Source organism: Patella vulgata, chromosome 1 (genome assembly GCF_932274485.2).
Source record: "Patella vulgata chromosome 1, xgPatVulg1.2, whole genome shotgun sequence".
Lineage (NCBI taxonomy): Eukaryota > Metazoa > Mollusca > Gastropoda > Patellidae > Patella > Patella vulgata.
Window position 1 is genome coordinate 1492173 of NC_065879.2, and position 144179 is coordinate 1636351.

Genomic DNA, 144179 nt, shown 5'->3' on the forward strand with positions numbered 1-144179 from the left:
TGGATTTCTAAAAACGACCACAACCTGGAAAAGAATTTTAATACAAGTAGTTAAATATTTTAGTATAGCACATTCGATGTCGCCAGAGGGAGTGGTGTTTTGAAGATACATTGTCCCGAAAGTATTTATCGGGTGGTTATTTCCAATAAAAGTATGGCAAATTTGGTATATATGGAAAGTATCACTAACTGGCAACCCGACTGTTGTCTGCCAGCTTTTTGTGTGCTATTTAGACTGAGGGAGCGGTTGTTATTTCTTAATAAAATGTTGCTTTATTCAACTTACAGATTGGGTAACAAAATGGCGACCGCGGCCACAATTGGCCAAACTCTATTTACAGACACAATATTAACAAAATTTCGTTATACTTGTCTTCACAACACTAGGATCTGGAAGAGTTGTTATATAACAGGCGTTCTAGTGAGGAATTAGCATATGAAACGGGCTGTTACGGCGAGTTCTTAGCGTTCTCTGCACGGAACTGTGGGTAAACCCCTAGAAATGTCAACGCTGATTGATTAATCAATGTCTAACGTCACAGGGACAAAAGCCGCTCGTATGACCCCCTGACACGACCTCCCAGTACAACTGGTCAGATCTTCATATAGTGTAGACGATCGAAAGTAAAACAAACGAAACGAAATATAAATCTGTATTTCAATCAGATTGTGAATCTTATTAAAGCGGTTTTTTGGGTTTTTTTGCAAACATCAATGTCTCCGTAACTGGGTCTAAAATTCATATGAATATTTATCGTCGAAAAATTCATAACCGGTTATCTACGACTATTAAAATTCTCGACTTTAGAACAGATCATTGACTATATGTGCAACAGTGTCAAAATCATCTTCAAAAACGACAACACTGAGCGTTACCCATAATTAAATAGTAGGCACATACCTTGGATTTATCGAGTTTTTTCGGCATCAGGCGAAATGGAAGATGTGACTTGATTACCCTTGGTGACCTCATACCATGTGCAATATCTAAACCAACCTCGTTGAGCGTCAAATCCTTAAATTCTAGGAATGGAGACCGGAAGTAGATTGGAGTTTTTGAAGCTGTCTCAAAGTCTCCATCATGAACAACCAACCATAATATTTCCTGCATCCATGTTGTTCCTAGAACAATAACAAGATCATGTATGTTAGGATAGTGCTAAATGATAAGGCCAACTGAATTTTTCGGCATAGATCACGTTATGTAAACAGGGCTAGCGCTAATCCCAATCCTAACCCTAACCTTGGACCTAGCCCCAATGCTTATCCAACATAGAATCTCACCAACAATCACGTGCCCTAACCTTATTTACATCTCAACGACCTTCACAAAAATTGAGCTGGCCTTTACAATAGGGAGAAGAGAGAGAGAGAGAGAGAGAGAGAGAAATGGGGTTTAACGTCCACTCGACACAAACTAGGTCATTTCGGTACTAACATATGGTCCAATTTTATTTCAATAATTTGCTTGCGCGTAGGGGTCTTTAGCAATGGTAGGAAATCGGAGGACCCGGAGCAAACTTACGAGGTTAGGTAGGCGACCCTAATCCTTTCCTAAATAGGAAATAACGAGACAATAAATAACAGTGATGTGGACGTCGGTTTTTGTAAATGAAATTTGAAAAGTACTTAATACCCCACAATGTATTATGTTATTGGTCAAAACCGAACCACGAATGGTCATAATTATGTATTATAGCCTGTGCTAATAATTTTTCTAGTGAATTTCCAAGAGGAAAAAAAAAAGGATCTGAAGCAAAATATGCTGAATGTAAATCAAGCAATCCAGATTCGGATGCTAAGTATTGAAACACGCTTTGACATAACTTTCCCAATCCACCAATGACGTAGATTACGGGGGCAAGAAAGACATGTTAGGCGCCGACCAACGGGCACTCATTATTTCGGCCTATTCTATTCAAAATGGTTAAATAACATAAATCAATTACAAAAGAGCGAAAAATATGAAATATATTTAATGACTGTACCGATTAAATGTTGTAACAAGCCCTACCGGCTCCTACAAATATTACTTTTTTTTTTATAAACAATATTTTTATTCAGGATGTCTGAATGGGATTGGGGAACAGGCTTAGCCTATGCAAAACCCCTCCGCCACTCGGCAAACCTCGGCAGATTATGTTACTCTACATCTAGCCTCGGCGGTATGACGTAAATGATATGTACCTTATTAGGAAAACTTGCCGCTTTTAAAAAGAAGTTATCAAAATTGCGTCGTTCGAAGCGTGTGTAGAATTTTTAGTGCAAAGTTGTTCCTGTTTGAAGAAAATCGGATAAACTTGAAAGAAAAACAGCTTCAGACTTTGAAATATTTGTCTGATAAAACATTCTTCAAAGGCGTCTTCATGGGCAACGCCGTTCGTAATCCGGGAACTTGAAAGTAGTTCCAATGGCGGACTTGGTCATACATCCGAGGCTAGATGTAGGTTACTGGAATCTGTTGAGGTTTGCCGAGTGCTTCTCGTGCAACAAAAAGAGGTTGATACTGCGAACATGTTTCTGTAAATATTATACGCAACTTCCAGTTAAATACCTCAAATTGTAACCGAACGTATTTAAAGGTACGTTCCCAGAAAAGTATTTATCGGGTGGTTATTTCCTATAAAAGTATGGCAATTTTGGTATATATGGAAAGTAGAAATATCCAATCTTACTAGAAAAATACTGGATTCCCTGAAAAACACTCATGGATCGCACACAGGACAAAAATGTAAAGGTTTCTCTAATCAACAGCCTGACGATTAGGAGTGCCTGCACGCGTGACGTCAAAGGTTGCATGTGGAGATTGCGCGCTTGACGTACATGTTGATAAACTTTATGAAGAGTTAGACGTACAACACTCTCTGAGACAAAAATTACGGAAAAAGACGCGGGCAGTGGTTAATCCGAGAATCTATTTAGGCTTCGATATTTGTAATAAATAGTCAGCGATTAAAGACAACATAGTCTTGGGTATGCAATGAATCTCCTCCGACTTTGCACCCTTGCTAGGTACCGAGAGAGGTAAGTCACGTAACACAAACATAACCTCTTTTGATCGATTTTTTTATAGCCAGGGTATTCCTTGGTAATTGCAATGTTTTGAGAAGGATTTGAAGCAAAATTATGATAAATTAAATAGTTGGAATATGTTTTTAGTCCAAAAATATCATCACAAATCCACCTGTTTGTACCCGGGAATGTATGTTAAAGACAACAAAGGACCCAAATTCAGTCAATTTAACGGAATTCACCCTTGTCACCCACACTTTCATCCCTGCTCCACCTCCTCGTATAATATATAACCGAGGGTTATAAAAATAATATAGCACGTTGGGCATCAAACGAAAATATCTTTCATTACCCAGCTCATAATCATAAAAATTAGCTTTCAATATTAACGGTAGCAGACAAGCATGAAATTGGCTTTATTTGTCATGTTTAAGCAGAGTAACCACAAGTTAAACATGACTTGTTAAAGTTAGATGAGATAGAAAATACAGAAGAACTAGATCAATAATAGTTGAGTTATTCAACAAGAAACTTGGAATTTTTTCTTGATGAAGGTTAAAACTACCAGTTTGCGTCATTTTGGCTTATCTTGTCGATGAGAAAGAGAGAAATGGCGTTTAACGTTGATTACTCGACACAAACTAGGTCTTTTCGGGACTAACATATAGTTCAATTTAATTTCAATAATGTGCTTGCGCGAAGGGGTCTTTAGCAGTGGGAGGAAACCGGAGGACCCGGAGAAAACCCACGAGGTTTGGCAAGCGACCCCCTTTCTTATCACGTACAAGTAGGAAATCGAAACCACGCCACTTGACTTAATGACAGACCTTATGCTGCAACGCGCATACGTTAAGTTAACCATTCGGCCACCCAACCCCGCCTTTTTGATGGTTGGGTTAGAAATATCGTAATAAATCAAAGCTTTGGTATGTGTAAAATAATCGAAAAGCCCAGTCATTGCAGAAAAGTAGAAAGTTAAAGAAGCTAAATCGCTAATATTTGGGACCTAGAAATTGACACAAATGGGTCGCAACGCATACAATAATGTAATATGAATGTATATAAATTGATTTACATTCAATCGTTTCTGTTTTTACTGTAATTTCTAATCAGTATTCTCAATCGAATTTCAATCTCTAGCGTCTGGTTATTCCAGTCTACGCCGATAGTATTTATTGGGCATGCTCTCCAGATAAGAATATAGCGTCACCGTTTGACATGACTTGTGGAATATGCCTAGCCTCGTTTTTCGAGTCCCTTATTACAAATAGCGCTGAAACGCATTATGGTACACGATTCGTGTACCAATTGTAAAAAGTTTATTTTGTCTTAAATATTGGATATCAGAAGGCCATCTTTTCCCGGTAAGATCACAACATCAATGTTGATTTAAACCGACAAATAAATCGCGTTTTCAATGTCGAAGATTTTGGATGATATTGAGTTAGAGACTTAGCTACTTTAAGCCCCACTGTATATCTACACAAAAATGAAAGAAAGTCATGTACTAGCATATAAAGAGTTCGACGAATCTACAGAATCCAATTAGTACAAAAAGCTTTTAAGACAAGTACTGTTACATTAAAATGCTTTTAATTTAGACTGGACAGTTTCTTCGTCCGACTTCCGGACCTCTATCAATTATTCCTTGGATCGATAGACACCGGAAAACGCTTTAATAGAACTGCCACTTGTTTTTCACGGTAAATTTAACACCAGTCTCAACGATCAAACCTTGCCGTTACTTTCTATACTATTGAAGTACACGATTCTAGCTCCAACTATTGTTTAATCCAATTAGTATCATAGTCATCGCTATCTTAAATCGGATTAAGAAGTTTGTGCTCTAATTATTGTTTTAATTCATTTCATGGATTTGTGGAGAATAATGTTTGTTCCGACTTTTCACTAGTAACTCAAAATATAAAGCCTGAATGTTCTTTATTACATCCCGGGTGGGGTGGGGTGGGTTATGGCCGAATGGTTATCGCGCCCGCGTTGTATCATAAGGTCTGTCACCGAGTCAGCTGGCGTGGTTTCGGTTCCCCGGTTGTATGTAACAAGAAGGGCCGCCTGTCCAACCTCGTGGGTTTTCTCCAGGTCCTCCGGTTTCCCCCCACTGATAAAGACACCTGCGCGTAAGCAAATTTTTGAAATAAAATTGAACCATATGTTAGTCCCGAAATCCCGTCCGGGCACCCCCAACAAAAATATTTATATGTGTGTGCCGGGGAGGCGGCGTCCCTCCCAGTGCCGCCGGGTAATATTGGGCTGTATGGAACATGCTAGAGTCGATTTGTAGCAAATATCTAACCCACTGATTGAGCACTATGATTATGATTAAAATGTTGAAAATCGCATTGAAACCGCGTGATTTTTTGCCATTTGCGAGGGTGCACAAAAACTCAAAAGCATGACTCAAAGCTCTTCATTGCGTCCCTCTTACTTAGCCCCTCTCTGAAAGCGGTTCATATTTAGCCTATATAAATATCAAGGTATGCCTCTTGAAGAGCACCAGCCTTAATTTCGTATGTACAGAAGTTATGTTTTCCCCTTCGGGTGAACTCAAGCCTACTGACTATCAAAAACATTTCCAACACGCAAGGTGATAGTTTTTTATTTTATGATCAGTAGTGGAATACCACGTTTTATCAGTGAAATAAAAGTGTTATTTCACTGGCTAAAGTAGTCCATGTTGTTTTTACCTTAAATGATTGTAAAATCATAAAATAAATAGAACATTTGTCGTTTTGTCGTGAATAACATATTTTATTTCATCTCTAAGCAAGAAAACGTTTATATTTTCACTCATGCTACGCATTCGTGAAAATATAAGTTTTCTTGCTTCTCGATGAAATAAAATATGTTATTCACTCTAAAACGACAAATATCCTCTATATATTCTGTTGGGAATGAATGTGCAACGTTAAGGTCCCGAGTTCACGGAGCATTCTCAGACTGAACTTCACAATTTACTCAACTTTCAATCACTGTTTATGAGAAATATCTTTGATCTAGAATCACAAAACTTTACACATAGTTTCTTATTGATGTATTTGATACATTAAAACGACAAAAGTTTTATAAGGGGCTATATTTGAGTTAAAATAAGGCGAACAGTTTTGAGTAAATTCTGAAGTCTGGGAATGCTTTTTGAACTCGGGGCCAGGTATAAATGACTATACCTTCAAAAACTACATTTTGTAAGATTTCTATGGAATACAATTACCGAACAATGCTTATCTATTCTTTGCCAAGGTAATTTTGTCCAGTGTATTTCCACTTCAATTGTAATATGCCAATGAAACATTTTACCCTCTCGATTGTGTGAAATTATCTAGATCTGCGAAGCTTTTAACTAGGCCTACCCAAGCTTAGGCCTAGTTAATAAACATTAAAAAGCGATCATCTAATTTTTAGCCATTCACGTAATAAATTGAAACTTTAAAGATATCTCACGATAAGTCAACCTACCTGCTTTAGGATAACTAACAATAAAAACATCGTCGTCTCTGACTCTAAAATCCTTCACAGCATCCAAAATATCGGGCGGGCTATATCCAAAAAACAGAACACCGTCATACACATGTTCCCCTGGTAAAACGTGACGGTAACCATAGTCCTGCACGTGCTTGCCTGGTACCAGCTCTATGCTATCGGCCATTTTGTTAGATAATGTTGAAAGTATGGAGTGAGAGAGGAATACGATTAGAAATACAGTAGAAGGTGAATATTGATTAGTAATTATTCTCTATATTGACAGTGAAACCCTTTACGATGCTTCCGTATTAATACCGTTGATGGATGGATCCATCCCACTGCAATCAGTCAATAGTCTTCGCACAATTTACGTGTTTTTTAATAATATTTTTCTCATTTCTTTTCTTCTCTGTTCGAGATTCTATGAATACGATAGCCAGACTATTCACAACGGTTGAAAGACGATGAATGTGTTGAAATCAATCAACATACAATAGCAATTTAAGCACAGGTTTACAAATGCAACGGTTTATTTGGATACCTGGATAGGTTGGTCTCTACTAGATTAGACTAGGCTATATTTGCAGGACAGCCTTATTATAATCAATATACAATCAATATATGATATAGGATTTCATATCTCAATTTCAGTTAAAGTTAATATGCTAAATGCTTCACAAGCACCGACTTTTATGGGTGTTTTTTTTCTTTCTTCCCTGAAATAACTGGATAAGCGACTTTAGTAGGCCTATCGGTACTGAATTCCAGAAGCTCTGGGAATAGGCCTACGTAATCTTGAATAATAATAATAAAATATTGCTATTCAATTTTCTGTTTTCCAAAAATGTTATAGGTTAAATTTTGAGGTATTGGACACGTGCATAATCTTATCACATGCTTTAAAAGATCATGTATAGTAATTTGTGGGATTCCGTTATTTTACTGGATAATATATTCACAGAAATGTATTAGCAGAATCAGCTTTTTATAAATGCATTCGTCGGTATGGGAGACGTGTTTGTTATTAATATTATAAAAGAAAATTCGACGCTTCTTGCAATAATATGCATCCATTATAAACTCTTTAATAAAAATATCGGGAAAGAATCGAAACTCGTTTTCCGAGAAAATGGCGGATGAGGTTGAAATTTAATTAGCTGATAACCGCCCTAAAGAAGATAATGATGATAATCATCCAAATCAAGCATGGGACAAAAGATCTGGGCCCTTATTCACGAAAACTTAAGCTAAGATAAAATCCCTTATTCACGAAAACTTAAACTAAGATAAAATCGAAATTTTAAGAAATACTGCAACTTCTTGGATATATGCAAATTGATTTTACTGGTCAGCCAATCGAATTGCAGTATTTCTTAAAATTTCGATTTTATCTTAGTTTAAGTTTTCGTGAAGAAGGGCCCTGGATGGTTTGCGGTCGCCAAGGATGAAATGGGGAAATTACTTTAGGAGAACCATGGAGATTTACGAAATTCCAGGAAGCTGCGGCGGATTAATTCGATAGGTTAACCCAGGTCGCTCACATTGGAATTTCTCGGTATTCTCACTCAACCAGTTGAGGATATTATTGAATGTACGTGGACTGTCCCCGAGTTCACAAAACATTCTCAGACTTAAGTTAAGAATTTACTCAAAATTGTTCGCATTATATTAACTAATATATAACCCTTTATAAAACTTATGTTGTTTTAATGTATCAAATACATCGGAAAGAAACTATGTGCAAAATTGTGTTTCTGGAACCAAGATATTTCTCATAAAACAGTGATTGAAAGTTGAGTAAATTCTCAACTTAAGTCTGAGAATGCTTTGTTAATTTGAAGCCAGGTCTAACGCCATCTTTTCAGCATAGGCAGGGTTTTCAGTTATATTAAATTCGGTCGTAATTATGCCGTCTGATTATTTTATAGTTTAAAGGAGCTAAATCGCTAACATTTGAAACCTAGAAATTGACAAAATTGGGTCGCAACGCATATAATACTGTAACATGAATGTATATAAACTGATTTACATTCAATGGTTTCCGTTTTTACTCCAGTTTCAAATCTGTTGTGTTCGGCGAAATAAGCCAGCAGTCTCAAGCGAGTGCAAATTTCTAGCGTCTGGTTATTCCAGCCTACATTCGCCGTTAGATTTGGTGCAATGTGTCTAGCCTCGTCCCTCGATACATCTGGGGCTGAAGCGCATTATGGTACACGATTCGTGTACCAATGGTAAACTGTTTATTTTGTCTTAAATATTAGATATCAGAAGCCCACCTTTTCCCGGTAAGATCACAACATAAATGTTGATTTAAATTGACCAATAAATCGTGTTTTCAGTGTCGAAGATTTTGGATGATATTGAGTTAGAGACTTAGCTACTTTAATGTAAGTCACGGCCCTGCAGCAATGGAAATAAGTTTCATTTTAACGACATGTCTCATACAAGCGTATTATGGAAAACTATTTTTTCAGCTCCATCGGCCCAGGCTCTGAAAAAAAAATATACGCCTAAACAAATCAATTCATTAACCTTACGCTATCTAGCAAAAACTAGTATGTTCAGAGGCCAATACTGAACAAGAGAATGTTGAGCTTTTCTGGAAGGAACTGAAGTACACCAGTTATTTCAATCTTTATTATAATAATAATAAAAAAAAACACAATTTCCCATCTATTTCAAATTCAAGAATCGTGAATATCTACTCCCTTTAAATTATTCTATCAACAGGACAGAAAACAGAACTGCTGAAAGAAGATTGATGAAATCTGCTTTTGTTATTTAACAGCTGTGTTCTGTAGACAATCATAATTCACACGTATTTTATAATACATATGCAATAAATACAACACATATATAACCATGGTTACTTTAACGTTGAGAGCGAGAGAGATTCAACATCCACTCGACACAACTAGGTCATTTCGGGACTAAGATATGGTTCAATTGAATTTTAATAATTCGCTTGCGCGTAGGGGTCTTTAACAGTGGGAGGAAACCGGAGGACTCGGATAAAACACACGAGGTTGGACAGGGAATCGACCTGGGAATCGAAACCACGCCAGTTGACTAAATGACAGACTTTATGATACAGCGCACACGCGCTAACCATTCTGCCACCCCCCCCCCACCCTCAAAAAGAAAAGTATACCTAGTTATATAGGGTAGACGACATGTATTCCTCCGAGTCATGCACCTGTACTAACAGTTCAGGATTAGTGCCAATGTTCAATATAATATGACATACCATGCCACTCTAAAAAAAAATAAATGTCGTTCACAGCCGACATGGCGTCATCATTACTAGGAAAATACCAACCGGCTAGTTCCTTTTACATTTTCGGAAACGGTTCTAATTCATGGTTACAAATCTGGCCAAAAATATTAGGATCTGCTTCAAAATGGCGCAGATTGTAACGGGACGTCAGGAATCCGACACGTTTCTGATCCACTGTCAAAGGCTTTGGCACCCATCTTGCAGAAACTTTTGTCATCCCCTACTCGTTGGCAATAATGTGCTCAACCCTTTGCCTTTTCAATCCAATTCATAAAAGATGCCCACAACGCTTGCAATATGTCGAGTGTTCGATCAGCCATCACCATATCATGCACCCAGGTAATGTTTTCTTGAATGGTTGCTGTTGATGGCCTTGAATGAGGCGGGTCATCATCAAGGCTCTCTCTGCCACTTTTAAATTCCTCTAATCTGTGAAAAGGGACACCATCCCCTTGTTGGCGATAATGTGCTCAGTCCTCTCATGAGACCTGCCCAAAACACTAGCAATATGTCGAGGTGGTCAATGGTCGATCAGCCATCGCCACGTAATGTTTTCTTGAATTGTTGCTGTATATGGCCTTTCAGGACGCTAAAATTCTACAGGCCACTCCTTTACTGTGGAAAAGGGGGTCGTCCCCTAAAGTGGAGACCATGTCGGCATGTGGTGTGTGCTGGGTTTAATCCGTTCAGTTGCGGGTACTTGATGGCTACCCTCTAGCCGGTTTGTCTTATTTCTGTAGATTTCAATGGATGGGGTTCACAAGAGACAATAACACTAGGCCTACAGCTTTTTTTTTCAGCCAGCCCTCGTATATGCTCTTCGTGAAAACATAGCATTTATTCAAAAGTTTCAGTAATCCGCGGCGACCCCGAGGTTGGGAACCCAGGCGATAGATTCATTTTTTAACAGATTTGTTTTTTTCAAATTCGACGTGAAGCATTGGGACATTGCGAGGATGAGCCCTACCGGTTTTCCCCCAGTCTTACAAAATGTGGACGTATCTCACATGGCAAGCTCTTGTTCATATACGTGGACATACTGTGTAGCCAGGGCAACTTCTCGAAAGTGAATTTATCAATAGGCCTACTCGGTTTTGTTAAGTAAAGTTTATTCGCCTACACGTAATTTGTTAACGCGATAGATGCTACAGTGTTTGTTTTTTTTCCAAATTTGATTTGTAGCATTTTGACACTAAAAAGGACGAAGGTTGGGTCTAAATATTAAGGCCACCTGCAGATTCCGTCATGGTCACGAGATGTAAACAGGGCTAGCGCTAAACCCTAACCCACAATCCCGTGTCCTAACCATATTTACATTTCGTGGCCTTAATATTTAGACTGGCCATGAACGAAGCCAATGGATTCCCCGCACTCTTCTTGGATTATTTCCCCTTGTCAGAAATCTTGTTGACGCGATAGAAGGTACAGTTTTGTTGGGTTTTTTTTTGCAAATATGGTTGAAGAGTTGTAGTCCTATACTCCTATCGATTCTCTCGGCACTCTCCAACCTTCTGTTATGGAAGGATGAACCCGGTTTATTTTCAGCAACCTAGGACTGTTCTAAAGATGTGTGCAGGAAAGTTTGTGAAGATGATCCAGAGATTATCCTTTCTAATAAGCTGTAGTCAATACACAGCTGCACTGTAGGCGTATTTCCACGCTTTGTGTGAATATAGCACGGCTTTCATGAGTTAACAGGTTTAACCAGAAGGGGTGTTCTCATCCAGCTCAAAATATTGATTAAGGGGGTTTAGTGCTGGGGGATTATGGTCTGTAGCTGAAATGTGTTCACCTAATTAGATATGGATTAACCGTTTAATAAGTGTCATGTGAACTGTGTTTAATAAGTGACTGAAACAAGCCAACAGTGAGGCTGATGTCCCCCGCCGAAATCCGCAAATAAATAGATGCCACATATTAATTAATCGCACATCTATTTTTTTCAAAAGTATCGAGCAATCAAACTGATTATTAACTATACACTAAGTTTCATCACTCTATCAGACAGAATCAAAGTTATATTGTCCCAAAGCATCGACCAAGGAAATTGCTTGTCTCTGCTTAGCTTGAGATCGATATGTTAATCATTGAACTCAGTCAAGACGAACATCTACATCAAGTTTAAACATTCTACCTAATTAGAAGCAGTGTGAACATTTTAGCTCAATTAGAAGGAGAGTTATTGTGTTCCGAAGTCTCGGCCAATCAAATTGCTTATCGCTCTGCTTACCCTGAGCAGAAAATGCTCATCATCGAACTTAGTCAAGGTACTGATGTAATAAAACTATACACCAAGTTTCATCACTCTCACTTAATTAGAACTAAAGTTATCGTGTCCCAAAGCATCAACCAAGCAAATTGCTTATCTCTGCTTACACTAAGCAGAAAATGCTCATCTTCGAACTCCATCAAAGCATTGACCTAATATACACCCACACCAAGTTTGAACATTCTAGGTCAATTAGAAGGAGAGTTATTGTGTCCCAAAAAGTGTGACGGACAGACAGACGGACGGACGGACAGGCAGGCGGACAGACAGACAGACAGACGGACGAACCCATTTTAATAGTCCCCTGCTTTCTTCAAAAGGCGGGGGACAACTAAAGTTATCGTGTCCCAAAGCATCAACCAATCAAATTGCTTATCTCTGCTTACCCTAAGCGGAAAATGCTCATCTTCGAACTCCATCAAGGCATTGACCTAATCAACACATACACCAAGTTTGAACATTCTAGCTCAATTAGGAAGAGAGTTATCGTGCCCCAAAGTATCAACCAATCAAATTGCTTATCTCTGCTTACCCTAAGCGGAAAATGCTCATCTTCGAACTCCATCAAGGCATTGACCTAATAAACACATACACCAAGTTTGAACATTCTAGCTCAATTAAAAGTTATCGTGTCCCAAAGCATCAACCAATCAAATTGCTTATCTCTGCTTACCCTAAGCGGAAAATGCTCATCTTCGAACTCCATCAAGGCATTAACCTAATCAACACATACACCAAGTTTGAACATTCTAGCCCAATTAGGAAGAGAGTTATCGTGTCCCAAAGCATCAACCAATCAAATTGCTTATCTCTGCTTACCCTAAGCGGAAAATGCTCATCTTCGAACTCCATCAAGGCATTGACCTAATAAACACATACACCAAGTTTGAACATTCTAGCTCAATTAGGAAGAGAGTTATTGTGTCCCAAAAAGTGTGACGGACAGACAGACAGACGGACGGACGAACCCATTTTAATAGTCCCCTGCTTTCTTCGAAAGGCGGGGGACAATAAGAATTGTACAGCTCAGTGCTAACGGCATTTCCAGGCCAAGGAAGAAAGTCTGCCGTGAACTAGAAGAGAGACTTCAAGCATTGAAAGATCAGTTCCGAAATGGTCAAAGAGACATCATGCTTTATGTAGATGCATTATCTCATCGTGTCCATTTAGAGTAAAAAGTATGAAATGTTTACTTGCCCATATGAAATATATATTTTTAATGTTGATGCTCATTTCATAGTGCTATTTAGTTATTTATTTTTTATATTAAGTTTTTCCATTTACATTAAAAGTGTTAAAATAAACATGTTTTACTATAATAAATGTTGAATAAAACATTATCAAGTGATTTTGTTTTACTATTAGGTTTAACCTAATGAAATAAACAGTGCCCAATGTGAAACAGACTACAGTTAATCCTTCTTTAGAAATTCCAATTAACACCTTAGTCACGCTAACATGATTATTTAAGTCTTGAGCTGGGTGAGAATGAACCAACCAGAAGCCGAAGGCCGAGGGGTTCAACCTGTTAACGAATGAAGCGTGATATAAATGACTTGTAACATTGACAACTGCTCAACATGCATATTGTTATTGCACAGAAAACGCACCCCACTTCTCTATGATTTCTACTAAAACTAGTGTAAACCAGCAAAAGTATGATTTCTACTAAAACTAGTGTAAACCAGCAAAAGTATGATTTCTACTATAACTAGTGTAAACCATCAAAAGTGTGAAATAACATTGAACATGTCTATTTATTGCACGGTTAAGCTCCACCCAGTCTTCTAAAGGGAAAACAATCTGCTTATTCAACGAAAAGAACAAAGGACGATTTCCTATCCATGTTACAATTTACAGTTGCACCATAATAACCGACCAACCCGACTTTAGACGGACGTCATACAGAGGAACCTTGATTGTATACAGATTTTAACCTATAATATTGATACACCGTTTTATTACCGCAAAACTCAATATATACTCTTCAAAAAAAAAAGTCGGGGATATTGAAATGCCAATACATATGCAGGTTCGATATGATAAATAGTCATGGACACTTGATATGGTTTGAGAGTTATGTTCACAGATGAAGAACTTATCGCTCCAACAGAATCACAGAGCTGCAAATGCGACACGCAATAGCGCTATACACGTGGGAGGGGTTTCATTGTCAAATTTGACACTTCAAGGGAGGGTTGATGAAAACTGCCGCGTGCTGGTTTATCCTATCCATGTTTGCTTTCCTATCGGTTCTAGCATAAGATTTTCTGTTAAGCGTATCTTTGTTTTTGTGTGTTATGTTTAATTTGCAATGAGATGTCTTCAACATGATGAACGTCTACGTGCTATTGTCATGATTCAAATGGGTTCTACACAGCGAGCAGTAGCCAACATGCTTAATGTGTCACAGTCTGTGATCAGCAGACTGTAGAACCGGTACCAACAAACACACAATGCTGATGATAGACCTCGTTAAAACTTTGAAATGTATCCGGTTCTTTCTGGCGCATGTACCGGAAATCGGGAGATAACATTAGTTGTTCGACGTGTAGCCCACCGGACGGGAAATGGTTGAAGACCTATAAATTTTATACAGTATAAGGATATAACTAGCAATTCAACTGGATGTCAGTTGTTACGACTATTATCAAGGGAAGTAACTACATTATACAATTTAATCGTGCACCTTCTTGAATCAGATGGCTCCGCCCTAAGGAAGACAATGGGGCAACTGTGCAGCAAGTTTACAAAACTTGATTGAAGACAAAAAGTTACTGCAGAATTTACTACAAATGATACTTTTTTTTCCCTTAGAAATTTTAGCATAAATCTGTAGGAACAATGGGATTTGCACTACGGAAAATTGAATATTTGGGGCCATTATTTCCTACAGGCCCCCCAAATTCTGCAGCATACTATAAAATTTCTTCCTATAGAAAATGGAATAGCACCCCCATAGCCCAATCCTCTAGAATGTTCTATAGAAAATTACACTGGTAATCTATAACTTTTTGCTACGGGTATACTTCGACTGACTGACGCCGACTTATGCCATCGTTATGGAGTCTAACACCTCCGTAACACATAACGGCAAGTTAACGACATGTTAAAGTTAACAGGCCTTCATGAAGCAGACTCGCCTTAAAGATAACGATCCATTAACTTATGTTGACGAGAATACTTCGACTGACGACCGACTAATGCCATCGTTACGGAGCCCAACACTTCCGTTAAACATGAAGTTAACGAATCTTTAACAACTGGTCCCAGGACATTTTCTGTGACTTAACTCATTGTTATCTTAGTCAATCACTATATTTTTGTCATTTTTGATATTAAATACCAGTCAACACATTTTAAATATCAATATTCCCAGAATTGTCTGAATCGACTGCATACTGGGCGAAGAAAATATAAGAGTAAGAGTATGTTTAACAACATTTTATGAATGGTGTGAACTTTCATGTGGTGCATCCCCGGTTTGAAATAGAAGTGATGATATATTCTATCCTTACAACATTTATACTGGTCGACAACCCATCTGAACGACAGACTCACCCTACCTGCAGAGAAGTGACTGACACAGTGAATAGCCGTGATATGCATATGACGTTATCTAAACGTCACAGGTAATATCAACAAACAAAATGTAAACACCATTATGATCATTATCAACAGTACAAGACAATGTTAAATTGTAAACAATAGCCTTCTTGCAGACTTTAGGACTGTATAATCCGTACAGAACGTCTTATCGCTTCTTCCAATGATTTTTCACAAAAATAACATCTACAACTCTAGATTTGACGTCGGCATATTGGCACTATTTTGTGCTTCGGTCGTGTCTATTTCAGATATACACAATCAATTCTGTTAATGTTTTTAGCGTGGGGATTGACTAAAAGTTAATTTATTTCAGTTCTAAACAAAAATTTAAAACTTTAACGCAATTTTAAAAAAATAGCCAAATTCTGGCTGGGATTACTGAGCAAAATGGCCATTCACTGTATACGTGCGAAAAAAAGCCAGCAACCATTTAATTTTCGTACGTTAGTTACGTACGGTCGACAACCTGTACCTTTGATCCATAACACTTACACTGGTCGACAACCTGTTCCTTTGATTTTCTTCTGACCCTTGGCTTGCTAAACGGGGTTAATTTTTGATGACTTTTACAGAATCCACAACCAGAATATAGTGAGAACAATAGTTGGTTAAATAACACTGGTCTCTACTACATTCCAGTAATAAAACTGTTCTATACCTCACAGTTACTAATAACTTGACTTAAAATAACACTGATCTACATTCCAGTAATAAAACTGTTCTATACAACACCGTAATAACTTGGCTACAACTAGTAGGATAAATTGTTTAAGTGGCATTAACTGGATGAGAATACTACAAGACACAATTACAAGTTACTTAAATGATTTAGTTCAGCGATAAATAAGTGAGAATCCTCTTGGAAATGTCACTGGAATAATTCCTTCAAGTAACTTGCAAGTGTATTCCATATAAATGTGTCCTGTGTTAAACTAGTAGGATACTATTATCACTGCTGATAATGGATATAGATGAAGGAATGCTGCAAAATTTGTCAGACAAATGTTGATGTTTAATAGTTTAATCTATTACAGTTTACTTATATCTGGAGCCTCCCCCCCCACCCTATTAAGTATGGTTCCCTACTAAATAATGTACTACGTTATTTTATATGTAAATAAAGTTAAGATCAGTTTGTAAACCGAATCAGTCATGGTAAAATGTCAGTTCATCAGACTGGGGCGGTATCAATCATCATTTCTTAACTTCTGTTTACTTTTAGTAACAAATGGACACAGAAATAAATGGGGTTTAACATCCACCAGACACAAACTGTCATTTTGGGGCTAACACGGTTCAATTTTATTTCAATAATTAGAATAAAAATGCGCCTACAGGTCTTTAGCAGTGGGGGGAAATGGTGAAAACACGAGGTTGACTGGGGTCCCTACTCACTCGTCAGGTACAACCTGGCAATCAAAACCACGCCAGTTGACTCGATGACAGACCTTACAATATAGTGCGCACACGCTAAACATTTGGCCATCCAATCCCCGACAAAAGATTGACAAAGATATACCCATGGACTTGAATTATTAAGTTATTATATTTGTATTCTATCCAGTCTAACCTACCCTCAAATCTAATTAGGGGTTAGACAATATTAATTTAGAGATTTGAAGTTAGTTCAGTTCAATATAATAACCATGGTTTATCAGTAAGACAAATATTTTGTTCAAAATGTCTGACAGCCATGAAACAGCTATTGTTATATATTATACTAGCTGGGATTAATACTGTCAGTTTTAATCTACCTTCGGAAGATTAGGGTTTACATCTAAATGTATGTTCCCTTGCCCAGATTCAGAAGGATAAAAAATATTTTTAATTGTAAACATTGAAATACATAAACAGTGAAATAAAGGACAAACACAGTGACAATATTTATTGTTTAATTTCAGTGAACATTTAGTACGGTAAAAGGCCGACTAAACAATTTTTTCTACTTTAGAAATGAAATGGGGTTTAGAGTCCTAATGTTCTGCTCCAAACTGGGCTAATGAAGACAGGCATACGTCATACAGTGCGCTTTGAGGGAAATGTTGCCCGGACCGGGTCTACCCTTCTATTGAATCAAGGGATCATCTACACAGGACTTCGATTTTCCGTACCATACCAACAACTATTTAGCTGTCCTTGTCAGGCCCTCCGTACTGCATCATTGACAAGGGGGAACCACGCTGGACAATCTGGATGAACTTTCTCGGCCAATGCAGGGATTGAACACCCGAATCCAGGCTAGGGAGCCAGCATGCTTTAGAAACTCAATGCTATTGACCCTTACCAGTTTATCATTTTAATTTTTGTATTAGTTTTCTTCAGATATAAAAGCAGCCATGGAAAATGTTTCATTTAAATCAAACGGTAATTCCATTGTATCATCACAAGAAAACCAATCTTTTTATTATTTACAAGCAAATGATCCACTTACATCACGAACACGTAACCACCTCTGTTCAGTACAGACTAGGTCTACCTGAAATATATAAAATATCGTAGTATTGTAGACTGGCATGAATTATGTAGGAGATAAAGCAATGTTTGATAAATGATGGCATCAGAAGGAGAGCAGCATGGAAAGTGTCACCAGTCAAGTCTGATGTTTCATCCACTTTATCATCATTTTACCAACATTTTCTATCAATATTTTTTTTTTAAAGACATTTTATTCACTATAAATGAATGGGAAATTAGGGGAACAGGCAAAATGCCTATGTCAGACCCTATCCCTCTACAGTAAACTTCAATTAACCTCAAAGAAATGAAATGCGGTTTAACGTCTTACTCGACTGGACCAATAAAGACTGACATATGCCATGCACTGTGCTACGAGTGAAATTTTGCCTAAAATGTGGCACTACGGCCTACTCCTATATTGAATTCCAACTGCTAAGGGGTCTGTTATGCACACACCAGGCCTTGCTTTTTCATCCCATCAAAACAACTAGACAGCTGTCCTTGTCAGGCACTCCATCTTGCACCACCGACACGGGGAAACCACACTGGAAAATCCTGAATAACTTTCTCTGCCAACACAAAGAGCGAACCTGCGACCTCCAGGCTGGTCAGACAGCATCTTAATTACTTAGCCACTGGCTACCCCAAAAAATCTCAAAGAAATGGTATGTATTGCACTAAAAGAACTTTATTGCACAATTGAATTTCAAACAGCTAAGAAACCTTAACTTCCTGGCATGGTTGACAAAACTGAAACGGTTACCAACTAATCTTAAAATTTACATGCATGTCTACCAAATCAACAAATTGTACCAACATAATCTTTACTGAAAACATTTTGAAATCCAGAGTAAATATTATCAAAGAATTTAGATATATGATGGTATCAGAAGGAGAGCAGCATGGAGAATGTCACCAGCAAAGTCTGATGTTTCATCCACTTTATCATCATTTTACCAACATACACATATATTTGCCTATTCTAGCTGGTTATATGAACAACAACCTTTCTGACTAATTTCATCTATTACAAATTTACAATCGAGGTTTTGCCTTTTGTTGCATCAAACAAGTGGCATGAAGTGATCTAGAATACCCTCCTCATAACTTAAACAATTGGGTACCAACAAATCTTAAATTGAGTTTCCTTACAAACTCCTAACACTTTCAAGTAATGAAATGGGATTTAATGTCCTACTGTTCTGCTCTGAACTGGGCTAATGAAGACAGGCATACACAATACAGTGTGCTATGAGGGAAATTTTGCCCGGACAGCAACACTACGGCCTACTCTTATATCGAATTCCAACTGCCAGGGGATCTTTTACCTGCATTCCTATATATACGGGACCCCGGTTTTTCGTCTCATCCAAAGAACTAGACAGCTGTCCTTGTCAGGCTTTCCGTCCTGCATCACTGACAAGGGGGAACCACGCTGGAAAATCTGGATGAACTTTCTCGGCCAATGCAGGGATCGAACACCTGACCTCCAGGCTAGTGAGCCAGCATCTTACACTTAGCCACGTGATCCCTCTTATCAAAATCTTAAAACTAAAATCCTGACTAAAGACATGAACCCACACAAGCCAAGTCATCTGAGAAAACCATAAAAAGGAGGTAGCATACATGTACATGTATTAATCATGTTATTTGTAATGGAGACAAAAATCCTGATCAATTGTTACAATCCATGAAGTATTTATTGTCTTCTAATTCCTCCTAGTTTTAACATTCCTGATATAAAACATTTAAATTGAATTGAATGGTCCACTTTAATCTAGTGACATAACTGATAAAAAAGGTAATTGTTCAAAATCATGGGTTTTGTCTTATTAAAGTAAATAGTATAAATTTCTAACAATTGTGGAAAACAGAAAGGGTAGATTCTAATATACAACTTTTTTTGATCAGAAATGTTACTGTATAATCTTTTGAATTCAACTCATTTTAACATTTCATTCTCATTGAGAATCTATTTTTATATCTCTAAGCTAAGAACATTGAGAATACTCTTTGAATAGTCGCCTTAAAATACTCTAGTAGCAGTTTTCCTCCCATAAGTATGTGTTTTTGTTGATTTTCAGAATGTCTGACAGCCATGAAACAGCTATTGTTATATATTATACTAGCTGGGATTAATACTGTCAGTTTTAATCTACCTTCTGAAGATTAGGGTTTACATCTAAATGATGTTCCCTTGCCCAGATTCAGAAGGAGTATTCATTAAAACAAAGCAGGTATGTTTAAATCATTTTACCTGATGTTGATTCTAAAACATACCATGTCCATTTTATTTAATCGTCAGAAACCCGAGCTCTGGAAATCAACAGAAATAAGTATTAATGTTAATTGAAATAAGCAATGAATGAAATGACTGAGCTAATGAAAAAACAGAAATTTTGCCAGTGGAGCAGCACTATGCCCTACTCGTCCAATTCCAGTCAAAGGTCCTTTTATGTGTACATGGGATCGAACTTGGGACCTTATGGTTATCAACCAGCACCTTACTGAACTGTCCTATCCAATTGATTTAATCCACAATCTTGTCTTTACTTCTGAAGTTACTCAAAATCCATTTTGATTTTTTTCACAACAAAAATATAATTAATTTTGCACTTAGGGAAAGGTTCTGGTTTTAATAAGGTAAAACTGAACGGCAAAAAGTGCTGAAATCGAGAAATGTCAAGAAAAAACATTGAAAATAACTTGAAAGCTTGTAAAACCTTTTTTCACCAAGCCCTTCACTTTATCACACAATAAAGGTATAGTGGGGTCAAGTACTACATGCCTCGTAAATATGCAAATAAGCACAGAATTACTAAAATTTGTAAAGACCAATTACTGGTAGGGATTAATTGAATGACCTTGGCTTTCCATTCCATCTGAAAGACTAAGTCACTTCCTTATCTGGCCCTCTGTCATACACCACTGACCGAGGGGGAATCAATCTCGGAAATCCTGATTAACTCGCTCAGCCAACACCGGGATTGACAACACTTGACCTCCAGGTTAGGGAGTCAACATCTGACTCACTGAGCCAGGGTGGATCCTACACCATCTGGGCTAATAAAGACAGGCATATGTCATGTAAGAAATTTTGGCGAGAAAAAACACTTTTTAACGTCAAACTCCAAATGTCAACAGCTTACGGTCACACCAATGTGTTCACAGAACTCGATTATTTACACCATTAAAAGATTTAACACCGTTTCTTGCAAGATCTTGTACTACTAACAAGGTAAATCCAAGCCAGAACATCCCGAGAAACTTTGGCTAAGACTGGGGTCAAATGTTGGACCCCATGATTAGCGAGTCGGCCCCTTACTAAGCCACCCTGCCTCACCCACCCAATTGAGGTAATACTCGATCTTGTCTTTATTTCTGAAGCTACTCAAAATCCATTTTGATTTTTTTTCACAACAAAAAATAAAATTAATTTTGCACTTAGGGAAAGGTTCTTGTTTTAATATGGTAAAACTGAACGGCAAAAAGTGCTCAGAAATCGAAAGAAACTGTTTAAAATAACTTCTAAAGCTTGTGACAAATTTATATCCAAGGGAACCTGTGCAAAAATAAGCATGTTATACAAAGGCCTATACTCGTAGGGATGTGGTGAAAATAATTTAATGACCTCAACTTTCTACCCATCTAAAAAGACTAAAACACTTCTTTAACAAGCCCTCGGTCTTCAACCACCGACAGGAGGGGGGCTGGGGGAGGGAGGGGATGGGAACCAAACTGGATGATCCTTGAGGACTTCTCGACCAATACTGGGATTGAACCAGAGATCTGGTCAGTAGAAGCAAATTACCGAGCCACCAGTGCTCCCCCCATCAGCATTACAAAACACTAATGTATTACATCCATAGAATGTTTTAGCTAGATCTTTACAAAATCCATTATACAGACACAAATCATGCATTTTATACTTGAATCAACCCTTGTACAGTCAAGAAAAGAGTTATAATTTGTGTTACATTTTCAAAGATCAGCCAATAAAAATTTAGATTTAGTTTTATTTTGTAGCATTATATTTTTGTCACTTGTTTGCCAATTGATTACAAAACTACAGAAATAATTAAATGAAAAGATAGATAATTGGTAATCGACTAAATAGCTGGGGATGGACACTGCATATATAGTGGATGTGGTCGTGGCCTGCCTCTTTGTATGCCGTAAGCAATTGCCATGTTTGTTCTACAAATTGAAAACAAGTATGGCGATTGTTTAAGGTATTAATTTTTTATTTAATTATTTCTGTAGTTTTGTAATCAGAATTCAGCTTTTAATCAAATCAAAGAGATAAAAAAAACTAAGTTCAGATGGGACTGCTGATTCATCAAATATTACAGAAATCAATATGCACATCATCACTACTTAGTTCGTGTCTTCATGATGCAAGGTGAAGCTAGTTTCTACTAGAAGCATATACAGACAATAGAAAGGGTTCAATCAGGAATCTAGTTTAATACTTGGTTTCCTATAAATGTGGCTAGTGTTCTTTTATAACTGAGTATATAAACAGTATGACTAAGCGTAGACACCATTTAAGGGCTAAATGCATCATTTAGCGCTATAGGAATCCCTTGAAAACTACAATATTGTGAACATTTAATCTCTAATACAATTATCAGTCCCAAAAATGTTAATCCGAGTACATATATAGCATGGATTAACAAGTGAGAAATTTTATATTTTTACAAAAATGCAAATGACACATTAAGCCTTTAAATTTGTTTCTTTGAAAATGAAAATTTCATGAAACTAATCAGAAAAGTGGTCATGTATGGTTTTAAATGCCATTTTTATTTTTGTGTGACTGCGACCTCTGAATGGTTTTAAATACCAAGTTTTATTTTTGTTCCTGCTGTTTTATGTATTCTGATCCAATCAGAATTTGTTTGACGATGCTGAATGTATATATTCTCAAATTGTATAAATTTAATGAAATAGTATGTATGATGGTTTCAAAAGACCGTTTATATTTTATACTTAAAGACTGTTCTAAATATTATCAAACTTAAACAAAACAAAATCTTGAGCCATAGAATCAGTAAGTAGAAAACATCAAGTTACTCTCAGAGGTCCAGACATCAATATCTATACTTTCATCATTTTCATCGACCCATAATTAAAATAAACCTGTGATTGTGACAATCAAGGTTACTTAAACTTATCAACCTCGATTGTGTAAAATTTAAAAAATCCCTGCACTGCATTTTTTCCTTTTTTTTTTGGTTGCCGTCGTGTTTAATCATGTGATATGAAAGGTGATGGAACTGGCTGGTCTGAGAATTTGCCTCGTGTGTCTGCCGCTTTACACAACATATCAGACAATGTTACGATTCAGCAGATAGTCCATAAACTTACTTCAGTTTGAATCAGGGATTGGGCAGTGAAGGACCTAGTTCTCGGAATCGATCGTTAAAATTGAACAGCTTTCAAGATTATGGCTAATTATGTCCCTTTAAGCTATTTAAGGCGTCATAATATAACAATTAGAAAATGACGTCATAATACAGTTACCATATTATAGACATTGTATACACACTGAGGAGCTCCACGAGGCGAAAACGTTTTGTGAAGATAATATACGATGAACGCCGAAATCGCCAGTTATGCTTTTTTTAAATATCTATATTATATATATTTTACAAACCTGATGCTCTTCTAACTTCATACTGATTTTTTAATCTTGTCTAAAACCTACAAAAAGAACAGTTTATTAAAAGATGCATTATTGCACGATGTAAGATTTACATAAAGAGCAGAGCCAACCGTTCTCGCCATAATGAAAGGGAATAGGTTACGATAAATCATTAACTGCCAATCTTATTTAAATCTGTTGAAAATCAAAACCATTCGAAGTTCTCGAGTTGATTATGGGTCAATAGATCTGCATTAGGCCGATTTAGCTCTTGAATAATTCATCTTCTATCAAGAAATGATAATTTGTAAGATTTTTTTTGTTAAAAGAGTCAAGATCAGTTCAGATGGGACTGCCGATTCATCAAATAGTACAGAAATCAATATGCACATCATAACTACTTAGTTCTGTCTTCTCACTTGATGATGCAAGGTGAAGCTAGTTTCTACCAGAGCATATACAGACAATAGTAAGGGTTCAATCAGGGATCTACAGAGATAAGGGGTTTAACGTCCCCTCGACACAAACTAGGTCATCTTGGGACCAACATGGTTCAATTTTATTTCAATAATTTGCTAGCGTGCAGGGGTCTTTAGCAATTGGAGCAAACCCAAGAAAAACCCACGTGGTTGCACAGATGACCCTACTCCTTGTCACGTCCAACCGAGGAATCTAAACCACGCCAGATGACTCAATGACAGACATGATGCAACGCACATGCACTAAACATTCAGGCATACAATACCCCCGCCCAATCAGGAATCTAGTTTAATACTTGGTTTCCTATAAACGTGGCTAGTGTTCTTTTGTAACTGAGTATATAAACAGTATGACTAAGCATAGACACCATTTAAAGGGTAGATGTATCATTTTAGCGCTATAGGAATCCCTTGAAAACTACAATACTTTCAACATTTAATATCAGAAGAAATGCAAGTTTTCTGTGAAGAAGAGACAAAAACTACAATACTTTCAACATTTAATATCAGAAGAAATGCAAGGTTTCTGTGAGGAGACAAAACTAAACTTGAAACAAAACAAAATCTTGAGCCATAAAATCAGAAAGTAGAAAACATCAAGTTACTCTCAGAGGTCCAGACATCAATATCTATACTTTCATCATTTTCATTATAATCAAGATAAACCAGTGATGTGACAATTGAGGTTACCAAAACTTGATCTTATGTGTTTTGGGGAATGTTGACATAATTTTTATGGGGATAGTCGTACCAAAATAATGTTACCAGGGAGTCACAAGGTGAATGTCACGCCTATTCTCCCATCTCTTTCTATGCCAATGGTGTGAAATTACTTACACAAGTTGACAATCAGGGATTGGGCGGGGGAAGAGCTAGTTCTCTGAATCGGTTTGAATTGGAAAGCTTTCTGATCATTGTTTGGCATGGATCTAATTGACAACTTATCTTAGTCAAGTATGATTGGGGTCTCAAGGTCTGATTACTTCCAATATGGTCACTGGGAATCAAAAAGAAGTATCTACCAGGCCAGTAATTTGAATAGTATCAATTCACGTTTCGATTTAAAGACATTATCACCGATACTTTTTTTTTTTTTTAGTCACCCTAAATCAATTTATGTGAAATTTTAGACATTTACATTGTTGAGATATCTGCTTAAGGCTGACCACTGATCATGTAGAATATGTAATTAGCCTGTTTATTAAGAAGTGACAAGTATTGTAAAACTTGAATCAGAAAAAGATAAAGAATCATGTAATTCATATGTCCCTATCTGAAAATTCATCATTTATCAAGTTTTACATTATTATATCAACTATTTTATCTGTAAAGGGGCGGTGGAGCTTTTTTTCTTATCTTAAAACTCCACACATTTATCATTAATTTTAAAATATTTATATTATATAAATTTTACAAACCTGATGCTCCTTTAACTTCATACAGATAATTTCTAAATCTTGTCTAAAATCTACAAAAAGAAGAGTTTATTAAAAGATGCATTATATAAGAATTATATAAAGAACCGACAGTTTTCGCTAATGAAGGGAATATGCTGAAAATTTCATTCAAATTACTTCATTCTGAGTCGAGTTATCGTCGTCCGCAGAACTTTGTAGTCTCAATTGTTATTGCTACCCTTGTTATGATAAACAGTGTCGACTATCCATTTTTAAATTAAATCCTATTTAAATCTGTTGAAAATCAAAACTACATGAAGTCCTAGAGTTGATCATGGGCCAAAAGATCTGCATTAGGCAGATTCAGAATAATTCATCTATCAAGAAATGATATTTGTAAGATCAGTTTGTAAACCGAATCAGTCATGGTAAAATGTCAGTTCATCAGACTGGGGCGGTATCAATCATCACTTCTTAACTTTAAATTGAAGAATTGTTCATGTAATTAAGGCCAACGTTAACCCTTTCGCAACCGATTCTCTGCTAAACTGGGGCTGATAACATTAACCAGGTCCCTATGGAAAGTTTCCAAGGACCCAAATATTTAATTCATTTCAATACTTTAAAATGCATGCATGTTCAATGTACATTAATGGCAAGAGTAAACTAAAGTGACTGCGGACGATTAATGTAAGCTTTATAGCTAGTTTACCCAATCCAAATAAATTATGTATTGTACACGTAGTTATTTGTTCAAGAGAACTGATTGCTGTATAGACTAAGGAGATATTATTTATGTTTTAGCATAATAAAGTTTGAATAATCGCGTAAATCTTTCCTCCTATCAATTATCTTTAATATTTGGCAAAAAGATCATGAACTGAATTTCCTTTTTCCATGGAAGTATTCCAGTTGATAGATACCTGAACTATCCTACATGAACCTATTTAAGAACTACAGAGCTCATGTTAAATTTAAATGTCAGAATTTTGTATCAGTTTTCTTCAGATATAAAAGCAGCCATGGAAAATGTTTCATTTAAATCAAACGGTAATTCCATTGTATCATCACAAGAAAACTACACTTGGTATAATTATATCAATCTAGCCATCTAAACAGAATTCATCGACACATACCAGATAATAAATGGTGTCCAGTTCTAGAAATCGTAAACACCCCCCCCCCTCCATCTAATGTACACTATCAAAGATTTCATTAGTGTAGAATTTATCAATAGTAAAAAGTCAATGGGAAGCTATATGCTTATTTTTTTAGCCCACTGTCAAATACTTGAGACATTTTTAACTTTATGCTAATTGCTTTTTATTTTTAGCAGAGATTGTTTTTTGTAGCACAAATTAGAAATGTCCTTTATTCTGATTGGTCAAATGGACAATAAAACCCCTCTAAATTATCAAGGCAAATTTTACAATGTTCTAATGATTCAAGCATGGTTAAATGGACAATAAACCCCCTCTAAATACGTAACAGGAAGTGTTATCTCCTAATAAATTATCGTAGCAATGGTACTTGACAACAAAAGGCGTAAGTTCAAATTATCCCTTTTCTTGTTAAATTTTTAAATATTGTAGGTGTTCAAATTTATTTAAATTTCGGCCATCTGATAAGCAGGAAGATTACCCAGGCTTGTCATGTGAATAAATGTCTAAATAAATTATATAACATTTGAAACCCATACTGTGTATAAATCTCATTTTATTTCAAATTCATTTATTATTTTTAAGATCAGTTTGTAAACCGAATCAGTCATGGTAAAATGTCAGTTCTATCAGACTGGGGCGGTATCAATCATCATTTCCTAACTTTAAAATTTTCACGACTTCAAATTAACTTCTTACTATAGTAGTAATGAAATCTGAAAATGTGAGGTGAAGTATGGATGTTCATGCAACCTTTGTTTCTGTTGAATTTACCTATATATACACACACGCTTTCGTATTTTTCCTCATTTGTAAATTGAAATCTTGTGTCAAATTGTCGTGTGTATATAAGATTGTTAAGTTATGGTTACTGTTTTCAATGTATCTGTATTTGTAAATTTGTATGCTTGATAACGACCAAAACATCGTGTGTATTCAATATAGTGATTGTTATCCATAGAACTGCTGTGTTGTAAAAGTAGTGGGTGGAAGAATACCTGGAACAGTGCTTGTTGGCATTGATCTTAAGTCATGTGTATATTCTCCCAGATGAGCCTTTAACGGATATGTTATATGAACTATAAACCTAACAGTGTATTTATCAGTCAACAATTTAATTGATAATCCATCTTATTACAAATATTCTATCTTTGCATCAAGTGAAAACATGCATGCCGTGAAATAGTACACTTAATAATAAATGAACTGTCAAGTAGACAACAATATTCATAATGAAAACAAACTTTTTTTTTACCTGAAGTTTAGAAATAACCATTTTTATAAAATCTTTACTTCATATATAAACCTTTCACTGAAAACAAATATATAAATTTAAATATTATGTACCAGTGTAAAAATTATTTTAATTTTATATTCATTTATTATTTTAAGATCAGTTTGTAAACCGAATCAGTCATGGTAAAATGTCAGTTCATCAGACTGGGGCGGTATCAATCATCATTTCTTAACTTCAGTTTATATGACCCATTATCAAAGTGTTGATGTAACAGGAGTTTCAATCTCACTCAATCAGAATTAAAGTTAGTGTTCCAAAGCCTCAATAAACCTTTCAATCTCAATCAGAATTAAACTTTGTGTTCCAAGGAATCAACAAATCAATCTGTTTAATCTACACAAACAACTCTCAGCCCCGACACCAACTATCTGAATATATGTTAGTCCAAACAATGAAAACCTTAATATTTCTAACAAATGGATAATATATCTACTAGGACTAGAGAAATTCACACAAATCAAAAAAAACCTTTGTAATTTCAAGCTTTAAAACCTTTTTACATACTGCCTATAAATAACCAACAGATGCCATTCAAGATACGCATACATTTTACAATACATGGAGTATAAGATTCGTCCTCATGACCCGAATGCTACATAACAAATTTAAAATAAATCCAATAAATTCAACAAGCATTTTGGCGGTCCACTAAATTTGTACAAATATTTAAAATTTTACTAAAAGCATGGAGACAACTCAATGGAAGGTCCGAATTGCACCAAAATCGAAGTCATCCAAAATATTTGATCCTTAACATACAGTAAAGTTAACGAAATCAAATTGTGGCAACTACATAATGCATCCACCTGGAAATGTGTGCATATAAAAAGCCAGTTTTAATCGACAGGATTGCCTTGCCAGCGTGTCAATGCATTGAACACGAAACATTTCTGATTTAAATTCTTCAGATATAAAAGCAGCCATGGAAACAGTTTCATTTAAATCAAACGGTAATTCCAATGTATCATCACAAGAAAACAAATCTCCAATTACAAGGTTTTTTTTATATATACTTACAGATTTATACTTTTTTTCATATCCACACAGATCTTGAACAATGCACATTAACTGAAAAATACAGGATATTTATATTATACATGTATTTTTATTAACATTAAAATATGAATTACAAATACACAAAGTCCTCAGCTATTGCTGTCTTCATTCCTCTCAGGGAGAGAGTTCAATGTTTTCATCATAGGACTTTAGCAGGATTCAGAAATTGTCTTGAGCCTACAGTGAGGCCATTTGTAGGCCTTAATCCAAAAATTACTCATTTAATTACCTGTATATATTTATCTTGTTATGAAGTACAGAGAATCAGATTTTCACTATGCTTTACCCAGTAGAAATACTCATTACTTAGTCAAGTTTATTAGAATCAAACAAATGTTCCAAATGGCCCAAAATTGAAGCAATTAACCATTCTAATATTAAATAAATATTCTAAACGATTCAATGTCCCCGAGGAAAAGTCATTTTGAAACTTGCAAGTTTAACATCTACTCAAGCTAGGTGATTTTGGATGCGTCACGAAAATCGCGATTCAATAGCACATATTAGTGTTGTGGGAGGATCCCAGAAAAAGAACATTAACAGTTCAATTAAGATGTAGGTCTTAAAACACACATTGTGCAAGAGCAAATTCTGACTATTGCAGGTCTTTCTTCAGACTTAGGCATTAACTTATCCAGACCATAACTCTTGATGTCATAGCTAGCCTGCGATATTTTAACAGATTGGAATACTTTTTGTGAAGAATAAAACGTTGAAATGGATAATCATGACTTTTTTAGCAGACCTATTTTAATAATGATCAAGGCTAGCCTAAAATTCAAAAGCCAATATCTTGGTTCAGTGTGGAGCAATTTGACTGAAATTCAGCTTATTCCCTTTATCTAATCTCCCATAATGTATTTTAACTATTATTGATAAAGTAAGCAGTATCAGAAATTTATCTCGATCACAGATTTCAGAGAGATTCCCATTATAGTGTTTTACATCATTTACTGCTTTAAAGCAAACATCAAGAAATGAAAATGCAGGAAAGCACAAATTCTTATATCACCATATTAAAAATACTAACCTATTTGAAGACTTGCAGCCAAAAAAGTCTGAAATATCAAATACAAAGAGTCAAAAAGAAATCACGAAAGGCATTACAAAAATGATTTTTTTTATTTTTTTTTTTTTTATCTCTCAGATATAAAAGCAGCCATGGAAACTGTTTCATTTGAATCAAACGGTAATTCCATTGTATCATCACAGAGAAAACTAAAGTGGAAATGGGCAGAAACTAATAAATAGTTGATTGAATACAGACAATCCAAAATTGAAGTTAATCATGATTGAAGTAGGCTTGAACTCATCAAGTTTATACCAATAGGCACATTTTTCAAACAAGTACATAATCAAACTCAGCAGATAATGGTCAACCTACTTTCTGCACAAACTGGACGAACAGAAGACAGCACTGATCAACAGCAGACAAGTGCAACCAAAAAGAAATGGGGTTTAACGTCCACTCGACACAAACTAGGTCATTTTGGGACTAACATGATTCAATTTTATTTCAGTAATTCGCTTGCACATAGGAGTCGTTAAGAATGAGGAAACCGGAGGACGCAGAGAAAACCCACGAGGTTGGACAGGTGACCTTACTCCTCGTCATGTATAACCAGGGAATCGAAACTAGGCCAATTGACTCAATGACAGACCTTACAGAGCGAAAACGCGCTAACCATTCCGCCATCCAAGCCCCCAAATGCAAATAAAACTGGTCCGAGCTACTGTCAAAATTACAACAGAATCTTCAAAACATTGGATTGTTGATTTTGCTGTATTGTAAAATCTGTGTACATCTGGTCCTCAGAACATATTAATCCTCATTTTATTCAGAGAGAGATCAATAATTGATTCATCAAAGGACATTGGTTGATAGTTAATTCATCAATCGATAGTTAATTCATCAAAGGACATTGGTAATTCATCAAAGGACATTGGTAATTCATCAAAGGACATTGGTTGATAGTCAATTCATCAAAGGACATTGGTTGATAGTCAATTCATCAAAGGACATTGGTTGATAGTCAATTCATCAAAGGACATTGGTTGATAGTCAATTCATCAAAAGGACATTGGTTGATAGTTGATTCATCAAAGGACATTGGTTGATAGTTAATTCATCAAAGGACATTGGTTGATCAGTCAATTCATCAAAGGACATTGGTTGATCAGTCAATTCATCAAAGGACATTAGTTGATAGTTAATTCATCAAAGGACAATGGTTGACCAGTAAATTCATCAAAGGACATTAGTTATCAGACTAGGCATGTAATGTTTGGTTGGAAATGGACGTTGCTTGGATGACGTTTTAAATTTTAACCCTTTTGATTTTACTATGTAAATACACCAAATAAATGAGAAATGGCATATCTGGCACTACTAACAGATTATTGGAATTGAATATAGTTTCAACTTGGGTGTTCAGAAACCCCAGTTATTAATATTAGTTTAATATAAATTTGTCGGATTTTGTTGCTGGGTACAATTTGAAATAGGCATCATACACAAGGCATGCTTACTATCTAAAATAATTAACACCCCTTGCACCCAAAAGAAATATTTCGGATAGAAAAAGAAATTTACAATTAAGCGAGAACACAGAATTTATATACTCAGTTTAATGAATATCTTTGTATGCCCTTTTATATTTAGTTTACTTTTACACAGCTCAATTGTTGTCATGGTCGTTGAGAAGTAAACAAGGTTAAGGCACGTGATAGTTGGCGAGATTGTAGGATAGGGTTAGGGCAAGCATTGGGGCTAGGTCCAGGGTTGGGATTAGTACTAGCCCTATTTACATCTCGAGACCTAGGATGAAATATTGAGATGGCCTTATCATTTACCACTAGCCCTTTTACACTCCTAATTGGCAAGTATATATTTTTTTACAATATGAAAATTTTCCCCATTTTACAAATATTATTATGCCAAGCTATTTGACATACTACAATTATATGCATGTCCATTCAGTTAGAGCTAATACACAACTCTGACATCAATTGTTACAGTTCTACAATTAAATCATCATTATGGACACTATAGGGGCTCGGCCATCTATCGTGGAATAACCATAGTCAGTAATACATGGCCCCCCAAAAAAGTGATTGAATAAAGCAACGGCATCAAATGAAATGGGGTTTTAACATCCTACTCCTATACTGGGCTACACGAGTGCTATGATGAAAATTTTGCTTGGGCAGCAGCACTCATATCGTATTCCAACTTTAAGTGATCTTTTACGAGCACATCAATGAATGTATACAAGGGACCTCAGACTTTTCAGCCCATCCGAACAACTTAGCAACCGTGGTTCTGCAACATCAAAAGGATGTAGTCACAGACCATGATTCTGCCAAAATGTTTGACTTAGGCTATAAAAATTATTTCCAACTTACCAACAGTAGCAAAATGTACCCAATGCTGCAAACCATCACCATGATCTGAAAAATGACAAGTTTTTTTTTTGTTTTATTTTTTTATACTGTTTTATTTTTATTGTACATGCCAAAAACTATATGTGATCAAATAAATTTGAAATCAGTCAGGTCAGATAGGAGCGAAAGACTAAAATTCCAATTTCAACATGAATATTTTAGAGTGGGAATATCATCATACATGACTGATAAGCTAACACTGATTTTTGGTGATTTTAAACAAAGATCTGATATGTTTGATACATTCGCCTAGTGTGTCCGCTTTGCTGAAGCATTCGCTCAATTGTAGAATTCATTAGCCAATCACCACTTCTATCAAGAAGTCACGTGATTGTTTGAAGAGCTGGTCGCTGCCATATTTAATGATGTGACATGGAAGGTGATGCAATCCACTGGTGAACCGGGTGAAGCATTTGCCTAGTGTGTCTACCCATTAATTTGGCAGAACGATTTGGCTAATGTGTCCACCGCTTTAGTGCCTATACATAAAATATTTTTTGTTCTAAGTAATCATGTCAGATAGGAGCGAAAGACTAAAATTTTGCTTTCACCATAAATATTCTGAATGAGAATATCATCCATGACGAAGGTTACATAGAGCCCACTGCTAAAAAAAAAAAAAGCAAAAAACATTTGGTTCTACATTAAATCAAATTAAAAAACCATGCCCCACCCATCCTGGTTTTCGAGGCTAGAACAGATATGAAGAAAATTCTATTGTATTTACCCATTTCATCACTTTACACATTTGAAAGCAAAGTCGCCATCTTTAATCAACAATTCAACACTGAAACAAGAATTCAATTTAATGTTAAATTTCTGAAATTTAAAATGTTTCAGTAGATTAAATATTGGACCGATCTGAGTAAAATACAGATCAATATTTTGTTTCGTTTTTTTTTAAAATACGTTTTGATGGCCTCTACTACATGAAGATCTGACCGGTTGTAGTGGGAGGTCGCATAAGGGGTCAAACATTTGCTTAATCAATCAGCGTTGATGTTTCTAGTGGGTTCCCCACAATTCCGTGCACCTCACGCCAAAAACCTGCCGTTAACAGACTGTTTCATTGACTAATTCCTCACACAAGTTATATAGCAACTCTTCCAGATCCTAGTGTAGTCAAGACAAGTAAAACGAAATTTTAAACTATAAAAACCGAAACAATAGGATCTGTGTTTTAACCAGACTGCATAATGGACTTGTTTCAGTAAGATTGTCTAATCAATGAAAATCAGTAGTAGCAAATAACAATAACATCATTAACAAGTCACTTGCAAAGTTAAAAGTTCAAATTAAAATGAGTGATCGTGGATTTAACTTCCTGTTCTGGGCCCTTATTCACGAAAACGTAAACTAAGATACAATCGAAATTTTAAGAATTACTGCATTTCAATTGGCTGACCAGTAAAATCAATTTGCATATTGGTCAGCCAATCGAATTGCAGTATTTCTTAAAATTTCGATTGTATCTTAGTTGAAGTTTTCGTGAATAAGGGCCCAGGGGACCATTTCACAAAATTTTAACTAAGATAAAATCCAAATTTTAGTAATTTGATGGGATAATATTAGACCGATTTTAGTGCTTAGCCAATCAAAATTGAAGTATCTACTAAAATTTGAATTTTATCTTTAGTTAAGATTTCGAGAAACGGGGCCCTGATTAGTTTAATTTTACTTCCAGTGTCCAGAGAACAGCCTCGAGCCTCAAGAGACTTGAAACTGAAATCTTTTGAGAAGAGCAACTAACCACTTTAAGGCCACACAAAATAAATGTCTTGTTTCTCGGGCAACTGACAGCTGAAACTGTAGGGAGGGAGGGCGGTTTCTTTTTTTTTTTTTTACTCATTGATGGTGCAAAATAAAATTTGGCTATTGCTGAAAATTGTTGGGGCGGGAGGGCGGTCTTTCTTTCTTTTTTTTTTTTAAATGAGAAAGTCATTACTAGTTTACGTTTTTGCTTTCCGTTATATTCAACTTTATTGTACATACTTAAAACATAAACCCAAAATCAAGTCTACTAAAACACTGAGACTGAACACTGACTGAAAGGAAAATAATTTTCCATATTTAATTCACATAATTGAAATTGGTTTAAAATAAAATTCCATACGACTATGTAATAGCCCTCCATAAAGACAACAATATTTTTAAAAACTAAGCCTCTTTCACCAGGTGTATCATAAATAATAATCATGGTAAACAGTATTTAAAACTAAATCTAGTATCGCCGGTTTATTTATAATTATTTACCGAATTCCAACCAATGCATGTCACACCGTGTCATCGGTATTGGAGATTGCCGGAAATACTGTTTCTTGGGATATTCGGTGTGTTTCTCAGGATATTCGGTGTTCTATCCGGTGTTTATATTGAATGACTATTTAAATCTAACTAACAACTGGTCAGTAAAACCATCAAATCGGTAATCCAATTATTATTTTCCGGATTATCGAAACTACCGTAAATGTGCTAATAATGACCCAGATTCTAAGGTATGCATTATGACGACTATCGTCATCGTATCGTATTCTTAGCTATAATTAATTAACCTGTTCTACGGTTCATTATTTTATCAATAGGATTTTCCAAACAAGGACCGACTGAAGCCGGCAATAATGAGCCGATTACGATCGAATGATTGAAATATTGTCGCCAATGACTTTTAACACGAATCAAATTCTAGTTTATCAGGGGAGGTAATTAATATCACGTGATACAAAATGGAGGTTCTTTCGATATCAATAAAAAAGGCAAATCTGCCAAACTTCGCCATTGTTCGGATAAAAATAACAGCATGTTCATCTGAATCAGTTTTAATACATTTGAATAGATATACATGTATGGCGGATGTAGGTACATGCGGGATATTTTTTTTACGACTTGCTTGTCGATGTGCGGGCGGGCGTTACATATTTATTTTTTTTCATCAAGACTAATAAATAGACTGCACGCGCAACCAATTTTGCGTGCGGGCGGTGCCCGAGAAACAAGTTATTTTATTTGTGTTGCCTAATGTTTCTAAAATATTTTTTGTATCCAATGAAAATTGGAAGTAAAATTTTCATTCTTGTTTTCAAATGACTACTAAATGTACTCCAGATTTTCTTGCAAGATTTATAAAGATCTGCACATTGCATAACTGTAACTAGAGCGAGTCTTGATGCATTAGATATAAGTTTTAAATGATTTTTAGCATCCAACACCTACTCTATTTTGAACCGGAGAAAACCAGAGGTTGGACGGACAACCAGGGAATCAAAACCACGCCAGTCGACTCAATGACAGACCTTGTGATACAACGTGCACGCCATCCACCCGTCTGATTTTAGTTCTAGTTTAATGACTGAAGTTTGTGTCAGACAAGTGAAAGACCAAGTTTTTATCATCATATTTGTATACAGAGATAGAACAATGATTTATAGAAGTCATCATTCACAAACTCCACACAAAAAATCATGGTTATTCATCAAGTCTTCCAACAGGCCTTGGAACTATACGTAAAATTCTGAATGAACAAAATGTCTTATGAATACAAATTACCTGTAAACTAATTGCGAACATCATGAAATTAGGCATACTGGAAGACTGAAAAATATTGAAATTTTCAATTATAACTCAAAACATGGTATTTATTATAAAATATGAAGTAATTGAATCCAATATTTAAAAACTTCAAAGGGATAACCTATTGGGGTTAGATGCAGGATTTCAATGACTACCTGCAACTAACTAGTATCCTCAACCATAAAAGGGTAAACTCATTGGTGTTCGATGTACAATTTTATTTCAATAACAATGAAATGTAACGGTGTTCAACGTCTTACTGTTCTGATCCGAACTGGGCTAATGAAGACGGACATACGCCATACAGTGTGTTATGAAGGCAATTTGGCCCGGGCAGCGGCACTATGACCTACTCTTAATAGAATTCCAACTGCCAAGGGATCTTTTACGTGCATGCCAATGTATACATGGGACCTCGGTTTTTCGTCCCATCCAAACCCTGGAGAAACCTGAACATCAAGTTTGTATTACACATGGGGTCAGATGTGAAGGTAACCCAGTGGTCAGATTACATCTCAAACCAGAAAACCAACTGTATCGATCAACGAATGAAAATGGTGGTGATATATGTCGCACACCATCCACATGACAGTACATGTATATCAAGACTGAACAAAGTCATCTGTGTGTATTGTATTGTATCCCCAGATGTTTGTCATGTGCACTCCCTGTACACCTATCTATGATTTACATTGTTTCTAAGTATGTGTCTTGGCAAATTAGTTATAGGAGCTAAATCGCTAATATTTGGTACCTAGAAATTAATCAACTGTATCAGACAAGTGAAAGACCAGGTTTATCTCATCACTGGGTTAACAGAAAAAATTAACTCTTTTGTCATCATTCACAGTTTGGTCAAATTTACTCCACTTGGAACCCATATTCAATCCCAATCGGATTAAAATACAGATCTATATTTCGTTAATTTTTTCTTCTACTTTTGATGGCCTCTACTACATGAAGATCTGACCAGGTCATGATTTTTCCAGTTAGGCGACATAAAAATTAGCTGGTGATCGTCCCCGCCCGCCCAGAAAATTCTAGCCGACCAGAATTTTTTTTATTTTTTATTTTCAAAATTTACCTTCGTCAGATGTTTAAAACCAATGGTAAAAGTTCCAAAATGTAGCCAGATACGAAATTCCTAATGCGCAAGAGTTAATGAAGTGGATATAATTATTGGCACGTGTTCCAATACTCTTAAAATGCGTAGGACTGAATGACATAAACAAATTACGACCTGTCAACGGCAACAATGGCTGACATTTTTGTTTGCACGCGTACAGCACCAAATACAATATTTTGAAAACAATACGAACTGGAACAGTCTCGAATAATGTAACAACGGATTTTCAGAATGGCCATGGGTGAGGGGCATGAATGACTAATTCGACCGATTAGTCGTTATGCAAAATGTTTTTTTATTTTGAACAGGCTCTTCTGGTCTTACTATTCGCAAAATACAATATTATGAAAGTTGAATGCCTAAAAGGAATATCAGTCCAAAGACATGATATGAATAGATATCCTGCAAGGCTGCAACATTAACCCAGGCCCAAGTGTTCAGTTATAAATCTCTTTATATTATCTGATTGAATCCAAGCCGGAATATCTAAAGTTTAAATAATTAATCTGAACAATTCAAATGACGATCAGCGGCTCTATATGCAGATGAGTTGTGTTTTGACATGAAATAAAAGGTTAATATTCCTGAAGTATATTGCTTAGTCTGTATATTCATTTAAAAAAAAACCTCCCTCCCACATTTTTAAAAAAAAAAAAAAAAAGGACGATCAACTATTTTTTTTTATAGGTGGCCTTATATAACAACTTCTCCAGATCCTCGTGTAGTAAAGACAAGTAAAACTAAAGTTTGTTTGAACTAGAAAAAACGTAAAGAAAAGGATCCGTGTTTTAATCATATTGATTTGATCCAGTTTTATTTGGCATGTAGGCTAGATTTATTCTATTAAACTGATGTTTTCATTACCCTGTAACCAATCTGTAATTTTCTCTGTTGCATTGATGAAGCCAGGCATTTCTATCTGTAAAGACAGAATCCAATAAACTACTAAACAAAACCTATAAAATAAGTCATTCACAGCAAACAAATTTTAAAACTTGCTTCAGTCAATTTAATTTGCATCATCCAGTAAGTCACGTAGCAAATATTCTTTTTGAACATCATAAGCAAGTGTTTGACTTCGCTCCATAGCCGAGGAGTTCAGGTTGAAAAGCATTTATATTTGCAGTGGCTATGCTATTGTTACGACGAGTCGTACAAATAGTCCTCAGGCTATTGTTACGACGATGCTTTGAGACAGAGCCCTCCATTGACAAAGTTTAGGATTTTGTCGAAGGGGGCATACATACATTGAAGCACAGGGTAATCATCAGAGTGCCATCATGCCTGTAGTGAAGTTGAAATCCATTGATTCAGAAGAGTAATAGAATTTAGAAATCGATTGTCGTAACAATAGCCACAGGACTATTTTTACGACTATCATTTATTCAGTTTTTAACTTCGTCGATGGAGGGCTCTGAAAGCATCGTCGTAACAATAGCCCAAGGACTATTTTTACGACTCGTAACTAAACAATAGCCACTGCCATTTATAATTAAGACTATTAAAGTTTAAAGACGATTAAGAGGTTGCTGGTGGAGGGGGCTAGGTGATGAAGGGGTTTTAACATTGGCCTTGTTGCACATCATTCATAGGCTCAATGAATGATGTCGACTGGCCTCTAGAAAAATATCCATTTTTATCATTTTGGGTGATTCAGTCTTAGAGAGTCTGGGTCTTGATTGAACTATTTGAATTATGAATAATTTATCACCACGATTTCCAACACAGCATGTTATAATCTAAATAATTTAGACATCTTGGCAAATTTGGCGCAAGAATGATTTAAAATTCGTGAAATTGCTCTCGCCAAATTCAAAGTAAAATCTAGCCGCGGACAAACCAAGATTTTTCCTATGTCTCAGTGGTCTAATCCACCTTAATAATCTGTAATTTACTCGTTCAGTTTAATTAAGTCAACAATCAAGTAATAATTACCCTGCAGTATACTAATCGCCTTAACCGCTAACACCTCTTTTTCAACCGATCTTCTCACCCACGTGTTCCCCAATAGAAATGAATGCAGTGCGGTTGGTTTCCGTGGAGAGCCAGATGAACCCCTTCTGTAGTTATGTTTATCCAGACTTTGCATAAATTAGTATTATAGTTTTCATTTTGACATTCGAGACTACCATCAATCGGAACACGTGCTTTTATATAATTTCAGCCTTGAATTTCATTGGTTAAAGAGTGCATACCGGAGTTTAGAAAGCATCACGGTACCTTTATTTTCTAAATTCGTACCCCTAACTATTTTTGAAGTGAATATTCATCTAATTTTAGTTCAATTTTATTTAGTCGTTTTTAATACGCTAAAATAATTATTGAATAAATTAAAGTTACATAAAAATGGTAGTTAAATTTAATCACGTGGTCACATGACGTCGAAAACCGTAAATTCCCCCTAATAAACCCATGATTTCGAAAACAATTCAAAGTACAGACACATAATAAAAACAATAAATTGTATATTGCCTCAGGTAACCTCATAAATAAATCGCAATAAACTAACCATTCCGGACACATAACGTATTATTTCCATTTTGCTGACGTGTCTCAGAGGGAACTCCCCACAAGTATTGATAACCGACCAATCAGATTTCTACAACGGTGAAGTCGTCGACCAATCAGGAGGGTACACGAGTGTATCGACGGGAATAGAAAGTCCACGCGTAGAATACACCGGTAGATTTGGCATTTCTAGAAAAGACGAGACCGAAGGATTTCAATATAAAGAACCCGCATTCAAAACAAGTTTGTAAACTGTTGACAAGAAAACAGACAATTAATATAGAGTTAAAAGGTTTTGGTAAGTAGAGAAATAGATCTATAAGTATAATGCTAAATTGTAAATGAACATTAGTTCATTTCTTGCTGAGGGAAAACAAATTTGTGAAATCGATTTTGACTTTTCGTTTCGTCAACCAGACGGCTTCTCACGTGTTCAGAATCCGAAACGTGTATTTTTAAAAACAAATCACAAATGGAATCATATTTACTAGTATCACAAAATCGTTTTGATTTTGTTAAATATGCAAGTGAATAAATTCGCCACTATCAATTTATTGGGAGTGGGGTAACCAGTCCAAATGTGGACTTGAAGAAAGACGTTCTATAGGTAGTAAATTACTAATAATATTCGAATTTCTAATATTCCTATCTTGAAATTTGGTTTTTGCTGGAGCCTATAGCTATCATCTTCCAACTAGAAATTTCAGTAATGATAGTTTTCACTGGTTTCATCATTGATATTAATCTCGTAATGAACTTATTTGATTGAAATTCCCCCCCCCCACTCCCCAAAATACTCTGAGGTGAGGTGTAGGTCTATAATCTATAAGTATGTGTAGTTAATCTACTCCATTTCATTAATAATGGAGATAAAATAGTACATGTACATAAGCATCAAGACTACAGTACACAACACATCCATACTACTTCGTAAGTTGAATGAATTATTTAGACTGTCATCATGTCCAAACGGCCACATAACTCACTATGACCCTGAGCACCACAAGTCAAACAGCTGTTTCCTTTAATCCACGAACAGTTTTCTTTTGGAGGAATAAAGCCGTTAAGAATAATAATAATAATATTTCATGTAATTCTGAATAGCTATACTTAATGAAAAATTGATTTTTTAATCATGGTCTGGTGAGCTTAAACATACTGATCATTCATTTGTTCAACCACTATTATTATAATGCATTATGAGTTTATTCTATAATTGAATTTCACTCGTGTGAGACGTTAGTAAACTAATTGCAAGCTGTTGGGGTAATTAATTTGAAAAGAACACAGGTTGTTGTAATTTAATGACAAAAGTTGCCGGTTATGATTCGTACATATATTACATTTCCTGTCTGCTCAGGTTCACTTCATTTTTGAATATCAGTTGGAATTTGGAAACTCAAGGTATTCTGTTCAAGTTCTCTTCATTTTGTACTTTGACTTTTTGAATAGCAGTTGGAATTTAGAAACTCTGTTAAGGTACATACATGTAGGGCCTACATGTAGTGGGTCCAGACCCCGTGTTCGCAAAGTATTCTCAGACTTAATTTAAGAATTAACTCAACTTTTTTAATCACTGTTTATTATGAGAAATATCTTTGATCCAGAAACACAAAACTTTGCATGTAGTTTCTTATTGATGTATTTGATATATTAATATAACAAAAGTTTTATAAAGTTCTATTTTTATTTAAAATAAGACAAACAATTTTGAGTAAAATCTTAAGTCTGAAAATGTTTTGTTCGGGCCTGAAGTACATGTACTTAGGCCAGCATATGGTACTAACATGACTAGTATTTATGCTTTGGTTTACAAGATCAGATCCCAAGTTCACAAAGCATTCTCAGACTTGAAGTTCAGATTTTATGCTAAAAATTGTTTGTCTTATTTTAACTAAAATATAGAATTTTATAAAACTTTTGTTATTTTAATGTATCAAATACATCAATAAGAAATTATGTGGAAAGTTTTGTGTTTCTGGATCAATGATATTTCTCATTAACAGTGATTGAAAGTTGAGTAAATTCTCAAATCTGAGAAAACTTTGAACTCCGGGCCTGTACTTCAGACTGTTAGCCTTGTGTATTCAGTGTATTAGGCCTTCTTTTACTGAATCCCATTTTACTTTCACAGTAAGTTGAAAATCTATTTTTGCTATTTCAGAAATGAGGAAATTATTATTTTCTGTGTGTGTGGTGGCATTATTTGCCAGTGTAGTACGAGGTGACGATGAAGATGACAAGAAAAAAGATTCAGTTGGAACTGTAATTGGTATTGATTTAGGAACAACTTACTCATGGTAAGTTTTTACAAGCTTCAAAATTAAAAAGTATTCATGGTCACAATTTTTAAAAGAAGTGCACTTCTCTTGCGATCCTTAGAGAAAGCCAAATTTTTCTCTCGTGCAACATTCTACATAACCATTGATGTTAAGAATGACTCATATCTTCCAGAGCCTTCGTAATTGAAAACACAAATTATTTATCGGTTTAAATCAACATTGATGTTGTGATCTTACCGGGGAAAAAATGGGCTTCTGATATCCAACATTTAAGACACTACAAACATTTTACCATTGGTACACGTATCATGATGCGTTTCAGTGCCATTTGTAACAAGGGACTCAAAAAACGAGGCTAGACATATTCCACAAGTCATGTCAAATGGTGATGCCATATTCTTATCTGGAGAGAATGCGTAATAAATACTATTGGTGTAGACTGGAATAACAAGTCTCTAGAGATTGCCATTCCATTGAGACTTCTGGCATATTTTGCCAAACATAATGGATTAGAAATTACAGTAAAAACGGAAATGATTGAATGTAAATCAGTTTACTTAAAAGATCCCTTGACTGTTGGAATTCTAATTCTATATAAGAGTAGGCCATAATGCTGCTGCCTGGACAATATTTCCCTCATAGCAGACTGTATGGTGTGTGCCCATTAGCCCAGTCAGAGCAGAACAGTAGGATGTTAAACCCCAGATAACATTTGTTTATGATTTATATTATGCTTCTATTTTAGCGTTGGTGTATTCAAGAATGGACGTGTTGAAATTATTGCTAACGACCAGGGTAATCGAATTACTCCATCTTATGTAGCTTTCACGGAAGAAGAACGTCTTATTGGTGATGCTGCCAAAAATCAGCTGACCTCTAACCCTGAAAATACAGTCTTTGATGTGAAACGTTTGATTGGTCGAACCTGGGACGATCCTTCTGTTCAGCACGATATTAAATACTATCCATTTAAAGTCATCAACAAAAGCAACAAACCTCATATACAAGCCAATGTACAAGGTACCAACAAAGTTTTTGCACCTGAAGAAATCTCAGCTATGGTTCTTGGAAAAATGAAAGAAATCGCTGAAGCTTATCTTGGTAAAACTATTATAAATGCTGTTGTTACTGTACCTGCCTACTTTAACGATGCCCAACGTCAAGCTACCAAAGATGCTGGAAAAATTGCTGGTCTTAATGTTATGAGAATCATCAACGAACCGTAAGTAAAAATTTTACGCTAGAAATGTAAAATAACAAATTAGAATTTTCTAGATCAATTTGTCAAAATTCACAATAAATGTCCTTTTTTCTCTATATTGGTTTCTCTTTCAATCTCGATTAGAAATTACTTTTCAAAATTACCAGGTTTTAAATACTGGACCCAAAAAATAAATGGTCCATATTTTGTTGCGTAATAAAACAAATGGCAATTTTTTTCAAAGTAATAATGATAAAATATTAGTTAAAAGAAATAACTGACTATAAATATTGTATTTTTTAGAACTGCTGCTGCTATTGCGTATGGTTTAGATAAGAAGGAAGGAGAAAAGAATATTCTTGTATTTGATTTGGGCGGTGGTACCTTTGATGTTTCTCTACTTACCATTGATAACGGTGTATTTGAAGTAGTCGCTACTAACGGAGATACTCATCTTGGTAAGTTCATGTTTTTATTTTTCTTGAAACATAATCGTGTACATTTTTGTACTGCGAGCCTGGAAACAAGGTGGTACCTGTTGCAGACATTCTCAGACACGAAGCGCAATATGTCAGATACTTGTTAGATTTTGTCGGGGGGGTGTTGGATGGCCGAATAGTTAGCGCGTGTGTGCTGTATCATAAGGTCTGTCATTGATTCTCCGGTAGTACGGGACAAGGAGTAGGATCGCTTGTCCAACCTCATGGGTTTTCTTAGTCCTCCAGTTTCCTCCCACTGCTAAAGACCCCTACGCGCAAGTGAATTATTGAAATAAAATTGAATCATGTTAGTCCCGAAATGGCCCCTCTCTCTGGATGATACTTTCATTAGTTAATACTTCATGGTAATCTGTATTTAAGGTGGTGAAGATTTTGATCAAAGAGTTATGGACCATTTCATCAAATTGTACAAGAAAAAGAAGGGTAAAGATATCAGGACGGACAACCGAGCTGTACAGAAATTACGTCGTGAAGTAGAAAAAGCCAAAAGAACCTTGTCTTCCCAACATCAAGCTAGAATTGAAATTGAATCTTTATTCGATAGTGAAGATTTCTCAGAAACTTTAACCAGAGCTAAATTTGAAGAATTGAACATGGTAAGAAAATTGATTGATTTCTTTTAAAGATACATTCCTGTGTTGATGATATGTTTGGACTAAAAACATATCAAAATTTTGTTTCAAATCCTTCTCAAAACATTGTGTTTGCCAGGGAATACCCCCTGCTATAAAAAATCTTAATAAAAGAAGGCATGTTTGTGTCACAAGACCATGTTGTCTTTAGTCGCTGTCCATTTATCCTAAATATTGAAGCCTAATTTTCTGTGTTTAATATCTCAGAAACTGTTATACGTTTTAGCTAACCATTGAGTTTATGAACATATACATCAAGCGCTCACTAACACAATCTTCGCGACTCACGTGCAACCTTTGATGTCACTCGAGCAGACATCACTAATCGTCAGGTTGCCGGTTAGGGAAACCCTGAAATTTTTGTCCTGTATGCGCTGCGCTCCCGATTGTTTTTCATGGAATCCAGTATTTTCTAGTAAGATTGGATATCTCTACTTTCCATATATACCAAAATTGTCATACTTTTATTGAAAATAACCACATTTTGTTCATAAAATTCTCCAGTTGTGAATGTCAACTGCATCTACTAATAGCCGATTAAATTCCTGTCTTGTTCTAAAGTCTTGCTTTGTTTCTACAGGATTTATTCCGATCAACAATGAAACCCGTCCAGAGAGTTATGGAAGATTCTGATCTTAAAAAAGAAGAAATTGATGAAATTGTTTTAGTTGGAGGTTCCACTCGTATTCCTAAAGTTCAACAATTGGTCAAAGAATATTTCAATGGAAAGGTGTGTACATTTTTTGTTTTCGTTATTTTTTTCAGCACCAGAGAAGCGAATATAGATCCTATCGTTGACTCGTTCAAGTCCTTGTAGGATGTTTCAAGCCCAATTGGGTTTTCACGTGAGGGGCTGGCAAAAAGGGATAAGGGGTTCCACCCACTGCAAAAATTTAAAAATTCACATCTTACAAACACTTTTATTAGTAATAATGCATAGCCCAAAATTCTCAGAAAATTTAGTGGTCTTATTTTGAAAAATAATTTTAAAATTTAATTTTGTTACAGGAGCCAAATCGTGGTGTCAATCCTGATGAAGCTGTTGCCTATGGTGCCGCTGTACAAGCTGGTGTGTTGAGTGGAGAAGAGGACACCGGAGATCTTGTACTTCTTGATGTCAACCCTCTTACTATGGGTATCGAAACCGTGGGTGGCGTCATGACCAAACTTATTTCCAGAAACACTGTCATTCCAACCAAAAAATCTCAGATCTTCTCTACAGCTTCTGATAATCAACCCACTGTCACCATTTCCGTCCTTGAAGGAGAACGACCCATGGTTAAAGACAATCATTTATTGGGTAAATTCGATTTGACAGGAATCCCCCCTGCTCCACGAGGTGTCCCACAAATTGAAGTCACTTTTGAAATCGATGTCAACGGTATTTTGAAAGTCACAGCTGAAGACAAAGGCACAGGAAACAAAAATAATATCGTCATTAAAAACGATCAAGATCGTCTCTCACCAGAGGATATTGAAAGAATGATCAACGATGCCGAAAAATACGCTGATGATGACAAAAAAGTCAAAGAGAAGGTAGAAGCAAGAAATGAACTTGAAAGTTACGCTTATTCGTTAAAAAATCAAGTAAATGATAAGGAAAAATTAGGTGCTAAATTAAGCGCAGAAGATGTAGAAAAGATCAACGAAGCTGTAGACGAAAAAATTAAATGGTTAGAAGCCAACCAAGAAGCCGATGCGGAAGAATTCAAAACACAAAAGAAAGAACTTGAAAGTGTTGTTCAGCCTATCACTAGTAAATTATACGAAGGTGCTGGAGGGGCACCTCCCCCTGGTGGCGAGGAATCAGAGGACGAGGATCACGACGAATTGTGAGAAATGTATCGTTTAGTTTTCTGTCACGTTTCCATCATCTCCTTATTCTATCTTCATGTGGAGTGGACCAAATGTTGAAGATTGTCTGTGACGGATGCCAGCTTTGTGAAGATGTTAGTCATTTTTGTTGACAATGAATTGCCACGTGTTAAGCTTTATGGAGAGACGCATGCTAAAAAATATACATTAGTGACTGTTAATCATCAGATATTTTGACATATGTCGTTCTCCATACAGCATAAAACACAATGCTTGAACTTGTCAAGAAAAATGACTGTTAGATTTGTTCGGTGGTGTAAATTTGGTGTCGTTTTATCTATCCCATGTCATTGACCCGGGAACCCCTCCCTCATTGTTAGTTGAAATATTGTTTTACTGTGAACGTTACAGCGATATTTTAGATTTGTTAATTGGTTTAAGTATATGTTTTAAGAGAAGGGGGTTTGTGAGGGTTGATGACCGTTTTGTAGTATTCTCTGCACAATTCACATCTTGAATAGAAGCACTCGGTTCACTTTTTAACTGTACTTTCCAGTCATCGACAGTGGCGGCCATAATGAGTAAAACCAGATCTTTTTGTGAAATATATCTTCAACGAATATTAAATTTTAAATGTATGTCAATTGTTTGGAAAATAGATTCTAAAGTACATACAAATTCCATCGTCTTTTTCGCAATCAACACAATGTTTTGAAATTTTGGGGATTATAATTGAAGTTAGAAATTTTGAATCGAGAAAACCTTTAGGATATATGATAACGCGCCCAGATTTAAATGATAGTTAGTGGTTATTTGATTTCACGTAGTGTACAGTTTTGGAGAGTTGATTGATTAGATTTGTTAATGTTAAAAGAAATGTATTACGTAAAGTGATACAGCTTGTCCTTGGCAGTCATGTGATATTAATAAATCGTAAGATATAGCGACCAAGCATTCATTGGTTGAAATTTTCACAAAGCTGGCATTGGTATGTTTTTTTTTTGAGAGGGAGCATCATCGTCGAAGAAGATCTACACATGTACATCAACTTCAAATCATGTTTTGTTGGCATAAAAGCATCGTTGTTAAGAAATACATGTATATGTTAATATTAAGAACACAGTTTATTTTTTTTTTTTTTAATCATTTCTTTGGTGATGTTGTAAATCATTTCAATATATATATATTCTCGGCTAGAGTGAATGGGAATAATTTTAAAAATCGTTTTTTTTTACACAATGCAAAATATATTTGAACGCATTTGTGTGAATTTCAAATGGGTGAAATTGTTAGATTTGCTTGTGGGTCTATTTCTTGAAAAACTATCCCGTTATCACTTCATTGATTTTTAAAACAAATGAAGAGACCATATCCCTAGATATCCTTTTGAGAAATGGGCCTAAGGCCTTAGATATTTGTAAATAGGATGATTTTTTTCATTACCGATCATGTGTCATTGTCTAAATATTGGAAGAATGATTGAGTGCGTGAATGTGTGAGTAGTAGTGGTTAGAATATTTGGTTTAAAGTTGTATTGCTGATATTTGTTCTGAGAGTTTGTATAAATGAGTAAATTAAGAATAAATAAAAAATAATATATTATTTAATGTTGTTTATGTTGTTTATTGTTAAGCCATTCTTATAATTGACACAAAATATTAAACAATTTGATTCAAATAAATCTCGGGCCTATGCAAGAAAGTTCATTCATATGGTTAATGTGTGCGCGTTGTATCATAAGGTCTGTCATTGAGTTAACTGGTGGGTTTTCTCCGGTTTCATCCCACTGCTAAAGACCCCAAAGCACAAGCGAATTACCGAAATAAAATTGAACCATATGTTAGTCCCGAAATAGTTAATGTCAAGGACGTTAAACTCCATTTCTCTTTCATTCATGTGTGGGTAAATCATTTACTGTCATCCTTGTCTTTTGGCAAAAAGGAACAGAAAGAGTCTGAGGATGAGAAACTGAACTTGGGTGGTACTTGGTGTTCTAGGTAGATGAAGAAGCCATTTTACCTTGTATACATCTGGCACCCGTTCAGTAGCGAGAGTGGGATCACGTGGCTAATTATAAGTGGGTAAGACGCTGTCTCGCTAGCCTGGAGGTCGGGTGTTCGATCCCTGCATTGGCCGAGAAAGTTCATCCGGTTTTTCCGCCGTGGTTCCCCCTTGTCAATGACGCAGGACGGAGGGCCTTACAAGGACAGCGGTCTAGTCGTTCGGATGGGACGAAAAACCGAGGTCCCGTGTACACATTGTCTCAATGCCAGATCTTATAATCTAAAGTACATGTGTTAAAGGGACTATCCCGATTTGAACAGAGTCTACAAAATAAAAGTCTGAGTACGTATGAAATTTAAACGCCAAAATATAGAGAAATATTGTATATTCCCCTTCTCAAAATTTTAGCTCAAAATATTGAGTCGTTTGGACGTGAACTTCAAAACTGCTTATCCGGACACGTAACCCTTTTAAGATTTCGGGTCAATTTTTCGACGGGTGACCTGATAATCGATTCCCGTTCCTTTTGAGGTTTATACAGGTAAATTTCACCGTCACATTATTTTTATAAAATAAAAGTCTTGGTTTTATCCAGGCACCACATAATACAGCTTGGGATGCTGGTTTTCATTTCCAGATGAAGATGACGGGTTTATGTTGTTTGAAAATGTATGACATATATTGAGTTAGTTGCTCGGCCCTGAGGTAGAGGCTTTTATGGGATTTTAACCCCTAATTAAGAAATTTTATTCTCCAAAATATTATCGGGATTGGTCCTTTAAACCCACTCGACCACATGTTCCTAATAGGTAAACTCTTCTGTGGTTATTTGGGAGCCACGGTAGCTAAGTGGGTAAGATGCTGGCTTGCTAGCCTGGAGTTTGTGTGTTCGATCCATGCATTAGCCAAGAAAGTTGATCAGGATTTTCTGGGGTGGTTTCCCATTGACAGTGGTGCAGGACGGAGAGTTCTGACAATGACAGCTGTCTAGTTATTTGGATGGGATGCAAAAATGAGGTCCTGTGTATACATTGGCATGCAAGTAAAAGATCCCTTTGCATCTGGAATTTGATATAAGAGTAAGCCATAGTGCCACTGCTCGGGCAAAATTTCCCTCATAGCATACTGTATGGCGTATGCCTGTCTTCATTAGACTAGTCGGCGAAGGACAGTAGGACATTAAACCCCATTTCATTTATCCGTGGTTGTTGTATTTGCGAGGAAATAACGGTTTTAGATGTACCTGACACTAATGGAATAGTACCTGACATTTTCAACTTGGTGCCGAACATGTATTGATAATATCATTAAAAAAGACAAATCAGTGCCGGACAAAATGACAGGCACCAGAGGTTTAATGCCTGACAAAGCCTGAATCTGTGCCTGACATTGTCTGTGACAGGTGCCTTATTTCCAGGCTTGGTTGTATTTGAGAGGAAGTTGATTATGGACAGTCAGAAATGAGTTTACTGGAATTTTTAAATGAAAATACAACATACAGATTTTAAATAATATTTTAATAAACCATTTTATTTACAATACATTACATACACAACATTATTATTGAACTATCATAGTGAGGAATATAACATTCCTCTGAGCACAAACCATCTTGTTTAAAAATACAGATACATACTCTGAAACACGACTCTTTTAATGAACAGGGTCCTTATTCACGAAAACTTAATAAGATACAATCGAAATTTTAAGAAATACTGCAATTCGATTGGCTGACCAATATGCAAATTGGATATATGCAAATTGATTTTACTGGTCAGCCAATTGTTTATAAAAAAATAAAAATATTCTCAGTGAGAGTGACAATGCCTCTTTAAAATCAGTTCATTTTTCAGTATATTAGTCTGAGGGTATGGTTTACATTCTATGAATTTCTTTAGAACAAGTTCACTTAGTTACCACGGTGATTTACTCGCTATATACATTATTCTATATACTCCAACCAATCTGTTACATAATGTATTCTCTAGAATATATGAAACACATTATCAGATAATACCTAATACCCTTCAAATCAACTGAGATTTTCTCAGAATGGTTTTTAAACATAATAATAATATTTGAATCAAATTTTCTGGTTTATCTATGTTCAAAATGAAATAGTCATAGTAATTATGTAATATTACAAATTAGTTAATTGGAGGTAACTCTTAATAGCTTTTTAGTTTCTTTTTAGTTGTTTTGATTGACATCATTTGTTTACATAATTAAAATTATATAAATACATCGTTTGTCATTTCTCTGGCATCCTATTGAACAATCTGTATATAACTTCCAATTAATGCCAAAAGCTAAAATGCTTATAGTAATACAAATACATAGAGAGCTATTGCGCTATTATATACGACGTAGCTCTTTAAAACAGTATCATATCACCTGTTTAAATATAAAATACAAAATAGATCATCAGGTACAAATATACCTGAATGAAAAGGCAGAAGCGAGACAATTTACAGTAAATGACTTTCTGAATAATAATCAATACCCAAATATTCTGTGGTTTAGAAAGAGTAAGAAAACTCTGCCTCAAGCATGTAAATGATGTATGGTTACAATATAGAATAGCCAACTTAAAGGACAATATCGGTGTATCTGTTATCAATCGTCACTTCAGTCAGTTATATACAAGGAATTAGTGAGCAGAAATTCGCCTGTGTATCTGTTATCACTCGTCACTTCAATCAATTATATAGAAGGATAACTTGTGTTTTCGTTTTCAGTTCGTCACTTTCCTTTCTTGAAATCCCCATAACGCATCTAACGTAGCAATGATCGTGTTTAACCAGTTCTATCACATGTGTGATAATGACTCACACCAATATTGTCCTTTAAATACTAGATTTTCTGCTATATCCAACAGACAAAAAAACCATGAGTGACTTTAGAATATATCAAATTGATCTGTTGTGAATCCTCACTCGGCTTCTACAATGTCTTTCACATCATCATCAATGTAGAACAGTTGATATATAAAAATAAATTATTAACTACATATATAAACTTATTAAGAATATAATAATCTGATATCAATAGAGGAAAAACATAAGTTTAGTATTATTTTTTTTTTTTAGAGATTATCATTTTACTTATATATTTATTAAAAATATAATAATTTGATTATCAATAAAGGAATATAAAGCAATAAACTTATATTAATTTTAGTATTATTTTTTTTTTTTTTTAGAGATTATCTTTTTTTTCCAAAAAAACAATCTAATCAAATTACCTTTAGATATTTGATTTATGTCAGATATGTCAGTATACTAAAGGTTTATATTTTCTAATGAAGAAAGGGGTGTTGGATGGCTGAATGATTAGCACGTGCGCGCTGTATCATAAGGTCTGGCGTGGTCTCAACACAAACTAGGTCATTTCGGGACTAACACATGGTTCAATTTAATTTCAATAATTCGCTTGCGCATAGAGTTTTTTAACAGTGGGAGGAAACCAGAGGACCCGGAGAAAACCCACGCGGTTGGACAGACGACCCTACTCCTTGCCACCATACAACCGGGGAATTGAAACCAACCAGTTGACTCAATGACAGACCTTATGATACAATGTGCACAGGTTAACCATTCGGCCATCCCCCCCCCCCCCCCAAAAGACTTATGGAAATGTTGTCTTAATCCATTGGTTAACAATGTATTCCGTAAGTTCCAACGCAGAATAAAATCTCTTTTTGATCTTTATCAGTGTATTGATAGACAGTTAACACTAATTTATCTAGACCAATCACCACTGCAGTCAATATATAGATAATTTAGATTGAAGGAGTTCAAGACTATAACTTAATTACCCTAGTCGGAGGTTAAATATTAATTGATATGGATGCACACATAAAAATTAAATTATCAATATGATAACATGTTTTGTGGAATAGCTTCACGATAATATTTGGCTTGGTCGAGAGATTGAAGCGGTGGACACATTAGCTGAATCATTCGGCCGAATAGGTGGATACACTAAGCAAATGGTGGCGAGTCTGGCGACCATGTCTTCAAACAATCACGTGACTTCTCGGTATGATTGGATGATGAGTGGAGATTGGCTAATAAATTCTACATTCGGGCAAATAGATCTGCGAAGCGGACACACTAGGCGAATGACGGTGGACACACTAGGTGAATCTCGACACAGATTGATTCAGCGAGTGTGTCCACTGCTTGACAAGTCATTTGAAATAATTAAAAGATAATATATAAAACCACACATTTATCAGTTAACTTTCCCCCATCATAGCTAAACCAACTATATACATTCTCTTTCAATAATTTCCATAATAGACCAATACTTGACTTACACTGTCTCTTTACAATTAGCTCTGCTTAACAACAGTCTCCAAGTATAACATAGGTATTGAAGCAGTTAGGAAAGCATTTCTTAGGAACCCGCAAGCATCCAGGCCGGACGAAGAAATCCTCAAATTACTCAACATTTGTCTGAGGAGGAATGACTTCGCTTTTAACGACCAAGTATACCTTCAGTCTTCCGGAACTGCGATGGGAAAACGATTTGCCCCGAGTTATGCAAATCTCTTCATGGCGGAGTGGGAAAGGGAAGTTCTGCCACTCTGTCCATTAAAACCAGATTTCTATGGGCGGTTTTTAGATGACGTTTTCATAGTCTGGACCTACACACTAGACGAATTTTGGACGTTTTTCAACATCCTGAACAATCATCATCCATCTATCAAATTAACCGCAAATGTAAGCCATAACAGCATAGATTTCCTTGATACTACCGTTTTTAAAAGTAACAACACCAAAATCACAGGCCAATTGGAAACTAAAGTATTTTTCAAAGAAACCGACACACATCAATTATTGTTCAAAAGCTCCTTTCACCCAAAACATACATTCTCTGGCATCATAAAATCTCAGATTCTCCGTTTTCATAGGATATGTACTCAGAAGACCGACTTTGAGTCAGCATGTACATTGGTATTTAGCAAACTACGGGAAAGGGGATACTCCAAACGCTATCTACGACGTATAAAAAACTACACTCTAGCTGAGCTTGCCGCCAAAGAAACAAATAATATACAATCAGCACATAAAACCAATATTTGTGGCCATCCAAGATGTCAAACATGCAAAATCTTAAACATATCCGACCATTTCCATAACAAAACATCTGGCACAAAATTCCCAATATTAGACCAACTTTCATGCAGTAGTTCAAACATAATTTATCTTATCTCATGCAGAAAATGTGACAAGCAATACGTAGGGGAGACTCAAAATGCACTTAGGGAAAGAATTAACGGTCACCGGTCTGACATAGTCACCAAAAAAGACAAACCTGTCTCAATTCATTTCAACCAACCAAATCATGACATTTCAGATCTCATTGTCACGCCAATAGAAAAGACCAAGAGCGACTTTGAAACTTCAGAAGAAATTAAAACGTTTAGGCTAACAAGAGAAAAATTCTGGATTGACAAATTGAAAACAACAGCCCCCCTAGGTTTGAATATTCATACGGCTAGCGCAATAGCTCCTTTTGTAGTTCCATTTAGCGCAACAGCAGCAAGTGCGTCCAAAATCATCAGAAAACACTATACTGATCTCCAAGAAAATCACCCGAAAATATTCACACAGAAACTTATAATTGCATATTCTAAAAATAAAAATCTGAACGACATCCTAGTGCACAGTAAATTAGATTAAATAAGACCAGTCTCCACCCTGACCCAAAACAAACCATATATCAAATCCTATGCCTAACCGTTAGTAATTAAAATCAAGTAGATATAAGAATCCCTAGCCGTAACCCGGTGATGTGGAACAAACACGATTTTTTTATAAAATCCAATCCGTTGTAGGAAACACACTAATGTGGCTCTCTCCCGAGAGCCTCAAATTTATTTTCTTTTCTCTTCAGAAACAACAATACCAGAATACCAGAAGCACCACCCAAGGAAGACCATCAGCGCCACCAACACCAATAAACAGTGAAATCGCCTTTGTATATAAATCTAATGTATTGTATGTATTTTAATAAAACTAGGAAATATCACGAACTAATTTTTCATCATCCTAGGTCAGTGCTTATGTGGAGACTTAACCTCTCCCCCCAAATTCTTAAACCTAACCCTAATCCTTACCCTAAAACTTAAAACCTAACCTACAATCTCACCAAAAATCACATGCCCTGACCGTATTTACATCTCAGCAATCTTGACAAAAATTGAGCTGACCTTAAAAAACAAATTTAGCCCTTGAAGTATGCAGAATGTCATAGACCACACACAGTGAATTATCTCCCCTTAAGCATATTAGATACATAATATATAATTTATATGAAAAAGAACTGGAGTAATTTTGGGACCATATAATATTATAAGGCTAACTCTAACCCAACCACTGTATGTAATATGAGTAATGCTGGGCAGGTTCTGTTTATTCCACGTTCTAAATCTGTATCTAACTAGTCAATAAGACAGTGTCATTCCAAACTTTCCACCAAAGAACATCAATGAATAAGTTTAAAACATTATTTACCCCAGACAATATCCATGCATTTATTCATATTCTATATAAAAAAATTATTAAAACTAAAAAATACACTTATAAAAGAATATTGAAACTTGTGGTTTGATCAATTGTGTGACCCTCTCCCACGAAACCAGACACTTGTTGCACAACTTCATTTTATACTATGGGCACAAGAGCATAAAATGTATGACCTTCTGTTGCTGTGAATGATCCAAACTCATGGCTGTGGACTATTCAAATATGCTGCCAGCTCTATTTTTATAAAAATGACCAAGAGTCTGGTTTTGTGGGAACAGTTCACAATTTTGTTGTGATACAAAAACTATTTTCACATAATGGATTAGTTGGAATGGTTCTCTTTGACTAGATACATGTTAGACTAGTGTTAGAAAAACTACCAGGAGGCTAAAAGAAGGCCAAATATTCTAACCCAAGCCATATTCTGTGTAAATAGTGATCAGATGCAAGTCAAGCAAGTTTCGACCAAACAACTATTTGACAGAAATATGTATTTTAGCCTAGAAGATTGATCCAAGTCCTGATTCTAGATAGTGTAACATAGAACTACCCAGAAACACACAACAGTACATGTATATTATATGAATGAACACAGACAATCCAAAATGTCAAACTTAATTGCCCCCAAAAAATAAAAACCCACCTCAATTGATGAAGTACAAGAATAAATGAATACACAACTATCAGCTGGACATCTTGAAGTTTAAGTCCAGTAACAAACATTCCTGTCTTTTAAACCAATCTGACTCTTCCATTAACAAGTAAAAAGCAATAAAAGAAATTTGACTTTTTTTTGTAGAGAAAAAAATAAATTGTTGACCTTGTCTGATTTAATTTTTTCTACTTTTAAAAAAAATCAATTTTTTATTTAAAGATGTGTTCCCTCAGGCTTAATTGGGTCATAAGTTTGACTTCTCAATGAAATGAAATGAAATGAAATGAAATGAAATGAAATGAAATGGAGTTTAACGTCCTACTGTTCTGCTCCTAACCTGGGCTAATGAAGACGGGCATACGCCATACAGTGTGCTATGAGGGAAATTTTGCCCGGACAGCTGCACTACGGCCTACTCTTATATCGAATTCCAACTGTCAAGGGATCTTTTACGTGCACGCCAATGTGTACACGGGACCTCGGTTTTTCGTCCCATCCGAACGACTAGACAGCTTTCCTTGTCAGCTCCTCCGTCCTGCATCACTGACAAGGGAGAACCACGCCGGAAAATCTGGATGAACTTTCTCGGCCAAGACTTCTCAATGAAGAATGACCACGAATATTAAATCATATAGACCACCAGTCTTATTAACATACAGATCTATATTTCATTTCATTTTTTTATACTTTCGATGGCCTCTACTATATGAAGATTTGTCAAGTTGTAGTGGAAGGTTGCATCTGGGGTCATAATTATGAGGGGAGCCACGGTGGCTGGGTGGTTAAGACACTGGCTCGCTAGCCTGGAGGTCGGGTGTTCGATCCCTGCATTGCCCGAGAAAGTTCATCCTGATTTTCCGACGTGGTTTCCCCTTGTCAGTGGTGCAGAATGGAGGGCCTGACAAGGACAGCTGTCTAGTCCTTCGGATGAGACGAAAAACCGAGGTCCCGTGTATACATTAGAATGCACGTAAAAGATCCCTTGGCAGTTGGAATTCGATATAAGAGTAGGCGATAGTGCCGCTGCCCGGGCCAAATTTCCCTCATAGCACACTGTATGGCATATGCCCGTCTTCATTAGCCCAGTATAGGAGCAGAACAGTAGGACGTTAAACCCCATTTCATTTCATTTCATTTCATAATTATGAGTGGCTTTTGACCCTATGACGTCAGATGTTTGATTAACCAATCAGCGTTGATGTTTCTAGTGGGTTACCCACAGTTCCGTACATCTCACGCCAAAACTAGCCGTAACAGACCATTTCATTGGCTAATCCCTCACATCATCCAGAATACGGGTTATACAACAACTCTTCCAGATCCTAGTGTAGTAAAGACAAGTAAAATGAAATTTTAAACTATAAAAAACGATCTGTGTTTTAATCAGAATGATAGGCTCAGATTCCCTAATAACCTAACAATAAATTAATTATTCTGACGGCTTCCACCAAATTATGTGCTCATAAAAATTTATAAACTGGGCCAATCCCACATCGATGGATAAACAGTCACATGAAATTGTACATAATTCACCCATATTTACATGACATAAAAATAAATAATGGTGGTTTGAAATATGTTGAAATGATCTTACAGAACAGATAAAACATGAAGAATGGTAAATATATGTATAACACTTTAAAGATACATTCCCAGAAAAGTATTTATCGGGTGGTTATTTCCAATAAAAGTATGGCAATTTTGGTATAAAAGTATGGCAATTTTGGTATATATGGAAAGTAGAGATATCCAATCTTACTAGAAAAATACTGGATTGCCTGAAAAACACTCATGGAGCGTATACAGGACAAAAAAGTATGGTTTTCCCTAATCAACGGCCTGACGATTAGGAGTGTGTGCACGCGTGACGTCAAATAATGCGCGGAGATTGAGCGCTTGATGTACATTTTGATAAACTTTATGAAGAGTTAGACGTACAACACTTTCTGAGATAAAAATGTTGGAAAAGACGCAGGCAGTGGATAATCCGCGAATTTAATTAGGCTTCGATATTTGTAATAAATAGTCAGGGATTAAAGACAACATAGTCTTGAGTATGCAATAAATTCTCCTCCGACATCGCACCCTTGCTAGGTACCGAGAGAGGTAAGTCATGTGACACAAACATGACCTCTTTTGATTGATTTTTTATAGCCAGAGTATACCAGACAATTGCAATGTTTTGAGAAGGATTTGAAGCAACATTATGATAAATGAATTAGTTTGAATATGTTTTTAGTCCAAATATATCGTCAAATCACCCAGTTTGTACGCGGGAATGTATCTTTAAGCTAGTGATTTAACTCATTAATAATTTAAACAGTGGCACAAACATCCTTTAAACAGTGGTATAAACATCCTTTAAACAGTGGTTTCAAACATGTTGAAGTGAACTCATGAAACAGATAAAATATAAAGCTTAACTCCAGCGGCGGATCCAGGAATTTTTCGCAGGAGGGGGTTTGACAGTTGACAATGCATGATGCCATCATCGTCTCTAAATTACATAGGCGTACATACACATACAACACCTTGTGTGACGTCAATTTTTATTATGAATTCATACAATCATATTGTGATTCAATTTCAATGATGCAAAGCATTAATTGTGAAATCATACATGTCTATATCATTATTTCATGATTTGAATGCCCATTCCTTCCCACCTTCTGTAAGAACATAATTTTTTTTATGTAGCTGAGAAGGGTGGGGTTTGAACCCCCCCCAAAACCCCTCCCTCTGGATCCGCCCCTGAACTCATGAAAAGATTAAATAATGCTGTAAATGTGGTAATTTATATAACATATTGAGCTAGTGGTTTAACTCTTAAATACATATTACAGTAAATAACAATAATAACATTCCTTTAAAACGAGAATTTCATATTTTCTAAGAAAGTCAAAACATAATTATTTCTATGTCTTTTGCCCAATAGGTTATCAACTCACTATTATACGATCATGGGCATTATTATTTCCCACCCTTAAAAATTATTGACACAGGAAATAATAACACAATTACCTTCCTTGTTTTCCTATTACCTCCATGGAATATCTATCTTCAAACGTTTGAATTTGAAGCTGAAAATGATATTTTTGCCAATTTCTCAGCTGGCAATAGTGAATTATAGGATTAATAGGATTATTCTTTAACAAAGTAGGACCGTTAATAGATACCACCTATTTTAAGGCTTTATTTTAATAAATTTTACAAAATATAACTTAAAAATATGAAATTGTAGCTTTAAACATCATTGTAATCGATGAAACACCATTAATATAATATTACGTTTGTTGATTTTGTCACCTCAAATATTTTTTGCACGGTGACTATCACAACATCAGTATATTTTTCACACAATAATCATCAGTGCAAGAAAATTTGATTTAAAGGTAATTCACATCTAGACATCACTAAATAACTTTCCGATTGACAGTACAACAAACGTGATTGTCTATTCAGAGTGAATAATTATGTTTTACTAAGATTTGAATAGTCAACTGTCAAGATAGTATATCTTGTTATACATAAACAAAATTACAATTTAGAAATCACACAGTCCTATTTTATTGGTAATTATGTTAACCATAGCAACTGAGATGAACATGTTTGTCAACAAATAGCATGAGGAAGGGTCGAGTTTGAGCATGAGTATTTCAAATTATTGCATCTATGACTAAATCAAGTGTACCGTTGTATACAAATTTAGCCTTATCGATACGTGGATTTGAAACAAATAGGTGATTGTAATAACCTTGGATACAAAAACAAATCTGTTTTTATCGATCTTAATACGACCACTTTAAACTCTGTACAGTAAAGCCTGACTTGTACTGAGAAATACAACTATCTGCTATGGACTAAGAGACTTGTATTGTGAGTTATAATAGACGATTTGTCCCTTATTTTTTTCTTCCCTTTTCCGTATTTTTTGTTTCACTACAAGGTGTCATTCCAATTGTGATAAATATTCAGGTCACAAACTTAACAAGAAAACCCAACTTACACCATCCAAAAAGTCTGATTTTTACTACATATTCTTCTCCATAATGATTTCTTTGGTCCCAAAAACAGTAAGAATAAGACAGGTTTTACTGTAATGGCAAATTTAGTTAAAGCTTGTCACAAATTTTTCGAACGTCTAAAAAGATTCACGTAAAAATGAAATTAAAATTTTTGTTATCACTACGAGTTATAGATAGGCAATGGGTGGGCTTCCGTATTAAATACAAATTTATCTAAAGGCAATAAATTTGGATCATCGCTAAATAATAAATATAAATATTTTAATGTTTCTGCTAAAAAGAAACTCTCTAACTTGTCTTTAAAACTGGGTTTAAGAGATTTAACGTTGTTTATCGAGGAATACCCCATTCCTGGCACTTTAGTATATTTTTCAAAAGCTTGAAAGATCTGCCATCCCCAATCTCTGTATTTTTTGTCTCCTGTGAAGCGATATAAATATAACAAACTTTCCACAGTCTCGGGACGTAGTAAATTATGAGCATCCAATGGCTGAAAATCAAAAGAAGAGAAAATCAATACAATTTCTATTTTCAGTGTTTAACCCGTTAAGTGTGACGTTTTTAAAACGTTAACTACCCCCTTTTGTGTAATTAATTTGACGAAGTGACGAAGAACTATGTACTATGTTCTAAGAATAGGTTGAGGAAAATACCTCCAAGGCGTTATATTACGCCCTACACACAGTGAGTGGCAGTTGTCCAGGAAGTTATATAAAGACCTACGCACTTAACGGGTTAAAGATGTTTTTCCTTAAACAGTTTTAAGTCATCATTTTGATGCTCTTAAAGTTTTTTTTCTTTAATCTAGAAATAGAATATTTGTAATGACAAGTTAAATGAAAATTATACAATAAAAATTTGCCTGATAAGCCAACAATGAATTAAACTAGCGGTTGCCAGGCAAAATACGCCCACATCTTGCAAGAGATGGCTGGAGCTTAAAAAAAACAAAGCGTGATTTTTCGTACAACCAGGAGTTATAATTCAGGGAGTTACAGTCTGAAATGCCCGAATATAGACAGGAACTGAGATCTTTGGGATATAAACATATATTTCTAGTTTCATCAAAATTGGTCTGATTTTCCTGAAATTCAAACTCAACCATCGTTATGGTTTAATGGTGATATAGTCGATAAATTGGATAAAAATTATGACCTCTATAGGGACCACAAGCTAAAAATGCGAATTTTAGTAATATCAGGGCCATAATCCAGGAAGTTACAGTCCGATATGCGCGAATATTGACAGGATCCGTGATCTTTGGGTTATAAATATACATTTGAAGTTCCATCAAAATCAGATAAAAATTGTGACCTCTAGAGTGTCCACAAGCTAAAATCATGATTTTTCGTACAATCAGGGGCCATAATCCATGAAGTTATGGTCCGAAAGGGAACCGAAATCTTTGGGATATAGACCTATATTTTAAATCTGATAACTTTTGTGATTTGTTGATTGTCCACAAACAATTTGTGGACGGACAGACAGGGTCAACGACAATATACATCCATATGAAAATGTGGGCGTATAATAATTTAATTATTACAGAGTGTCAACCACTGAGTCTGTTTCTGTGACTTATATATAAAACATAATTGTGCTAATTTACAGCATATCTTTGTTGTCTTTGATATTCATTATTACATATTCTATAAAATATTAAAATTAAACCATATTTCACGAAAATGATGGAGATTGTTGCCATGGTAATACATTAATCAACAATAACAACAACAGTAAGAAGTTTCTACCTTAACAATGAGATCTTCAGGTGCACCTGGAGCCATGTTAAAATATGTTATTTCTGGACTCAGTTTAGTTGCCATTCTTCTATACATTTCATAACAAGTATTCATCAATTCTTTAGCTAGCTCCATATGATCGTCAGGTAAACCATTATGATGTCCTAAAGCTAGAGTACCAGGTAAAAAACATACCAGATGATCCTAAAATATAAATATAAATTATAATGTCCTAAAATATTAATACACATTATAATGTCCTAAAATATAAATTATAATGTCCTAAAATATAATTTATAATGTCCTAAAATATAAATATACATATGGGTGATTAATTTGTCTGGAGAGAGAGAGAGAGAGAGAGAGAGATATATATGGGCTTTAAAGTCCACTCGACACAAACTAGGTCATTTTGGGACTAACACATGGTTCAATTTTATTTCATAGGGGTCTTTAGCAGTGAAAGGAAACCGGAGAAAACGGAGGAAACCCACGAAGTTGGACATGCAAGCCTAGTGCTTGTCACGTAAAACCGGGAAATCCAAAACACGGCAGTTGACTCAATGACAGACCTTATGATCCAACGCGCACAGGCTAACCATTCTGCCATCCAACCCCCTCAATCAGTGCTATATAGTGGACATACATTATTTTAATATCTACCGGTACATGGAATTCATGCAGAGCGTGGAAGATGTGCGATTGGCAAACTATGCCCAGATCATCTTCTTTCACCATGTGGGCTATTTTTACAAAAGCAACTTACTGAACCTGTTATGAATAATCAGCAAGCTTGTTTTGTTTTTTTACCGGATTATCAAAATTACCGTTAAATGTACTAATTTGGCTACGCAGATTATGAACCACTTATTATGAACAACCGATTAAGAACACTGGTGGACATACTTACCATTTTAGGACTAAATGTTCTTCCACTCAATAATTCACCTACAAATGTTAATTTATTAGGTTCAGATTTTCTGATTAATTTTTCTTTTACCCCTTCCATAGCTTGAACATAATCATCTTTAGATCTGAAAGAGAAACAGAATAACATTGCTGCATGTAAGCACCAGGACTGTTGAAAATGCCATTTTCTCTCCGTTTTGTCTGAATTTGGAATATATTTACAGTTACAGAAATAAAATTGTCCTGATTTAAAGTAATTAATGTAATCAGTTAGTTCCATATCCTGTATTAGCTATTTCATTCCATTTTTTTATAGTTCAAAATTTTGTTTTACTTGTCTTCACAACACTAGGATCAGGATAAGATTTTATATAACAGGCGTTCTGGATGATCTGAGGAATTAGACAATGAGTTGGTAAACCCTAGAAACGTCAACACTGATTGATTAATCAATGTCTGATATCATAGGGTCAAAACCCGCTCGTATGACCCCTCACACAACCTCCCAGTACAACTGATCAGATCTTCATGTAGTGTAGGCCATCAAAAGTAAAAAAAGAAACGAAACGAAATATAGATCTGTATTTTAACACGATTTCGTTAAACCCTATGTATACTTACGTATCAAGTTTTTTACCAGTCTGTATCCATTGTTTAAGAAGATATTCATAATAACTGTCTCCTCTAGCTCCTAAAGTGATAGTAGCTGATGGACGAAAATTACCCGTCTGTGCGTTGATAAAGATAGGTACCAAGCCATTGGGTTTTGGTAATGCGTGAAGATGTTGAGAAACTTTAGTGGCTACATCCTTAAAACAAATTATTCAATAAATAAAACCAAGCGTAGAAATAAGGCACCTTTCACAGACAATGTCAGGCACAGATTCAGGTTTTGTCAGGCACTAAACCTCTGGTGCCTGTCATTTTGTACGGCACTGATTTGTCTTTTTTATTGATATTATTAATACATGTCCAGCACTAAGTTGAAAATGTCAGGTACTATTTCATTAGTGCCTGACATTTTGTCAGGTACATCTAAAACCGTTATTTCCAGGCCTGAACAAAACAGAACTGCCCAAAACACTTTCTATCTCCATACAATACCACTTTTAAATTGGAGATGTTTTTAAATTGGAGATGTTTTTAAAATTCTCATTGTAATATATAATAACTCAACCATATATTGTCATTGTACTAATAGAGAGAGAGAAATGGGATTTAACGTCCTCTCGACACAAACTAAGTCATTTCGGGACTAACACATGGTTCAATTTTATTTCAATAATTCGCTTGTGCGTAGGGGTCTTTAGCAGTGGGAGGCAACTGGAGAACACAGAGAAAACCCACGAGGTTGGACAGACGACCCTACCCCTTGTCATGTACAACCGGGGAATCGAAACCACGCCAGTTGACTTAATGACAGACCGTATTATCACACTAATAACTGTACCATTTATTGTCATTGCACTAATAACTCTACCATATATTTTGTAATTCTATTTTCTTTCCTATTGAAACTACATATCAACAGATAGATATATGTGTTTTTTGTATTTTTATTACCAATATGTATTTGTATGCTGCCTTAATACGGTGTTTCTGTACATTAGAAAATTTTAACAACTTCAGGCCAAATCAGATTTAGGTTGTTCTTTGGGTTCTTGACAAATATCAAATTCTAAATTTCAAAACTTATATCATTTGGTATGTTTGTTTTAGAAGAGCAATGACATATTCTATTCTAGGCTTTATGATACAGCGCCCACTCTCGCTAACCATTTGCCCCCCCCCCCCCTGTGTTTTTTTACAAGAGCAATGATATATTCTACGCTTTTTTTTTTACGATACTCACCTCATATTTGGGGTCACCAGTTATGTGGGTAAGGTCACAGAATTCTAATAATAGAGTCGACACTTCTGATGTACTGCTATCTGGACCCCAATTTGGAGAACGGGCTTTTCCAGTTCGTAAATTGACGTCTGAGTATGGAACTTTTGATTCAGTATTAAAACAAGGCATCAATCGATCCCCTAAATCTTTCTGAAATATATCAAGAATATATCATAAGTGACTTCCAGGAGAATATTGAAATCTATAATTTATTGGTTCTGACTAAGTACATGTACATTGATTATCTCCCTTTAATAGTAGTTCATTCTTATCACAATGTAATAAAAGGAGCAGTAATACAAATGAGCTTGTCATGTGAATAAATGTCTGATTTGAAATCAAAAGAAAGACCTACAATAGGCATATTTAGCTCATACAGAGAGAGAGAGAGAGAGAGAGAGAGAGATAATAATAATAATTGATTTATATAGCGCCAACAATTCAACTCAGCGAGAGCAGCTGGGCGCTTTAAATAAGTACAACTAATATAAAATTACAACAATCATAGCACATTAATCCATAAAATAAAAGACATAAACAAAAAACAGAGAACATTATTTAGGACACATGGTAAAAGTCTGACACAAGTTTCCACATCATTTATACAATTAAAGGACAATATTGTTGTTAGTCATTATCAGTATGTGATAGAACTGGTTTAACACGTTCCAAATATAATTTTAACATGTGAGAATGACTGACACCAATATTATCCTTTAAAGATAGAATGGGTCATTTCATGTCCCATAATATGCTCACCAGCAGCAAAGTCATCCAAGTCAGTTCTAAGAACAAGTTCTGAAAAATCCAACTACGATAAGTTTTAAAAATTCTGTTATAGTGTTTAGAAGCTTAAAGTTAGCTCCACAAGGATATATGATTTTATTAGGGTTCGATCTGCTGTCCCAGTGAACAATCCTGCCAAATTTGACAAAATTCCATGTTCATAAGCTTTAAAAGTCAAAATATGACCAGAAAGATAACTCTACAAGAACCATTCAAAATTTAAGTTTCAAAAATATTGAAATTTGATCGAGTTCTTCCATATTTCCTGAGTGGACGTTAAACCCCATTTCTCTCTCTCTCTCTCCATATTTCCTAATCAACAATCCTTTTTATCAAGAACTTATAAGTTATAAAGTGGCAATTTGCGATCAAAAAATTATATATTTCAATAGGTTCTTCCTTACAACCCAATCAACAATCACTGCAAATTTGAAAATAATTTGTCAGAGCTTGGACTTGTAGACCGGACAGGTGTGTCAATGATATACGTCTATATTAAATGATAATAAAAAAAATGCACTGGCTATCTTTGTTTCACGTTAAATCTCAACATGTTATTTTTCCTTTACTTAAAGGGCGTCTTCATTAGCCCAGTTGGTGAAAAACAGTAGGACATTAAACCTTTACTTGGGGGTCATCTTCATTATCCCAGTTGGTGCCAAACAGTAGGACATTAAACCCCATTTCATTTCCTTTACTTGTTTTTTTTTCTCGATTATATGTTTATACATGTTATTATTGATGAAATCATATCGATTCCCCACCCTAGAAAAAGATGTCAATAAATTAAGAAAATTGTATTGAATAGCTTTGTATCGTTCATTTTATAAATTACGTTAGACGTGATCTCCAAAAACCCTTTTAAATTTTATAGATTATTATATAGAATACTAAAATAGAAATATATTTAAACAATTGATGTATTTATATTTATTCATATTTGCCAGGTGTTAGTCGTAAGCATATAATATTCAATTTAATTATCTATAGTGTCAACAGTGACAGGGCACAGCTTTCAAAATACAACTCAACATAACAAAATCAATATTCACTTACTAATAAACATTTAAATTTTAATACAACTAAAGTAGATCATGTTTTTACTATCACACTGGTTTAATGATGCTGTCGTATGGTTTAGTACACAGTTTGTCTTAGTTTCTTGCATAATAATAATAATAATAATTTAATAATAATTACTATATAACTTCATTGATAATGTGCTTAACAATCAAACTACACTTAAACATACATTATGCAAGAGCTAAATCTGCCTATTGCAGGTCTTTCTTTAGGCCTGAAATGTTATATAAATTATTAATTAGACATTCGATATCATTGCCAGCCTGTGATATTTAGTGGATTTGAATATATTTTGTGATGGATGATTTAATCGAGACTTTAATTTTTATCGTACCGACTTTAGTAATGATAATCAAGGCTAGGCTTAAAATAATTTCGCTGATATCTCGGTTCAGAGCGGAACAATTTAACTGAAATTTTCAACATATTCTCTTTACATTATCTAGTTTTTACCTATTATAGTGAGAATCGTCAGTTTTTTATCTAATCTCTCATAATTCCTCTTTAAATAATAAGTACAGGAGAATCGCACCCCAGATAAACAAAAACAAACCAGCAGACAAGACACATCCAACATGGACATACATGTAGTATAAAACCAATCCAGGGGACGAATCTAATAGCAAGTCCAGGAGGACTGCACTACACTCAAAACTAAATCTACAAGATAAACCTGCGGACAAGACAGAATACAGACATAGTAAAATATAAACAAATCAAGCAATCACTGCACTGTACAGTTCCGGGTCTGTAGTGATACAGGTTTCATTCAAAAAGAAAATAATCAACAGAATTGAGTCCCGATACAGTTCTGTCAGCCCCAAAAACAGATGTGGTGTGAGACATGGCGATTGGTCTATACAATATTGACAATATTTGGGGTATTTTTAGAAATTGTTCAATATTACTAACAGCATTAATTGATAGTCATCCGCTTGAAAATGTTCATACCCATGTATGGTAGCTATTTCATAACAGCCGTTTTTGTTCTTTCAAAATTGTGAAATATACTTACAGCTTTTTCTTTAAAAACAGATTCTCCTGTTAAATGGAAAGCACTGAGTAACCCACCGAGTGCTCTGATGGTAATCTCGAACAGATTAACCGATCTATCTTTATCAAATGTTAATTCTTTCTGTACCCATTCTTTAGCCTCTTCAAACTCTGTTAATGGACAGTAAGTAACGATAAATACATTCTTAAAATGGGCCCTCCCTCAATCAAGTTACATGACAAACATGGCTTCTAAAAATAGAAGTTTTATATCTTGGGGCACTTCCTCACGAATACAATGTTTGTTTTGAGAGGGAACTGAAGCAATTTTTTGATACATGCAGATTAAATAGTTTGAATAAATTTTTAGTCCAAATAAATCATCAAATCACCCAGTTTGTATGCAAGAAGGAATCTTTAAGGAGCATACAATCTTGCTCAACACTCAATGATGATTAAATCCAAAAATGGATAATCAAGACTATGTCTTTTCTCGTACCAACTTTAGTAATGATGATCGAGGCTAGGTCTAAAATTCAACTGTTAATATATCTCAGTTCAGTGTGAAGCAATTTGACTGAAATTTTCTGCATATTCCCATTACATTATCTAGTGTTTAACTATTATAGTTATCTAATCTTCAATAATGCCCCTTTAAGGAGCAAACAATCTTTCTCTTTTTGTTTTATATTATAAACAAACCTTTTTTTAATCCCAGTACCACAAGTGTATCAAGAGAATCTAATATCGTTAATCCAACATCAAACCAAGTACTGTGAGTTTTACTAACAGGTTTTAATTCATCATGACCCCATGCATACGTCTTGTACGCTTTCCACGCATCTTTAAAAGCTGATACCACAGCCTTTTGTTGAGAATTTTCTTTTCTTTCTATAAAATAAAGAAAGCATATGAATTATAACACATGTACATTTCTTTAATTTCCCCAATCTGATTAAAATACTGGGGCCTGTTTCACAAAATGTTAACTGAGATAAAATCCAAATTTTAGTAATTTGATTGGATAATATTAGATTGATTTTAGTGCTTAGAGAATCAAAATTGAAGTATCTGCTAAAATTTGGATTTTATCTTTAGTTAAAATTTCGTGAAACAGGCCCCAGATCTATATGTAAAGCTGCTCCCACAAAACCAGGCTCTTGGTCATTTTTATAAAAATAGAGCTGGTAGCATCTTTGAATGGTCGACATCCTAAGCTTTCTAAAAATGCAATTCTTTTTAAATTTGTCGGATCATCTGGAGTTGAGTTCGGCTCACTCACAGCAACAAGAAGGCATACAGATTATGCTTGTGTGCCCGTAGTACAAAATGAAGTTGTGTGAAAAGTGCTTTGTTCTGTGGGAGCGGGTCACATATTTTGTTTCGGTTTTTTTTATACTTTCGATGGCATCTACTACATGGAGGTCTGACCAGTTGTAGTGGAAGGTCGTGTCAGCGGTCGTACGACAGACTTTTGACCCTATGACGTCAGACATTTGATTAACCAATCAGCGTTGATGTTTCTAGTGGGTTACCCACTGTTCCGTGCACCTCACGAAAAAAACTCGCCGTACAGACCATTTCATTGGTTAATCCCTCACTTCAACCAGAATGCCAGTAATATAACAACTCTTCCAGATGCTAGTGTAGTAAAGACAAGTAAAACAAAATTTTGAACTATAAAAAAAGAAACGAAATAAGATCTGTGTTTTAATCAGATTGTATTTTCCTGGTAAGAGATTTGATTAGACTTTAATATTTTGATCTTCTACCCACTATGGCCACGTCAGAAACATGGGCCAAAGAATTGAAACACAACCCACCCATAAAAATAATTAATTTTACCTTTAAAATAATCATAATTAGAAATAGAAGGTTTTTTGCCATCCTCATCCTCCCCACCATCTGGTGCAGCCTAAAAGAAGAAGAAAAAAAAAAATCAGTCTAGTCTTTCGGATGGGATGAAAACTGAGATCCTATGCACATATTGTCTTGTTATATTTTCATATCTTATCATTGCTTGATAATAACTAGAGAAGCCTAAGCAGTAATTGTATTCCATTCACCTGTTTATTGGCAGTTAGAATTTGAGGGAAAATTTTGATCACAGCATATGCCCGTTTTTATTAGCCCAGTTGGAACAGAACAGTAGAGAGAGAGAAATGGGGTTTAACGTCCACTCGACACAAACTAGGTTATTTCAGGACTAACATATGGTTTAATTTTATTTCAATAATTCGCTTGCGCGTAGGGGTCTTTAGCAGTGGGAGGAAACCGGAGGACCCGGAGAAAACCCACGAGGTTGGACAGGCGACCCTACTCCTTGCCACGTACAACCGGGGATTCGAAACCACGCCAGTCGACTCAATGACAGACTTTATGATACAGCGCGCGCACGCTAACCATTCAGCCATCCAACCCCCCCAGAACAGTAGAATATTAAACCTCATTTCTATACAGTTATATAACTTACAATCTGTTCGTTTGCCCTTCCGTGTATATCATCATCATTAATAGGAGGTTGTAAAACTAATACATTATCTTTACCAACAGGTGGCACCATAAGTCTATCTTTACCAACAGGTGGTACCATAAGTTCATCTTTACCAAATGGTACAGCCTTTTTATGGCCTGCGTTAACTTTCGCCTGTAAATAATTCAGATATAGTTTATATATAATGTATACTAAATATACAATTTGGTTTACATACATGTAGCCAATCGGATTAAAATACAGATCTATATTTCATTTCATTTTTTTTTTTTAATACTTTTGATGGCCTACACTACATGAAAAACTGACCAGTTGTACCGGGAGGTCGTGTCAGGGGCCATACAAGCGACTTTTGACCCTACGACATCAGACATTGATTAATCAATCAGCATTGACATTTCTAGGAGTTTACCCATAGTCCCCAAGAATTCATCGTAACAGGCTGTTTCATTGGCTAATTCCTCACATCAACTAGAATGCAGGTTATATAACAACTCTTCCAGATCCTAGTGTAGTACAGACAAGTAAAACATAATTTTGAACTATAAAAACGAAACGAAATAGGATCTGTGTTTTAATCATATTGACATGTATAATTTAGAAAACACAGTAGTCTGGCTGAACTAGTCTATTTACATTTACATGATCTGGTACAGTGTAGGATCATGAAAAGAAATTCTGGATAATCTTCTTGTAATGGACAACTACAGAAATGACAGGTTATTAACCAAATCCCTTTTTATGTGGAACAAGAGAGTAGTAATTACAACAATCATTCATAGACCCAGCTGTTTTAATATATTCCCAGATCTCTAATGAGAGAGAGCGAAATGGAGTTAACGTCCACTTGACACAAACTAGGTCATTTCGGGACTAACATATGGTTCAATTTTATTTCAATAATTCGTTTTCACATAGGGGTCTTTAGCAGTGGGAGAAAACCGGAAGACCTGGAGGAAAACCCACGAGGTTGGACAGGCGACCCTACTCCTTGTCACATATAACAGTGGAATCGAAACCTTTTCAGTTGACTCTATGACAGACTTTATGATACAGTGTGCATGTGCTAACCATTCCGCCATCCAACCCTCCAGATTTAGAATAAACAGAAGGATATTTCACATTGAAACAACAAGACTTTCCCTGGGGTCGGGATCAGGGTGGATTAATCACAACTAAAACTAAAATATATATACAAAATAATTTTCTTTGAACTACTCCCAGAGAAATATGTATACAATTACATTGAAAAAAGAAATAAACACATGTTTATGGCCAACGTTTTCACTTCTCTTGAACCTCTTCAGGCCATATCGATATAATATGTGTGTATTATTATATTAATATGGCCTGGAGAGGTTCAAGAAAACTGAAAACGTTAGCCATAAACATGTGTTTATTTCTTTTTTCAATGTAATACATATAACTCATAATCGAAAAATTTCTCTTAAAAATCAATAATCATTGTAGACGTGTTGAAGATAGATCCTTAAAAATTGAAAATAAAAAAAAATGACCTACGTGTTATTTCCTATATCCATTGAATAAATAGTCAAAAACTACGCTATCAAAGTTTTGTTTCATATATTAAACATACATTATGTAAGATTTAGATAAAGAGCTAGTCATTCTTGCTATAATAGTTCCAAAATAGATAATGTAAAATGAATAATTTAAAAATTTCATTCAAATTACTTTATTGCGAACGAAGATATCAGCCTTTGAAGGTTTGACAAGACGTGTGCAATAAGTTCAACCACCGCACTGGTTGTTCGAAGCTTAGTCTCGCTCCTCCATTTTTAGCTTAAATCAAAATATGGCTGAACTGTTCTAATCTATTTAATATAGGAGAAATTCAATGCCACCAAGAGTTGATTATGGCCTGGATAAGTTAATTAATGTCTAATCAATAATTTAGAAAACATTTCAGGCCTAAAGAAAGATCTGCAATAGGCAGATTTAGCTCTTGCATAATGTATGTTTAAATCAAAGTGGGTTTGTTTACTAACTTTAAGTTCATTTTTGTTTAAACTGTTGACATTTAAACAAAAAATCGACTGTATTAGAGCATCTGTGGACATAAAATTATAAATGTCATAAGACCTAATAAGCACATTGAATTAATGTAATCAACACATACATGTATAGACAAATGAAAGAGGTCAGCCCTTCAAGCATTTTGATTTTGACTGACAGTTGATGTATTTATAGGTTTAAAAGTCAATGATGATTAATCTAAAGCCTTTAGTTTTCATCTTTATTTTTATTATTTTATTGTCATTTTATCTGTTTGTAACTTTATACTTTATTTGTCTGTCATTTTTATTCTTTTTATTTGTGATTTGATATTTTATTTGCTGGTCATTTTATATTTTATTCGACTGGTTGCAATTATTGTAAAGCACCACTGAGCACTTCTAGCGAAAGCAGCGCTATACATGTATAAATACATGTATAATAATAATAATAACTGTCAAAGTGTAGGTCAGAAACAAAATATAGATAGGTAATGTTTAATATGAAAAATGATAAATTAACAGCAAAAGAACTGTCCAAATATTACTGGTAAATGAAATAAACTTTTAACATTGATTAAGCCGTGCAAGAGAGAGAGAGAAATTGGGTTTAACGTCCACTCGACACAAACTAGATGATTCTAGGACAAACATATGGTTTAATTGTATTTCAATAATTCGCTTGCGCGTAGGGGTCTTTGGCAGTGGGAGGATACCGGAGGACCCAGAGAAAACCCACGAGGTTGGACAGACGACCCTACTCCTTGTCACGTACAACCGGGGAATCGAACCTATGCCAGCAGACTCAATGACAGACCTTATGATGCAACACGCACCCGCTAACCATTCGGCCATCCACATCCCCCGATTAAGCCATGAAAAATTAGATATTGTCCGAAAACTACAAATGACGGTCAGTGGCTATTTACAGTAATTTCTTAATACAAACTCTGGCCGAGAAAGTTCATCAGGATTGTCCGACGTGGTTTCCCCTTGTCAGTGGTGCAGGATGGAGAGCTTGACAAGGACAGCTGTCTATTCGTTCAGATGGGAAGAAAAACTGAGGTCCTGTGTAAACATTGCCGTGCACGTAAAAGATCCCTTGGCAGTAGGAATTCAATATAAGAGTAGGCCATAGTGCATAAACCCGGGCAAAATTTCCCTCTTAGCACACTGTATGGCATATGCCCATCTTCATTAGCCCAGTCAGAGCAGAACAGTAGGACCTTAAACTTAAACCCCATTTCATTTTGTTAATACAATATTTCATGTTTAAAACCTAAGAGTACATGTCTCACTATAAGCAGATGTGTATACATGTACATGCATATAGCAGGTGTTAAATTAACCCTTTAATCAGGTCAGGAAATAACGGTTTTAGATGTACCTGACAAAATGTCAAGCATGTATTAATAATATCAATAAAAAGACAAATCAGTGCCAGACAAAATGACAGGTACCAGATGTGTTGGGCCTGACAAAGCCTGAATCTGTACCTGACATTGCCTGAGACAGGTGCCTTATTTCCAGGCTTGCCTTTAGTAATCTATTTTACATATAGCACATGTACCCAAGCCTGGATAAATCTCGAAAAAAATCAAATAAATTATTCATTCATCTACAAAAGGCACCACATGCATCTTAGATTCAGAAACCAATTTCAATGCCAACCCCCTAATACAATAACAAATAATATTAATGTTGAAATTGTTAAAAAATATCCAAATTATTCTAAAGAAAATTAAAAGTAGATGAAGGATCATCAATTCAAACTCAGGTTATTTCTAATCTACTAACTGACCATGATACCCTGAAGTTGTTCCCGAGCTTTTTTCTTCAATCCTTCAATTTTCTCTAATTTATTTTTTTCAAATTCTAACTGATCTTTTGTATTTAAGCGATCTGTATCGTGTAGATTTAATCTATTACGAGTACCCACAGTGTCTAACTGGTTGTCCATCATGTGATAATCAGAATAAATGGCAGGAACAATATAACCAGAACACAGCATGCCCAGTATTAGCATCATACATATTACACTTCTTTGAAGTCGGGATAATCTTCTCCATGCCTAAAAATAATTTTAAAAAAATAAATAATAGATACATGTATTATTCAGTCTGAAGAGATGGTCCTTAATATATTCTAGTGAAAGTCTCTGTCAAACCTTTCAGTTTCCATGTGAAGTTTGCCATATAAAAGTCCTCAAATTCCATGCTAAATAAAATGTTCTGAGTACAGGTATTATTAAACATACATTATACAAGAGCTAATTCGGTCTATTGCAGGTCTTTCTTTAGGCCTGAAATCTTATCTAAATTATTAATTAGACATTAATTAACTTATCCAGACCATAATCAACTCTAGATGGCATCGCTAGCCTGCCATCTTAAGCGATTTGTGATCGGATTTACTGCATAACTTTCCCTCTCGATTAAATGGATAATCGAGACTATGCTGTTTAACGTACTGACTTTAGTAATCAAAAACACACTTTTATGGATAACAATTACTATGGTTTATTTCACTGCGACGTTTCAACAAGGTTTCACAAGTCGTTATCAAGCATATACACAAGCATATACACAAGCATATACACAAGCATATATATATACACAAGTAATATGTTCCAATTACTAAATGCCATTCAAAGAATGACTTTAGTAATGATGACCGAGGCTAGGCAGAAATTTTATTCGCTTAGTTCTCAGTTCATAGTGGATTAATTTGAATGAAATTTTCAGCAAATTGCCTTTACGTTATCTTGTTTTTAATTATTATAGTGAGAACTGCCAACTCGTTATCGAATCTCCCATAATGTATCTTTAATTGAATTCAGTGAATTAATTCATGTCACATTTGATACAAATTTCAGAATTATGATTCCTGTTGTGTCTAATATTACCTAACCTAATTAGTCCATACTACTAATTTCGAACAAAATAATAATAATAATAATATGTACATTTATATAGCGCTAGTACTCCATGCACAGAGGCATGCTCACAGCGCATACAGTTAATTAATCATGATAACATTTCTCAAAAAGATGGGTTTTAAGTCTTCATTTAAAACGAGAGGGAGTTGGGGATGATTTAATGATTTCTGGTAGATATTTCCACTCTTTAGGTGCATTAACTGCGAATGATCGGTATCCGAATGATTTTAGCCTCCACCTTGGGCAACACAACTGATGAAGTCTGTTTGATCGGAGGTTACGTGAGGGAACATGTATTTGCATAAGGTTGGATAAGTAACTAACCTTGGTTAGTGCTGCAAATTACATGTACTGAGTATGTCAACACTATGAAACATGTATTTTATAGAGTGATATGAATCAGTTGCCATCATTTCATTTGTGGAAAGTTATAATGTTTATTTCAAACCATGCTAAGTGTTGCAAATCATGTCAACACAAACCTATAGAGGATATACTTACAAAGGTGCATTTTACAAAATGATGGATTAGTCATACATGTATTCATTTTCTTTGTAGAAAGTCATAAATAATATTAAATATGGATTTGCACCCATGCAGATGGTTAGATTTGTCTCAAACCATCACATTCATCAGAAAATTCTATCACATAAAGTTCACCTGTCCAAGCAGAACATTATATGACATAGGTAAACAGATAACATGCATGTATATATTACATATGGCTAGACTTTAGACTCTTGATTAGTCCTATTGACTAATGCACAGTACAGCAAACATCTCAGCTACATGTCTCCCAAACAATAACATAAGCATCCAATAATATGTACTGTATGGTAATGTACAGGTTTGGTCCAAACAGATCAAACTTTCATTATGATTGATTGATTGATTTGATTGATTCCACACAATTCAATCAATCAATGTGCCAGACATATTGACAGTAAAATAAACTGCTTATCAATAAATGCAGATATGTTCTGATATAGAGCGAAGCTCTAAAGCATCGCGCGAAGCGCGGTGCTTGAGCAAAGCTCTTTTCCGGTAACACAGGAGCGTAACTGAAATTGTCACCCACAGACTGTTGATTAAAAAAAAATTCAGACCGGAACCGGATACACTGGGCAAAACAGGCAATGCGCATGTCAATTAACTTACCAAATCTCGCCCAAGCGAGATTACGCGCCTCATAGAACTATTTCTATGATGCGTCTAATCAATGACGTCACATATTTTTGATGTCAATGAAAATAATTCTCACACTTTCTTGTTCTTTTTTTAAAAACAAAATTAATGTATACAATTTAGATCTAAATGAAAATCAATTTGGAAAAACTAAATTATTTAACATTTTTTGTATCACTTGAGAACATTAATTATGAAGGTTTTATATTTGACAATAATCAGCTTCGCTCTACTCAGGCAATGCCTGTTACATAATATGTAACAGGCCTTGCCTGAGTAGAGCGAAGCTGATGTGATTGTTGTCAAATAAAACCTTCATAATAAAGTTTCCCCAATTGAAAAAAGAACAAAAAGGTGTGAGGATTTTCATTGACGTCAAAATTATCTGACGTCATTTATTCGACGCGTCATAGAAATATTTCTTAGAGACCCAAAATCTCGCTTGGGCGAGATTTGGTAAGTTGACATGCGCTGACATGCGCATTGACAGACATGCGCATTGCCTGTTTTGTCCAGTGTATCCGGTTCCTGTCTGAATTTTTTTTTAATCAACAGTCTGTGGGTGACAATTTCAGTTACGCTCCTGTGTTACCGGAAAAGAGCTTTGCTCAAGCACCGCGCTTCGCGCGATGCTTTAGAGCTTCGCTCTATATTAGAGCATACAGTACGTTTAATAGGGAGGCCTATTCGCCCCACTGTATTATATTGGTATGCCAAAGATCGGTCCATCGCTAGTAACACTAGTATTACGAATAAACAATAAATAATAGTGAAGACAACAAGACACGTTGAACAACACTTACTCTGATTAAAGACTTTCTTTTAGTCTTACTATTGTCATAAGAGTGAAAATCCGTGCCTAGATTAATTGTCAAGTGATCTTTCCTGTATGCTGCAGACATTGTGATTAGATTCGATCAAAAATGAGTTCAAAATGTCATGTGGCATAATAAATTCATCAACACATATCAACACTTCTTTTTCTGACAACCATTTTGACCATCGATGACTGTCGTCAAAATGACAAGACGTGTTATTTAAAGAATTTCAAATGCTTATTACATACATCATATCAGTTTTTGTATCTATTCAAACATTAAGTTTACTAAAGATTATAAAACCAATTCAAAACAATTTGTTTTTTAAATTAAAATGTTGTCATTATTTACGACAACCCTTCTCCGCGGGTGATCTATTATGTTAAATTTGTTACTTCTATACCAAACGAAACAATAATTATTTTGTATTTGATAGGTAATAATTTAGTTGTCTTGTTATTTCTAAAATAGAAACACAAAAATAACTATAATATGCACTTTATTACGTTGCTTGACAACTTCCTGTAACCGGCAATAACCCCTTATTCGTTTCAATTCATTTACTAATCCAAAATTTGGAGTAAATAATGGCGACAGTCGCGGGAACGAATTGAAGAGCAACGTGTTATAAAATCGGATATCAGGTGAGTATTTCGAAATGCCAGCAACTAAAATGAATAGCGTAGGCACTAAAGACAACCAGGGTTGATTTATTGACTAGGCTAGTGTAAATGTCTTGGTCCGAACGAGTAGCCTTCTTTCTGTCCGAGTGTTCTTTGACTCTTTCGTCGAGTTCTTGGAGAGTGGATCAGGATACGTACATGTAAGCTAAGTAAATGCGTCTCTACCGTTTCGTTTATTGGTCACACTGTTCTGCAGGGCCTACTGCATAACTATAGATATAAAAAGATATGTCAGGGTGGTTGAGATGGTCTAGAGTGTCGTGTTACATTGAGCTGTAGCTGGCCGGTATCTAATCCAACAAGTTAGATGTTAGTCTTTGATATTCTGAGGATGTAACATCTAACATCCGAACGGTCAAAAACTCGTTGCAAAAGTTGATAACTAGTTTACTTCTTTCAGCGGACGGCAAAATTCACAATTTTCAGTTATCTGCACTGCTAACACATTAAACTTACATATCATATCCATCTATGTTCCGAAAAATATTTTTGGCTTTCTATTTAAGTATTTTAAGAGATTTCACAAAAATCTTCGCCTACATGCAACAAAACACAGTGAAACAGGAAATGACCTACATCGACGAAAGTTGAAATCTGGCATGGTGCACATTACAGAATTCTTTCAACGAAATGAAATCATGAGACTATAATTCGAAGGCGTCATTTTAAATTTATTTTTAGTGATGGTCCGATTATCGGTTTCACTATTCAGTAGCCTAATTGGCCGATGAGTGGCCTATCGGAAGAAATTTTATCGATATTTGCGTAGCCGATATCTGTTTAAAATGACTCGGCAGCCAATAAATATTTTCATAAAATATTATTCAAATTGTGAACAAAGCATTCTCTCTAGTCTCTTACTTAAAATGGCACTCGGCGGCCCTTTTATTTTAGTTGCCGTGTGTGTGATACAAGACTCAATGCTTTATTATAAATATTTTCAACTCTAAGATAGAAAAAGCGGGAAAATGTCACGTGACATTGACAAGACAGAAGCTATCATAATCAACTGGTAGCGATGAAACATTCTACGAACGCCGACAAATTTAAGGATTTATATTGTAATGAACATATAATAACATTTTATAAATAATAATCTCAATCATAAGGCCTATGCTAGAATTTACCACGGCATAACGGCAAAACTGTCATAAAAAGTAAAAGCTGAAGCAAACACGGACTGCCAGGGTAATAAAAATAGCCCAAATTGCGCCGTTGTCCACGTGTACACGTATCAAAAAGTTATGCCTTTTATATACATGTAGACGTATGAAATGCATAGGTATGGGATTAGGTCAATAATTCAGAAATGCAAGATTTAGTTGTAAATAGTGTCCCAAGCCTACCCTTATAGTTCATTTTTTCATAAGAATGCTCACTTTTTAAAATAGTGCCCTTATTATAGAAGGTTATGGCAGAGCCGTGAGAAATTTGATGAATCAATTTTAGTTATGGTTGACATGAAGGCAACCATTGGGAACACGAATAACTAAAGGATCGAAAGGAAAACAAATTTCGATGACTTTATTACTCCAAGAGGAATCTGTAAATTATATATGGGATTAGGTCAATAATTCAGAAATGCAAGATTTAGTTGTAAATAGTGTCCCAAGCCTACCCTTATAGTTCATTTTTTCATAAGAATGCTCACTTTTTAAAATAGTGCCCTTATTATAGAAGGTTATGGCAGAGCCGTGAGAAATTTGATGAATCAATTTTAGTTATGGTTGACATGAAGGCAACCATTGGGAACACGAATAACTAAAGGATCGAAAGGAAAACAAATTTCGATGACTTTATTACTCCAAGAGGAATCTGTAAATTATATACTTATGACAGTACCACCAAACGCAATTAGAACCAGATTAATTGACACAGAAAATAACGGACCGTTTGTCTATCTACAAATATAAAAATTGCACGTTCAGTGATGGAAAATGACAACTGTTACAGTATATTTGTTCAATATGAAAAAAGGCAGCCGTGCCTTGTCAGCTAATTTTTGCTACGGCATTTATAAATTTTTGGTGCCGTTGTAGAAGAATCCTCATTTCAAGCACTGGTCATGATCTAGGCCTACTAAGACTAATTAATCATGCAACAAATAATTATTAAGTTCTCAATGTACGTTGTGTATTTTAAACTACGTGTGAAGAGCGACCTAATTATTCTTCAACAAACATCGTATTCTATCCCGATATAAAACCCCTACAAAAACAGTACATATACACAATCCATAAAAATACTGTTCAAAAACAGGGGTCCTCAAATTTCAATGCGGAGGATATGACGTCAAAAAAAGCTCCAACTATCCCAACATGGTGACTAAAAGAAATGCTGGTGTATGTGATATTGGATAAACCTGTTTCACTGAACAACGTTTGTTTGTCAGTAAGTGTTATTGTTGTTCAGAGGTGGATAACACAATAAGGTAGGACATGCATTTAGAATTTATGGACTGACGCCTTTCAGCTTGTGGGTATTTGATGCGCCAACAATTCAGTGGCTCATCGCTCCAAAAAAGGACGGCTTAAAGAACCTTGAGGTTACGTGTGAGCGAAACCTCAAGGCACCCTGGAGTAGCCGGTATCCTCTAGCTTGCGTCGTGGTTTCAATCCCCAGTATGACTTGAAGTTAAAGATAGGGGCACCTTCTCAACCACATGTGTTTACTCTGGTTTCAAATTGGTTTCAAATTCCTCTCTCAGGCGCTAAGATAATACTTATTTGCGATATCACCCCTTAGTGGAAGCGGACGTTAAAACACCAGGAACAACAGAGACATGTTTGATTATGACCAAAGTATTTGATAAACGTTTGTGACACTGACAACTTCTGGCCTGTTAACAAGAAATAAAAGTGCCTTTCGATATTAGTGCATATCGGACCCTAACTTTTTTGATTATGGCTTCTGCTTGTATGAAATATCGCTTTTTTAGTTTGTTTTCTGTCAAACTCTTGCAAAATTTGAGCGTATCTTGCATGACAACCGCTTATTACGATAAAGATTATCTAACAAAATAAGATAGAATGAACAATTTATTGTTAGTTCGCGTAGAAAGATAAGGTGTTAAACGTGTTACAAATTAACAACTGGTATATTAGTCGAGTTACCCTAGGTGGTCGGCCATATTTAAATATTGTTTAAAGGAGCCAAGTCTTCAACTCGATATCATCCACAATCTTCAACATTGCAATCACGACTTATTGGTCAATTTAAATCAATATTGATGTTGTTATTTTACCGAGAAAAAATTGACTTCTGATATCTAATATAATTTTAGACAAAATGAACATTTTAAAATTGGCACACGATTCGCGTGCTAGAATGCTTTTGAGCGCTATTTGTATGAAGTGACTCGATGAACAAGGCTGAACATATCCCATGCAGGAGAATAATACAAGTGTAGACTGGAATAACCAGATGCCAAAGACTGCCATTTAATTAGGAATCGTCGCGTATTTTACCGAAATATAACTGATTAGAAATTACTGTATAAACAGAAACGATTGAATGTAAATCAGTTTATATACATTCATACAATTGCTATAAAAAAAATTATTGTTTTGTTTTTCCTCTGGTTTTTTTTGTGTGTTAAATGGAACATATGTCCTAACTTTATAGTCAGTATATATGAATTCTATTGAAATGTTTCACTTAACATAGACCATTTAGTTTTAGACTAACTGTTTTTTTTATAAATTTCACCGATATGGTAATTTTTACTTCAATATGCTTACATTCATATTTCATGTAGCATGTGGCAGATCATGACTAGTGCTGGTATTACACAATGTTTTTCTCTGATTGTTTTCAATTTTGAATGAAGTCCTATCACTGCAGGCCCGGGACTGACAGCGCAGTGGACGCTTAGCCCCCAAAATCCATTGACTTAAATTGATATGTACGTTTGTTTGTGATTTCTGCGTATTGTGTTTTGTCCTTAGATTTGTTCTGTGTAAACCATGTGTGGTGCAGTCCCCCTGTACTTACTATTAATGTATTGGCCATATTTGATTACATAAGTTAAATAATTATTATATTTTAGGATGTTGAATAATTAAGATGAATAAACGAGAGTCTGAAGGAGGACCACCACCAAAACTATGTCTTCCATTTGGATGGAAAGTCATTACATCTAAAACATACCCTGACAGAGTCTACTATTTTAATACAAGAACGAATGTATCTGCATGGGATCAGCCAACACTTGTTACAGAGGTATTTATACAAGCCTGGAAATAAGGCACCAGTCACAGACAATGTCAGGCACAGATTCAGGCTTTGTCAGACACTAAACCTATGGTGCCTGTCATTTTGTCCAGCACTGATTTGTCTTTTTTATTGATATTATTAATACCTGTCCAGCACTAAGTTGAAAATGTCAGGTATTATTTCATTAGTGCCTGACATTTTGTCAGGTAGATCTAAAACCGTTATTACCAGGCCTGGTAATGATGGCTGGTATTTAGTATTTTTTGATAAAAACAATATTGTTTAATTATTTCCAATACAAAAAAAAAACCAGAAAAATTATTGTGAAATTGATTTTAGGCTTTCCTTTGACCATAAAACTGGTGATAGAATATTATAAATGTGCCTGCTGTGTTCAAAATTGAGGGGGATCACATGGCTAAGTGGGTAAGACGCTGGCTCGCTAGCCTGGAGGTCGGGTGTTCGATCCCTACATTGGCCGAGAAAGTTCATCCAGATTTTCCGGCGTGGTTCCCCCTTGTCAGTGATGCAGGACGGAGGGCCTGACAAGGACAGCTGTCTACATTGGAATGCACGTAAAAGATCCCTTGGCAGTTGGAATTCGATATAAGAGTAGGCGATAGTGCCGCTGCCCAGGCAAAATTTCCCTCATAGCACACTGTATGGCGTATGCCCGTCTTCATTAGCCAAGTTTAGGAGTAGAACAGTAGGACGTTAAACCCCATTTCATTTCATTTGTAAATTGAGTACAATTAATACTGGCATTTAATTTACTGTAACTCACTAGAAACATCAACGCTGATTGATTAATCAAATGTCGGACATCATGTGGTCAAAAGCCACTGGTATGACACCTTGTACAACAAGTACAACTTGTCAGATCTTCATGTAGTAGAGGCCATTGAAAGTATAAAAAAACGAAATGAAATGTAGATTGTAGGTTTATAATTATAGACCCGCCTAAAATTAAACACTGTCTCGCATTAATTTCTTGACTTTTTTATATCAGAAAGAATATCTAGCGTCAATACCGCCAGACGAACGGTCAGCAAAAAGGGCGGCGGCTCAGAAACAAGTACAGAAGGAACGAGGAAAACCCCAGATACAGACACCTGCATTGCGTGACAGACACAATCCACTAGGCTCACCTGTACATGCAAACCAAAATCAGTACACGGCTAAAACACCCACAAAATCTGGTAAGGATTTTATTAGACCCGATCAAAGTACTGGTAGTTCTGGATTTATCGACGATTCAGTATTTTCTCCAGATTCTGACCACCAATTTCACAGTGACAACGAAAATGATTTGGAACTTCGACCTGAGCTCAGTGATCTTCAGAAACAGATTTTGGAAAATGAGGAGATTGAAACACAATTGGAAAACAAAAAACAAAATGTAGTTGTGTCTCGGGCGGATAAATATAAGGAAGACACTTCACCCATGACATTCTCCGTGTCTGATAGTCTGCGAACCTTAAAAGGAAGTGCCAGTATATCCCACAAATCAAAAAGCAGAAAAATGAATCCAGAAAAACCCAAGACAATGACATTCTCTCTAGCAGATAATTTGAAAATGATTCGTGCTGAAAATCAAGAAGAAGAAGCAAATGAATACTCTGATCGTGAACCTATGACGTTTTCTTTAGCCGATAATTTAAAGACGCTCAGAGAAATGGAAACTAGAAGTAAGAAATCCTCAAAAAAACTCGAAATTAAAAACGAACATAAAAACACTTCGGAAAAATCAGCAATGACATTTTCTCTTGCTAGTATTCTGAAAAATATTCGGGAAAATGATGAATCAGCTGAAGCCATTCCTAATCAAAATGATACCCCGTCCAAAGAACAACCCATTCGATCATGTGCGAAGACTTCCAGAATTGTGGTAACGTGTACTGTGCCACGTTCAGATCCTTCCAACTCTCTTCCGCAGTCTTTTGGTAAAAAAGATAGACCATTTTCTAGTCGCTATAATAACAAACAAAAACCCAAATATCAGAAAAAAAACTTGACAACTACTGACCATAAGTCAAATAGTTCTACGTTTGAACTTTTCACTCGAAAAAGACGATTTGAAAATCTTACTAATGATGGTGCTGAAATAAAGTTAAAAATATCCAGGGACGAAACTAGTGATAGAAAAATCGTCTGTGCTGACGAAAAACCAGGGTTGGCCACGAACGATTTACGATTTAAATTGAAACAAAAACAAGGAATGTATTCTGTGGCAAAAGACGAAGATCAAGTGGAAGAAACTGTTGAATTACCAGCTCCGAAAAAACATGAGATTCAGTCGTGGATAAATAGTATAGCAGAAGCAGATCCAGTGCCGAGTGTGTGTGATTTTCCGCAAAGTCCCATCTCCAAAACATCGAGTAAGTCTGACGGTTCTAGTGTTTCGAGTAAAGATAGAAGGGTAGTTTTATCAACTGAGTGTAATAACAACAATGTACCGTACGACAGTGGTTACTCAACCAGTACTGGCTTAACTATTGGTGCTGCAGTGGCATTATCACACACTAAAGGTATTAAAATGATGGAAATGTAGATGCACTAATAATGTAGCTGTGTAGTGGCTTCCTTTCTTTTACTCTTTTAATTAAATAATTAGCTTAAATGCAGAAACATAGCTTGCTTACAATAATCCCAATTCCCATTTTGTAGATGGAGCTTGATTATTTCATTAATACATTTTGTTTTACATTTGATTCTTCCTTCAAACTATAATACTAACATTTCTTAATTGTAAAGGCATGGGGGGTTGGATGGCCGAATGGTTAGCACATTTGCGCTGTATCATAAGGTCTGTTATTGAGTCAACTGGTGGTGTTTCGATTTCCCACTGGTACATGACAATGAGTAGGGTCGTCTGTCCAATCTCGTGGGTTTTCTCCGGGTCCTCTGGTTTCCTCCCACTGCTAAAGACCCCTACGCGCAAGCAAATTATTGAAATACAATTGAACCATATGTTAGTCCCGAAATGACCTAGTTTGTGTCGAGTGGATGTTAAACCCCATTTCTCTCTCTCTGTAAGGGAAGTCACGTTGGCTAAGTGAGTAAGACGCTGGCTCGCTAGTCTGAAGGTCTGGTGTTCGATCCCTGCATCGGCCGAGAAAGTTCATCGTGATTTTCCGATGTGGTTTCCCCTTGTCAGTGATGCAGGAATAAGGGCCTGACAAGGACAGCTGTCTAATCGTTCGGATGGGATGAAAAACCAAGGTCCTGTGTATACATTTTCGTGCACATAAAGGATCCCTTGGCAATTGGAATTCTATATTCTATATAAGAGTAGGCTGTAGTGCCGCTGCCCAGGCAAAATTTTAATTCATAGCACACTGTATGGCGTATGCCCATCTTTATTTTATTACACTAATTGTTTTCTGTATATTTTAGGAAAAAAATATATTTTATAAGTTTAATAAATTTCATAGATTATGTAGTAAATTATTTAGGTTTACTAAATAACATTTTAGGCCATGTGAAAGAAAATATCCTAGGTCTGAGATATCACTAGGTTTTTATAGTTTTAAGTACTTATGCTAATGCAGATACATGTAAGATATACTGTACTTCAAGTCTGTGTTTTCATTTATTTTACATTATGCAATTTCTATTGCGGACTTATAAGAATATTACCGAGCCCTCAAAAGAGTTAGTTTTAAGGCCTGCATTTATAGCATTGTATTTCTTTTCAAGCATTAGCGAGGGGTTGGATGGCCAAATGGTTAGCAGGTATCATAAGGTCTGTTATTGAGTCAGCTGGCGTGGTTTCGATTCCCCGGTTGTACGTGACGAGGAGTAGGGTTGTCTGTCTAAGTTTGTTGGTTTTCTCCAGGTCCTCCGGTTTCCTCCCACTTTTCAAAACCCCTACGCGCATTCAAAGTATTGAAATAAAATTAAACTACAGTATATGTTAGTCCCGAAATGACCTAGTTTGTGTCAGTGAGTGAGTGGACCTTAAACCCCATTTCTCTCTCTCTCCCCCCCTCCCTTGCAACCTCGTGGGTTTCCTCCGGTGTCCACCGGTTTCCTCCCACTGCTAAAGACCCTTACGTGCAAGCGAATTATTGAAATAAAAAAATAAACCTTAACCATATGTTAGTCCCGAAATGACCTAGTTTGTGTCGAGTGGAGTTAAACCCCATTTCTCTCTCTCTCTCTCTCTCTCTACCTAGTTTGTGTGGAGTGGATGTTAAACCCTCTCTCTCTCTCTCTCTCTCTCTCTCTCTCTCTCTATCAAGCCTTACATTTAAAGCATGCTATTCCTGTGCTGTCTAGCATGTGTATTGTACATACATGTAGTAAGTATTGTGTAGGATATTTTATATTTCTTTCATTCTATTAATATTGAAAACATTGAGTTTGTTGAATTATTTGTTTATATTTTGTACTACTAATATTGTAATAATTCATATTATAAAAACTAAATAAGTTGGTTATATTATTTATTTGCTACAAAAAATTCTCTTACAAAATTTAAATGATACTATAAAGACTAAATAAGTTGGTTATTTTATTTATTTCGTACAAATAATTCTCTATTAACTGTTATTTCTATTAGAAATCTGTTTTTTGTTACAAAATTTAAATATGTACAGTAAGCTTATGTATGTAGTTATCGCCATTAATGTTAGAATATATTGTGTTATAAAAAAACAGACACAAACTGAGAGATTGCATATAATTCATTATTGAGAGGAATAAGTAGGCCAAAACATTAATAATATAAACTGGAATCATAGGGTTCCCTTTATTAATGGGTTGGTTAGAAGAGGTGCATTTGGTCCATGGAAGGGTGGGGGGTGGATGTCCGAATGGTTATCATGTGCACGTTTTATCACAAAGTCCGTCATTGAGTCAAATGACTTTGTTTCGATTCCATGGTTGTACGTGACAAGGAGTAGGGGTGCCTGTCCGTGTCCTTCGGTTTCCTCAGGTTTCCTCTCACTGCTAAAGTCCCTACGTGCAAGCACATTATTGAAATAAAATTGAATCATATGTTAGTTAGTTCTGGAATGACCTTGTTTGTGTCGAGTGGACGTTAAACCCCATTTCTCTCTCTCTGTCTCTCTACATTACATTTAATAAAAAGGCCCATTGAAAGATTTTACCCTACACTTATAGATGGCACTGGCATGGTTATATAATCTGCAGAGGATATCAAATGTTCATCATATCTTAGTAAAATATTAAACAAAATTGACCTGTGTGTTATATGTAGGGTGTAACTAGGATGTATTGTGTATTGGTACATTAAAAGGGGAAGATTAGAGTTAACAACTAGATAAAGCAAAGGGAATATGCTGACAATAATCACAATTTCAGTCAAATTGCTCCACTCTGAACCAAGATATTAGCGTCTGAATTTTAGGCCTAGCCTCGATCATCATTACTAACGTCGGTACGATAGAAAACATAGTCTCGATTATCCATTTATCGATTGAATCATCAATGAGCGTTGAGTTGCAATCCGTTTTCAAATCCAGTGAAAATCTGACACATAAGATGGCATCGAGAGTTGATTATGGTCTGGATAAGTTAATTAATGTCTAATTAATAGTTTATATAATATTTCAGGCCTAAAGAAAGACCTGTAATAGACAGATTTAGCTCTTGCATAACGTATGTTTAAACAAAATTTACCTGTTAAAATACATGTATGTAAGGAGATAACTAGAGATGTACTGTGTATTGTAGACACGGAAGTAAATGATGGAGAAGAAGAAGGAATGGAAATTGATGATGATGATGATGATATCAATGAAGATGAGGTTGAGATGATGATTGTAGACGTAAGTACCTGTAGTTTCTGTCATAGATTCTGGTTTTTATCATAATAAAGCAACTTTCAATTACTGCCTCTTAAATTCTTGCTTACTAGCAGGGTGTTTCTCTACGTTTACCTTAAACATGTTTCGGAACAATTACTCAATTGTTACAATCACTGACGTATATAGTAACAGCATCCCTATGTGTATAGTGTTGGAGATCAATCTAATTAAAACACAGATACTATTTCGTTTCGTTTTTTATTGTTCAAAATTTTGTTTTACTTGTCTTTACTACACTGGGATCTGGAAGAGTTGTTATATTACCGGCGTTATATTAAACTGAGGGATTAGCGAATGAAACGGTCTTTTACAGCGATTTCTTGTCATGCAATGCACATAGCTGTGGGTAAACCACTAGAAGCGTCAATGCTGAGTGATTAATCAATGTCTTGACATCATAGGGTCAAAAGTCGCTCCTATGACCTCTAACATGACCTTCCACTACAACCAGTCAGATCTTAATGTAGTAGAGGCCATCGAAAGTATAAAAAAACAAAATGAAATATAGATCTGTAATTTTATCAGATTGTATGTGTATAGTGTTTTAGAGGTTAAAATTTTGAGCTTTTTCCGTTTCTTTTATCATGTTGTCAATGTTTCACTGTAGAGTGGATATAAGCCTATGCAGAATACAAAACATTCTTCAGACTACAACAAAATTACCACGAAATATTTTTGTTGAAGTCAGGTAATATTAAAGGGAATGGGAGCTTACAATCTACTAGTTCTTGCTGGTTTGATTCAAAATGGAGTAAGAACCCTGGTGGAGATTGATACATTTCTAGGCATTTATTCTTCTTTTCTAGTTACAAGAAGTGCGTGAAGAAATAAGATCATTTCCAGATCAGGTAAGTATCATCTTTCATAATATCTATATGTATAGGGCGTTGTCTAACGAATGTGGAGGGTCAGATGGCCGAATGGTTAGGGCGTGCATGTTGTATCATAAAGTCTGTCATTGAGTCAACTCACGTTGTTTCGATTCACCGGTTGTACGTGACAAGGAGTAGGGTTGCCTGTCCAACCTCGTAGGTTTTCCCCTTGTCCTCCCGCTGCTGAAGACCCCTGCGCACATGCGATTTATTGAAGTAAAATTGAACCATGTGTTAGTCCCAAAATGGCCTAGTTTGTGTCGAGTGGACATTAAACCCTATTTATCTAGTTGGGATTCCAGTGTTTGCTACAGGGGAGCAACGGTGCTTAAATGGGTAAGATGCTTCATGTAGATCGCTAGTCTGGAGGTCGCGTCTTTGATCCCTGCATTGGCCGAGAAAGATTTTCCGACATGGTTTCCCCTTGTCAGTGGTGCAGAACAGGAGGCCTGACAAAGACAGTTGTCTAGTCGTTCGGGTGAGACGAAAAACCAAGTACCAGCATATATATTGACATGCTCGTAAAAGATCCCTTGGCAGGTGGAATTTCGATACAAGAGTAGTAGGGCCTTTGCCTTGGCAAAATTTCCCTTATAGCACATTGGTGTATGTCCGTTTTCATTAGCCCAGTAGGACATTAAACCCCATTTTATTTGCAACATATTTTGCATACTTTGACCTTGTGTTGATAAATTGAATACTTTATAATATGTATTTTTTGTTGACAGTTAGATGAAGCTATAAATGATGATATTATGCCAATTAAAGATTTTAAAAATAAGGTAATATTTCTACATGATTAATCACATCAAATCTCTCACAAAAAAAAGTAATATGTTAGTTTGTAAATGGTCTCATTTCTCTTTTTTAAAAATAGATTTCAGAGTATATTTTTCGTAATTCAACTTTTCCGACAGAATGTTTTAATGCTTAGTTGTTTTGTTTTTTTTTATCAAATTCTGTTTATTAATATGTGACATGGATTGTAATTACAGAATTTATATCTGATAATAGACACCAATATACTGGTACAAAGTTTAAAATTCCTACAGAATATTCTAGAAACAGTCATAGAAGGTAGGTTCAGAATATACTAGAAACAGTCAGACCGTAGGTTCAGAAAAATAATCACTTGAAAATAAGTTAATGAGTCTCTAACTCAATATCATCCAAAGTCTTCCACAACACGAATTATTTGTTAATTTAAATCAACATTGATGTTGTGATCTTATCGGGAAAAGATGGGCTTCTGATATCCAATATTTAAGACAAAATAAACATTTTACCATTGGTACATGAATTGTGTACCATAATGCGTTTCAGCACCATTTGTAACTAGGGATTCGAAGAACGAGGCTAGTCCATATTCTTATCTGGAGAGCATAAGCAATAAAAACTTCCGGTGTACACTGGAATAACCAGACACTAGAGATTGCCATGCGATTGAGACATCTGGCATATTTCGCCGAACATAACTGATTTGTAATCAGTTTATATACATGTGGCTAATCGCACGTATACAGTGAATGGCCATTTTGCTCAGTAATCCCAGCCAGAATTTGGCTATTTTTTAAATTTGCGTTAAAGTTTAAAATATTTGTTTTAGAACTGAAACACATTAACTATTAGTGAATCCCAACGCTAAAAACATCAACAAAATTGATTGTGTATATCTGAAATAGAACCGACCGACGCACAAAATAGTGCAATATGGCGGCCTCTATGAACAACCCTCGCAGACGCTGTCATTGAAGACAACGTCAATTCTATGAGTTGTAGATGTTATTTTTTTGAAAATCATTGGAAGAAGAGAGAACATATTGGGACTGTACGAATTATATAGTCTTTCTGGGTGCAACGGACACAATGCTGAAGATAAACCTATTGTTTACAATGTTGACCTCATGACCCATTGACGTCAATGTCATGACCTGTGATGTGTAGATCACATGATATGGATATCATGGCTACTGACTGGGTCTGAGATACTTCTGCGCAGGTAGCATGTCTCAGATGTTCAGAATGGATTGTTAAGTCAAGCTAGAGTTAGTTTATATTAAATGTTATATTTATATATACAGGATTTGGTCTACCATATATAGTAATACCATGGATTGTGATGCAAGAATTAGATTATATAAAAGATGGTAAATCACGACACAATGTAGTAAGTCATTTCTAATACAATTTTCTTTAGTAACAAGGGGGGTTGGATGGACGAATGGTTAGCACGTGTGCACTGTATCATAAGGTCTGTCATTGAGTCAACTGGCAGGGTTTCGATTCCCCATTTGTACGTGACATGGAGTAGGGTCGCCTGTCTAACCTTGTGGGTTTTCTCTGCATCCTCCGGTTTTCTCCCAATGTTTAAAACCTCTACGCGCTAGAGAATTATTGAAATAAAAATTGAACCATATGTTAGTCCTGAAATGACCTGGTTTGTGTCCAGTGGACGTTAAACCCTATTTCTCTCTCCATCTCTCTCCCTTTAGATACAAAAGAGTTTTAAACCTCACTTGGGGCATGCGTCTGACAGTCATCAAGTAGCCCCCTTTTAAATTTTAAAATCAAGGCAAAGAAATTTTTCAGCATATTCTGTTTTCATTATCTTTTTTTTTTTGAACTGTTATAGTGAGAACTGTCGGCTCTTTATCTAATCAGTTTAATCATTTGGTTATTATTGAATCATTTGGTTATTATTGAATCATTTGGTTATTATTGAATCATTTGGTTATTATTTAATCATTTGGTTATTATTTCAGAATCAGTTTACTAAGGATAAAGCATTTAAAGCTGTAAAATTTCTGTTTTCCTGTCTACAATCTGGTCATCCCAGGGTCAGAGGTCAAACACCAGCTGATGTAAGTACTATTATCCCGCGCCGAGCGAAGTTAGGGAGGGATATTGAAATGGGCTTTGTCTGTGTCTCCGTCCGTTTCGATATCGTTTCCTGACATAAATTTGACTTACATTTTGGTGTATAATTATTATTCTAGAGTATATCTAAGAAACTGTTCAAGATATCTTTATAACACTTTCACATTCATCAACCTATTTTATTTTCTGATAACCGTTCCTTCCGTCCCGATTTCAGTTCCGGAGCATATTTCATTATCCATTAAAGAAATTTTATTGAAACTTTGTACAAACATCAACCTATTATAGTATTTTATTTTCTGATGTTTAACATACAGTAGCTGTGTTTTATTTTATTAAGTGTTTAAATTTCTGAATGTGAATAAATTTATTTTGGTATATTTGTAGTCCCAGCAGATAGTAGAAGGTTTACCTATAGATTGTAATGATGATAGAGTATTACAGTGTTATCTTAGACATCATATCAAATGTACGTATCAGATAATTATTATCAACCCTGTCTCACAGTTTTTATACACCCACATTTTCATGCCTGACAAAATGTACGCAAATAGTGTAAAAGTATGCAATACCAAGGTTGGAGTCCCAGTTTTTATCAGATTTTGATGAAACTTGAAATATGTTTATATCCCTAAGATCTTGGTTCCTGTAGATATTCATGCATATAGATTATGGCCCCTGATTGTACGATAAGGTATTAAGTAGTGTCCCTCACTGCTGCTTTAAAAACATATTTATCAAGAAATGATTTTGGTATATTTGCTGGTAACTGATATTTATGTTGATGTTTTGTTTCAGATCCTAATGCTTGTATTGTACTATTAACAGATGATATAAATCTATGTAATAAAGCCAGTATTAATCATATGCAAGCCTTTACTAAAAACGTAAGTAATATATTGATCATTACTATATTATATTGCCTAAATTATCATTTAGATCAGTATTATATTTTAACATGGAGTGGTCTACTATGGACAATATTCAGAAACATGTAAAAGATAGATCATGTGTTTATTTATTTATTTTCTTACAGACAGTATTCAGTGGTTTAAAAAATCTAGTAAAACATCATGGCATTTCATCGTACAGAAAACATATATCTCAAGGTTAGTAAGTTTGTTTTATTACTGGAGGTTTTTACAGCTGAATGGGCAGGTTTGATAAATGTGTTGGATTCACTCTAGATGTGTTGGATTCACTCTAGATGTGTTGGATTCACTCTAGATGTGTTGGATTCACTCTAGATGTGTTGGATTCACTCCAGATGTGTTGGATTCATTCTAGATGTATTGGATTCTCACTCTAGATGTTAGTTGGATTCACTCTAGATGTGTTGGATTCACTCTAGATGTGTTGGATTCTCTCTAGATGTGTTGGATTCTCTCTCTAGATGTGTTTGATTCTCTCTAAATGTGTTGGATTCTCACTCTAGTTGTGTTGGATTCACTCTAGTTGTGTTGGGTTCACTCTAGATGTGTTGGCTTCTCACTCTAGTTGTGTTGGATTCTCACTCTAGATGTGTTGGATTCACTCTAGATGTTTAGTTCGGATTCCTAACTAAGAAAATTCAAATTTGGAATACAAAAAAAGATTTTGGTATTCCATATAAATTTTGAATTGATCGAAATGCTAACCCCAAAAATCTAATAATTTGGCTTTTGGTTATTGTGACGGTATACCATTTAAAGCCAAGATGCATGTCCGAGATTTTCTTTTAATCAAGCTGAAAAAAGTTCAACAGAAATACTGGTATAAATCTTTTTGATCAAATTGTTTCACAGCTTTAAACAGGCAATGTTGTAAAATTAAAAGTACGTAGACGCATAGCTGCTGATGTATCAGCTGGATATTACCAGCCAAAACGGTCTCATTAACGTCCTGGTTGAATTTTGATCCTTATTTTTCCAGCGTGTATGTTGCAGCCTTCTCCATCTCCTTCCCAGTCATCCTATAGTACAATTATACCAGAACATCCAGTCATCACTACACCTGGTGGGATCTCGTCATTTAAACAAGAACATCCAGCCATCACTACACCTGGCGGGATCTCGCAGTTTGATAAAAGAAAATTGGTAGGTTTAAAAATGTTGGTTTGTTTTCACACTGTTTAACCCTTTGAAGTTTGCTTCTTCCAACTGTTAATGTATCTGATTAGCATGTTTCCAGGGTTGGGGTGTGAAAAATGTAATACAGTGCAGGTAAATGTTTCCAGGGGGAGCTTAGTGGCCAAGTGATCCAATGCACTCACTGGAGATAAGGTTCATTATCTATGCGAGTCATGGGTTCAATTCCACGCCTGTACATGACAAGGAGTAGAATATTCCAGTTTCCTCCAACTTATAAAATGACTTGGCTAATGTTGATTAGATTAACCCCCTTTCTCTCTTTTTCTCCATCGCTCGCTATATGCACAGCCAGTGCATCACTACTTTCATTTTATTTAATGTAGGCTAATCAACTACAACTTTCACTTTATTTAATGTAGGTTAATCAACTACAACTTTCACTCTATTTAATGTAGACTAATGAACCATTACTTTCGCTTTATTTAATGTAGACTAATGAACCATTCCTTTCACTTTATTTAATGTAGACTAATGAACATTACTTTCACTTTATTTAATGTAGACTAATGAACCATTACTTTCACTTTATTTAATGTAGGCTAATGAACCATTACTTTCACTTTATTTAATATAGGCTAATGAACCATTACTTTCACTTTATTTAATGTAGGCTAATGAACCACTACTTCCATTTTATTTAATGTAGGTTCGTTTAAATTCATTTCATTTAGGTTGATGAGATTTTATGTCAAGTAAAAGAAGAAATAAAAACCGGACTAAGTGTGGTGCTCGAGACAGAAATGAAAGATGCTTTCAATAATATTTGGTAAGAATGACAATTAGTCAAAATTAGATCATTTTATGGTTATTCATTTCGTAAAAATTGAAAATGACCAAATCTGGTATTTGTAGACCTACGTTTCATCTGTGGCGAAAGTAAATGTTGGCTGGATTTATAGGTTTAAAATGAGATAATTTGATCCAAGTCGTCAAAAATTCTCAATCCCTTTCAGTTTCAGAATAAAAATTTTTTTTTTTTTAAAGTGAGCCTTATTTATGCTTGTATTGTAAAATGTTTTAATTGCTATTATTTATTACAGGAAGTCTGTTGTATATCGCAAACCACCGTGGTCAGCTCTAGATATCATGGAATGTTTTCAAAAGTAAATATTATTATGTTTTGTTGTCAATTATATGATATAGTGTCGGGGGGGTGGATGGCTGAATGGTTAGCGCATGCACGTTATATCATGTCTGTCATTGAGTCAATTGGCATGGTTTCAATTTCTTGGTTGTACGTGACAAGGAGTAGAGTTGCCTGTCCAACCTCGAGGGTTTTCTCCGGGTCTTCGGGTTTCCTCACACTGCTAAAAGACCCCAATGTGCAAGCAAATTATTGAATTAAGACTGAACCATATGTTAGTCCCGAAATGACCTAGAGGTTAAACTCTCTCTCTCTCTCTCTCTCTCTCTCTCTGAGGGCTGTTGTATAATGTATGTTTAAGAATGAATCTCTTAAAGATACATTATGGGAGATTCATAACGAGTTGGCAGTTCTCACTATAATAGTTAAAAACTAAATAATATAAAGGCAATTTGCTGAAAATTTCATTCAAATTGATCCACTATGAACCGAAAACTAAGCGATTGAAATTTCCGCCTAGCCTCGATCATCATTACTAAAGACAGTACAATAAACAGCATAGTCTCGATTATCCATTTAATCGTTAAATTGTGAAGGAAAGTTATGCAGTAAATCGGCTCATAATCCACTAAAGATCGCAGGCTAGCGATGCCATCTAGAGTTGGTTATAGTCTGGATATGTTAATTAATGTCTAATTAATAATTAAGATAACATTTCAGGCCTAAAGAAAGACCTGCAATAGACAGATTTAGCTCTTGCATAATGTATGTTTAAACAATTGAATTATATTTTGTAATATTTACGTATTAATTTTAGACATTGGATGGCCGTATTTGGAATGATATTACCAAGGAAGAAAGAATATCTAGTTAATGATATAGTTGATAAAGTAAAAAATCCAGGTAATTGAGGGAGGGGAGGGGAGGGGTAATTGAGGGAGGGGGAGGGGAGGTGTATATGTTAGCCGGGTGATTAGGACACTAGTCTCATAACCAGAAGGGGATCACGTGGCTAAGTGGGTAAGACGCTAGCTCGCTAGCCTGGAGGTCGGGTGTTCGATCCTTGCATTGGCCGAGAAAGTTCATCCAGATTTTCCGGCGTGGTTCTCCCTTGTCAGTGATGCAGGACGGAGGGGCTGACAAGGAAAGCTGTCTAGTTGTTCGGATGGGACGAAAAACCGAGGTCCCGTGTACACATTGGCGTGCACGTAAAAGATCCCTTGGCAGTTAGAATTCGATATAAGAGTAGGCCGTAGTGCCGCTGCCCGGGCAAAATTTCCCTCATAGCACACTGTATGGCGTATATGCCCGTCTTCATTAGCCCAGGTTAGGAGCAGAACAGTAGGACGTTAAACCCCATTTCATTTCATTTCATTTCATCTCATAACCAGAATATCATCTAGGGTGGTTGTATGGCTGAATAGTTAGTGTGTACGCTCTGTATCATAAGGTCTGTCATTGAGTCAACTGGCGTGGTTTCGATTCCCTGGTTGTATGTGACAAGGAGTAGTGTCTCCTGTCCAACCTAGTGGTTTTTCTGTGTCCTCTGGTTTCCTCCCACTGCTAAAGATTCCTACACACAAGCAAATTATTGAAATAGAATTGAACCATATGTGAGTCCCGAAATGACCTAGTTTGTGTCGAGTGGACGTTAAACCCCATTTCTGTCTCTCTCTCTCTCTCATCTGGATTTTCTGACGTGGTTTCCCCTTGTCAGTGGTGCAGAACGAAGGGCCTGACTTAGTACAGCTGTCTAGTCCCGTGTATGCATTAGAATGCACGTAAAAGATCCCTTGGCATTTGGAATTTGATATAAGAGTAAGCAATAGTGCTGCTGCCCGGGCAAAATTTCCCTCATAGCACACTGTATGGCGTATGCCCATCTTCATTAGCCCAGTATAGGAGCAGAACAGTAGGACGTTAAACTTCATTTCATTTCATTTCATTTCCTTGTTGAAGCATGAATTTTACTGGCGATTTTAATTCACTTTTATATAAATAGGTATTATCCATATATATCATAGATTTATAGTCATAGACGAAATGTTTATTCAGTATATGTTTTTGCTAAATGTTTATTCAGGATTATTTTTTGCGGTAATTGATTTTATTTGAGACTTTCTGTTGTAGATATGAGTGTAGAAGATGTGAAAAATTTAATAGAGATGGTAACTGCATTTATGACAGTTTGTGAAACCAGACAATCGTAAGTAATAAATGTACAAATATAGATTTTAAAGCCACAATATTTCACATTTAAGGCAATTACAGATTTTCAGGCCATACACAATACGGTTGTACGTGACAATGAGTATGGTCGCCTGTCCAACCTTGTGGGTTTTCTCTGGGTCCTCAGGTTTCCTCCCACTGCTAAAGACCCCTACGGCAAGCAAATTATTGAAATAAAATTGAACCATATGTTGGTCCCGAAATGGTATTTTATAACATGTTGTATTATATTTTATAACATGTTATATTTTATAGATATAATGTTATTTTATTATATTTTATAGATATAACATGTTATATTATATTTTATAGGTATAATGGTATTTTATTACATGTTGTATTATATTTTATAGATATAATAGTAATTTATAACATGTTATATTTTATAGATATAATAGTATTTTATAACATGTTATATTATTTTTTTTATAGATATAATGATATTGTATTATATTTTATAGATATAATGGTAATTTGTTATATTTTATAGATATAATGGTATTTTGTTATATTTTATAGATATAATAGTATTTTATTATATTTTATAGATATAATGGTATTTTAAGAACGTGTAAAAGAAACTTAGATGACCTTCTGTCTAAATGTACTCCAGTTAAACAATCAAAATCAATCAGATTTCATTCCCCACCAAGTTCTTCTTTAGCTGTTGATGATTTATCAGAGGTAAGAGACAAAAAATCACAACAAAAACATTAATAGCTGAATGAAAAGTGGTATATGTTTTAAAAGAGCATGCATACCTTTCCCATGCATGGCATCTGTCGCTGCTAAACTGAGTAATCTTTTTGAGGATGCCTATAAAAATATTCTTGGCTATTTAATAATATAAACTTATTCTACAAGAAGTAAAACAGATATTCACTGTAACCCAGGTATCATTTAATCTTGTGTATCTAGCACTAATTTCTTTCACATTCATTTAATATCAAATCTTTGATAATGAATGTCCAGTGTACAAGTATTTTAAGTCCTGACCACTGTTCAAAAATTAATCATTATACATCATAAATCAATTGGGTTGATTATTTTAAAACAGTGATGCGAGTAAATAAACGCTTGTAAATTGGACACTCTTTATCAAAATTGAATGGTCAGCTCTAAGCTGGACTCGGGTATAAATTAGATAATTTTTAGTGAATTTAAACGATTTTCACAGATTTTTAAACAAAGATATTGAATGAATGTGACACAAGATTAAATGATACCTGGGTTACAGTGTAGCCATGTAAATTCAATGAATGACATCTTGAGTTCTAGAGTTGGTATACTCTGTGTTGTGTATGAGTCCCATTTCTGCTTATAGTCGTATGTAATTGAAGGATTAAGATTGGGGAGAGAGAAATGGGGTTTAACTACCACTGGGCACAAACTAGGTCATTTCGGGACTAACATATGGTTCAATTTTATTTCAACAATTCGCTTGGGCATAGGGGTCTTTAGCAGTGAGTGGAAACCGAAGGACGCAAAGATAACCCAAAATGTTGGACGTATAACCGGGGAATCGAAACAACACTAGTTGACTCAATGACAGACCTTATGATACAACGCGCACGTGATAACCATTCGGACATCCAACACATAGATTAAGAATGACCCTTGAATTATTTAATCAGACAATTAATAAACTGTAAATGTATTATAGGAGAAGCTAATTATATAGTTGTAAATGGTTAATAAACTGTAAATGTAGTGTATTTGAAATTTATGAATAAGTCAGCAAATCTCCATGTAGGAGAAGCTAGTGATATAGTTGTAAATGGTTTATATTTTATAGATTGAGTCAATGACTGATGAAGAAGATCTATTAACTAGTCTTCAAGATAGATTTCAGCTGATCTGGTCTACTATCAATGACTTCTGGTACGTTTTTATATGCCCACATGGAAAGGTGGTTATATGTTGCCTTCGCCTCCGTCAGTCCATCGTCCACAATTTCTTGTAAAGACTCTGTTCATTTTGAAACTTAAATTTGTTCATCGGTGATCAGTCTGCCCTGTAGTGAACATTTTGCCCTGTAGTGATCTGTCTGCCGTGTTGTGTTCAGTCTGTCATGTAGTGATTAATCTGCCCTGTAGTAATCAGTCTGCCCTGTAGTGATCAATCCATTCGTTACAAATCTTGGATTTAAATGGTGATACTTTGTATGATTGTAGGGTTGGAATCACAGGCTAGCAAGCAGGTCAAAGTCAAAATCTTAATTTATCTTTGAAGACCCTATGTCCATGTTTATAATCTGTGTCATATTATCGGCCTGCCTACATGTATGTATGTTTAGATAGCTAATATTCCTCTCAGTGACATTTCTAGGTAACATTTTATCAAATGTTTTCCTTTTAGCAACCATTTACCTCAACTGGATGATCCTGCCTTTAATTTATCCCTGATTATACCAGTAATAACTGAGTTAAAACAACTGTTTTCATCCTGCCTAACTATATCACCACAAGATGTTCACCTGAATAGGGGAAAGTTTGAAAGTTTTACCCACTGTTTGAACGCCTTCTTCTCTAGAATAAATTTAAAGGTAAGATTACTGGATAGATATGTTGTTTGAATGCCTTCTTGTCTAGAATAAATTTAAAGGTAAGATTACTGGATAGATATGTTGTGCCACACAAATTAACCCCAAAACACTCAGGTTCACAGATAATTCTTGCATATAATCTTCACACAAATTAACCCCAAAAAACTCAGGTTCGCAGACATTCCTTACATAAAATCTGATGCCAGTCTGATTAAAATACAGATCTATATTTCGTTTCTTTTTTTATACTTTTGATGGTCTACACTACATAAAGATCTGACCAGTTGTATTGGAAGGTCGCGTCTGGGGTCATACAAGTGGCTTTTGACCATATGACATCAGGCATTGATTAATCACTCAGCGTTGATGTTTCTAGTGGTTTACCCACAGTTCCATGCAGAGTCCACCAAGAAATCGCTATAACAGATGGTTTCATTGGCTAATCCCCTCACATCATCCAGAATATGGGTTATATAACAACTCTTCCAGATCCTAGTGTAGTAAAGACAAGTAAAACAAAATTTTGAACTATAAAAAAACAAAACGAAATGGGATCTGTGTTTTGATCAGATTGATCTGATGTGGGAGTCAGGTTTGTATAGATGTGGTTTTATTTTGTTGAAGGATCGTTTAATCCCACTGCTAAAGACCCCTACGTACAAGCGAATTATTGAAATAAATTTAAACCATGTTAGTCCCAAAATGACCTGGCTTGTATCGAGTGGACGTTGAATCCCATCTCTCTCTCTCTCTCTCTCTCTCTCTCTCTCTCTCTCTCTCTCCAGTAAGATGCTGGCTCACAAAAGAGTTCCTGGTTCATTGTTCCGATGTGATGAAAACCCAAAGTACTGTGTGATGAAAACCCAAAGTACTGTGTAAACGTTGGCATATTACATTGACTGGCAACCCATGTTTCAAACTGGTATTATTATTATTGTTATTTCAGTCCCCAAGGCCATTAACTACTCAGACTGTTGTGTGCTATTTTACCAATCCAAGTAAGAGGTAAGTTACTGTTAAATATATCGGGGGGGGGGGGGGGGGTGTTGGATGGCCAAATGGTTAGCACGTGAGCTGTATCATAAGGCCTGTCATTGAGTCAACTGGCGTGGTTTCGAATCCCCAGTTGTACGTGACAAGGAGTAGGGTCGTCTGTTAGTCCGAAATGACCTAGTTTGTGTCGAGTGGACGTTCAACCCCATTTTTCTCTCTCTCTCTCTCTCTGGTTAAATATATCAGAGATCATTGGATGTCTTTCAGGATAAAAATGAAATGAAATGTGTATATTGTTATCACCCCTGCCTGTCCGTCGTCGGTCAGATAGTGTTTACAGTCATGAGATAAAGCAGAATCATGTGGATACTCAGAGTCTACAGTTATCTGATTGACTTTATATATTTATATATACACAGTCATTATGGCCATGAAACGAAGAAGCCTATTGGAAAATCTTGTGCATACGCTAAAGAATTCCGCTTGATTTGAAATCAATACAGTTTTGTATAATACATGTTATAATTTTGAAGAATTAGAATCATCCCCCGATTAAATTAGTAATTGTGCGCGTTGTATCATAAACTCCTTTAATGAATCAAGTGACATATTTTCGATTCCCAGTTTGTACATGATAAGGTGAAGGGTAGTCTGTCCAATCTTGTGGGTTTTCTCCGGGTTTCCTGGTTCCTTTCATAGTTAAAGACCCTATGGGCAAATGATAATTGAAATAAAATTGAACTATATGTTAGTACCGTAATGACCTAGTTTGTGTTAAACCCCATCTCTCTCTCTCTCTGTCTCTCTCTCTATCTCTCTCTGTCTCTCTCTCTCTCTGTCTCTCTCTATCTCTCTCGTTTTTACTAAATGTCATTGTGCTTGATAACCAGATTGAAGAGATTAAAAAACTGACAAAAAGAATAAAACTAGTGATTTTGTCCCATAAAACTAGTGATTGTTTCCCATTAAATCTAGTGATTGTTGGTTTCCCATAAAACTAGTGATTGTTGATTTCCCATAAAACTGTGTTCTGCTCTTGAATAGAGATGTTTAATATAAGAAACCAGCTGTAAAAAAAACCTAGTTCTGTGCCATGAAATGATGCCAAGGTCATTAAACTTGGTGTCTCGTCTTATATTATTGTTTGTTTTATTTTCAGGGAAATTCTAGAAGGTGGATTACTACAATTAGACAGAATGATTCTAAATATTCACAACTATGTACAGACATTATGATAAATCATATTATGTACATACATTATGATAAATCATATTTGTCTTTCTTTATGTGGTCTTTCAATTCCATTGTTGCCAAGATTATCCAGAGGAGCCTTATATTTGGGAGAGGGTGGGTTTGTGTGGGGGGTGTGGGTGGGGGGGTTGTACTACCAAAAACCTAAAGGGATCAGCCATATATTATAAAGTTTTTCTGCTTCCAAATAAAGTAACATGTGTACTAAATAATAATTTTTATAACATTTGAAGTAAGAAAAAACAACCAGCAGTAAAACAGATTTATCCAGGGGCGCTGTCAGGGTACCAAAAGATAGGGTGGTTCCGGGTGGGTTCTCTCCCCCAGGCCTCTAGAAAATTTTGAAATTTGTCAATTCCGAGAACACTGTTTAGAGTGCCTCTAGCATTCCAAATTCCAACATAAAACCCTTTAAAATACATGAGAATGAAAAATACAAAAGACGGATTATTAACAAATGAATAGACTAGTAAAAAGGTTGCAAACTTTCATCATTAGGCCATGGGTATACATGTATACCCCAGAAAAGGGCAGGGTACCATTTGTATACCTGGTACCTGGGTTCCGGCGCCCCTGGATTTATCTCTTACATAGTGCATCTTTAATTTAGATTATAAGTTTCTATCAAATTTTCATAAATAAGTCTCTAGTCAGAAATTCTGTTTTCAACATTTTGTTGGGTTTTTTAAATATGTATATTATGATATCATTCCAATTGTTTGCTAGAGATAACCAGTGATATTTTTGCCCCACCATAAAGTTCCCATCTTGTTATTGTTACTGTTATGTCCTATATATAGTATGTAAATATGTATATATTTTGAAATGTATCCATATTTGTGTATTCTAAGCTCCATGGTTTAGTAACAGGAAATTAGTTTTAAGTGAAAGGCAATTTTTCATTTATGTTCTTTTCTTTTAGTACGCCCACTTTGAAATTTGGTTGTATGTTGTTGTCACTGTCTGTCTGTCTGTCTGTCTGTCCAGGAGCTAGAGTTATCATCATCAGATAGTTTTATACTTAATAGTTAGGTTCATCATCAATCTGAATAAAATACAGATCTATATTTCATTTCGTTATTTTATACTTTCGATGGCCTCTACTACGTGAAGATCTGACAAGTTGTCAGGGGTTGTACAGACGGCTTTTGACCCCATGACATCAGACATTGATTAAATCAGTCAACGTTGGCGTTTCTAGTGGTTTATCCAAGAAGTCGCCAAAACAGACTGTTTCATTGGCTTATCCCTCAATTCAACCAAAACGGCGGTAATATAACAACTCTTCCAGATCCTAGTGTAGTAAAGACAAGTAACACGAAATTTTGAACTATTAAAAACGAAACGAAATAGGATCTGTGTTTTAATCAGATTGGTTCAACTGATGTTCAACAATTTCCCATCATTACTGTCAGATTTATTGCCCTTGATTGCTTTGAAAATTCTTGAGGACACTCTAGAGGCAAAAGTTGTCATCCAATTTATAATTCATACACAGTGTTTATTTTTATGAGAAAAAAAAAATCCTGATTTTTAACATTTTGTAATTACTCAAACAGCAGAGTGTTTTCATCTGATTACAGTCATGGTTTTTGTTTCATGGTTGCTTCAGGAAGACGCATTTGTTACTCATGCATTTGTTACTCATGGATTGTTACTCATGCATTTGTTACTCATGGATTGTTACTTATGATCAGGTTTATGGGCCTTGTGAAAACTCCCATTACCTACTAAAAATTTAAAAAATGCAACTACCTTTATGGACTGTTTAGCTTCTGTGGGCATATGTTTCGTTGCTGGGCAACCATACTTTAATGGAATAGCTATCAAAATTATTTGCTCATCATCAGTGGTCACATCCAAACATCATCATTTTTTTCGTTTGAAAAATAGCTCTGTTATTTATTCGTTTGACAAATAGCTCTGTTATTCGTTATACAAATTAATAAATAGATAATAGATTGTATTCATGATAGAAACAGAACTGGAAAGGGTAGAACACAACTAAGGTAATTTTAACATAAAAAGACAAATTTGTTAGAATTACTTTGTTTCAATCACACCTAGCCAAACTTGCCTCTGCTTCAACTGAATGTAGGATGTTTCGGCCACTGGACATTTCGGACTAGGACATTACGTCTCGAGACTTTTCAGCCAATTCTTTTTTTTAAAAAAAGAGGACGTTTTGGCCAGATTGATTTGTTTGTTTTCTCCTAGGCCGAAATGTCCACTGGCCAAAACGTTCGTCTCCCGCTTCAACCACCACAAATATCAGTCTGAATGAAATGACAGTGTCACAGATCATACAGAGTTTCTCTTGTGTACTTCAATTGGTTCGGAGGAAAATCACTTTTACTTCACTAATATTTGTTTGATCAAAGTGGAGATTATTTAGACTGTTTGTATGAGACTACCAGAAGATTTAAACCATATTTCTATACACTGTGTTTAAGTTTGTAGTCCTTTAATATTATCCAAAGATTATTGATTGGTGTATATTTATTATATTGTTTTTGTTTTTTATAGATATATAATCACTTTGTTGTTGTAGATAAAATTGTTTCTGTTCCTGTATCATAAACATCGATAAGTCATATCCAATATATTTGAGGTAAAACTCCAGTATTGAGTTTTATCTCTCGTATGTAAGAACTTTTAAATCGAGTCCAAAAGCACTTTATATTGATATTTAGTGATCCATACCAATTTAATATCGACAAATAAAAACCCAATCTAATTAAAACACAGATCCTATTTCGTTTCGTTTTTTTTATAGTTCAGAATTTCGTTTTACTTGTCTTTACTACACTAGGATCTGGAAGAGTTGTTATATAATGTGGGGGATTAGCTAATAAAACGACGAGTTTTTGGGGGTGCGCACTGTATTATAAGGTCTGTCATTGAGTCAACTGGCACGGTTTTTACGCGCTAGTGAATTATTGGAATACATGTATAATTGAACCATATGTTAGTCCCGAAATGACCTAGTTTGTGTTGAGGGGAGTTAAACCCCACTCTCTCTCTCTCTCTCTCTCTCTCAAACACACACACCTTTCCGATCTTTCTGTCACTGATTTATCCAAAACAAAAGACAAATCGCTTGTCAATATCTTTAAACAAATAATAAAATCCAGCAATATATCTGGAAAGTAAAACTGTTAGGATTTCAAAGGGATTTTAAAAAAAAAATGGCAGCTTCGTAAAGCAAATTTAAAACAACAGTTGATCAACGATTCGAAAACTAATAACAGCATTCTGACTCTCCAGTTCTAAAAATATCTATTTAAAAACCTGGGAAGGAGTCAGACATTTTGGACTAATTTATAGTATGAGTGAACAAGTTTGTTAACGCTCACAGTTTAAAGGGAGTGAGTGGTTGGTTGTTTGTTTTTTATTTTGTCTATATAAAGCAAATAGATCTAAATACTTTTGTTTGTTTTTTTTGTCAAATTTGGACAAAGTTTGTAAATAAACCAGATATATTTTCTCAACCTGTATATTTCTTTGGTTGTTATTTATTACATACTGTCCTGGGCATTATAGACATATTCTGTTTAACTCAGATTTCATGCTTGTTTTAATTTGAATATTAGGCATGTCCAAAGATCTCTTACAGAGTTATCGGCCTTTGATTACATTGAAAGATCTTTTTGATCTAGACAGACTTTACAGCTTTGATAATTGAAAGAAAAATCCTAGTGATTTAAAAACAATATTCCACAATTACTTCATGGGATGTTCGCCTTATGTGTCTTGTGAATGTTCTAGTAACATGTGATGGGGTGTTCTGGTGGAATGAAAAAAAATAAAATAGAATTTTGGCGATGACATTAATTTGCTAAGGACAGATCTTTTGGCTTCAGTACAATTTAAAGAACCGAGTGAAAAATTAAGGAACATTTTATATTGTACCATTGACCGACTGGTTTCATGTTTATGGATGTGGTTTCAGTAGAGAAATACATACTTCAAACACCAGCCCTTCAGTTCAATGAGAACGGCGGGGTTGGGTGGCCGAATGGTTAGCACGTGCACGCTGTATCATTAGCTCTGTCATTGAGTCAACTGGCTGGGTTTCGATTCACCGCTTGTACGAAACGAGAGGTAGGGTGCCTGTCCAACCCCATGGGTTTTCTCTGGGTCCTCCGGTTTCCTCCCATTGCTAAAGACCCCTACGCGCAAGCAAATTATTGAAATAAAATTGAACCGTGTGTTAGACCTGAAATGACCTAGTTTCTGTCCAGTGGGTAATCTATTTAGAAACATCTTAATCTCCCAGGGTTTCTGACAGACATTGGTATCTCCAAGTCAACATCTGTCATAAAAGTTACTGTACCTGGTGGTTTGACTCATCCCTTGTGCATTAGACGTATCATGTCGACATCAGTGAGATCAAGAAGACAATTTCCATCAGTTATTTCTGGAGTTACGGTCCTTGATAACTTTTCAAACTTTGCACAATCTAGTGAATGCCCTAGCGACAATTTGGGACATAAGGAAAGGTCATAAATTTCGAACAAGTTTCGCAGAGTTATATCTTGCCATTTAAATCTGCTTTCTAAGCTAGGGACACATTTCATAATTGATTTTAGCACTGTGGGATTTGTTGACAACGATTTAGGGTTAAAACGGGCGCTTTTTCTGCTGGTGGATGTTATAAGAGATATGACAAGAGATATGAAAGGGTTGGTTAAACATGCTATGCACCACATGGAATAAACTTAAGAGCACAAGAAAATGTTGGGGGGGGGGGGGGGTTAAGTGCAGATTACATGCTGTTTAACGTCTTACTCTTTTGCTCCAAATTTGGCTAATAAAGTGTGTTATGAGGGAAATTTTGCCCGGACAGCGGCACTACGGCCTACTCTTATATCGAATTCCAACTGTCGAGGGATCTTTTACGTGCACGTCAATGGGACCTCGGTTTTTCGTTCCATCCGAACGACTAGACAGCTGTCCTTGTCAGGTCCTCCGTCCTGCACATGCTGTTTGAAACCAAGCTGACCTATAAAAATAACTCTGGAAGAATGTAATTAAATTACGATTTTTATTTAGCGTTACACTGGTGGTACTGTTGGTACAACTCCAGTTGGTGCGTTTAATGGATTAATCATTGGATCTACCATTGGATCATAGCTCGGGCTGTACAGAAATCTCTTTACAACCCCAGGATAGACTTTTGTTAATCCCACAATTTCAATAACGGGATATCTTTGCCCTAAACCACATGCTTCACACAGCGTAACTCGGTAATTTTGAATGGTACCCGTATAACCCGAATATTTGTCCGTGTCTGAATAAGTAACGTTCACATTTGGTAATGATCTGAAATGTTCTTTAGCCATCTCGTAATCACCATAGATGTAGAAATTCTGGACTATGTAGCCATTGTAGACAAACGTCTCTCCAGGAATAAAAGATCGAAGAACGGCGAGAGCCTTTACGTAGCTTGGTTCCTGTTGCTGTTGTCCGGATGTTCCCTGTCCCACTGCTCGCAATGTTGGGATAAGATTTCGGTACCTATTGAGATTCTGGAGAACATTTTGGTACGGTTCGTCGTGTTCTTCTTCACCAGCTACTGCTCTAAGAGCTGGTGGTTGTCCAATACGAGGAGATCCAGCTTGGTCGTTGGGTGGCGAGGCCAGGGTGCCAGATCGTGTTAATGTTGGGGGAAATGGGCGTATTGGGTTACTTGGTGTTTGTCCTAGTGGAGATAATCGATTGGGTCCTGGTCTTTGGATATATGGGGTAGATGGTTGAAGTGGGTTCGGGTACGGGGGTAGATTGTAAGGTGTGTTTGGGCGGGTTGGCCCTGCCCCTGGATTTACAAACGGTTGTCTAGTTGGTACGTTCCCTCTATTGTAGCCGGATAAAAGGTTATCACCATAATCGGGTGAAGGTCTGTAGTAAGGATTGTTTGGGTATCTGTATTGGTTGGGGGTAGCTCCAGGATATGGCGTGGGTCTGGGTTGCTGATTAGCACCATTGTACGGATAGCTGTAGCCATATTCTGGGCTATATGGATACCTTGAATTAGGATTCTGGTTGTATGGATAATTCTTATTGTAAGTAGGGTAAGTTCCGTCAGGCTGACCAATATTATTATTTGGGTACAATGGGGGCTGGTTGCGCTGTTGATCTTCCGTGCGATCCAACTGTCTGTCGAACTGATCAAACCAATCCGCTAAGTTGGGATTACTCGGAGTATAGGGAGAAATAGGTGGCGTGTATCGGTTGTAGTCATTTCCTGCAGCTGGTCTGTTTCTAGGGTCGGACCAGTTGACAACCTGTGGCACGTAAGTTGGACCTGGTACGGAGGAACTGTTGTTTATTACCCCTCTATTGGGGTAACGATATAGAGGAAGGCGCCAAACTGGAGTATTGATGACTCTGTTATTTTGAGGTGGCACGGGCCTTTCTTGCTGTCCCGAACCAGAAGATCGGACAGGAGGCCGTATAAAATTAATTGGTGGACGATTCTGTTGTCCGTTATTAGTAGGAGTAAGTGGTCTCTCTTGCTGTCCTGAACCAGGAGGGCCTCTAAAATTGATCGGTGGAAGATTAGATTGTTCGTTATTAGTGGATGGCTGGGATCGTCTTTGTTGGAAAGAAGGACCTCTGAAATTAACAGGCCTATTATTTGTTTGTCCGTTATAAGTAGGTGTCTCGGGTCTTCCTTGCTGTCCTGGGGCAGCTTGTGGGAAAGGTGGGCCTCTAAAGTTAACTGGGGGAAGATTCGGTTGCCTGTTAGCACTTGGGGGTATTGGCCGTCGTTGTCCGTCTGATCCTGCAGGGGGAATAGCAGGGCCCCTGAAATTAGTAGGCGTCGGGTTGCCGAATACTGGAGGTCTCGGTCTACCTGCTGTTGGTTGTCCATTTAATGTTGGGGTTCTGGGCTGGTCACGATTGAATGCTGGCGGTCGTTGTATTCCACCCTGTGTGAGTCCAGTGCGTGGAGGCTGTTGTTGTCCTAACGGCGTCCTTTGACCATTGGGTGCCGATTGAGTTCCTGCCGAATTCTGTTGTCCATTATCGGATGCAGGTAGCCGTGGATGAATCCTAATTAGAGTTGGGGTTCGATTTATAGGTGTATTTTGGTCCCTTGAGTTGTCACCCGTGTTTCTGTCGCCAGTTTGATCACCACCACTGTTTTGAGCACTCGGATAGGCTTGGTAAGGCAGCGGTTGTGACGGACCTCTCAGGTATTGTGGTGGGGGACTTTGGTTCAAAATCGGGGTTTCTCCAGATGGTCGTTGATAACGGGGATCTGAACCTGGATAGAAATTAGAAGGTGGAAGTTGTCCTCTGATGATTGGGCCGGGGCGTGGTAATCCTGTCGGAAGATCAAAGCCGCCAGGTTGTCTGAATAACCCTGGTGACGGTGGTCCGTTGTTTGGATCTGGGCGTGGTAAACCGGATGGCGGGTTCAAGGTACCAGGCTGACGTGGAGGTTCCTGTTGCGTGGATTGATCGACTGAATCTCTACCAAGTATTCTTAACAGGTCTTCGGGTAGTGCGTCATCATCTGATGTGGCTTGCCGTTTTACCCTGGATCTAGATGGATCAAAGTACCGTGGATCTGGAATCAGAGGTGTTCGACTATATGCTGAAATAAAAATGATTACCAAATACTCTCTGGTTACAATCACTTAGTTTCATATCAGAATGAATTTAAATCTTTTATAAAATGTATTGGAACAAAATTAACCCCAAACAGAATTATGTCGAAAAACTGTGCCAAATTTAACTATTTTGACAGGTTACAGATTTCATTTGAAATAACTAACCTACGTGTTAAATTGTAAGTGAAATGATGTCTTTGGCCAAAAACATCGAAATGTTTCTTAGCTTTTAGGGCGGCTAAAATAAAATATTAACAATTAAGTTCTTTTTCCATTTCAACAATCAGATGATTGTTATAAGAAACCAAGTGCCTACAGATAGGACTGAAATGATGTCGATTATAATTCTGTTTTCAGTAAAATATAAGTATACAAATCAATTTAATAAGTAACATAAAAACGCCAAGTTATTGATTTCGGGCCAAATTATAAAATCAAAATGAAATTTTTTTTAAATTAAATTGATTTCACCCAATTCGTTACAGACTCCATGTCACGCTTAGTTGTGAAACATCACGATGAGCTAAGGCAGGCATAATATCGTATCGTAGGGAAAATCGCAGTGTGTGAAGAAGGCATTAACCATGCGGTTTGACGTCAAGGAAGTAACCAACAGAATAAACGGAACGGTAATAATATCAAGTTTGAATTAGATTGCCTTAAAAGAGCCGCAGAAACACTTGATATTTACGCATGTTATCTCTGTTTTATTGTTTTCTTGTTTTTGGGTTTTTTTTCGCGACGTGTGAAATATACTATAAATAATAAAATACATTCTCAATACAATCTGATTAAAACATAGATCCTATTACGTTTAGTTTTTTATAGTTCAAAATTTCGTTTTAATTTTATTTACTACACTAGGATCTGGAAGAGTTGTTATATAACCCGCATTGTGGTTGAAGTGAGGGATTAGCCAATGAAACCATCTGTTACGGCGAGTTCTTGGTGTGCGATGCACGGAACTGTAAGTAAACTACTAGAAACGTCAACGCTGATTGATTAATCAATGTCTGACGTCATAGGGTCAAAAGTCACTCGTGCCACCCCTGACGTGACCATCATCTAGTGTAGGCCGTCGAAAGTATAAAAAAACGAAACGAAATATAGATCTGTATTTTAATCTGACTGTATTCAATACAAACTCCGAGTTGATTATACAACCAAAAACCTTTAAACTTTGTTAGCTGTGTAAAATCCTGCATAATTTTATGTGTGTTTTTGAAATTTATTTTTACGTTTTATCAAGTTTTGTTAGTGAAATGAGTAGAGAACCCAGCCAGGCCACCGTGCACCTATGTGATTTTTTCAAAGTTCTTGATTTTCTGGAGTTTTGTCTTCATATTTTTCAAATATTTTAATTTTCTTTATTTTCCCTTCTATCTGGTTCTAAATCCTATAATATTTACTATCAAAAATGTTCATATTAAAGATAAATACATCAAAAAGTATTTTGAGTTTTTTATTACGAACATGTTTGAAAGAAAAGAAAAACAGAAAATCAAAATTTTTTGAAAAATCACATAGGTAGTAAGTGAACCATAAGGGTGTTCCTTTCCCCATGTATCCGTGAGCCAGACTAAGATATCAATTTCCATAAATTTCCTTAAAATTGACAAAACTCGATCAGTAATACGAATTATACACCCCATATTCAATATTCATTTCCTAATAAATAATTTAATATGCGGGGGTTTTTTTTCATTCTAATTTATGGCTTTACGTTTCCAGCTTCAAACCGATGTCCACTCGTCTGTTCGTTGGCGTGTAAAAGAACATTTTATTGATTATTTAATTAATTAATTAATTAATTAATTAATGAATAAAGATAAATAAATTATTTATCAATTTTCGATATACTTCTAACTAGTTTTTAGTTTGAAAAACGAAACGAAATAAATGTACCCTCGACTTACCTAGATCATTTAACTGGGCCTGTATAGTAATAGCATTCTCCAAACTTCTCGTTTGTATCTCAGCTATAAACTTTAAAACGGAAGATGTAACTTGTGGTTGGTAGTTGTCCAGCAAACCCAGGGGATCCGTATTCCTTGGAGGAGCACTGGCAGTAGTAGTAGCAGGTGCGTCTGTTCCTTGTAAAATGGTTCCAGATCGGGCATCATTTGGCGGTGTTTGCGAAAAGCAAAACCCCGAAAAAAACAGCAAAAACCAAATTCGCGTCTCCATCAGCCCGGTTCAAGTCAAATGTTAACCAATTTAGTCACTGTCTCCGACTTCACCTCATTATGGTAAACAGCCTTACAACGCATATTAACACGATGGTTATTCTCTGTCAGAGAGCTTATATTGTACACTTCACACCCAAATATTCAAATACTAGACGGTTGGCGCACATCATGACATGTTGTTGACAAGTGGCCTTATCGGATGCAGGGGCTGTGGGCTGAGTGGTCTCTTACAGCACAAAGAAACGGTAGAACTCTCGGCAAACACATCGATCCAACATAATCATTTTCTTATAAACATATTTAATTATTATATCTTAAATAGCTTTATATTCAGCTAATCGCATTAATCTCGAACAAAATTTTAATCTTTCGTTATAAGGTCATCGGAAACCTAGTCCCCCCGAGTGTATTTTGGCTACGCTATTAAGCAGATTCGCTACGTCGTTAAGGAGATTTCAAGTGGCGGTTGAATCTTTCAAGATTCTATGTCAACTTCTCATTACGAGACGTGAACAGGTTCATTAAATCTTTTTGAATCCAGTCTAAAAACAGAAACGACATCTTACATTTGTTTGAATCAAACAGAGATGGTGTTTGATAAACTAGCTAACATGTTATTCAGTCCACTTCCAACAAATAGACGTATATTTACTTACGCCAATCATTGATAACACGAATAAATCTAACACACAATTCAATAGTTGCAAGTTATTTAACTGAACACGTATTCAGTTTTTGGGAGAGAGAGAAAGAGAGAAAGAGAGAGAGAGAGAGAGAGAAAGAGTTTTAACTAACATATGGTTCAATTTTATTTCAATAATTCGCTTGCGCGTAGTGGCTAGTGACCTTTAGCAGTGGGGGGAGAGAGAGAGAGAGAGAAATGGGGTTTAACGTCCACTCGACACAAACTAGGTCATTTCGGGACTAACATATGGTTTAATTTTTTATTTACATAATTCGCTTGCGCGTAGGGGTCTTTAGCAGTGGGAGGAAACCGGAGGACCCGGAGAAAACCCACGAGGTTGGACAGGCGACCCTACTCCTTGCCACGTACAACCGGGGATTCGAAACCACGCCAGTCGACTCAATGACAGACTTTATGATACAGCGCTCGCACGCTTAACCATTCAGTCATCCAACCCCCAGCAGTGGGGGGGAACCGGGGAACCGGGAGAAAACACACGAGGTTGGACATGCGACCCTACTCCTTGTCACGTACAACCGGGGAATCAAACCCACGCCAGTTGACTCATTGACAGACGTTATGATACAACGCGCACGTGCTAACCATTCGGCCATATTTGATATAGCAGCCATAGGAAATTGATCATAATAACTCTATTTTTTTTTATTAAATCGAAAAAAATACAAGTGAGTTGCAAGCCATTCTAAAAAGTAAATTTCTGCTCTCGACATTTCCAATAAAGTCGTTCTTCTCTCCTCATTTTTGGATGAAATGTATGTTGTTTCGGTTAGGAGAGGGCCTTAAAATAGTCGTTTTATTTTGAATAGGGTCAGATCGATCGGAAGCGTAAAAGAACCTTTGAAATGACCTTTGATTAGTAAGTTTGATACTAGATTGTTTTCTAAAACAAACAACCCTAATCAAACAAAAACTAAATGATATAAGGTGAAATGTTGGCCATTAAAAACTAAAGGTGTTTCGTCATTACATTTGGCGTATCTACTATTACATGTAGTCACGTATTGTTACTCTTTCTAGAACAACCGCAATCTCCCAAACAGAGTTGTCTTCCCTTGCAGTCGAATGCTGGATAGCGAGACTTGCGTGGAGAATGGAACAACCGATGAAATCTGATTAACTTACAGATCTATATTTCGTTTCGTTTTTTTATACTTTCGATGGCCTACACAACATGAAGATCTGACCTGTTGTATTGGAAGGTCGCGTCAGGGGTCGTACGAGCGGCTTATTGACCCTATGACGTCAGACATTGATTAATCAATCAGCCTTGACGTGTCTAGTGGTTTACCTAGAGTTCCTTGCATGTAACGCCAAGAACTCGCCGTACAGACCGTTTCTTTGGCTAATCCCTCACTTCAACCAAAACGCCGGTAATATAACGACTCTTCCAGATCCTGGTGTAGTAAAGACAATGAAATTTTGAACTATAAAAAACGAAACGAAATAGGATCTGTGTTTTAACCAGATTGCAATCGATGTCACTTCCCGTTTATTGGGAAATTTCACACGTTTAACAATGGTGAATGCTGTTGGTAATTTTCAAGAAGTTACTTGACTTCGGCTCCCAAGTTCACATAAAAAAAATCGTTGTTGGTACGTTACTGGTGGTGTGTGTGTGTGGGGGGGGGGGGGGCAAGCTGGACATTATCGATTCTTTCTCTATCAGTGTGGGGGAGAAAGCCAATATTAATCCATTTTTTTTAAGTGACTGTGTTGTCAAATGAACTGTTCGAAATTAGAAAAAACAATTCAGAAACACTATACCTTTATTCAGCGTTTTTGAATATACTTTGAATACTGAAGTACAACAAAAGTTTGGTTAGTCATATAAACTCCTCAAATCAGAATAAAAATACACTCTGTCTGGTGCACGGCACCCGACACTACTTATATTTTCCACATTTTAAAATAAAAATGATCAAAACTTTATTTTAAAAAAAAGATCCCACACTCTGTAACCCCCAATCCGGCAGATATAGAAAATTCAAACATTAATGTATGTATACTCTACAAACTCCATCAATGCTAAGATAAATTCAGTCAAGAACCTTCTTCTGTAGCCTTCATAAGAGCGGCGATAACTCTGTGATAGGGAGTCTACTTATTTCCAAATGAGCAATCCGATAAGATGAATAGCTGGCAGTTCCAGGGGCGGATCCAGGAATTTTTGCAGGAGGGGGTTTGCCAGGTTCCTGAGACAATGTATCCCCCCTTCACCTGCCGCATGGTCTCTATCGTCATTTTGGCGTATATACATACACATTGAGCTTTTTAAACAGAGAAATTCAACACCTCGTTTGGCGTCAAATTTTATTATGAATTAATACAATGACATTGTGATTCAATTTCATGGATGCAAAGCATTAATTGTGATATCACATAATGTCTATATCATTATCTCGTGCTTTGAGTGCCCACCCTGCCTGTCCCATATCTGACGATAAAGGATAAAGCACACGGCCGAGAAACTTTTCTCATAGAAAGTGTTGATTTACAAAAAAAATTATGTAGCTGGGCAGGGGGGGGGGGGGTCTGGATTCGCAACTGAGTTCTCGCTATAATAGTTAAAAACTAGATAATGTAATGGGGATCTGCTGAAAATTTCAGTCAAATTGCTCCACTCTGAACCGAGATATTGGCGATTGAATATTAGACATTACAAAACAGTCTCAATTATCCCCAAGTTTCAAAATAGTATGTGAATTGACCAATCTCCCAGCATCCACACCAACCAGTCGCGGACAGACAATCCAAATGTTCTGCCACAAACAAATAGTTTATATGTTTTATTTCATCTTTACACTTATCCATCAACAGTTTGTAGTTATACTTCCCTTTATGTCCAAACTAGCGGGTGACCCGGCGTAGCACAGGAGCCTGTTTCACGAAATTTTAACTAAGATAAAATCCAAATTTTAGTAATTTGATTGGATAACATTAGGTTGATTTTAGGGCTTAGCCAATCAAAATTAAAGTATCTACTAAAATTGTGATTTTATCTTAGTTAAGATTTCGAGAAACATGGCCCAGGTATAGCCATACACCGGAAATAACATAACTCCGAAACCGGATGTGGTAGGTCATCGCCACCAGGCCGGAAGTGGTGGGCTACCTCTGTACAGTCAAAATGTAGCCACTAACCCTGAACAGCCAGACAGACAGACAAACAAACGACATGCACAAATATTAGTATAGATGTGCAGTGCCACCCAGTTTCGAAATGTACGCGTATATCTGAATAAACTCATTTCTCAACAGTCACCCCCAACACCCTCCAAGAATCCTTGCTACAGTCGTGGACTTATAATAACCTGACAGTCTAAATATTCTTCCACAAATAAATAATAACTTTTTAAAGCTTAGTTTAGATATTTTTTCTTTTACCTATACATCTATCGACCGGCTTGTGCGGCGGCCTTTTGAGCTAGATCATGGATTTTCTTCAATTCAGCTTCCATAGCGCATTGGATAGCAGAACTTTGGACATGTGTGGTGCAAGAGGAAGAGGTCTTGGTGATGGTATTTTCGCTGACGGTAGCTGTGCAACTCTCTGAATAAAACGATACATTACACCTTAGTAAGCATATTGTAGGTACCGGTAACGAGAATAAAAAAAATCAACATATAAATTATAAAAGCTTGGACCATGGCTAAAGAATCATGTTACCCTTTCCATTTAATGCCCCCTCCCCCCTTCCCCCAAAACATGACCTTTATCTAGAAGAACTCAATCAGTTTTGTTGTTATTTGATGCGTTGACCTTGTTAATTACTCGTCAAAAAAGTTGGAAGCTTCGCTTGTCAAGACTAAAAGGCTGTATCTTTTATAAAGGACATTCGGTTTACACTGGATAATGGCGACATTTCAGACAAGATTCAACAACTGATATGAGAAAAGAGAGAGAAATGGGGTTTAACGTCCACTCGACACAAACTAGGTCATTTCGGGACTAACATATGGTTTAATTTTATTTCAATAATTCGCTTGCGCGTAGGGGTCTTTAGCAGTGGGATGAAACCGGAGGACCCGGAGAAAACCCACGAGGTTGGACAGGCGACCCTACTCCTTGTCACGTACAACTGTTGATTCGCAACCACGCCATATGACTCAATAACAGACCTTATGATACAGCGCGCACGTGCTAACCATTCGGCAATCTAATCTATCATCAACTGATATACAAAGTAAAAACCTGGTTGGAATAAAACAAAATACTCCTATCAGACCAATTTCACGAATTATTGTTCAGAGATGTAACTTTGATGAATTACCGTGAAGAAGAATTCTCTTTCTTCCTTTAAGGTGACATCTTCCAACACTGTAGTGAAGTTTCAAAGTTGAGTTAGGAACAGTAACCTATAAAAAAAACGAGAGGAGTCCAAAATAACTTCGGAATCAATAAAATTGACACGAATGTAAATTAAGTAGTCACCATAGGGTAATAAGAGTGTAATATTATATAAATATATCAAGATTTCTTGAATCGGTATCAATAATAACATATATCGTCTTCAAACTATGATCGAATTTATCTTCCGTTTAATCATTATTTGACTGGAAAACAAGGAATCAAACGACTCCAGATATCTTTTTGAGGTCTTATTTAAAATTCTCTAAGCTCGAAAAAAAAGGTTTAGGGTTACACTGGTCATAAAATGATAATTTAGCAAACATTGTTAATCCGATTCTGAGAGTAGTTTATATTGTAGTGCATACAAAATAATATTACCAATAGAAATAAAGAGACACATTCGCTACAGCGCACCCTTCTTACGCATCGGACTTTTGTTGTTTAACCTTAGGCCTCGATGATAGAGAGAGAGAAATGGGGTTTAACGTCCACTCGACACAAACTAGGTCATTTCGGGACTAACATATGGTTTAATTTTATTTCAAAAATTCGTTTGCGCGTAGGGATCTTTAGCAGTGGGAGGAAACCGGAGAAAACCCACGACGTTGGACAGGCGACCCTACTCCTTGTCACGTACAACCGAGGAATCGAAACCACGCCAGTTGACTCAATGACAGACTTTATGATACAGCGCGCACATGCTAACCATTCAGCCACCCCCCCCCCCCCTAGGCCTCGATGAAGACGGGCCTTTGAAACTAAAGTATACTTACATCTCCGCTCTTTCCCTTGATGAGACCAGATATGCTACCAACAGCTTTTCCAATCCACTCACTCAAATGAAGTTTATTCGCCAAGAATTTACCGATAACTGGTGCCAAACTAATTAAAACAGCAGCTTGACGTTTTTCCTCTTTCTTGGCATAAACGGACACAGCACACAACAGAACGACAAGACCTGTGGAAAACAGAAAAATGTGGATTCTTTACTTATTCATCTAACCCTAACCTACAATCATCGGCAACGTTGGGCGGAGAGGGGAGGATGAGGGGGGGGGGGTATTAAAACCTAAAACTTTCTCATACTATCTAATTCTCAAAAATCTAATCACAGTATTTAAAAAATCTTCCCCTCCATAATTGAATTAATTCTTTTATAGTTATTTTTGTCTTATTCCAATTATAAAATACTTACACAAGACCTTCATGACTGTTTTTTTTTCAGAGAATCAAGAACGATTGATCCTCCTGGTACAGATGCGTGTTTTTACTGACAAACCTGGTTTATCAAAACGTGTCAGATAGGAGCGGTGATGTCGTGAGAAACGACAGCGGTATGTGGTTTAAAGTCCATGTCCACTCGAAAGTTATATAAATTTTTACTCCATTCCCATGATTCGAATTAAATCAAATCTACTTGAAAGAGATTTAACAATCTGAGTATTGAAGTTGAACTTTACAAGGAAATTGAACTGTTCGGCTGTCATTGATTTATTTAGTGCAGCATTTCAGCATTAAAGATACTTTCCCAGAAAAGTATTTATCGGATGATTCTTTCCAATAAAAGTATGCCAAATGTGGTATATATGGAAAGTATAGACACACAATCTTATTAGAAAAATACTGGATTACCCGAAAAACGCCCAAGGCGCAAGCACTGGGCAGAATTGTCAGGGTATCACTAACTGGCAACCCGACTGTTATCTGCCAGCTTGTTGTGTGTCAGCTTAATTGAGGGAGCGGTCGTTATTTCTTGATCAAATGGTTAGGCGGTTTGGGGAACATTGAGGGTGCCAATGTACAAAAGACTCTGCAAATAAACGGCGGAAAAAGAAGTTGACAAAAATAATTAAGAATTTACTTAGGCCTCAATATGTATGGTAAATGGAAAGTAAGTAATGATAAATACGTTCTTAAAATGGGTCCTCCGTCAATGAAGCTAAGTTGACAGACATTGCGTCTAACAACAGCTTACTTATAGCTATAGGTATCCCCGGCGAATACAATGTTTTGAGAAGGAATTGAAGCACATTTTTGATAGATTGGTTACTTTGAATATGTTTTTAGCCCAAATATGTCATCAAATCACAAAGTTTGTATCTTTAATTGATTTGGCATTGTACTTTCATAATTTAATTTCAGTACAAACTTAAAGATACATTATGGGAGATTAGATAAAGAGCTGGCAGTTCTCACTATAATAGTTAAATACTAGATAATGTAAAGGGGGTGTGCTGAAAATTTCAGTCAAATTGATCCACTCTGAACCGAGAATGTAGCGATTGATTTTTCGGCCTAGACTCGATCATCATAAGTCGGTACAAAAAAACCCATAGTCTCGATTATCCATTTCATGAATTAATCATGAATGAAACTTGAGCAGCAAATCGGATCCTAATCCAGTAAATATCGCAGGCTAGCGATGACATCGAGAGTTGATTAATGTCCAATTAATAGTTTATATAACATTTCAGGCCTAAAGAAAGACCTGCAATGTGCAGATTTAACTCTTGCATAATGTATGTTTAACCTATTTTTTGGGGGGGTGGGGGTGGGGATGGCCCATTGGTTAGCGCGTGCGCGTTGTATCATAATGTCTGTCATTGAGTTAACTGGCGTGGTTTCGATTCCCCGGTTGTACGTGAGAAGGAGTAGGGTCGCCTGTCCAACCTCGTGGTGGATATCAGATAGCTAATATTTTTGTCCAGTCCAAACAACTACTGGGGCTTGGGGTGTTCGTTAGGGGTTTATATTTAGGGTCTGTCATTGAGTCAGGTAGCTTGTATGACAAGAAGTATAGATAGGGTCGTCTGTCTTCAATCTCGTGGGTTTTATCCTCATTCCACTGTTCCTTCCATTACTAAAAACCTTACACGCAATCGAATTATTCAGATAAGGGTGTATGATAAAACCTAGGCAAGGTTCCTTATCATTGGATAATATTAGATTGATTTTAGTGCTTAGTCAATCAAAATTAAAGTATCTGCTAAAATTTGGATTTTATCTTTAGTTAAGATTTCGAGAAACAAGGCCAACTAGAAGTCTGTCACGGTCTGTGTAAAATAATCACCACTACCAGTGTTTATTATTTCTGTCATTGTGTCCAGTGGTGTCACTGACATATAGTATATACACAACTGACGCCAAGATTCGTCTTTTTTTTTCTTCTTGTCTATATTTTTCTTGCACAAATTAATAAATTATTCCAGTGATACCGGATGAATATTTCCTTCTCATAATAACATTTTCTTTTTTAAGTTTTATGGTACAGGGCCATTCTAGCCGTTCGGATGGGACGAAAAACCGAGGTCCCGTGTACACATTGGCGTGCACGTAAAAGATCCTTGACAGTTGGAATTCGATATAAGAGTAGGCGGTAGTGCCGCTGTCCGGGCAAAATTTCCCTCACAGCACACTGTATGGCGAATGCCCGTCTTCATTAGCCCAGTTTGGAGCAGAACAGTAGGACGTTAAACCCCATTTCATTTCATTAAAAATATGCTATTTAATGCTCAAGAAAATCAGAACAGATATTTTTAAATGAAATAGTGATGCTCAGTATACTTGGTTATTATGTATTTAAATATTACATCATACCTTAGCATTCGTTTTAACTTCAGAATAAACTGATGACGATGCTATTAAATAATACACTTTACATTATCCATTATATAGAATATTTAATCAGCAAACAATCTACCAAAGTATTAAGGCTGTATCCAGGAAGTTATTAGGGTGTATTCCCACGAAGGCGCCGTTACAGAGCGTGACCAAAATTAATCCTTCCCACGAAGGCGCAGATATCGGCTTTCGTTTGAAGAGAGGCATGTTCTTAATAGGACCCAATTAACGGTGTTAAAGATTTTATGAATTTGTGTTCACTCTGAATTTTATTCACCAATTGGCAACTGGTGATGAATATCATCAAATCATCCAAGTAGTGTTCACTCTGGAAGGATAGCATTCAATAGTCAACAAGATAATTGTTAAAGCTCATCCGAATGTTTTTGAAATGATCGCATTTTTACAACAAGCGCAAAATATATATTAATGAAGTTAGAATTGCACAGTATGCCGTGGGACAGGAATCACCATGGAAGAGACATAAATATGCCCAACGCCAGCCCCAGGAATTAAAAAGAAGACACGAAGAAGAGGAATTAACTTAGTCGAGTATTTAGACAGGGTGTCTTATTTGGGGAAATTAAATTAATTTGTTTTTATTTGTTAAAGTCCTATGCCAAACATGTTAAAATGTTAGTTAATTAGTCATATTAGGGATTATGAAAGTGTAAATTCTTATCATAACAATTTATAACACCATTGTTACATTTTTAATCCATTTTAATCCCTAGGAGCTGGATTCCCACGAAGGCGTCGAAAACGACCCCCTTTAATCCGTTACGGTCAATAACTGCGCCTTCGTGGGAATAAACCGTTATTACAATGTTATTACAATATATTATTTATAACATTGTACAATTTATTAATTTATTTTTACATAATATTTATTGTATGTAGGAGAATATTACATATAGAGTATATATTATAAGTGATGTTAAAAATAGAGGAAGGATTTAAGGATATTACATGGAATAATATAAGTTAATATTATATAGAATATTATATCTAGGAGAATATTATATATAAGTTAATATTATATAGAATATTATATCTAGGAGAATATTATATATAAGTTAATATTATACAGAATATTATATATAAGTTAATAGAATATTATATGGGAGGAGAATATTATATAAGTTAATATTATATACAGAATATTAAATGGGAGGAGAATGTTATATATAAGTTAATATTATATACAGAATATTATATCTAGGAGAATATTATAAGTTAATATTATATGGGAGGAGAATATTATATATAAGCTAATATTATATACAGAATATTATATCAAGGAGAATATTATAAGTTAATATTATATGGGAGGAGAATATTATATATAAGCTAATATTATACAGAATATTATATAAGTTAATATTATATATAAGTTAATATCATATACAGAATATTATATACAGAATATTATATGGGAGGAGAATATTATATATAAGTTAATATTATACAGAATAGTATGTTATAGTGGTGTTAAAACTATTACAGTTAGGTAACTACATTATTGTTGTCAGGCTAGTTGTCTAGAAAATATATTATATTACTTCAGCCATGATTTCCCTTTTTTCATCTCGTTCAAGGCTTATTTATTTATTTATTTATTTATTTATTTCTCTCTCGTATTTTTTTAGACTATTTTGTCACTGTGTATTTCATAATATGAATCATTAAGACCGTCATTTACTTTCCGTTATATATCGTATTTATAGATAAGATATTGGGTAAGAAACTTCGACAAAAAGCACAGTCTGCAATTTATGGCAGATTCTACTATAGCATGACACTACTTTGTTACTACTTTATATGACTGCTTCTAATATATTCATGTATACTAAACAGCAAAAAAAAAAAAAAAAAAAAAAAATTAAAAAAAATAAAACGTCAGTACGATTTCAAAATCAGAGAGGCACTTTAATCAAATCATTCTAGAAAACGACTTACTAAATGGATCAAAGCAATTTTTTGTTGACACATTAGTGATTAATTCATCACAATTCCAAGACATTACGAGAAAGTTTAGAGTCTGTACACAGTCTATACATCAGTATCTGATGTGTCCACCGCGAGTGTCGATAACAGCAGCGCAGCGTCTGTACATAGAGTGGACCAGTCGATTGATGAACGCCATTGGCACCTGGAACCACACTCTCAGAAAAGCCTGACGCAATCCATCGGCTGTGTTTGGTTTCGGTGCGATGTTATTAAATTTCCTCTGAATTTCACCCCAAAGATGTTCAATCGGGTTTAAGTCAAGGGGCTGGCCAGTGCATAAGGTTGACGCCGTTCTGCTGTAGAAAGTCTCGAGTATCTCTAGTTATCATTCATATGTAGCAAAGATTAACTTTGTCCGCAAAAATTTGAATTAAATCGACTTTTTCCGCGACTTCGGGGGCGTACAGCCCCTAACTCCAGGGGATGTGCAACTTAAGAATTCCCATTCTGATCATCGGCCATGATGGTGCCTCCGTTAGGCATAGTGCCAATTTTGTCCACGAGTTTAGGAACAACGGTCAGCTAGCTCCCCTACACTGAAAAAACACTTGTGTTGGATCTCAACACAAGTACTTGTGTTAAAACTAATCTACACAAGTTATGTGTTGTTTTGCATTGCATTAACACAAACTTGTGTCGATTTAGAAAATCTTGTGTGTTTTTTCATATCATTAACACAAGTAATGTGTACCTTCCACGATTTGTTTTCTTTTTAAAAAAAAAACTCCATACAAAGTCTGAATTCGGGAGTCGTCAAGTTTTAAGAAAAGTAATAAAGGGCTTAATTCTGATCTCGAAAATCACATGCTGTTCTTCACTGGAAGGGAGTGAGTACCAATTAATCAGACAATTGCCAGACAGACTTGAATGTTAATTGGTGTTAAGTTGTCTGTATAGTTAAAATGTCTGTCTTTTTTTATTGACCCAATAAACTGATAGATCAAATGAATATATAGTGTACATGTGATTTTCAGCACCCTGGTGTTTTCGAAAATTGATTCAATGTGCAATGAACAAAAAAATGATAAAACTCTTAATAATGTAATTGGTTGATGTAGGCCTAATCGAAATTGGACAGTATTGGTTAACTGAAAAGTAACCAATCAAATTTAATTGATCATCCACGTGTATCTCATAATCGACTTATTGATATAATGGTTCTCCAAGTTATCTATACTGCGATATCACCTCGGTGGAAGCGGACGTAAAATACAACTAACACTAACTAACTATCTATACTTTTTGTCTGCGATATCACTTCGGTGGAAGCGGACGTAAAATACAACTAACTAAGAAGAAGTATCTATACTTTAGTCATTGCGACAAATTCTTTCTTTGATATTATATCAGCGACATTCAGTTAGAATGTTAGATGTAGTGATGTTAGCATCAACAGAGTGCTTTAGCCGTGATATTTTTAAAAAAATTATAATGGTCACATAGAATACCAGACCGCAGGTTTGTAAATTTTTACAAAAAATAAAACCGTGTATTTAATTTAGCATGTATATATTGCTTCTATGTATATAATAATTGGTTGCGTTTAAAACAGTCAGATTTAGAACCACTGCCACTCACTGCACCGGAAGTCTATTTATAAAATGGCGCCACAATGAAAATTTTTTTGATGTGTTCTAAAAGTGTTCCGCTAATTCAGCAATCTAATGAATCTGTCTTAATTTTTCTGAAATCGTGCTTAATTATTATTAGCTAATCGGCGCTACACCGTTGTTCAAATACTTATAATTGCAAGAAACCCCCGACTAGGACCAGCAGGTAAGAATCTGTTTTGATTTTATAGTAATACCCGGTTGCAATTATTGGCCGCCATCTTTGATTTTTATAGACGTTCGGGCAAAAGGAGAAATGTATATCCAGACATGGACTATAGCTAGATACTAACTTTTGTGTTAGTTGTTTAGTTGAAATGTAATCTTATTTCTGTAAAAGAAAAAAACAACAACAAACAAATCAGCCTTTATTTATATCAATGTCATCAATGTGTAGGCCTAATATTAGACTTTCAATGATTCAGAAGTTTCTCTACGACTACAGTTTCGTTATTTTTTTTCCAGTCATTGATGTTAGCATGTACTACACTAAGAAAAACAGGTAACAGAATTTCATTTCCTTTTAATATATTTTTTTTAATAATGGCCAATAATTGTTATTGTATGTAACATGAAAAGTATTTATCTCTGTAGAGAGAGGGCGAGTAAATGGGGTTTAAAGTTCACTAAATTCAAACTATGCCATTCATTTCCTTGTATTAAATTGGTCGAATCAAGTAGGTCCATGCCATATATATGTCCTAGAATCAAGTAGGACAGGTAGTCTTCTTCCGTTTCCGCCCTTTTCCTGAACACTGTCTCATTCTATTGCCATCTGTGTATGTTGTGTTATATTAATGCTGCATAAACCTAGAGTTGTTGTTAGTGTTTGTCGGATAGATCCTTTATACTTACTGGCGCTAGGTAATTTCGAGGCTAATATTGTTCAATTTTATTTGAATGATTTGCTTGCGCGTACCGTAGGAGTGTATTAGAAACAGTGTTCGCGCAGGTTCGAGAACGGCTGAAGAACATGAAAACACTTTCATGAGTCTCGAACATGAGAGAACGGTATCCATAGTAACAAGATGAATTAAATTTATACAATCTGTTACGATAACTTGTTTGGTATTGACTTCGCTATTACTGTGTGAACCATCGTAAATTTTAAACGGATTTCTTCGATTATGAACAAACTACTTAACTTTGGTTTTTATAAACTTACCTGTGTGTTTGTAATGAACCCCCGTTCGATAAAATCCATTGCACAACTAATTATCACAATGAGGAGAACAAGTTCTCTCTTGAAAAATTTGAAAATTTACTTGTAATTTCGACAGAGTCGATGTCAACAATGTCTTCGTGACGTATTGGTCGAAATACCTGTTGCGGGGGTTGGTTAACATTGAAAGATAGTTTGACAGCGCGATCATTTTGATCGTATATGGGTTTGGGCGACGAAAAATATCAATTGAAGGCAATTACATAGGAGATTTATATGGAAACCATTGATCGCCAGTCTATCAAATTAAAATATCACTGATTGCACGTATACTCGTAAAAATAAAGTCATGTATAAACTATAAATATCCTATCTTCTTTATGTTATAAATAATTTAACAAGGATCATGAAGCTTACCTCCGAATTCTCTGAGTGTATTTTTAATTTTATACGCATTCTTTCGATCGAATAATAACCGCTTCAGTAACATATATAATGGTATATAATGCTACTAAGCCCGTATGACCGCATAAGAAGCAGAACATTAATTCTCGATTCGACAGTTTTGACCGAAGTGTGATAAAGCCGGTAAAACGAATGTATAGTTGTGTTTGTGCGGCATGCGTGTTCAAAAGTAAATAATCCCATCCGAGTCGCTAATCAAATAATTAGAACAAAATATTTCAAAAAGTAAAGCTATAAAATTTGCAGAGATTTTACTAGAATGTAAAAGACGGTAACTAAATACAGGAATGCGGGTAGTTGTGTGTGCGAACGCTCAAACTCAATGCCAATTGTCGTAGGTATCCAGACCACTCGGACCAAAGACTACTCGGACTAAGACCAGTCGGACCAAAACAAGACCAGTCGGACCAATTAAATTATATTATAAGGCTAGACAATATGCTTTTTATTTATTATTAAATCACAATACAAAGAAGTAAATAATTCTTACACGGAATTCTTATATTTGGAGTTGTTTAGTTATTTTGTGTACGGAAAATAAATCAACGATTAGTTTTAAAATTAATTAATAATGGTGCCAAAAAAAATATCAATCTAATTTTTCTTATTTACTCTTGCAATGAGACTCGGTATGTCCAGACTTTTGACAGTTTCTACATATACATGTATACTGTTCTTGTCTGATAGCCTAATTTTACTTTTTCCACATTCGCGGTATCCCCAGTGGTTTCATTCCGTTCTACCCCACTAACCCCTGGGTTACTATATACATGTATGTGGGGGGGGGGGAGACACGTTTTCAAGTTATCCGCCTTTGATGCGTTAATATAAAGAGCACATAATAATACGAAGACCGGACGTTTATATGCCCCTTTTTAAACGTGACTACAAGTGTGGTTCTCGATATTTTGCGATTTGGAATACAATTATCAATTTATTCAAACAACACGTTATTATTAGTTCGAGTAGTCATATTAAAACACACACAATTAGCAATTTATTCAAATAACACTTTATTATTGGTTCGAGTAGTCATATTAAAATAAACACAATTATCAATTTTTTAAAATAACACTTTATTATTGGTTCGAGTAATCATATTAAAACAAACGCAATTATCAATTTATTAAAACACACTTTATTATTGGTCCGAGTCGTCTTTCTGTTGGGTCTGAATAGTCTTTTTGTATGGTCCGAGTAGTCTATTTGTTTGGGCTGAGTGGTCTATCAGTTGGTCCGACTGGTCTTGAACCGAGTGGTCTTTGGTCCGAGTGGTCATGGATTCTTGTCGTAATTGTACTTGAATTTCCAATGCTGTCACCCCTAATACGAAATGATATCTTCCGCAGAGTGACGTAACCATCTTCCATATTGGTATTTTTCTCTGGGAAAAGTTTGTGATATTTCAATTTTTCAAGAGAGAACTTGTTTTCATCGTTGTGATAATTAGTTGTGCAATGGATTTTATCGAACGGGAGTTCATTACAAACACACAGGTAAGTTTATAATAACCAAAGTTAAGTAGTTTGTTCATAATCGAAGAAATCCGTTTAAAATCTACCAAGACTGAGACAGTAAGCATAATTTTGATAAATTATGACTCCATTTTACTTCTTTTCAATTCTTTGGATGACGATTACATCACCTTTTGATACGCCCACATGGAAATGTGGTCGCATATTGTCATCGCCCTCGTCCGTAGGTTTGTCCGTCATCTACAGACCTGATTATTTTGAAATTGATATGTTGTTTATTTTAATGAGATGAATCCTATTTAATTTCAATAATTTCCGTTTCTTCTGGAGTTATGGCCCTTGTTTCACTTTGTGAAATTCATTTGCATCTTTTAAATTAGTGAAACGAAGACGTCTATTAAATTTCTGCGATTTCCGTGAATTATGTCTAGAGTTGTGGCCCTTGTTTCACTTTTTCGAAACTTGTGAACGCGCGAACAACAAAATTATCATCCGATTTGTATGAAATTTGTATGCATTATTTAAATTAGTAAAACACAAAACAAAAAAATCTGTCAAATTTCAACAATTAAGGCCCTTGTTTCAGTTTGTAGAACCTTTGTAAACCCACAAACGACGAAAATTATAATCTTGTATGAAATTTTCTTGTAAATGCCCACATTACCTACTAAAGAATGAATACGCGACAATCCCTGTTGACTGCGCAAACGATTAAACTGCTATGGGCACATGTTTCGTTGCCTGGCAACCTAACTTACTTGATGTTATACTGGCCACATACTACATCCAATTTTTGAACGGTATTAAACTTTTAAATTAATAAATGCACCCATGATGCTGTTTTCTCAGCAGTTATCGATGCGTCGACCATGTTTGTTCTCCCTCACACCAGCTATGAGGTAGTGTGGGATTTGAGAACGGGAACGTGTTCGTGAACGCATTCCAGACTGCTCAAGTCCGACAAGAACCCATTCTCCGTCCGTTCTCTGCACCGGAACACTGTTTCGAATACACCCTAGGGGTATTTAGCAAAGGGAGGAAACCGGAGGACCCGGAGAAAACCCACAAGGCTGGACAGGCGACCCTATTCCTAGTCACATTCAAGTGGGGAATCACATAATAATGGCCTATTTCAAATAAGATATTTGCATATAAAGAAAGTAGGCCTACAGCCTCTTTTCAAATGTGATATTTGCATATAAAGAAAGTACAAACTTAAATCGTCAGTGCTGGATAAACTAGCCAAAGGATTCGGCTGAATCAATTGGCGCTAAACTTCACCTAGTTTATCCACTGACATACGCCTGAATCAAACATGTTTGATATATTTGGCCGAATTGTATTTGAGTGGTGTGTCCGCTTCGCCGAAGCATTCATCTGATTTTAGAATTCATTAGCCAATCACCACTCATTCACAAACTAGCAGTCGAACTGTGACACGGGTGCTACAGCCAACAAATTCCAACTACCATACTATCGGCTTAAATGCACGCCAATGGGACCTCAGGTTTTGTGTTCCATTGAAACGACTAGAAATGAAATGAAATGGGGTTTAACGTCCTACTGTTTTGCTCTGAACTGGGCTAATGAAGACAGGCATACACCACACAGTGTGCTATGAGGGAAATTTTACCCGGACAGCGGCACTGTGGTGTATCGAATTCCAACTGTCAAGGGATCTGTTACGTGCACGCCAACGTGTACACGGGATCTCGCTTTTTCGTATCATCCGAATGACTAGACAGCTGTCCTTGTCAGGCCCTCCGTCCTGCATCACTGACAAGGGGGGAACCACGCCGGAAAATCTGGGTGAACTTTCTCGGCCAATGCAGGGATCGAACACCTGACCTCCAGGCTAGCGAGCCAGCGTCTTACCCACTTAGCCACCTTGACGACTAGGCAGGGAATCCATGCTGAAAAATCCAAATGAGCTTTCTCGGTCAACACTGGGAGCAAACCCGCAACCTCCCGGGTACCAAGCCAGTGCCTTACACACTTAGCCACATGGCTCTCTTCTAATTACTGTGACAGTCCAGTCACATGACAAACAAGGGTTATTAAAACAGATTTTCACGGCTTGGGTAAGATCTTCGGGATTCAAATGGTTTTAGATATCACACAGTTTGTATATGGTAAGGTATCTTAAACAGTTTATTACATGTCACATATTCATATTTTTCAGTTTCAATATTAGATGCCATAGCAAATCAAAGATCATATAATAGAATAAGTCAAAAAACCCAAATATGGAAAAAGAAAGAGCTGAAGAAATGGTGATTTGAGCACCTATGCTTTCTCATAGGTGTTTTTGGAGGGTGAGTGTTCAATTCTAATAGAAAAGATTGTTGTTATGGTATTTTAGAATCTCACCATAATGTGTTTGGCACAATATAGCCCGGTTGGAACTGATGTGACATAAACCTCCATTTCATTTTATTGTTTTGAAATTTAAAATTCAGTTTAGTATAGTAAATTTGTACACGTACATGTATGTGCACAAACAGAATCTTATGTCCAGATACATGTAGATATGACTGTCTCATCTGTGGTGGACCACGGTGGCCAAGTGGGTTAGACACTGGCTCGCATATTTTAAGGTCGCGGGTTTTCAGTAAGACAATGCAGTACAGAGGACTGGGCTAATGAAGTTGGGCATATGCCATACAGTGTGCTACGAGAGAAATTTTGTCTGGTACCGTGACCTTAAGGCCTTCTCTTGTATCAAATTCTAACTGCCAGGGGATCTTTTACATGCACGCCAATGTGTACACGGGACCACGTTTTTTTGTTCAATCTGAATGACTAGACAGCTGTCCTTGTCAGGCCCTCCGTCCTGCATCACTAACAAGAGGAAACCACGCCGGAAAATCTGGGTGAACTTTCTCGGCCAATGCAGGGATCGAACAACCGACCTCCAGGCTAGCAAGCCAGCGTCTTACCCACTTAGCCACCATGACGACTAGACAGAGAATCCATGCTGAAAAATCCAAATGAGCTTTCTTGGTCAACACTGGGAGCGAACCCGCAACCTCCCGGGTAGCAAGCCAGTGCCTTACACACTAAGCCACATGGCTCTCTTCTAATTACTGTGACAGTCCAGTCACATGACAAACAAGGGTTATTAAAACAGATTTTCACGGCTTGGGTAAGATATTCGGGATTCAAATGGTTTTAGATATCACACAGTTTGTATATGGTAAGGTATCTTAAACAGTTAATTACATGTCACATATTCCAATTTTTCAGTTTCCATATTAGATGCCATAGCAAATCAAAGATCATATAATAAAATAAGTCAAAAAACCCAAATATGGGAAAAGAAAGAGCTGAAGAAATAGTGATTTGAGCACCTATGATTTCTCATAGGTGTTTTTTGAGGGTGAGTGTTCAATTCTAATAGAAAAGATTGTTGTTGTGGTATTTTGGAATCTCACCATAATGTGTTTGGCACAATATAGCCCGGTTGGAGCTGATGTGACATAAACCTCGATTTCATTTTAATATTTTGAAAATTAAAATTCAGTTTAGTATAGTAAAACTGTGAACGTACATGTATGTGCACAGACAGAATCTTACTTATGTCCAGATACATGTAGATATGACTATCTCATCTGTGGGGACCCACGGTGACCAAGTGGGTTAGACACTAGTTCGCATATTTTAAGGTCGCGGGTTTGCAGTAAGACAATGCAGAACGGAGGGCCTTACAAGGACAGCTGTCTTGTCATTCAGATTGAACCAAAAAACGTGGTCCCGTGTACACATTGGCGTGCATGTAAAAGATACCCTGGCAGTTAGAATTTGATACAAGAGTAGGACTTTGGGTCACGGTACCCGGCAAAATTTCTCTCATAGCACACTGTATGGCATATGCCCAACCTCATTAGCCCAGTCGGAGCTGAACAGTAGGATGCCGAACCCCATTTCATTTTTTTCATTTTGTTTCGTCTGTGACAAAGCAAACCAACACATTACCAGTCAATTTAAGTCAACTAATACATAGTATGTTTTTTTTCTCAGTTAACTACATCAGAAAGATCAAGACAGTTGGAAATGGCTATTCATATTATGGAAACTTTTTCTCACCAGAGCTTGATAATCAGGTAAAATGTAAGTACCATACATATTTGTATTTTTTATCATCAACTAGTTCTATACACTTGCTTGGTAATCTAGTTATTCTTCTTGGGGCAATGCCTAGGACTCTCCTATTCAAGTCGTGGCATTCTTGATTTTTGACAATCACATCCATTGATTTTCTTCAAGTTGTGATAGACCCTATGTGTATTTTTACAGTAAATAGCAGTATAAAAATGATGGACAATATTTTACTTTTCAAATAGATTTTAATAGGTAATATCCAATTTGTTGTCGATGGAAATAAAATATATTAATCTGCCTGGGTCTGTTACTGGACAAGACACAATAAGTGTTACCCAAAGATGAAACAAAATAGAGACTCAGTCTTGATGTGGCAAAATAAATTGTTTATTTAAACATTGTGAACCATAAATAGTAAGAAAGTATTCTTATTGCCTACTTTTTATTTTTTAGGCTGGAAGATTATTTGATGTATGATAACAACAAGAGATCCCAAGCACCAATATATTTTATAATTCTGGAAAAAAATGCATTTGACCCAATTTTTGAATATTTATTTTTTGTTTTTACTGTTAAATATTCTTCCCAAACACAATTAGATTTTAATTCTCTACAGAAATTTATGTATAATATAGAATGTAAAGTGACATATTAATCACTTAGAATTTGGTCGGAAATTATAAAGTATTTAATAGGCATAATCTAGAAACCAAATGTAGATCAAATATACCCAGAATTACAAAAAACCTTGACCTACATTAAGGTGACTTTCCCTTGCTTATGAAATGAAATAGGGTTTAAAATCCTACTTTTCTGTGTTATTATGGTGATTCTGCCCTACAACCTACTCTTATATCAAATATTTCAACTGTCAAGGGTTGTTTAAAGGGAACCCAGGAGGGCCGAATGGTTAACACACGCACATTGGATCAGAAGGTCTGTCATTGAGTCAGATAATTCAATTGTCAAGGGTTCTTTAAAGTAAACGCAGTGGGGGTAGTTTCAATTCCGGGCTTATACCCAATTATCCCTTGCCATGTCCTACACTACTAACGTGTGGGAACTATGTCGGAAAATCCAGTTGAAATTTCTTGGCCAATGCCTTATACTCACTGAACCACAGTGACTCCTCCTTGCTTTTGACTTGTGATTTTATATATATATTTTGTACATATTATTTAATGTTTGCGATTTTCTCTGATATTTTTTTATTTTTCAATCCTGTAATCTTGATGCTTTGCTCCTTTTATGTACAAAATATTCATTTTGTTTGTTGTTTTTTTTTAATGAGGAAAAGGTTCTACATCATTTTATTACTCCTGCAAAATAGTGCATTTTTCTTTTGTTAGTTTTCTGTGTATGCTAGTTATTTCCAGATGCCTCACAAATCACTTGTAATATGACTTTGTAGCACTTTTCAGTTTCTTAAAGTATTTCAATTTAGTGCATAATTAATCTAATTAGGTCTTGGTTTGGATGTTATTAAATTTAGATATATTTGAATTATATATTTTTGGGGTATGGGGTAGGGATCTTTCTTTTCTCAGTTCTTGTTTTCGGGTAAAGAAAAAATTAAATAGCTATTTTGTATTTTGTGATGTGGTGGGGGGGGGGGCAAAGTATAACAAAAACTTTATTAGTATTAGAATTATATCTCTGTTTTTTCTGTTAACATTTCAAATGATGTCTATTTAGTTTTGATTTGGTGGTGTTAATTTACTTTTTCCTATCATTTTATGAATAAATGATAATTTAACAAATAAAATTGTTACCTCATTTATCAAACTTTATCAAACTTTACAGGTTAAACAGAGCAAAAGGGGTGGGGGCTGCATGGGAAAGATTGCTAAATTGAGGGAAAATAAAACACAAGTTTTTGTTGGTGGTTATACACAAGTTTTTATGAAACCACACAAGTTTCAGAAATTTCAACACAAGTTTCAGAAATTTCAACACAAGTTTCAGAAATTTCAACACAAGTTTCAGAAATTTCAACACAAGTTTCAGAAATTTCAACACAAGTTTCAACACAAGTATTGTGTAGAATTTCACACAAGTTTCAACACAAGTTTGTGTTGTTTGGTAAATTTTAACACAAGTCTTGTGTTGTTTCAACATTTAACACAAGTCTTGTGTTGTTTCAACACAAGTTTGTGTTGTTAAATAGAGACACCTAACTTGTGTTGAAAACAACACAAGTTTGTGTTGTTTCAACACAAGTTTTTTTTCAGTGTACTAATGAGCAGTCCCACCTAGTTTCGAAATGTCCGCAAGTATCTGAATTGACTCATTTCTCAGCAGACACTTCCAACACCCTCCAAGAATCCTTGCCACAGTCGTGGACTTACAATAACCTGACAGTCTAAATATTCTCCAACAAACAAATATTAACTTTTTAAAGCTTTGCTTCGATTTTTTCTATTTTACAAACATATATACATTTATCGACCGGCTTGGGCGGCCTTTTGAGCTAGATCTTGGATTTTCTGCATTTCAGCTTCTATAGCGCATTGGATAGCAGAACTTTGAACATGGGTATTGCAAGAAGCAGAGGTCTTGGTGACGGTATTTTCACTGGCAGTGGCTGTGCAACTCTCTGAATAAAATAATACATTAAAAATTAATAATGAAAATAAAGAATCAATGAATGATTAACCTTTCAATATTAAGTTTAATTGTCGCCCAAGTACGACCGTTCTGAAGAAAAACAAACGTAGACGAATATCGAACAGGGCCTTGTTTCTCGAAATCTTAACTAAAGATAAAATCCAAATTTTAGCAGATACTTCAATTTCAATCTGATTAAAATACAGATCTATATTTCGTTTCGTTTTTTTATACTTTCAATGGCCTACACTACATGAAGATCTGACAAGTTTTAGCGATAGGTCACGTAAGGGGTCAAAAGACCGACTTATGACCCTATGATGTCAGACATTTGATTAACCAATCAGCATTGATGTTACTAGTGGATTACCCACGGTTCCGTGCAAAACACGCCTAAAGCTCGCCGTGACAGACCGTTTCATTGGCTTATCCCTGACACCATTCAGAACACGAGTTCAATAACAACTCTTCCAGATCCTATTGTAGTAAAGACAAGTAAAACGAAATTTTGAACTTTAAAAAACAAAATGAAATAGGATCTGTGTGTTAGATTGCTTCAATTTTGATTTGCTAAGCACTAAAATCAATCTAATATTATCCATCAAAGTACTAAAATTTGGATTTTATCTTAGTTAAAATTTGGTGAAACAGGCCCCAGAACTCGAACTAGGTGTTTAGTCTTTTGTATTTATACCAGACGGATTGATCATAAAAAAATCATTTTACTTTTCCCTTCAAAAGTACGTTTTATGGCCCCCAAACATGACTTTTCTAAGAAAAAATCCAAAGTCATCGGACATCTAGAAGAACTGGGGCCTGTTTCACGAAATTTTAACTAAGATAAAATCCAAATTATAGTAATTTGATTGAATAATATTAGACTGCTTTTAGTGCTTAGCCAATCAAAACTGAAGTATCTACAAAAATTTGGATTTTATCTTTAGTTAAGATTTTGAGTAACTGGGCCCTGGAATCAACTTAGACATACAGACGTTTTTATTAATAACCAAACAGATTATTCGTGAATACGGTTGTTTTTACGCGTGGTGGTGGGTTTTTTTTCATTTTGTTTCTAGTCGCCAAAGTTCGAAACCTGGCTTGTCTTGATAAAAGTTCGTATCTTTTTATAAGCGACATTCCGTTTACACTTTAAGATAAGGCCCGGGTACTTTAGATAATATTCAACATGTGATATAACAACTGGCCCCGAGGTCACAAAACATTCTCAGACTTACGAATTTACTCAAAATTGGTCGCCTTATTTTAACTAAAATATAGAACTTTATAAACCTTTTGTTATTTTAATGTATCAAATACATCAATAAGAAATTATTTGCAAAGTTTTGTGTTTCTGGATCAAGGATATTTCTCATTAACAGAGAGTAAATTCTTAACCTAAGTCTGAGAATGATTTGTGAACTTGGGGCCAGAACCTTGTCTTACTCGTAGGTTGTATCTTAATATTAAGGACATTCCGTTTACAATGGATAAGGACAGGGGACTATAGCAGACAAGATTACAGAAGATGTCCAAAATCTATTCTAACGTACTATTGACCAGGAACCGAGAATAAATCGAGGACCGCCAATTGTCCAAGGAACAAATATTCATCCCAAAATACCGTATTTAAAACAAAATACATTTTTATCAGACCAATTTCATTAATAGTTATTGTTCAAAAACGTAGCACTAAAATATGTTGATGGACTATGTCCTATATAAGTTGCCAGTCTGATTACAATACAGATCTATATTTCGTTTCGGTTTTTTTTATACTTTCTATGGCCTACATTACATGAAGATCTGACCGGTTGTACTGGAAAGTCGTGTCAGTGGTCGTACGAACGACGTTTGACCCTATGACGTCAGACATTGATTAATCAATCAGCATTGACGTTTCTAGTGGTTTACCCACAGTTCCGTGCATCGCACGTCAAGAACCCCCCGCCGGTAATATAAGAACTGTTCCAGATCCTAGTGTAGTAAAACGAAATTTTGAACTATAAAAAACGAAACGAAATAGGATCTGTGTTTGAATCAGATTGTATAGATTGTATACATTCAGTTAAATATCGACTTACCATGAAAGATGAATCGCTTTCCTTTAACAAGATGACATCTTCCAACATTGTAGTGAATTTTCAAAGTTGTGTTGGGAATAGTAACCTTGAGAGAGAAAAAAATATATTAAAATTAATAAGTGTAGTATTAGGAGAAACAGAAATGAATGAAGGAACAAACTAGGGTTTAACGTCCTACTTTTCTGTTCCAAACGGGCTAATGAAATGGGGTTTAACGTCCTACTGTTCTTCTCCGACTGTGCTAATGAAGACGGCCCACGTCATACAATGTGCTATGAGGGGAATTGTGCCCGGGCAGCGGCACTATGACCTACTCTTATATCGAATTCCAACTGCCAAGTGATCTTTTACGTGCATGCCAATGTATACACGGGACCTCGGTTTTTCGTACCATTCGAACGACTAGACAACTGTCCTTGTCAGGCCCTCCTTCCTGTGTCACTAACAAGGGGGAAACCACGTCGGAAAATCCCGATGAATTTTCTCGGTTAATGCAAGGATCGAACACACGACCTCCAAGCTAGCTAGCCAGCGTCTTACCCAGTTAGTCACGGTGATTCCCCGGGGCTAATGAAGACGGGAACAGACATTGCAAGTTTGACAAATAAATTGATGGGGGACAGTATTGTAGTTCAAACTCATCAAAAACCTGTATCCGCGCCTGATTCTTGTCGTTTAAACATTAGTCCGCGATGAAACTAAAATATACTTACATCTCCGCTTTTTCCCTTGATGAGACCAGATATACTACCAACAGCCTTTCCAATCCATTTACCGACATCAACTTTATTCGCCAAGAATTTAGCGATAACTGGTGCATATTTAACTAAAGTAGCAACTTGGCGTTTCTCCTGCTCTCCATAGACGGACACAACACACACCAGAACAACAAGACCTGTAGTGAAACAGGAAATTATTGAATCATTAAACATACATTATGCAAGAGCTAAATCTGCCTATTGCAGGTCTTTCTTTAGGCCTGAAATGTTATCTAAATTATTAATTAGACATTAATTAACTTATTCAGACCATAATCAACTCTCGATGTCATCGCTAGCCTGCGGTATTTACTAGATTGTGATCCGATTTTCTGCTCAACTTTCATTCATGATTTAATCATGAAATGGATCGAAACTATGTTTTTTATCGTACCGACTTTAGTAATGATGATCGAGGCTAGACCGAAAATTCAATCGTTAAATTCTCGGTTCAGAGTGGATCAATTTGACTGAACTTTTCAGCAAATTCCTTTTACATTATGTATTTTTTGTAACTATTATAGTGAGAACTTTCAGCTCTTTATCTAATCTCCCATAATGTATCTTTAAATACCATCTACTAATCCAATAGACGCAACTTCGATTTGGTATAATATATCAAATTATTACCATAGAATGTGCTCTCAATCGGAACATGGGATTTATAAAATAAACAAAGGTGACTTCAGGATATGCTCTAAATCGGAAGATGGGAGCATTTTGTAATGAAATAAAAATGACTATAAGCGGGCTCCCAATTCTTTCGTCAGTCAAAACCCTCTATCTCTATATTGGCTTTCATGTATGTATTTAGAAAATACTTTCTAACTATTCCAAGCACATAATTCTCAAAAATGTAACCGCTGTTTTTAAAAAATCATCGCCTCGGCAGTTGCATTAATTCTCCCATATTCTTGAAGCAATGGCCTGAGAAATCCCTCTCTGGCCATTGCTGGGTTGACGTCACACTGATCAGCAGTGAATATTAAGACTCATTATTCTCTGTGAAACAGATTAGGTTGACTTCTGATACTTGAGCTTTTGAGGGAGTGTGTCTATTCTTCCTATTCAATCAAAATCTATCCCAAGTACAACAACATGACAGCCCTTCGTTTAATCTGGGGTCTTCCCTAAAACTTTGGACATAGATTTGTGGTATTAAAAACAGTGAAAGTGTTGTTCGTCTCCAAACAGTATTGTTTATATTGTATCCGTTTTGATAGCCTCGTTTGTCACGCAATTAGTTTTGCTGCAATATTCTGCTATGCACTGATTAATTGGGCGTAATAAAATCGGGAGTCATGATGTAACGTTATATAAACATATTTGGTCCAGTTTGGTGCTCTGTTTAAAGCCTAATGATATTGCTGCGCAGTTAGCTATTGGTTGTTGTTAATCTGACTATTGACCAGTCATAATTTGGAACAGAAATTTGCTTCCATTACAGCAGTGTTAAGTGTGATTAGGTCTAATCAAACGAAACACTGCGAGGAGTATGTAATACTCCCAGGATAGATGATGTTTTGTTTATTAAAATGATAAAATACTTACATAAGACCTTCATGACTGCTTATTTCAGGGAATCAAGAACGATTGATCCTCCTTGTGCACGTGCTTGTTTTTATAGACAGACCTCAGACCTGGTTTATCAAAACGTGTCAAGATAAGATCGGTGATGTCGTGAGAAATAACAGAGGTATTTGAAAATGGTCAATCATCTTAAAATGGACATCATTGATTTGGTTATATAATTTAATTATTTTTTAATGTATTGTGTTGATTTGCTTGTCAGGTATAAAGTGGATTTATGTCTACATTTGAAATAATGTCGGCGTGCACGCAAAAAGCCCGATAGTTGGAATTCGAATAAAGAGTAAAAGGCCGTAGTTCCCTGTAACCCTTTTAGGTTCTTTGAATCGGTCCTGGATGACAACACTATTTTAACTTCATGTGATACTTTTATTCTTCTTCTAACATACCATGTACAAAATTTAAGACCCCGTAATTAGCTTGTGTTGAGGGAGCCATGGTCCTAGCTTGGCTTGACACCCTTGGCTGCCAACTCCCAACTAATTACTTACATGGCCCCTGTCCGGTCTTAACTCAGACGCTGTCGCCTTCTCTGTTCTATCTCCTTATAATCCCTTTCTAGACTACGGATGGCAGAAGAGATTATGAAGCTGGATATATTGCTTCAGCTATAAGTTTATATGGGGATAATGACTAATGAGTGCAATATGGACAACCATGGCTGTCAATAACCGACATAAAGATATTTAAATCAATTCTGCTTCCATGTGTCAAGATAGCACGATAACTATCAATAACATCTGCATGATGTATGTCCGTCTTTATTAGCCCAGTGGGTGCAGAAGAGTGGGGCGTTAAACGCCATTTCATTTGAGAGTATCTCAATTTAACACCAAGAGTAGTGTTGCCTGAATACCCTCGTGGCTTTTCTTCAAGTCCCCCGATTTCCTTCAACTACTAAACCTCCTACGCGCAAGCAAATTATTGAAATAAATTGTATCATATGTTAGTCCCGAAATCAGTGGCGTTTGGAGGCCCCCTTAGAAAGTTACATCAATTTTTTATTTCATTCTCAGTCGAATTAAATTAAATCTGCTTGAAAGAGATAGAACAATTTGAGTATTAAAGGTGAACTTGACAAAGAAATTGAGTGAGTTAGCATTGTACTTTCATAATTTAATTTTAGTATTAATTTAGTTTATTATATAGCACTATGCTTTATTTAAAATGTCCAATGGAAATACATGAATAAGCAATTTTTGAAATTCAAGATATTATAGGTCAGTAGCGAAGATAAGATAAAAGTTCATTTGTAATCAGTGAGTTATATGTACTAAACAGCAACAAAAAACCCCCCCAAAAAACGTTGACACAATTCCAAGACATTACGAGAAGTTTTAGAGTCTATACATCAGTATCTGGTGTGTCCACCGCGAGTGTCAATAACAGCAGCGCAGCGTCTGTACATGTAGTGGACCACAGGATTTTTGGCACCTGGAACCAGAGGCGTAGCCGTGAAATATATATTGGGGGTCCGCAACCCTAACCCTAACCCTAACCCTAACCCATTTTTTAAAACCCCTAAAAAATATAAACAAACACCATGTGGCCATGCTGTCTACCAAGACACCGCGTACAAAAGCATTATGGTTACGTTGCTGGCTGAGCGGGCGATAAATATTTGGTTTAGGCGGTTATGTTTTTGGGTACCTACATGCGATTCATTCTGATAAGTGGCAGAAAAAAATTAACAAAATATTACTGACAGGCTTACTAGACACAATTTTATGCAACACAGGTACCTTCACTTCACACATGTTTCCAGGATGATTATCTCTGTGTTTTATTTTAGCAGTATAAACCATATTGGGATATGTACAGGTTTTATACAGATAGAATCTTAACTGATTCCTAATAATTGTTGTAAATAAATAGGAGTTTGGGCCTACTATGTTGTTTTGTTTTTTGGGGTTTTTTTTGGGGGGGGGGGGTCCAAGTGTATTCAGACTTTTGCTACTTAGTATATAATTGATGTTGTTGTCGTAAGAAAACGAAAATCTTCCAATTACGTTTGCATCATGCATAGATTTTCGATTTATTTATGTTTCTAATTACTGGCCACCACCAAATATTAAAACATGGAAAATTCAAATGGAAATAAACAATTTGTAGAGAGAAAGACCCGCTTACATTTTAAGTATAATGTGAATGATTTGTTTGAAAATATATTTGCGAAACCTATTAAAGTAGATATATATATATATATATACATGGCTACATGTGTGAATGTTGTCGTAGATGGGACAGGGTGTACATGATATCAGACAGCCAATATTTTTGTCCAGTTCCAAACAACTACTGGGGCTTGGGGTGTGCGTAACGTTCCAGAATTGAATTCTCTCAATCCCAAAAATAGTGACAATCGAGTGAAAAGGAGTATTTCGGGCTACAGAGCATGCGTCGACTGGATATATAAATATCTCATCCAACCATGCAGCCGAAACTTTTGTTGTGTTTAATTACGTCACAATTCTACTCACACCACATCCGTAGTCGGGACTGACAGAACTGGGACAGGACTGAATTCCGCGTCACTCCATTGCAATTCTGTCAATTCGGGACGTTCTGGACTGTGAATCGAGCATCCCCTTAGGGTTATATATAGGGTCCGTCATTGAGTCAAGTAGCTTGTATGACAAGGGTATAGATAGGGTCGCCTGTCTGCAACCTCGTGGGTTTTCTCCTCATCCCACTGTTCCTTCCATTACTAAACAGCTTACACGTAATCGAATTATTCAGATAAGGGTGTATGATAAAACCTTGGCGAGTTTCCTTATCTGGCTAACGCGATTGCAGTTCAAATCAAAGAGTTATATAGATACTATGGTTCCAATACACATCCTTCGGATGGGACGAAAAACCGAAGTCCCGTGTACACATTGGCGTGCACGTAAAAGATCCCTTGACAGTTGGAATTCGATATAAGAGTAGACCGTAGTGCCGCTGTCCGGGCAAAATTTCCCTCATGGCACACTGTATGGTATATGCCCGTCTTCATTAGCCCAGTTCGGAACAGAGCAGTAGGACGTTAAACTCCATTTCATTTCATTTCATTTCCAATACACATCCATTCCGTCTCGGAAGTCACGACTACACAAAGGTAATGCAGAGTTGCCTAACCTTTAATGTTTTTGTCACATTGGGGATACGCGATTGAACGTTCCGGAATTAAATTCTCTCAGTTCCAAATCGAGTGAATCGAGTGAAAAGGAGAATTTCGGAGTACAACGCATGTGCCGGCTGCATAAAAAATATATCAACTGAAACATATTTGTTACTTAATGCCCCCGTTAGACCGGGGTGGCGTCCTTACTGCGCTGAAGCGACCGTAATGCGACCAGAAAATACACAAGATCGCCGGCAAACGTAAACACAACACGGGAAAATGTCCCAAAAAATTACAAACTTGAAAAAAGACGCGTTCTTACAGCTTTCCAGGTTAGATCGCAGACCTTGGCATTTGTTTTGAATATGCTTAAAACAAACGCTGTGACTCGCCGATCATTGGCGACCATGGAGACCACAGCACGATATCTGTCGTTTCCACCACGCTTTAATCACGCAAATGGCGATCTTGACGCGTTCTCCGACCATTTTCCGTCGCCGTAGCGTCGCAGTAAGGACGCCGCCCCGGTCTGCATGACGGGGGTATAAAATACGTCACGATTCTACTCACACCACCTCAGCTGTCGGGACTGGCATTCTTACAACCTTGGTATTACATACTTTTACATTATTTGCGTAAATTGGCGGGAAGTTTCAGTCTGATTTTTGGGAAATTCGGACTCAACCATAATTATGGTGTAACGGTGATATATTTGAACGATTTTGAAAATAAAATAAAAATTGCTACCGCTAGAGGACCCACAAGTTAAAAACGTGATTTTTCGAACAATCACTGTCCATAATCCAGAAAGTTACGACCCGATAAGAGCAAATCGGAAATAAATTGTGATAGAGCACGATCGAGATAGTTCAAGGATGGCTGAAAAGGCTGATACGTGTGTAGATTTGACTGAAAACTATAAAATTACCGATTGCCAATGCATTGGAGTTTCCGGGGCCCCGGCGGCCCCATGACCCTCGCCTAAAGTCCTAGGACGGTAGCCCTCCTAATCAAGAATTGCTTTCGCCGCCCCTGGTATCACATCATATCAATCTGATTTCAAAATTTGACCCTGACCTATATCATAACGATTCTGTTTCTTGAATCTTCCAGGACGGAGGGCCTGACAAGGACAGCTGTCTAGTCCTTCGGATGAGACGAAAAACCGAGGTACCGTGTATACATTAGAATGCACGTAAAAGATCCCCTGGCAGTTGGAATTCGATATAAAAGTAGGCGATAGTGCCGCTGCCCTGGCAAAATTTCCCTCATAGCACACTGTATGGCGTATGCCCGTCTTCATTAGCCCAGCATAGGAGCAGAACAGTAGGACGTTAAACCCCATTTCATTTCATTTCTTGAATCTTCAATCATTTTAGTTACAAAGACAAAAGATGGAAAGATTCTGATTTAATCAGTTTATTACGGGTATTTCCGTCTACTAGTAAATTTTATAACATAAATTACATCTTCTAATGTTTGATTCATAAATATCTAAACATTCCAACCTTAACATGGCGTGAAAACCCTTAATGCTGGCCATCACGGGGACCGAAGTTGGCCTGATTAACATAGTTGTTGTTGTCTTGGTAACCATAACGTTGAGGAGCAGAAGCATACACTACTGTACCGTAACCTGGATGACCTTGTTGGTAATTAGACTGTTTATGCTGGTAAGTTGGATGGTCCAGTTGGTATGTAGGATGAACTTGTTGGTAAGTATGTTCCAGCTGGTAGGTTGGGTGTGGCTGTTGGTATGTAGGATGTTCCTGTTGGTAAACGGGGTGAGCTTGGTAGTATGTAGGATGACTCTGATAAACAGGCTGGTGTTTTGGCTGTTCGACGGCGTATCGGTTGTAGGTGTTGTAGTTTACGTTGTTGATTTGGGGCATAAAGTTGAAACGTCTCACGAGGTAGCTATAAGGCTTCGTGTTGCATCGGACTTCGATCTGGGGATGACCTTGATTACAACCTTTGCAGACGCTGACAGTGTAACTTCTCTTCTGTTGGTAATGGCCGACGTACCCATTTTGTTCCTTAGCAACCTTAACCAGGGGAATGGCGTAGAAATATTGCAAGGCCTTTTCGTAGTTGCCTTCTTTATAGTAGTTGTGGACGATCTGGTTTTTTTCAACGACGACTTTGCCTGGATGAAACGATTGGACGAAGTTGACATTGGGTCTGTTGCCTTTCTGGTTATGGTAACCGTTACCATAGTAACCATTGTTACCACCCAAACCAAGATTGGACACCGGTAAGTAGTTTCCTACGTAACTTCCACCAGTAGATCTCTTCTTGCGATCCAAAGCTGAAAAAAAAATATCAAGCTTTCAAATAAATTCAAACTGCCTATTCTTTATGGGGGAGGGAGGGGGGTATCATAAGGTCTATCATTGAGTCAACTGGCGTGGTTTCGATTCCCCAGTTGTACGTGACAAGGAGAAGTGTCGCTTATAGCGAAATAAAATCTTAGCTGGGTTTCGGATTCAAACACACATAAAAAATAAATCGCTATTTTTGACTTGGTTATATCAAGTCAAACCTTGGCTTTACTCACACATAAATCCAGAAATTATGTGCAAATATTTTTCAAATTTGGTGTTTATTTATAATATTATATCAAAGTAAAGAACAGAAGAACTAAATCCAAATATGAGATTATGTTAAACATACATTACGCAAGAGCTAAATCTGCCTATTGCAGGTCTTTCTTTAGGCCTGAAATGTTATCTAATTAATTATTAATTAGACATTAATTAACTTATCAAGACCATAATCAACTCTCGATGTCATCGCTAGCCTGCGATATTTACTAAATGGGAATACATTTTTTGAATAAAAATTAAACGTAAAAATGGATAATCGAGACTGTTTTTTATCGTACCGACTTTAGTATTGATGATCGAGGCTAGACTAAAATTCTAAAGTTAATATCTCAGTTCAGGGAAGAGCAATTTGACTGAAATTTTCAGCATATTCTATTTACGTTATCTATTTTTTAACTATTATAGCGCGAACTTGCAAATTTTTATCTAATCTCCCATAATGACCCTTTAAGTTTTGTTTACGTATATTCGGTTACGGCAACACATTTTAAAATCTTCTGAAGCGATTTGAAATATATTACATTTATGAACTTTTATCCCGAGTTTCTTTTCTTTAGGCATATTATGTGAATGGACTAAGGTAAATCAACTAAATGTTTTATACTTACGAGCAATCACTGTTTCATCGAATCCGTCATTCTCTAAAGAACTGATGGCCGCGAAAACTGTATCGAAAGATTGGTTTTCTACAGCAAATACTAGGCCCAACGACAACAAGGCAACGATTGGAAGAAACGACTTCATGATGACTCGACAACCGACCACTGGATCTTGGTGAGATAACCCTGAGAGTGATGACAAACTAGCAGACTTCTGGGGATATTTATACTCATTTTTGCATATCGTTTAATTTGAAGTATTTGGACTGTTTTGGGCGCTGTCAGAAATTTATAATATTATGTAAAATCAAAGAATCTTCAGCAATTGACCCTTGTTTGGTTACATTGGTGAAGGGCCTTTGAGTTGAGTTGGGTTGAAACAAGGAGGGTAATTGGTCACTGCGTGTATTTAAAGGGACTATCCCGATTTGAACAGAGTCTCAACAATAATCCGAGTATGTATGAAATTTAAGCGCCAAAATATAGAGGAATGGTATATTTACCTTGTCTCAAAGTTTCA

At 36.0% G+C, this 144179-nt stretch overlaps 5 protein-coding genes and 4 long non-coding RNA genes across 11 annotated transcripts in view; 3 read left to right on the forward strand and 6 right to left on the reverse strand.

Moving 5' to 3' along the window:
- LOC126808553 (sulfotransferase 1C4) overlaps positions 1 to 7018 on the reverse strand; it is a 15876-nt gene extending 8858 nt beyond the window's left edge. The window contains exons 1-3 of the mRNA XM_050533396.2: positions 6486 to 7018; positions 901 to 1121; positions 1 to 24 (exon numbers count right to left, since the gene is read on the reverse strand). The exon at positions 1 to 24 is cut by the window's left edge and continues 106 nt beyond it. Of these exons, the coding sequence (XP_050389353.1) occupies positions 1 to 24; positions 901 to 1121; positions 6486 to 6675 (435 nt within the window). The 5' untranslated portion in view covers positions 6676 to 7018. The remainder of the gene's footprint in view (positions 25 to 900; positions 1122 to 6485) is intronic.
- Positions 7019 to 17524: 10506 nt separating this feature from the next.
- LOC130012860 (uncharacterized) lies at positions 17525 to 28098 on the reverse strand. The gene is made up of 5 exons (XR_008788122.1): positions 28042 to 28098; positions 25648 to 25697; positions 23763 to 23809; positions 20361 to 20419; positions 17525 to 18122 (listed from the first exon to the last, which is right to left on the reverse strand). It is a non-coding gene; the product is annotated as an uncharacterized LOC130012860 (long non-coding RNA).
- Positions 28099 to 29111: 1013 nt separating this feature from the next.
- LOC126808579 (uncharacterized) lies at positions 29112 to 39813 on the reverse strand. Its single transcript, XR_007674678.2, has 7 exons — positions 39212 to 39813; positions 38141 to 38195; positions 36127 to 36171; positions 33311 to 33370; positions 32545 to 32589; positions 30170 to 30197; positions 29112 to 29151 (listed from the first exon to the last, which is right to left on the reverse strand). It is a non-coding gene; the product is annotated as an uncharacterized LOC126808579 (long non-coding RNA).
- Positions 39814 to 39920: 107 nt separating this feature from the next.
- On the forward strand, positions 39921 to 47816 carry LOC126808530 (endoplasmic reticulum chaperone BiP). Of its 2 annotated transcripts, XM_050533349.2 has the most exons (7): positions 39924 to 40082; positions 41949 to 42084; positions 42812 to 43288; positions 43571 to 43725; positions 44128 to 44363; positions 44980 to 45129; positions 45408 to 47816. In XM_050533349.2, the coding sequence occupies exons 2-7, from the start codon at positions 41951 to 41953 to the stop codon at positions 46233 to 46235; spliced, it is 1980 nt and encodes a 659-aa protein (XP_050389306.2). In that variant the 5' UTR covers positions 39924 to 40082; positions 41949 to 41950; the 3' UTR covers positions 46236 to 47816. The 2 variants fall into 2 exon arrangements, with proteins under 2 accessions (XP_050389307.2, XP_050389306.2); XM_050533350.2 differs by lacking the exons at positions 43571 to 43725; positions 44128 to 44363; positions 44980 to 45129; positions 45408 to 47816 and having other exon boundaries at positions 39921 to 40082; positions 42812 to 43292.
- Positions 47817 to 54329: 6513 nt separating this feature from the next.
- LOC126808531 (endoplasmic reticulum mannosyl-oligosaccharide 1,2-alpha-mannosidase) lies at positions 54330 to 76476 on the reverse strand. Its single transcript, XM_050533351.2, has 11 exons — positions 76274 to 76476; positions 73149 to 73418; positions 69312 to 69485; positions 68684 to 68753; positions 67541 to 67729; positions 66861 to 67009; positions 63938 to 64126; positions 62707 to 62894; positions 62087 to 62210; positions 61186 to 61380; positions 54330 to 59924 (listed from the first exon to the last, which is right to left on the reverse strand). Exons 1-11 carry the CDS (start codon positions 76370 to 76372, stop codon positions 59595 to 59597), a joined length of 1977 nt encoding a protein of 658 aa, XP_050389308.2. The 5' UTR covers positions 76373 to 76476; the 3' UTR covers positions 54330 to 59594.
- A 392-nt stretch (positions 76477 to 76868) lies between these two features.
- LOC126808516 (transcriptional protein SWT1) lies at positions 76869 to 101085 on the forward strand. The gene is made up of 22 exons (XM_056098319.1): positions 76869 to 76932; positions 81020 to 81192; positions 82196 to 83714; positions 86887 to 86981; positions 87827 to 87868; positions 88621 to 88674; positions 88888 to 88969; positions 89974 to 90059; positions 90655 to 90753; positions 91157 to 91238; positions 91568 to 91656; positions 91806 to 91878; positions 92681 to 92844; positions 93570 to 93664; positions 93939 to 94001; positions 94800 to 94885; positions 96113 to 96188; positions 96760 to 96895; positions 98007 to 98092; positions 98570 to 98756; positions 99703 to 99761; positions 100909 to 101085. Exons 2-22 carry the CDS (start codon positions 81037 to 81039, stop codon positions 100982 to 100984), a joined length of 3405 nt encoding a protein of 1134 aa, XP_055954294.1. The 5' UTR covers positions 76869 to 76932; positions 81020 to 81036; the 3' UTR covers positions 100985 to 101085.
- Positions 101086 to 106033: 4948 nt separating this feature from the next.
- Positions 106034 to 110873, reverse strand: LOC126808522 (uncharacterized). Its single transcript, XM_050533340.2, has 2 exons — positions 110539 to 110873; positions 106034 to 108606 (listed from the first exon to the last, which is right to left on the reverse strand). Exons 1-2 carry the CDS (start codon positions 110807 to 110809, stop codon positions 106058 to 106060), a joined length of 2820 nt encoding a protein of 939 aa, XP_050389297.2. The 5' UTR covers positions 110810 to 110873; the 3' UTR covers positions 106034 to 106057.
- Positions 110874 to 126072: 15199 nt separating this feature from the next.
- On the forward strand, positions 126073 to 131905 carry LOC130013515 (uncharacterized). The gene is made up of 5 exons (XR_008788682.1): positions 126073 to 126232; positions 128394 to 128526; positions 129458 to 129590; positions 130232 to 130321; positions 130766 to 131905. It is a non-coding gene; the product is annotated as an uncharacterized LOC130013515 (long non-coding RNA).
- Positions 131906 to 132699: 794 nt separating this feature from the next.
- LOC126808583 (uncharacterized) overlaps positions 132700 to 144179 on the reverse strand; it is an 11561-nt gene continuing 81 nt past the window's right edge. Inside the window, exons 1-5 of one of the 2 annotated variants that reach the window (XR_007674683.2) lie at positions 144163 to 144179; positions 137310 to 137398; positions 135714 to 135895; positions 135001 to 135085; positions 132700 to 132908 (exon numbers count right to left, since the gene is read on the reverse strand). The exon at positions 144163 to 144179 is cut by the window's right edge and continues 81 nt beyond it. This is a non-coding gene — a long non-coding RNA (uncharacterized LOC126808583). The remainder of the gene's footprint in view (positions 132909 to 135000; positions 135086 to 135713; positions 135896 to 137309; positions 137399 to 144162) is intronic. The other variant, XR_007674684.2, reaches the window with a different exon arrangement.

What these genes read in the sequence shown, in the direction of transcription:
- LOC126808531 (XM_050533351.2), bottom strand. Translation starts at nt 76,372, where the DNA reads ATGTCTGCAGCATACAGGAAAGATCACTTGACAATTAATCTAGGCACG. An exon ending in AAAGAAAGTCTTTAATCAGA is followed by an intron (nt 73,419 to 76,273) that starts GTAAGTGTTGTT and finishes AATTATTTTTAG; the next exon opens with GCATGGAGAAGATTATCCCG. An exon ending in TAATTATGATTATTTTAAAG is followed by an intron (nt 67,730 to 68,683) that starts GTAAAATTAATT and finishes TTTATTTTATAG; the next exon opens with AAAGAAAAGAAAATTCTCAA.
- LOC126808522 (XM_050533340.2), bottom strand. Translation starts at nt 110,809, where the DNA reads ATGGAGACGCGAATTTGGTTTTTGCTGTTTTTTTCGGGGTTTTGCTTT. An exon ending in GGCCCAGTTAAATGATCTAG is followed by an intron (nt 108,607 to 110,538) that starts GTAAGTCGAGGG and finishes TTTTTATTTCAG; the next exon opens with CATATAGTCGAACACCTCTG.
- LOC126808530 (XM_050533349.2), top strand. Translation starts at nt 41,951, where the DNA reads ATGAGGAAATTATTATTTTCTGTGTGTGTGGTGGCATTATTTGCCAGT. An exon ending in TTAGGAACAACTTACTCATG is followed by an intron (nt 42,085 to 42,811) that starts GTAAGTTTTTAC and finishes CTTCTATTTTAG; the next exon opens with CGTTGGTGTATTCAAGAATG. An exon ending in TAACGGAGATACTCATCTTG is followed by an intron (nt 43,726 to 44,127) that starts GTAAGTTCATGT and finishes TCTGTATTTAAG; the next exon opens with GTGGTGAAGATTTTGATCAA.
- LOC126808516 (XM_056098319.1), top strand. Translation starts at nt 81,037, where the DNA reads ATGAATAAACGAGAGTCTGAAGGAGGACCACCACCAAAACTATGTCTT. An exon ending in ATCATGGAATGTTTTCAAAA is followed by an intron (nt 94,002 to 94,799) that starts GTAAATATTATT and finishes TATTAATTTTAG; the next exon opens with ACATTGGATGGCCGTATTTG. An exon ending in CTGTTGATGATTTATCAGAG is followed by an intron (nt 96,896 to 98,006) that starts GTAAGAGACAAA and finishes TATATTTTATAG; the next exon opens with ATTGAGTCAATGACTGATGA.